This window comes from Neovison vison, chromosome 1 (genome assembly GCF_020171115.1).
Source record: "Neovison vison isolate M4711 chromosome 1, ASM_NN_V1, whole genome shotgun sequence".
NCBI classification, from domain to species: domain Eukaryota; kingdom Metazoa; phylum Chordata; class Mammalia; order Carnivora; family Mustelidae; genus Neogale; species Neogale vison.
Window position 1 is genome coordinate 60,250,896 of NC_058091.1, and position 144,179 is coordinate 60,395,074.

The 144,179-nt window shown below is 35.5% G+C and overlaps 3 protein-coding genes across 3 annotated transcripts; 1 reads left to right on the plus strand and 2 right to left on the minus strand.

Annotated features, from left to right (window-relative positions):
• Positions 1-384: 384 nt before the first annotated feature.
• Positions 385-66,062, minus strand: VTA1 (vesicle trafficking 1). Its single transcript, XM_044247706.1, has 8 exons — positions 65,914-66,062; positions 46,310-46,404; positions 43,475-43,602; positions 42,528-42,603; positions 24,745-24,853; positions 12,897-13,070; positions 7,736-7,816; positions 385-1,743 (listed from the first exon to the last, which is right to left on the minus strand). Exons 1-8 carry the CDS (start codon positions 66,023-66,025, stop codon positions 1,598-1,600), a joined length of 921 nt encoding a protein of 306 aa, XP_044103641.1. The 5' UTR covers positions 66,026-66,062; the 3' UTR covers positions 385-1,597.
• A 9,270-nt stretch (positions 66,063-75,332) lies between these two features.
• Positions 75,333-77,136, minus strand: GJE1 (gap junction protein epsilon 1). Its single transcript, XM_044236606.1, has 3 exons — positions 77,098-77,136; positions 76,229-76,411; positions 75,333-75,728 (listed from the first exon to the last, which is right to left on the minus strand). The coding sequence occupies exons 1-3, from the start codon at positions 77,134-77,136 to the stop codon at positions 75,333-75,335; spliced, it is 618 nt and encodes a 205-aa protein (XP_044092541.1).
• Positions 77,137-108,129: 30,993 nt separating this feature from the next.
• NMBR (neuromedin B receptor) lies at positions 108,130-126,354 on the plus strand. The gene is made up of 3 exons (XM_044236616.1): positions 108,130-108,565; positions 123,143-123,491; positions 125,944-126,354. Exons 1-3 carry the CDS (start codon positions 108,144-108,146, stop codon positions 126,343-126,345), a joined length of 1,173 nt encoding a protein of 390 aa, XP_044092551.1. The 5' UTR covers positions 108,130-108,143; the 3' UTR covers positions 126,346-126,354.
• Positions 126,355-144,179: the final 17,825 nt, after the last annotated feature.

The window sequence follows — 144,179 nt, forward strand, 5'->3', positions numbered from 1 at the left end:
AGCGTTCTAGATGCAAATGTTGAACTCTACAGATGTTACAGGAATTTAGTTGTGAAAGATATGGAAGACATTTTTCAGAAAGATATGAACACATTTTTCAGCCCCACATAGTTTGTGGGCCTTGAATTTGCACTATCTTAGAATAGTTTATTCTGTCTGAATGTTCATTCTATCAAACCCTACGCAGTGGCATTACATTTAGGCAAAGAAAATTGAAAGACAAATGCTTATGAGTTAATGATTCACTTTCTTTCAAAGAGACCGTTAGAACAGGGGTCAGCAAACATTTTCTTAAAAGGCCAGATACTAAATATTTTAGACTTGCAGTCCATCTAATTCTGCAGTTAGGGAAAGCAAACACAGATTAAACATAAATAATGGGTATGGTTTTGTTTCAGTAAAACTTTATTTACACAACAGGAGTCTGCCCACTGACTATACAGAGTTTGTGGACCCCTGTGTTAAATTACTCCATTTTTAATGGGATAAACAAAATGGATGAGATAAATTTCAGGTAAACTTGGCAAATTTACCTCTTTCCTTTTAAAAACTTTTTTTTACTATAGAAATATCCATATTCCTATACTAACATAATGACTTAAAAAAATGACAAACTCTAGCATGCAAATTAAAACACATTTGGCTCTGTAATAAGCTGAACAACTTAAAAGAATCCTCATATTTATTTTTTACACAGCACAAATGCAGGTGACACACAGTCCATATTTTCCCACAAAACTTATAAAATTAACAACTGAGAGTCTAAATTCTTATAATCTTCTGCATCGCTCTTAGCTATACACTGTATGGAATCCATTCCACAGCAGCAGAGGAGAACCTTAACTTTAAGCACCAAGCTTCCAGGCATTACTACAAATATCTTCTTTTCATTCCCTAGTACATGCAGTCAAACTGCCTATGAATAAATACCAATTCACTTTAGTTTCAATGGAGAAAGGAAAACAGCTGGGAAGCCAACATTATTCTTAAGTCTGAAAGTGATTCCACCTCTTTACCTTCTATTTTTTTCCATAAAAATTTTAACTTTTAATGTAGTTATATTAAAAATGAACATAAATTTAATTCTGAACATAATCCCTTTCAGATTCCTCTAACAGTTTAGGATGTTCATAAGTCCAGAGGAAAACAAAAACATGATCTCTAATCTAGTATAATCTGGTAATTTTTATTTAAACTTAAATTTAGAATTTTATAGCAAAGAAATATAGTCTGTGTGTTCAAATTATGATTTAAGAAATCCTTAATTTATGAATATTAAGATAAAATGTGAACCCCAATACATTTCATAGAAGTGTGTGTTTGTTTTCTGAAGCAGGATTCAATGGGCATTTTTAGATTTTGCTCACATCAGCCCTATATACCCGAAGATTACTGGATCCACTAAATGGACAATGAAAACTGGTTGAGGCTGCTGCTGAATGCTTCAACAGGAATCTGATACACAGACACAGATTTCATTGTTATAGTCAATGCAACTGAAGTCTTCCTTAAAACTGTGCTCCTGATGGGCTGAAGATAGAGTAATGGACTGTTAGTTCTTTAAGCCAAAAATGCATGGATCTACTGTACAAAGGCTTCATTCTCTGCCTGTAGTTAGCAACTTGAGAGCCTTCTGTAGATTCTGCACAGCAGTGCTGACATCTTCATATTGCAAAGCACTGCCAGCATATTTGCAGTATTTCTGGGCTCTAGCAAAGTCCTCTGGAGTTAGACGGATATCCCCTAGAAGAAACAGAGAGTGATTAAGATATTTGTAGGAATCTAAAAAGTATCCTGTTAGGTTAGCTAAATGCTTACCTTTAAAATTATAGAAAATATTTAGGGTTATATAAAAACATAGAAGATTTTTTTCAATCCTAGGTGTAAATATTTAACTAAGTACTTCCATGCTTTTCACTTTTTCCCTTATTAACATAAACCATATATATGCCAATACTAATAACTTTTTTGAAAAGATTATTAATCTGGAAGTCAAACTAGAAGCCTTTCTATTTTGATAAATTAATAGCAAAAAAATTATAATCTGTGTAAAAAAATGACAGTAGCTTTGGTGTTTATACTAGAATAGTTAAGCCTCTCTTTTCACACACAGACTAAACCATCTGACCCTCATCTGAGCTAGAATATAAATATAATTCTCCATGAAAAAAAAAGAAATAACATTTTTAAAAATTATGTAAGTCATTTAGCTTTTTCAGCATGGAAATATTTTTTGTGTCCCTATATAAAAATCTCTACAGTTTAATTATCATTAATATAAAATTAAACACATGAACAACCTTTATAAATTATGTCCAAAATCTATTCTCAGCAAGTTTTCCAGTTACACATATGATTAATATGGGTAGACCCTGACTAAATAATCTGGGTAAAACCAAAAAAAACAACTTCACTTAATCTAAAGTTTGAATATATATTTCTAAAGATGAAATTAAAAACTGACTTTGTGTCCTGGCTTTTGAAATACTATTTTCTTCAGAATTCTTTATAAGAATATTAAGAACTGATCAGAAGGCTGGGACACAGAATATAATAAACAAACAATATATTTCAAATTCTATTTATATACATATATACACATATGTATGTATGTATATTTTTAAAGACTTTATTTATTTGACAGATCACAAGTAGGCAGAGAGGCAGGCAGAGAGACAGGAGGAAGGAGGTTCCCCGCTGAGCAGAGCACCCGATGCGGGGCTGGATCTCACGACCCTGAGATCATGACCTGAGCCAAAGACAGAGGCTCAAATAATATATTTTATATATTATTTTATATTTATTTTTTAAATACTATTTTTTAGAAGATTACTTTAAAATATTTAAAAAATATATTTATAATATATTTTAATTCAGTTTATAAGCATGTACTTCTAAACAGACTATCTTTGTTTAGTTGCTTTTAATTTTGCTATTACCTAGGAAAGGATTTCAAAGTAGGTAGAGTCTCCAGGTATCTAGACTCTAAATTCTGATCCAAATCATTATTTTCTAAAATTTTCAAGAGTTCTGAAACAATGCATCCTAAAGTTTCTAGGCCAAGGCCAGGTACCTGTAAGTACTGAGTAACTTTAATGAATGAAAATAAAAATGCTGCCTGTACATTATTTCCTATATTTTATTTATTTATTTATTTCCTATATTTTACAACAGAGTTCATACAGAATTAAACATCAATGAAATTTCAGATTTTAAGATGATACACATAGATCTACATTACAGTAATTAGCCCAGTGTGTTACATAAAAAGTCTTCAAAAAGTTGTTGAGTATTATTAAAGATCATAATGGTTGTTTTTTACTGTTGTGAACTAAAAGATCATATATTCCAACTTTGACAGACCTTGTTTCAATTTTCCTGCATTTCAGTTTGCTTAAAAAACAAGAAATACAAATCAATAAACTAGTAAAATGCAATTATTGCAATCACCACATTGCATCACCACTGCAATGCAATCACCACAAACCTTTTAGTATTTTAGTGTCTTGGCATTTGTTCCCCATTAAACCTAAAAAACAATTATCCTGTTGTTGTTCTGTTGAAAATTTAGTCAGGACACTTTAGGTTTATTTATTTATTTTTTTATTGAAAATACCTACTAGATTCTTCAACGGTTTTTCCAAATACATTAAGCAAGGTTCTAGTCATGTAAAGCTATACATCCTATCTAGGTGAGGAAGACACCGTTGATAATTGAGTTTACCCCACTACTCATTTTGTGCTTTAACAGCCTGTCTTCTTATCTCAGGGCAATCTTTAAAGATATACATACAGAATTTATTGGACCTGCTAGAAGAAGGCCCCATGGTTAGAACTCTTATTTTTATAGCATTAGCCTTAGCAATGTTTTGCTGACATACCACTCATTTATTAATGAGATGTATGTAGTGGAAAGAACTCCATTACTATCTTAGTTTTTATAAACCAAACTTATCCACCAATGATAAAACTATTTTAAAACACAAATACTGCACTTTTCATGAAATAACAATTTCAATATTCAGAAAAAGTGAATGAAAATATTTTAACAGAAAAATATCATTACAGATATGTAATACATATAGCTTATAAACATGTATGAAATTACATAACTATCATATAAAATATAATTAGATAATAACCAACTTATAGACTCAGATATAAAATATAAGTTATAGATTTAAATAGAGATGCTAGACTTATTAATTAAAAATATAAAGAACTTAAAAAGCCATGTCAAATAGCGGTGTTTGCTATTCTGTAACACTTCAGGTTTCCCTTCATTTAACAAATATCATCTAATCGGGTGCCTGGGTGGCTCAGTTGGTTAAGTAACTGCTTTCCGCTCAGGTCATGATCCCAGAGTCCCGGGATCCAGTCCCACATTGGCCTTCCAGCTCTATGGGGAGTCTGCTTCTCCCTCTGACCTTCTCCCCTCTCATGCTCTCTCTTACTCTCTCTCAAATAAATAAATAAGATCTTAAAAAAAAAAACAAAACCCAAAACCAAATATCATCTAAGAGTCATTAATAATAAGACACGATTAAAATTTTAAATTAAATAAAAAGAAAATCTGCTTAATTATGATTCTTTTAACTTAGCATTTGAAAACTAGATAGGGGCGCCTGGGTGGCTCAGTGGGTTAAAGCCTCTGCCTTCGGCTCAGGTCATGATCCCAGGATCCTGGGATCGAGCCCCGTATTGGGCTCTCTGCTTGGGGGGGGAGCCTGCTTCCCTCTCTCTTGTCTGTCTCTCTGCCTACTTGTGATCTCTGTCTGTCAAATAAAATAAATAAAATCTTTGAAAACTAGATAAATGGAAAATACATAAAAGGAGAAGAGAACAACTGTTCAATTTCAGTATATACAAAATAGTAAATACTGCTTAGTGCACCCAAATAAAAGCTGTTTTTTTATATTATTAAAACTTACTAAAGGCCATATCAGACAGAGCAGAGAGCACACAGTGGACCTAACAGGTGTCTGAAGGTTTAAAGAGGTTGTCTAAAAGAATCTCTTTTCTGAACTCTAAGCTCAGTACAGTTGCTGACGGCTTCAGAGAAGACTCATCACAGGGCTGCTTTTCTCCTCCACAGGGCAGTACAAGAAGGCAGAAGACAGCTAGAGCTATTAGTCAAGTTCCCATTCACAGCAGAAAGAGCCTGGGTCAGCACTGGATCAAAGATAACCTTTTTGGTTTTAAGAGAAATCCCTGCACATTCAGTAGGCATAAGCATCCATTTCTAAGACTGATTTACCTAGTGTCATGATAGATCACAGAATACTTAATTTTAAAAATTCCAAATGGGTCTTTTGAGATTCCTACTTACCTAGGTAATTTTAAAAATTCATGTCAGGAACCTTGGATATCTGATCCTAGTGTACTCTACTGTCCTCTGACTTGAATGGAAAGCATGGGCAGAATCATTGGGGAATCACCTGATATGCAGTAAATCTTAGAGGTAAAGATAAAGCTCAGTACAGAACCCTTATATTCAGGCATTACCAAGATATGTTCCTTAGAAATGGCAACACTTAAAAAAAAAAAAAAAAAGGCAACACTAGAATGATTCGAGGTAGAATTTGATTAGGTCAGGCGCTGTGCTAAATACTTTTCAGATATTCCATTTAATTCTCAAAAAAATTCATGAGGTAAGTGGTTATTCATACTGTAATACTATATAGAGAGATGTAAGTTAAAAAAGGAAATGTTCTCCTTCAAGTAATTTCATTCTCCTTTCCACAATAAGCCACAAATTCACTCCAGAAATGTTTAACATATTAATACTAACACACATACACTATGGGTATTAATGGTGATAAGTACTAAGCACTAAAGAGAAAAATGTAACAGGAAAAGGATTCAGGGAGTATTTATTAGAGGTGGTGGTAAAGAGACAGTGATGGTTATAAAATTATTAGTTCTGATCTGAGTATTATTTAGAATTTTTCAATGTACTTAAACACATACATCCATGCAGGAAGATAATTTTAGTATTTTTTTCCGAAATAGGGTCATACTATATACATAATGCTCTGCAACCTGTTTTGTTTTTGTTTTTAACTTAATATGCTTAGGAGATCTTTTCATGTCAGGTACTATATTGTGTGTGTGTGTGTGTGTGTGTGTGTGTGTGTGTATTTTAATATCTACTCAGCATTCCATATGATGAATGAACCATAATATTCCAATAAGCACTTAAAAGATTATTTTCCACTATTACGATGATGTTGAAATAAAAGATCCTTGTAAATTTTGTGACCATGTCTGAGTATTTTCTTAAGATGGTGGAATATAACAGGTTCAAAAAAATTACATTTACAATTCTGACAGTGACATAATACTGCTGAAAAAAACTTTACTAATGTACATTTCCCACCAACAGCATGCGAGAGTCATTCCTTAGGTCTTCAATGACACTATTGATTACTGATCTTTTAAAATATTTTTTTATCTATTGACATAAACCCAAATCACTCTAATTCTCAACTTCCCTAATTAATAATATGGTTGGGAAAGCTTTCATGTGTTCACTGCATACCTGCATTACCGATCATATTCTCTGCCTATTTTTTCCTACCAAATTGAGTTTCAGTTATTCATTTGTAGGAGCTCTTTATATATGCTCTGGACATTACTTCTTTACTTTTAAATCTCAATTTCTCCTGGTCTATTAGTTGCATTCTAACAATGTAATGGGGAAGAAGGAGTATTCTGTGGTATGAATTTATCATTTTTCATTTGTCAAACCTGTTAAGATACAACTAAATCAGATACAAGTACTGAGAGATAGTATCTAATATATATTTTTTCTCATAACCAATTTTTCTTTATTTTTTTTAAAGATCCTATTTGAGAGAGAAAGAGAGAAAGAATGAATGGGGAGAGAGGCAGAGGGAGACGCAGACTCCACACTGAGCAGGGAGCCCAATGCAGGGCTTAATCCCAGAATCCTAAGATCATGACTCCAGCTGAGGTCAGATACTTACCTGACGGAGCCACCCAGGTGCACTCCGGATAACCAATTGTTCTAACATCACTTTTGAATATATCTTCTTGCCACACTGATCCAAACGCCACATTCATCATTAATTTAATTCCTATAACATGTGGTCTACTTTCCAGAGTCCCTGCTCTGTTTCACTGATCTATCTATTTCAGATATTTTCACATCAGATTTTAGGTGGATCTTTTAAAATTAGGTGGGACTCCAGAGGGGAGTCTGGAAACCAAGTTTAACAGAGGAACACAGTATCCACTGGGCAGGTTATTTGGCCTGTCTACTGATAAGATAAGTATCTTCCACTATGTTCTTGGGTAATTTGCCCGTTTATAACAGGTTTCTTTTTGTTTTTGTTTTCAACTATGGTCAGTTCCTCTTTCTGGATAATCTAATCATTTAGTATAGATAAGGAAGATCATAATCATAAGACATGGTAATTTTAGACTAAAGTAATATAGTATCAGCTTCCTGATAGCTTTAGCTATATGATTGTGCCACTATATCCAGCAGTATACCACAAAAAAGGAACTGTAAAAAAAAGAGGAAATGCTTTCAGATCTAGGTATTTTTGATAATATGAAACAATCTTGGTTCACTGGAGAATCTAGTGAAAACAGACATTTAGAGAAATGTGTAAACATTCCACTATACAATACTTTTAAGGCATAATTAGAAAAGAACACCCAAAACAAGAGATACAATATGTCTCAAAAAATCAGTCAGCTGACTTACCCTGGGAAACTGTACTGAACAGCGCAGGATCAATAGCTGGAACAGTCTGTGGAGTAGGCTGGATAGCATTACTTGCTACACCTGCATCAGAAAACCACAAATGAGCATAAAAATTATACCTCTTAATTATACACTAGGAAAATATTTAAAGAATCATGAAGGAATTTTCATTTCCTAATTACTTTTTTTAAATCTTAATGAATTTTAATCTGACATACTTATTTGATGTTGGAGCCTGGTAAAGAAAATATGCAGAAAAATATATTCTGAGTGTTTACATGCACACATGTCTAATGTAGACGGTGGCATGTCTGCATACTATACTATTTCATGCATTTTTCACTTACTAAGCTTTAGCAGTAATTCTCAATTAATGTTACATATACACAAATATATATATGTATGTATGTATGTATACACAAATCCATTTATAGAAAAAGTTAAAGAAGTATAACTCCAAAGTCAGGTGACACACAAGTTTTAAAATGACCAATTCAATGACTATCTTTTGCTTGATTTTGGTAAGTGCTAACCAAATATATTAAAGGATCACCATCCAACATTAAATGTCCCCTCAAAACTTACTTTTAAAAAGACATAATTACATTTAAAAAAAAGAATGGAATGCAAGATTTGAGAGGGATCCTCAGAGACTACCTAGTCAAGCCTAGTGCTTTGAAGGAGCTATGCCTAAACCATAAGTAGGTGATGATATATTTCTTGTATAATGTTAAAAAAAAAAAAAGGTAAGTCTACAACCTGCTCACAAATCATTCTAGATATCAAGCCATCCCTTGCTAAGTAATTTGGGTTTCCGGCTAAATTAAAATTTTCGAACAAATCTCTTTCTCTATAGAAAAGGAGTATTTTTATTGACCAGTGTACTGTATTAACTTTTAAATGCTTATTAGTACATCTTCATATAATTAATTAAGTAGGCACTATTAATTAACAAGAGCAAAACAGAATTTGCAGGGAGAAAATTCAGTTATGTAGTAAAATTTTATTTGAGCAATACTAAAAAAATAAGTGGTCCGTATTTTATCAAGAACTTCTCTGGTCACAGTCATTCAACTACGGCTTGAACTGACAGCACAGGCTGCTAAACACGCCTCAAGCAGCAGTAAGAAGATGCTGCTTCCATTTGTCTTGATGTACATGAGCCAAGGACTATCCCTTCGGCAGCCATCATGACATGTTTCCATGGGGGCCTAGTGTACAGGCCCAACATAAGCTCATAAATACTTGTTAAATTAGTAAAAGTGGCTCTTAGTTTATGTTATTCATTTATTTTTTTTAGATGTCCAAATCTGTGTTTCTTTCTTTCCGGATCTGGAAAGGTCTCATTTGTCAATTCAAAAGTGGATAGCAGCTCCGAAGACTGCAATATGTTGGGAGTGATGTGACCATAAAAACATTCATGTGGAAGAGTAGAACTGTGTTGGAAATTTCTTCCTTTCTATTATTTAACAAAAAAGAAGTGTCAACAAATAACTTCTGGTTAACTTTTAAGAAGATGGTTACATAGCCCATTAAATGGGATTAATACACATTCAAGAATTAAACATTCCAAGATTTCTAATTAAGTGTTGAATTTAAATTGTTCTATAGTCTACATAGTCTGGGAATTTTGAAAAGAAGAAATGGGTGTTGGTTAAAAAACTAGAGAAGATTATCCAGAATTACAATTAAAAAAAGAACCCTTAAGGGAGTAGCATTTGGAGAGGCAGAGACAAAGGGAGAAAGCCACACTATCTACAAGGAACACTATAAGCAAAGTCAAGAAAATAGGAGGATTGGGCTGAGTAAAACCTAAGTATAATCAATGGAAAAGAGCGCTGACAGAAATGGTCAGGACAAAATATTAACAACTTTGGAAACTGTATAGCAGGAAAACTCAAATGCAGTACTTCTCATATATGAAAGAACAATAGAAGAGCTAAGTTTTTAATCTACATATGATACGCTGTATTTATAATCAAAAGGCCAGCATTAATTATAACATAATTCTAATATTTAACCTATTTAGGTTTATTACCAAGATCTTCTTCCTCAATATTTATAGGCTGTAGAAAACATGTGTTTCAAGAGAAGGACAAACCGTCCATTCGATCGCCTCCATCCAATCGCCCACAGTGGTTAAAGCACAGAGGCCAACACTCTGCCTGCTTAAACAATCGCTCTCGCTGCCCTCCTTGCAGCCCGTGCTTTTTTGTGGAAGAACTAAAAACTGTATATTAGTACATACTATTCTTTTCAGCTATCTTGAGGATTTCCCTTTGATAAAAGTGCATCCTGGATCTTTATATGAGGGAAAGTAAATCAATCTTAAAGTGAGTAAGAGGGGAAACATCTGCTATATTTATAAACTAAAAATGTTATTTCATTTGCTATTAGCCAACTGAGAGCCTATTTTTTTGAACTGTTTTAAATATAACAGAAAAAAGTAGATGGTTACATAGCCCATGTTTTAAATGTAATAGAAATTTATCTGCCAGCTAAGAGGAGATTCCAGTATCTCAAACCAATTTTAAGGGGCAAAATATTGTGACAAAAGGAGATTCTGATTTAACAGAGATTTAGTTCCTTGGAAGAAGAGACACAGAAAGGAGGTGCCAAAAACACGAAATCAGAAAGATGTGGGTTCAAATTCTAGTTCTGTCACTATAAATATGTTTATGTGCTTATTTTCATGGGATAATTGCTTAATTTCTTTCCAGTGTGTAAATTAGGGATAGCAATATCTAATATAGGTAATACAGTTGCTTAAAATTAATTTATAAAATAGCTATGATAATTTTGTAAATGCTAAGCCTGTAAGAGTGTATATAAAGTAACAAGACAGGATCTCACCTTAAAGAAGTTCCAAGGTTTTTGGTTTTATGTGCTCACTCAGAGGAACAAAAGAGAAAAAAAAACAAACCCCACAACAAGGCTCAAGCCAGAGTTAGCTAGAGCAAGATGAACTGTTCATGCCAGAAAACTTTCTAATAGAAGACTACCTCCTCAATATCTAAGTCTTTGTATGTCAAGGATATTCTAAGCAGGACATACTGTCTGTTAGTGTGAACATATGAAACTACTAAGATGTTATCACTTATATAAGCAATTTCATATTTTTTCACCTGAATACAGCTCTCTCAGAAGTAAGCTTTCTCTCTTCTACATACACACTGTATAACTATATATAAAATATATGTACGTATGTGCTTGTACCAGAATTTTGCCCTACGATATGTTGTCTAACATGGTGGCGCTTTTAGGCAACTTTTTTTTAAGGTCAATATCCTATCCCCAAAGGTGACACTTCCCTTGATTCACAAAATGATTTTAAGTGTTCATTAGCTTGCTCTTAAATACCCTGTATTTGGCACAGAGATAGGAAGGAAGAGGAAAAAAAGGAAAAGGAAGCTAATTTGCTGAACACTGATTTTGTGATTAGGCACAGTTAGTAGTGAATTTTCAAACTTTTTCTCTAATAATTAAAATCACCATGAGATATGATTTAATTTCATTTTAGAAAGAGGCAAAACCTAGGTTGAGAAGCTGCATAACATCTGAGTTTGTGGTTTAGAAAGGAGCAGGAACTAATAACCAATACTGTTCACTTCAAAGTGCATTTTATTCTCACTTTGTCCTTCTATAAATATGGTGGGTCAGAGGCTCACCTCTGTTTAAATTCACTAGAAGAGAGTAGTATTTATCTAAGGCAAATGCATCTAAGTAGCTGGTATTGCTTATATTAATAAGTGATAAGTAAGTAATTGCTTATATTAATAAGTAAATTCACTAGAAGAGAGTAGTATTTATCTAAGGCAGATGCATCTAAGTAGCTGGTATTGCTTATATTAATCTACACTGGAAATACTGGAAATAAAATATAACAGTGTTCTGTGAGATTTTACTTACAAAAAAAACTCAAATTGGTTTGTCTAATAAACTCAGCATACAGACCATAAAGCAAAGCAAAGTCAGAGTAAAATATATAGAATGATGACACAAAAGGGATCAGTGTTAAAATAATCATATTCATCAATATTCTTCAAGACAAAAGTAATAGCCATATGTGCAGATAATACAAAGTTAAAGGTTTGAAAATAGGAGGAAAGAAACTAATAAAAACTGGTGCTATGGTAGTCAAGTAGAAAACTTAAATGCTATGCAACTCATGCAAAATGACCTAAACTGAGGCTGAAAATTTCAAAGTTAGTAATGGTGTGGTACTTAATAGAAACCTTAGGAATTAGGGCTCAAAGGATGATTTTCATCCTATGAATTAACTATTTTGAAATGTTTGTACAGTTTGCTACCACAGATTACATTTATGCTGAGATAAAAGAAATATTTTAAGAACAATTTTTGGAAAAACTTCAAGATGCACATTATGGCTTTAAATGCCCTTCTATTTGAAGGTAAGGGCAACACTTTGTCAATAATACAAGTAAATGGAACAGTATCTGCAGTTTTAAATATTATCTTTTACTTACTGACAGCGACTAGTTACTAGAGACTAGTGTGGTTAGATCTTTTCCATGAGAAACAGACATACAGTGCTGATTTATTCAAAGTAGCTATCACTTCCCTTTTTTCCTTCAGTCAAGTGTTTATAATATTAAAAGAATTAACCCACACCCCTTCTTTTCAATTGTCTGTGATTCCACTGCTACAGAGACTGTGTGCCTCAATGTCTGCTCCCTTCATTAATAGTATCTACATTGAGGGCAGAGATTGGGTCCTAAGGAAATAAGGCAAGAAAAATCAAACCTTGCTGACACAGCGGGACACTGATCAAAACATACTATAATAGAAGACCCGCATACCTCAGGGCTACTATTGAACAGTGAAGGGTGAAGGGCAAGGTAACAGATGGGAAGAAAGAGAAAATAGCACCACACACGAAAAGCACAGAAGCTATTCTTAGTAAAAAAATATAAAGTTTACAGTGATGTTTGTAAATGTTTGGTTATTTCTCAAAAAAACAAAAGGACAATTAACATTCAAACTTCAACAAAAAGGATGTAACATTGTTTTGTGGGCTCAAATAGAATTTAAAGATCTTATCATGCTTTATGACCATCATGCTTAGGCATAAACACACTATAAAGTGCAGTCCTCATTTATGAGAGGAGAGTTCAAAACTTGTTAAGCTTTCATTTTCTACCTGTGCTGTGAGGCACTTCTGCTGGCGTATTAGCAGGAGCGTGCGCGCCGGGAGGAATCTGTATCCCAGTGAAGCTGCTTGATGGCATGCTGCTTGGATCGTAAGCCGAAGAGGACGGCTGAGGTGGCTGAGTCGGCAGGGACGTTGCTCCAGCATCTTCGTTTTCTTCAACATCTATTGTATAACATAGATGTAAAGTTAAACTAGGTATTTTGAAAGAAAAACGCCAAACATTCTTATTTTGCTATACAGACAGGACAAACAGATGTTTGGATGCAATTCTATTTAATGCAATTGATAAGCAGGATCTAGCTCTTAAAATAATAGTTTTAATTGTTTTCTTTCCTTAAATCACTTAATTGTGCCTGACAATATGATTGTCACTTCAAGGTAACACTTTATAATTCTACAAAATCTTTTCTTTAAGCTTATGATAAATGATATTTTTGGCAAAACATGTCACATTTATACTATCCATAGCCTGTTTTTCAGCTGCCCTTTACTCTATTCATCATTCAACTAGCCATTAAATGATTACCTACGTGTTTGCTGTTCAAAGTATTAGGTTAATCAACAAAAACAAAGGAATGAGATTTCACAGAGCTACCTGCATAGAAAGGAATAATAAGAGAATTTGTGTAGAATCACTTCTCGGCCTTTTGGCTAAGATTAAGTGTAGAGACTTTGTGTTTTTAAGTCCTGAAATTCAGACTTAAAAAGCTACTCTGGGAAAATTAAATAGTGACAGTCTATTTAAAATGACAGTCATTTTTGGGAATCCTCATAATTTAAAATGTAAGTGAGAGCAAGAGATTTCCGAAATCAATTTATTTCCTATCAAATTTTTAAATAAGTTTTTTTGTTTGATAATATATTACATATGCAATGTAGATAATTTTAATCAATCAAAATAAACCTATCTATTCCAAGATACACATTTTACTAAGTAACCTTGTAGAGGTATTTATACTTTATATACACTAAAATAATTTTCTCCTATATTAGAGAACTCTAACATTTTTATGTCCTGGGAAGGAGCCCCTCCCTCTACTTTTTAAAGGCATTAGAAAGTGACTAAAAGCTGGTAGAAACTAGAGTAAAGATGGTCTTTTGGAGAGAAAATCTCACCAGGTAAGGTTTGCTTTCATGTGGGTTTTCACCTGCACGCACTCAACAATCTGTGCAAAAGAAAGAGGTGCAGAGAAGTGAGCCTTGAAGTGTGTGTATAAACCCCAACTAAATACTGTATGACCCTGAACTATGCATGCATCCTCCGGGAGGATTCTAGAGGCTCCTAGTGAGACCAATAGCCTTAAAGCTGAAAGAAAGACAGGCAGTGTTTGAGTCCAGGCATGTTAACTTCCTGCTAGAACAAGAACGAAAAACTTGGAAGAGGAAGATGAGAAAATGCAGGAGAGCTACAAGATGTTATCAACAATAAAAATAAATAGAAACATGGGGTGGGTGGGTGGGAAGATGATTCTCAAATGACCTAGATATCAAAATTAGCAAAAAAAAAAAAAATCACATTAAAGCGGGTACTATAAATATGTTCAAGGACATAGAGAAAGAAGTAGTCATAATGAATGAAAGAGGAAAAACTTGGGGGACCTGGGTGGCTCAGTTGGTTAAGCAACTGACTTTGGCTCAGGTCACGATCCTGGAGTCCCGGAATCAAGTCCCACACTGGACTCCCTGCTTGGTGGGGAGTCGTCTTCTCCCTCTGACCTCTCCCCCTCATGCTCTCTCTCTCTCTTCGCAAATAAATAAAATCTCAAAAAAAAAAAAAAAAAAAAAAAAAAAAAAGAAAGAAAGAAAGAAAGAGGAAAAACTCACCAGAGGCAGGGGAAGGGAAAAAAACTGTAAGAGGAGACAAAAACAGATGGAACTAACAGAAGACAAATGATAAAAAATGACAGAATTCAATCTAGGATTAGCAATAATTACATTAAATGGACCAAACACTATTTTGAAGGCTGATGTTGATAGACTAAACAAACATATGAACAAAACCCAAATCAAGAAACACCTATATGCTTTAAGACTCAGACATGCTTACAGTAAAAGGATAAACTATTAAATACCAAGCAGACAAAAGCTGAAGTAGCTAAATCTAGTAACAGACACGTAACTGTCTCTCTGCAGATAACATGGTTATCTACAAAGAAACTCCCAAGAAATCTAAAAAACCACCACCAGAATTGGTAAATTTAGCAAGGTTGTGCAATACAACATCATTATACAAAAATCAATTATATTTCATACACTAAAAGTAAACAGGGAATGAAAAAAAAACAAATACTTGGAAACAAATTTTAACCAAAGAGGCACAAAATCTCTACATTGAAAAATACAAAATACGAGGCGCCTGGGTGGCTCAGTGGGTTAAAGCCTCTGCCTTCAGCTCGGGTCATGATCCCAGGGTCCTGGGATCGAGCCCCACATCGGGCTCTCTGCTCCGTGGAGAGCCTGCTTCCTCCTCTCTCTCTGCCTGCCTCTCTGCCTACTTGTGATCTCTCTCTGTCAAATAAATAAATAAAATCTTTAAAAAAAAAAAAAAAGAAAGAAAAATACAAAATACTGTCGATACAAATTAATGGAGGCTTAATAAATGGAAAGATACACCATATTCATGTAATGAAAGACTCAATTTTGTTAAGGTATCCATTCTCCCTAAATTGATCTATAAATTCAGTGCAGTATCAAACCCAAGTTCAGCTGTTTTTTATTTTAATAGAAACTGAAAAACCTACTCCAAATTTATGTTGAAATCAAAGGACACAGAATAGCTAAGAACATCTTGAGAAAGAAGAGAAGAGTTGGAGAACTTATGCCACCTGACTCCAAGGTTTATTATAAAAAGGTGGAGGGCTGTGTGCCATTGGTACACCAGAAAAACATACCAAGTAATTGAATAGAATCCAGAAACAGAATCACATTTAAAAGGTTAATTGAATTTTTGACAGAGGAACCAAAGAAATTCAACAAGGAAAGGAAAATGCTTAACAAATGGTGCTGGAATAACAGGCTATCCTTATGAAGGAAAGAATCCTGAATCCAGCCTACCTCACACTGTATGCATGAAAAAATTTAAGGTCTTTCACAAACAAAAGTAACAGCTCCAATGGTAAGCCTTCAGGATTAAAAATATGAAAGAATTTTTAAGGTAGAGATAGATAAAGATCTCATAAGACATAAGAAGTAGCCATAAAAATTTTAAAATTATAAACCACATTTTTCCAGGATTAAAGATTTTTGGTAATTAAAAAAAGGTAAGAAAACAAGTAGGGAAGCAACAGACTGGTAGTAAATATTTGTAAAACATGCATCTAACAAAAAACTTATATGCATAATTTGTAAAGAATTCAATAATAAAATGACAGACAACCCATGAAAAACGGTCAAGTTTGTTAATCGTCACAGTAGTACTCACAACAACTGAAAGGTAGAAACAACCAAAATGTTCTTCAATGGATGAATAAATACAATGTGTATAGGCATACAATGGAATATTATTCAGCGTTTGAGAAGAAATTCTAAAACATCTTGTAACATGGATGAACCCTGAAGACATTACAATAAATGAAATAAGCCAGTCACAAAAGGACCGATACTGTCTGATTCCATGTACATGAGGTACCTAGAGACAAAGACAGAAAACAGAACAGTGGTGACCAGAGGCTAGGAATGGACAGGGTAAAGGGGACTTACAGTTTAATGGGTATAGAGTTTCAATTTGAGAAGATAAAAATATTCTGGAGTTAGATGGTGGTGACAGGCTGAATAATATGAATGTGCTTTCTATGCCACTGAGCTGTACATTTAAATGATTAAAATAGTAAACTTTGTTATGTATAATTTACCACAACAAAAAAGAACGGGCAAAAGATTTAAACAGACACTTCACAAATAAATATATATGAACATCCAGTAAACACATATAACAGAGTTCAGTATCATTTAGCCACTGGGGGAAAAATGCTAATTAAATCACAATGAAAAATCACTATATATGGATCAGAATGGCTAAATTTAAAAATACTGACAATATGAGGGGCTAGCAAGGATACAGAGTGACAGACTCTAATGCACAGCTGATGAAAGTATAAATGGTACACTGACTTTAGAAAATGGTTTGGGATATCTATCTATCTAGATACATGAGAAAATGTCTATCTATAAAATGTCTATCTATAAAAATCTATCTATATAGATAGACAGATAGATATCCCAACAATTTTACTCTAGTTATTGACCCAGCACGATGAAACACATGCCACCTCTTTACATATAATGTGAAGTATGCCTAAAAACCAAATGCATTTAAATGTCAAGCAGCCTAATTCATCATAACCTCAAACTAGAAACAGCCACAGTATTCATTGACAGATGAGCTGATAAACAAACTATGGCATCCATACTACAGAACACTACTCAGCAGTAAAAAAGAGTGGACTATTGTTACACAAGACACCAATGAATCTCACAGATACAGTGTTGAAAGAAGTTGGGTGCAAAACACCACCATGGGATTCCATTTACACAATGTTCTCAATCAGACAGAACTAATTTTTGATTAAACAAACAACTAAATCAGTTGTTTCTCAAGGTGGGAATGGACTGGGAAAGAATATGAGGTAATTTTGGGGGGTAATGGAAATGTTTTTTATTTAGAGAGTGTGAGTGTCAAAAGTCACTGAGTCACTGAATTATATACTAAGCAAACAGTAAACTTTAATTTGTATCAGTAGATGTTAAAGACAGTGGGGTAATTTTTTATTAAAAACAGGGTACTTACATGGTCTCAAAGGGACTTTTCCCCAGTAACTTATTAGTAACACAAACAGCTTATTGATAATGAAGGGAAAATCATTTTAAAGTGTAATAACCCAGAGAATACCACATTACTTGAGTGATCAGTAAATATCACCAATATTTCACCAATATTATACAACCTTCCAATGTTGACATAGGAAACATAATCTCATCCTGGTGTATTTCTGCTAAGCATGTAACTGTTCTCTAATTATGAGGCAATATCAGGCAAACCCAAATTGAGGGACAGTCTATAACTAACCTGTACTCTTCAAAAACAGTGGGCCAAGAAACATCTAGAAAGGCTGAAGGACCATTCCAGGTTAAAGATAATTAAGTAGACATGAAAGTCAGATGCAGTGGTTAATCCTGGACTAGAGCCACAAAGGAGATAATTAAATCAACTGAACAGATTTGAATGAAGTACTGAGAAGCAAAAGAGCATTCTTCCAACTCATTTTCAAATACTTCAGAAAGTATATATATATATAAAATTATATCCTTCTGTAGAGCCATAAACCATATCTGAGGAAGTACTGTAAAAAGCTATGACATTAACACTAGATTAGGGAACTTTAAGATTACATTTTAGATGACTAATATATTGGCTTGTTTTATATCTCCTATGTTCTACAATTACAGGTCTTAATTAGCAGCAAATATTTACTAAGACTAAAAAAATGTTGAAGTTAACTGTATCTTAGGGTTTCCCCAAAGAGGGATATTTTAAATTAGTAGAAATATGATAAAAAATATTACTTTTTTATTGAATATAGGTTAATAACAACCACTTAAAAATAGCATCATTTTGCAGATACTGAGTTGACAGACATGTAAACCTAGAGTTTGAAATGTTAACAGAATTCCCTTCAGTTGAGCCTTTTTTTCACTGTTTTTGTACTAATCAAATGGTTTCCTTATGTACTTTTTGATAATATGACTTAATTGCACACAGCAGTATTTTCAGAAGTATCTTTCCCTTTTTTCTTACTCTAAGGTGTAATATCCATTATTTTTATGGTTTTACTAGAAATTTAATTCCAGAATAACAGAGAATTAGACTTTTGTTAAACATAATACATTTTACCCCTAGAGTTAATTAAGAGAATATAACGGTATACTCGGAAAAGAAGAATCAAGGTTTTGAAGACTTTTCTCTTACACATTCAGATTTAAGGACATAAACCATTTAAGAGCCTTAAACCATTTCTGAGCAGACACTGTTAGATGTTATGACATTAACACTTGATTAAATTACCAGGTTACATTTTGCTCTTTTGAAAAAGCATACAATGAAAATATTCTCCTTTATATTTTAAAGGATTATTGGTATTCTGTAACTCCCAATTTTCTCCTTAGAGGCTCTATAAAAACTGATTAAAAATAATGAAAGAAATTATAAGCTCCATGTAAGCTTAATTTTTGGAAAACGTAACAAAAATTATATGTATCTAATTATCTAGTAAGTTAGTGTTATAAAAAGCCTAAAACAACCATATCACAACAGAAGAGTTCATGATAATTATTAAAATGTATATTTTCAAGGACATAAGTTAAAAATGTTAGTATTAGAAGTCACTGAAAGAAGATCTAGAAAAAATAACACTGATTATTAGGCATATTAATATATCTAAAATGACACATCTGAAATGCTACTAAAGCCAAATATGTTTAAAACAAAAAAAATTATGTGCATGGTGTATTTAAGAATATATGTATAACCACATACAAGAAAGATCTCCCAAATCAGATGTTAGAAGGTAATGATAAGTACAATATGATTTTATTTACTACAAATATGTGTGTGTAAATGTTACTTAAATATCATCAGGTAAGAGAAGTGGTTCAGCTTCAATTTCCAATTTAATGTAATTACTGAATGTGAAGAAATGTTTCATCTTTGGCCTTAGTTCTTAAACTATCCATCCTCCCTGGGTGAAGAAACATTTTACTTTGGCTTCATCTCTTGCTTTTAGGTTGACAACTCCAAAATTCTTTTAGCCCAGAATTTTCTCCTGCAATCTTTAGATGAGTATGTAATTGGCAGCTGGGAGTTCTGCATGTAGTAATCAAATGAGCATCTCAGTATCTTTTCTTGATTTTTCCCACCAAACCTGCTACCTTGTATTAGTCATTTCTTTGAAGGGCTGGAAACTCAGGGATCATCATCCATTTCCTCCCTCATTAAAGTGTTCTATGTTCTACTGATTACATTTCCTTCTTTTTATCCCCATGTCAATATCTCACCCAGGCTTTTGTTTTTTTTATAATTTAGATCACTAATAGCCCCTGAATTCTTCTCACAATCTGCAGAATTATCTTTCTCCAATTCACTCTCAAAAATCACCCCCCCACACACATATTTTACAGTCTTAGCCAGATCTCAATCTGCCTCCCTGCTGCTTTTGAAGTGTTTTGTTTTGCTTTGTTTTTAAAAATTTGTACCATCCTTCCTTTTCATTTACCCTACTTAATTCAACTTCTCTATTGAGACTCAACTCAGGCACAATCTCTTATTACCATGTACTATAACTGCTTATTAAAACTTTTGTACCCCGAGAAGATGTAGCCTTTTGTAAGGATCATGTATTTTATTCATTCCTGGTACCCAGGAAATGCTGACAAAATGACATTAAAAAAATGTTTCTTTTTAAAAATGAATGAAAAACAATTACATTTTAAAAATGCAAGAACAAGGATATGTCTTGGGAAGTGGGAGTTCATTCCAAATTTAGGTCTCTAAATCATAACTGAAGCACAGAAATGTACCCTGTAATGTTGGTACTATGGTCTCAAGAGAATGTGAAATTAATAGTTTTAATGACTGGCTGAGAAATTTTCTTGTAAAACTGGTTGAAGGGAAAAAATTCATCTGCTTAAATGCAGAACAAGAATTAGAAGGTCTGGGTTCAACTGCTGAGTTTCATTAACTAGTTATTAGAGCTTGATCAGGAATGCCCAGCCACCTTCAAAAGCTATGAGAACTAAATTAGCTAATATATGTAAAATATTTAGCACAATGCCCGGTAATACTGAGCGTTCCATAAATAACAAATATTAACATAAACTATGAAAGTACTTTATTATGTGCTATATATTTTATAAGACTTCATATACATACATAAAATAGTTCTGCAGAAATTCAGACAAAGGGGAAAACATCACAGATAGGCAGGATTCAGATAGGTAAAAAAAGATAAGCAATTTGTAGGGAGGAATGGTTTTATAGTTAAAGAAAGAGATGAAGGTCTCTTTTCATCCAGCTCTTAACATCTATAACTATATTAAAGAGAATATATAGGTCCTATGAAATGAACTGTGTCCCCACAAAACTCATATGATCAAGCCCTAATCACCAATTTGACTTTATTTGGAGATAAGCTCTTCAGAAGGTAACTAAGGTTAAATGAGTCATAAGAGTAGAGTCCTATTCTAATAGAATTGTGGCCTTATTAAAGGGAAAGATATGTTTCTCTCGGTCATATGAGAACAAAGAGAAGGCTGATGTCTGAAAGCCAGGAAGTGGGCACTCAAGAGCAAAAGAACCCTGCTCCACTTTGGTCGTGGACTTTCCAGCTTCTAGACCCCTGAGAAAATGAATGCCACCCCAGTCTATGGTGTTTTGTTATGGTAACCTGACCCACCCAAGACAATACAAGAGAAGAACAGAAAATAAAACTGGTAAAGTAGGCTGATGCCACATTGTGGTGACTCTTGCTTAAAGCCTGAAGATCTTGGGTATTTTCTTGTGGACACTTGTTAACAGTAGGACAGACATAAAACATTCCTGATTATGGTCAGTATTAAAGTAGGAAAGGAAGTATGTAAAAAACACAGGCACTGGGTATAAAAAATGAAGAAACAAAATACCAAAAAGACACAGGACTCAGAATAAGAGGGCCAGGATTCAAGTTCTAGTTCTGTTTCATGATTCTATGTCCTTAGGCAGGCTCTAACCCATGTGGAATCTCAACTTACTCCTGTGTACAACAGTAATAACATAAACTATTCCCAAGGGATTTCCGAGGGTATGAATAAGTGGAAATGACTTGTAAGCTTTAAGGCACCATATGAATGCAAGGTATTTATTACAGAAAATGACTGTAAGAAAAATTCTTTGTGAAAAAGACTGTTATAACATTAGTTAAGGACATATCATGAAGTGTTTTCACAAATAGATAACAAAAAGTTAACTTGAAATGCCGTATGAAAGCTTGCATCTCTAGAAGACAAAACTGCAAAATAGAGTATTCATATATAAAACTGTAGTGTACCTTTTTCACCAAATGGCATTGTAACATTTTAAATAGTCCTCTAAATAATATAGAGAACAAGAAGGTTTTCTTGTCTTCCTCACTTGTTCTCTCCTGCCATCTCCTTTGTCTTTTAAAGGCAGGTTTACTGAGGTATAGTTTACATACAGTAAAATTCACACATCTTGGGTATACCGTTTTGACATAAAACTTATACAATGTATAACCACCACTTCTGGTCATCCCCAAGTCTTTCCCATGTTCCTTTGTAGTAAACCCCTCCCTCACCCCAAGGACTCAACTTACCTGATTTATGGCCCTAGAACACTGCCTTCTCCAGAAAGTTGTATGAATACAATCATATAATACATATGTAGCCTTCTCTGTTTGGCTTCTTTCACTTAGCATAATGCTTCTGAAATCAGTCCATACCATATTGCTGCAAATATCAGTGGCTGATGGCATCTGAATTATTTCCACTTTTGGCAATTACAAATAAAGCTGCTGTTATGTATAAGGCTTTATATGGACATATGTCTGCATTTCTCTTGGGTAAAAAAATACCTTGAAGTGGGGCTGCCAGATATTGTGTCAACTGTATTTTTAATTTATAAAAACTGCCAAACTGTTTTCCTTTTCTTCTCCCATGAGTAATGTGTGAGAGTTCCAGCTACCTGGCATTCTCATTAGCACTTGGGACTATAAGTTTGTTCAATTTTAGCCCTAAATTCTAGTAGGTATGATATAGCTTGCTATAGTCTTAATTTGTTTTTCCTTAATGACTAAAGATTTCAGCATCATTTCATGTGCGTGCTTGCTACCCATTCATTCTTAACTGATATATGGATATACTCAACATAGCTGTTACATTTTGTTATGGATACTTAATATGTACAATATATTACTATGCAGAACTGCAATGTAACTATCATTTGAAAAACTGTGGTGAGGACAGCACATATATGTAGAAATCACTAAAATGGCCCATAAGAACTAAATTAGTAATTTCATCAGTGTACATTCACTTACTGGGCATTGAGAAAATTAAAAAAAAAAAAAAAAAATCCAAGAGGATTAATTCCCATGGAAGAGTAAGGCCAACAAGCCATCCCCAGAACCAGGAACAGCTGGTTTCACGAAAAAATTTCTAGAAAACATTTAAGGGAAAGGAGATTCTAAGGTAATTCAAAATGTTCCAAAGCATAAAAAAATACTAGAAATATTCAGATTATACTTATGGAGTAAGCAGAACATTGACACCCCAAAGGAAAACTAGACCAGTCTTACTCATGAATGTCAATTCAAAAATCCTAAATATATAGTAGTGAACTGAATCTATCAATATAATTAAAAAAAAAAAAAAAAACCCAAAACCAAAAAACAGAGCCACATGAGGTTTATTAGTCAATGTAAAGCTGGTAACAATAGAGTAGTAGTGAAATAAATCTATTAATATAAGCAGTAGTGAAATGAATCTATCAATATAGCAATTAAAAAAACCCAAAACAGAGCCAAGTGAAGTTTATTATTAACATATGATGTATTATTTGTTTCATCAGTGATTCATCAGTCTTACATGATACACAGCGCCTAAATGAGGTTTATTACAAAATGTAGAGCTGGTTCAATATTAGGAAATCTTTTAATAAATTCACTACAGAAACAGATCTAAGGATCTGGATTAGGCTGGTGTCAGCCAACTCTGGCCAACAGGTTGGCTGTCTGTTTTTGTTAAGTAAAGTTTTATTGGAACAGAGACATGCTCATTTGATTACATATTGTCTGTAGCTACCTCTGCACTGTAAGAGTAGCTGAGAAGTTGCCACAAGACCTCATGACCTAGAAACCTAAAATATTTATTATCTAACCCTTTAAGAAATGGTTTAGGAAACTCGTGCACTGAATGACGACCATTTTCACAGATGCTTAAAATTTATATAACAAAATACAAAGATCACCTAGAATTTTAATGCAGATTACAGTGATTATTCTCCTAATAGTCAATTTCCTGTATGTCTAATCAATAAAAACAAGTGAAAAAGGTCCTTCCTTTTCTTTTCAATTACACACTAACTGAAAGGTGAAGTGAAATTGTAAGACCCTTGTTTTTTCACAATTTAATTTTACAAAACTACTTATTATGTAATGGTGAATCTTTCATGCATTTATTAAGTCAAAACAAAACTCAGGTGCAGAAGTGTCTATATTACCAATAGTATTAAAAAAAGGAGGCTATGTATTCCTACTTATTTGTAAATTCATAAAAAATCATCTGTTAAGGGACACAAAAAAACTAAAATAATATAGTATTTATTTATCTAGGTTTGGTAGAATCTGGCCAAATGAGGGATATGATGGAAATGAGAAATTCATTTAATATATTTTTTTATATCCCCTATAAATTTTAAACCATGTAAATGTACTACCTACCCCTCGGACAAAAAAAAAACCTCACCTCAAATAGATACATAAAAATTAATAGTGTCCTTTGTGGTTTGGGAATATTTTATAAATTATAAATGGATTACCTGTTCTATGTAAGAATGAAATCTGATTACAGGCAGGAGATGGCCAGGCCATCTTGTTAATAAAGACAGATATTAAAGCAGTTTGGTCTTTTAATCTCTCACTGTCCCTAAATTTATTTTACGCCTAATTTTCATGGATTTTGGACCTGATGGAACAAAAGAAAATGTACTGTTTCTTCAAAAAATCATGGATAATATTCAGAACAATTATGATTCTACTAAGTCATTTTACTTAAATAAGTAAATACATACCATTATCTTCTTCAATTCCAACAGGCCCTGCTTGAGGAGTCTCTCCATTCTTTAAACAATTATGGATATATGTTGCCTTCCACCTTGCATATTTTCTGTGTTTCACATTCTAGAAGGAATATTTTTATATCAGTATTAAATTTTTATACCAATATTAAATTCTAGTAAGAAGTCAAATAAAAAATACAGTGATAACCTATGATATTTCTGAGATAAATCCCATTTTTGCAAGTTACATTTCTGAAATAATCTGGCAACCTCCCCATTCTACCACGGGATTCTACCAAATGTCTAGGGTTCAACAGACCATAAAAAGCTATCTTCCTCAAGCACATACCTAGTTCTCGCTTATGATTCTGTACTTCAGAAAAGGTCTGCAATGGAAATATGAGAATGTCCCTCAGCAAAACCTGTAAATCTTATGCACAGGGAAGAACTAGGCTAAATGAGGGAATTCCAAAATTAATATAAAGATATACAGTGGACTGAGACATTTCCACCAAAGAGAGAAAAAATGGATCTGTACAAATCTATAAAAACACATCTGTGAAAACAAAAGGAAAACAAAGATGATGCAGTGGCTAAAACAAACACTAGACAGATAGCTAAGCAAACTTGACCTTCTAACCCTATAGCATGCTACTTACCAGCTCTGAATCTCAGTTACCTCAATTCCAAAAAGGGGAAAATAATACCTCATGGGGTTGTTGTAAGAACTGAAAATATCAGTAAAGAACCTGCTAGTTGCCTTTTCTTCTTTTCTGCCTCGAAATTTATGCTACACACTATAAAATTAAGACAAAAATCCGCCTCAAAAATACAAAAAAGTAAAATCTGTAAGAGTTTTGGAGGGGTAATTTTTAGTTTTTATATATATATATATATATATTTTTTTTTTTAAAGATTTTATTTATTTATTTGACAGACAGAGATCACAAGTAGGCAGAGAAGCAGGCAGATTGAGAGGAAGGGAAGCAGACCCCCTGCTGAGCAGAGAGCCCGATGTGGGACTCGATCCCAGGACCCTGAGATCATGACCTGAGCCGAAGGCAGCGGCTTAATCCACTGAGCCACCCAGGCGCCCTAGTTTATATTTTTTAATTGACATTTATGATACTCAGGGAATGGTATGAACTGGCAACTTGTTAGAAATGCAGAATCTTTCAACACATCCCAGATCTCCTAAATCAGAATCTGGACTGCAACAAGATCCCCAGGTAATCTGTATGCACATTAGAGTTTTAGAAAAGACACTTTTCATTATGTTGAAAACAACAGCAACGTGCCTTTTGCAAAGACCCACTAAGTCACTGGTAAGTACTAAAACAACATACAGATACTTAGTTGAGTATCTTATGCAAAATTATCTAGATACTACTACACATTGGTATATAGAAATCTAAAAGAAGTAACTCCCAAATCCCAAATTACCGAATTTGTATCATATTTACCCCTTTTTTTAAATCAAACAATCCTCCTCTATGTTCTACTAAAAACAACTTTTCTACACTGATTACCATTTTCTTCCAGGTATGATTTTAATTTATTCTACTTTATTACTTTATAAAGAAACTTTTTAGAAGTATCCACATTTAACTTTTCACTTCTTCACCAGCTGACTCACTCTAGAGAGAAAAAAGTTTCTTTTGTTTGATTTTCAGCACATAAAAGGTCAGAGAATTTGAATGTGCCATGCCTTTTAATGGCAGTGAGCCCACATGTACCAGCCCCCACCTCACTTAAGCTGTTAGTTCACTTAAGGAATGTGCTCAATGTCACCAACAATCCTCTCCATGCTGGCAAATCCAACAGACACTTGTAGGTATTATCTTACCAAACCTCTCAGCAGCATACAAAACATTGAACCATTCTAAACTCTGTGAAACTCTGTCTATTACTTGTTTTTGTGACACTCTTGTTCTCCTGCTTTCCCTCCTGTCTTTGGCTACTAATCCTCTATCTCATCTCCAGATAAAATTACACACCCTGTACTAGCACATACTATAAATGGGTAGGTTCAATCAATGGATTCACATACAATTTTATTTTTATTTTATTTTTTAATTTAATTTTATTTTTTCAGTGTTCTAAGATTCACTGTTTATGTACTACACCCAGTACTCCATGCAATATAATTTTAAATATGAATTATATTTTTATATAATTAAGTACTAGGAAAGCCACTTAACTAGTGAAGGGAATTACTTCAAGTTTTCAGTGATTTATAGTTTCCCTATTTTTGGGAAAACCTAAGATACAGATAATCTCAACATTTTTTATGCTTCATAAATAATTGCTTTTAGTTAAGACCTAAGATAGGCAAAAGGGAGATATAAAACAAGTCAATATACTGACTTCTGCCCTTAGAGAGCTGATCATCTTGTTATGGATAGAAATTTAAAATACAAAATAATAGTACTATAAAAATATAGTAGGTAGAAAGTACTGAACTTGTTTCTTTGGTAAGTCCACAATAATGGACAGCTGATAAAGTAAAATGGTATGTTAGCTTGGTCTTGCGGGACAGGATGGAAAGTAGTAGTAAGACTATCGTGGAGAGAAGTAAAAGAACAAGCAGAGGAAGAAGGGCAGAAGTGAATGAAGTATTTAGAGAATGAAGGTGAAAAAGTAAATTTGCCACAGGTGGAATAGACATATCAGGGACCCGCTGAGTAAGATAAATCCAAGACAAGAGTAAAGTTGTGGACCAGCATGTTTATAGTACCTTACAGGCTCTGAAGCACTTACACATTTTTCTCTTAATTGGTCCTCATAATAACCTTGCTCTGAGATATTAAAATACTGGGTCAATGAAGTAAATACAGTTTAACCTAGAATTCAAGGCCTTCCACACTGTGGATACTCTCTACTTCCTACTATTTCCCCTCAATCCAGATGAGATTCTTTCTCACTTGCAGTCTTCTCTCCTGCTAGTCTTCCTATTAAACATGGTTTCCTCTTCCAACAAGAGTCTCCTTAGGCTCAGTTCAAATGTTTACTCTCTTATCAACTTCCCTACCAGCACATAAATTAATCATTTATTCAAGTCAGTTACGGATCCGAAGTGCTGGGGATAACACGATGAACAGGCAGGTCTGAACTTTGGGAGTCCAAAATGAAAGCTAAGCAATAATTTCCATCATTATACTATCTAAAGTCTATGATATTTTCTTCACCTTTTTCTCTTAGGATTCTGCAATCCAATCTTATAAATAGAAGCAAATGGCAGCACAAAAGTAAATGACTTACCCAAAGTTGCACTATTTTGCAGTGAAGCCATCCACTCATTCAGGGCTACCTTAATATGCTACAATTAGCACACTACAATTTGTAACTCAGATGGGAATATATGAAATAAGGTAAAACTGGCTTTAAAAGGTCAGCTACTTAATGCATATTAATAGAGGCTATAATTTGGTATATATAAAGAGGACCCTTTTGAAAGAAAATAAACTGCTTAGGAAAGTTTAATTTGCCTTCCTTTGGGACCTTTAAATATAGGACAGATTTTTCTTGGCTCAAAATAATTTAACACCATCTAAAGACTAAGCTGGGTTAAGTTGCATTATGATAACTTTAGGAGGTTCCTTCATTCCTAATTTCACAGTAAAAAACTGGGTAAAGATGTATAAACCACGCTGAGTTCCTTCCTTAGTATGTGAAGTTTAAAAACATTACTCTAACATGAGATGGCTTCATTTTAGTAAATACATTTTACAAAATTTCCCCAGACAGATAAATCAATACAACTGTTTATTTTTTATTCCGTACTATTTTCAAGACACCAATCACAAACTGGAACTTATAATACTTCACAGAAAATTTTGGCAGTTGTACTCAAAATTAATTTGCTTTTTAATTTTGTTTTCTTTAAAATAAAGGATGCTAGATATCAAAGAATATTTGAAGAGGAAAATTTCAAGATGTCAATATTTTTGAGATCTTTTAACTCCTTTTGGCTGATTAGACATCCTTTCTGGGAAACAGGAATTACAAAAAGAACTTTTACTTTTGTCCCTGGCCTCTAAGTTCCTGTTTTGTAACTAGATTGATGAGAATCACTGACATTTGCAAATTTTGGACACAAGAGTCAGTGGTGGTAAGAATTTTCATTTGATTTTTAAATCATGTGCATTTGATACACTGAAGAATGACTGGTTAGCAAATGCCAACCAAAGGCTACAGCAGGGGTTCCCAAACCCCGTACATATAAAAATCACACGAGGATATAATAAAAAAATAGATTCTTAGTCCAAACTATGGAAAATCTGATAAAAATCATATTCTATTATCATGCCAAAAAGCCACTTTGAAAGAGTATGCTCCCATTCTGTCTCTTGGATTTTTGTTTTGAACCCACCTGGTCAAGTGTTTATTCCACAACAATTGCTTTTGTCAAGGTTACAGATTACTTCTCTCTTACAAAATCCAAAGCTTAGATGTCATCCTACTTGACTCTATCAGCATGAAAAGTTGAGCACTTCCTCCTCCTTGTAATGTCCTTTCACTGGGTTTCCTGGTTATCAAGGTCTGCTGGGTGTTTTTATTTTTGTTTGGTTTGTTTGTTTTGTTTTTGCCTTGCTGGGTGCTCCGGATTCTTTTTATCTACAAAGTGGGAAACCCTCCACAGGCTTCAGTTCTTGGACTTCTCCTCTTCTCGTCTAACACTTTACCTGGGTGATCTTGTTCAGTGTAATGCTTTTAAGTATCACCCTATGCTCCAAATCCCAAATTCATATTTTCTGCTCAGTTTTCTCTTGTGAACTTTTGATTCATCTCAACAATTTACTGTACACCTGATAGTTCAAAGCATTCAGAGTTCAACAGCAACTTCTGATCTTTTCCCACTAAGTTTGTTCTTCCCCATGTCAGTACATGGCACTCTTGCAGTTGTTCAAGCCCAAATCACTGGAGTTATTTTTAGTCCTGTATTTTTCTTACAATCTACCAACAAATCTTTTAAAGTCTATCCACTCTCCATTCAAAATATATTCAGAGTCCAACTACTTCTCACCACCTTTCCTACTGCAAATTTTGATCTTAGCCAGTATTACCTTTCACTCTGATTATTTAAAAATGAACTAATGGGCCAACTTACTTCCATCCTCGACCACTAGAAATACTTTAATTTATGAAATGCTTTAAAAATAGCACTTAAATTCCATCAATTCTAGCTGAACTCATCCTCACCCTTACCTCCTATCAGTCTCCTCTCTCACTCCAGATTCAACTATACTATCTTCACTGATACTTCTTAAACTTGAATAGACCCTCTTTACTATCTCAAAGGGTTTGCACTTTGTCTTACGAAGACAAAGATGTTCTCTTCCTGAACATCTTTACATTTCATTCTCTTATCTTCTTCAAGGGCATTGCTAATGTGTTGCTTCTCAGTGAAGCCATTCCCAACCACCCTACTGAAATGAACTTTCCTAACCCTACCTTGAGTTTTGCTATGGCACTTATCATCTGACATACTAGACATTTTGATGTATTAATTTGCTCACTGTCTCCACCAGAAGACTGGGATTCCCATGAGGGCAGGGATTTTACTCATTGCTGCATTACTTGTGCCTAGAACCATGCTTGATGTATAGCAGAGCTTAATATTTGATGATAAAGGAAAGGACAGCAGATTCTGGAATCCATGTTTTCAAATAGCCAAATGATTCTGAAGGTAGTTGTCTTGGAACCACACTTTGAAAAACACTGAACTAGAGTAAAACATTTTTGCTAATGAATAAATGTGAGTATTATACTTGGGTACACAGTTTGACTTAGGCTTGCAAAGAAGGGTTAGTGTCCAGGGCTGAGGTTGTCAGTGAAACCCTCTGAATTATATGCAAAAATGCAATACATAAATGCATGGGAGAGAATCCATAGTTTTCATTAACATTTCAAAGCAGTTAATGATACAAAAGAAAGGAATCATCTCCAAGTGGGTGGTAACATCAAAGATAATACTTAGATATTCTTAGTTCCTCAATTCTCCCCAATATAGTATATAAACAACAAGGGCTCTAACTCCCAGAACAATAGACAAAATACAATAAGAAATGCTTGAAAAATACATATTCAACAAATTTATTACCACAATGACTCCAATACTGAATTATTTGTTGTCACAAATTACATATATTTCCTATGGAGATTTATTGAACATTTAAAAAATATATAAAATAATACATACAAACATATATATAGTTCTCTTCTCTCTATATCTAGTTCTGTGAAATAACTTTTTATGCAGTTTTATCAAGCTTAGGAAAGTTTTGCCATAAGTACAAGATACTCTCACATACCTTTCACTTAGATTCCCCAAGTGTTTGCATTTTTATCTATCCATTAATATATACACATTTATGCATATATTAATATGCAAATTGTATCACTTTTTTTTTTCTGTACCATTTAGGATTAAGTTGGAAGTCACTGTGCCTCTTATTCTTTCTTTACGCATTTTCTAAGATCGATGACAGTCTCATACACAATGGTTATTAAAATCAGGAAATTTAATACTTATATAAGAGTATTCTATGATCTGCAGTCCGAACAACTTCTGTCAATTGTTCCAATTATGTCCCCCGTAGTTACTACCTCCCTAGGTTTATATAATTTAAGAAGTTTGCATTATTTAGTTTTCATTTGAACAGCCTTTGTTAATGTTTCTTGACCTTCATGTTTAAAAAAAAAAAAATCAGCCTAATTGTAAAACGTCTATTTTTTAGGATTTGTCTGATATTTCCTGATTATGCATTTTTATCAGGATTAGCACTGAAGTGATATTTGTCTTTCTCAGTTCAACTTACTAGAAAGCACATGGTATTGGTTGGTCCCAATACTGTTTGTGTCATGTTTGATGACTTGGTTAAAAATGGTGTCAGATACCATGTTTCTCCGTCAGAGACTTATTACTTCCTCCTTTAAAATAAGCAATCTGAGGGAATAGAGACTAAAGTAAATATCCTGTTCTTCATCAAACTTCCCACCTATTAGTTTTAAACCTTATAAATTATTTCTACCTTTATCATTATTCTGTATTTATTAGAATTCTATTATAAAGGGCCTTCTGTTTTTCCATTATTCACTCATTCATTCACTCATCAATTCATTCATGTATTTTTCTGTTATGTTTCAGTACAGACCCATCCATTCTTATTTTACTCAACTAGTTTTCATCTATTAATATCATTCTATTTTGATGCTCAAATTGTCCCTGACATGGACAGTGGAAACCCTTTCCAGCTGGTTCTAGATCCTTTTGACATGTCCCCAAGATCATAGGAAGATTTAACTTTCTGGCACAAGACAAAGGTCCAATTCATCTAATACCTTTCCTGACCCAGTCCTAAATTCAGCCTATTCTGTAAGAGTCCTGGCTCTTTTCACAGATGAATGGTATTTGGAACCAAAATAAGACACTGGGTTGTGCTCTCACTGCTATTTGGTGCACCACTGCTTCCAGGTCCCTCTGCTACAGACATCTAAGAACTAAATTTTATGTGCATGTATACACCCATCTATGAATGTATGCTCTATGTATATACACAAATATACATACTGTACATATATACAGTTATAGTATACATATATACTACCTATACTATTACATAATCACTATACTACCACATGTATCTACTTTGCTCTATCAAATATATTTAAAAGCATGAATAATATGGACATCTCTAATTCCAATCCAAAGCCATTAACACAATCTAGTCTTCTCCCACGCTAGTCTAACCTTTTTCCCTAGAAGTGAGAAACCTAGCTCTCTCAATATATTTACTCATTTGCTCAATCACAAAATACAGAGTAAGCAGTTTTAGAACTGCCAGCCCAAAGCATTAAAAACAAATACCAACAACAATTCAATATTTAGCTTTTTGCAGTAATATTGACATACCTTGAGATACATAAATCTTGTATATAATTTAGGTAGTTCTAACAAATAGATATACCTGTATAAAATATACTCCTATCAAAACCTAACACTTTTGGTTTCCCAGAAGGTTCCTTTGTATCCTTTTTCAGATCAATTTGCCCCATCCCCCACCAGATACAAATCCTAACTTTTTCAATAGAATAGATTTGTATATTGGAATACTTTGTATGAAGGGATCAGTTTGTATTGAGTCTTCTTTTGCTCAGCATAATCCCTTTAAGAGTCACCCATGTTGTAGGGTGTATCAGTACTACCGTTTTAAATCTCAGTACAGAGCAGTTCATTTATCAAGTCCTTTGCTGGTAGACACCTGGGCTGTTTCCAGTCCCGGGCTATTAAGAATAAAGTTCCTATGAGCTCTCTTGAACAAGTCTTTTTCTGGACACAGGTTTCATTTCTCTTGGATAAACACCAAGGAGGAATTGCTGGGTAAAAGAATAGGTGCATATTTAACTTCAAATTAAAAAAAAAAAAAAAAAAAAAGAAAGAAAACATCTTCTCCCAAAGTGGTTATAACATTTATCATTTTCACCAAATGAAATAATATGTTTTTCTACTTTCTAGCCAGTATTTGGCCAGTCTTTATTAACTTTACTGTTTTTAAACTATTTATTCTAAGGATGACTGAGGGAGTGTTAATATCTCAAACTATGATTATCAATTTTTCTGTATTTTTATTTCTATCAATTTTTATTTTCTATAATTAAAACATTTTGTGTACATGTATAACTGTAATATCTTACTGATGAACTGAACCCTTTATTGCTATTCAAAGTCCCATTTTACTTCTACTAACACATCTTCCTAAAGTTTACTTTGTCTAATATTAATGTGTTCACTTGGAATTTTGTTTATTTAGTATTTGCATTAAGTATTTTCTATCCTTTCATTTTCAAAATATCTGTGTTTCTGTACTTAAAAGGTGTCTCTTGTAAATAGTATAAAGTTATAGCAGTATAAAGTTATAGCTTGTTTTTTAAATCTAGACTGAAAGCCTCTTTTATAGAGTGTTAGTCCATTTACATATATAGTATATACTGATATAACTATATTCAGGCCCCAAATTTGCTAATTGTTTTGTATTAGTCCCATCTGTTTTTGTTACCCTCTTTTCCCTTTTTCTGTCTTCTTTTGGGTTTACCAAATATGTACAGGTATAATAATTTTTACTTAATAGGCAGATATCTTTTTAAAGAAATGAAGGAAAAGAGAAAATATGTAGATTTTTTAAAAAAAAATCTACCTACATACTATGTTCAGTGTACTTCTCACCTTCCTTTAAGTCCAAGTTGCCACTGTTATCATTTCCTTCAGCCTAAAAAACTTTGTTTCTGTGGTTCTTTAGTTCTTTAGTTCTTTAGCTCCTTAGAGCAGATTTGCTAGCAATGAATTAATTTGCTGAAAAGGTCTTTTATTTTACTTTCGTATTTCGAAGGATAGCTTTGTTCGAAGTAGAATTCTGAATTCACAGGTTCTTTTTTTTTCTTTCTTTCAGTATTATACATGTCAATTTCATTATCTTTTTGCCACCACTTTTTTCAAAAAATGAGAAGTCAACCATCCTTCAAAACAGTGTTACCTTGTGTATAATGTATTGGTTGCCAAGACTGCTCTTTCAAGATTTTCTCTTCCACCACCCAACTTCACTGGTTTCCCTATATAATGTTCTCAGGTATGGTTTTTTATTTATCCTACTTAGGGTTCACTGAACTTGTTGGATCCAATTTAGAAAATTTACGTTATTTCCTCAAATATCTTTTCTTCTACATTTTCTTTCTACTCTCTTTCTTGGGACTCCCAAGTGCACATGTTGGACCTCCACATATAGTAGTATATAGTATATAACGCCCATCTATTTTTGAATAGATTCATGTTAAATAAATATATAAAACTGAGCAGTTTAGAATGCTTTCCATTAAATTTTTCATGTATTTGCTGATGCCCTTTGTAATATAGCACAGTAAAACATTAACCATCTAGTAGTAAAAGCAAGAACTTGTGTTTTTTAAGCATTTGCTATTTACTGAAGGCTTTACATACACTTCTCATTTGAAATCTAGGAGTACTTGACAAAACAGGTCATTACAATTTTCTTCACCTTATAGACAGGGGAACAGGCTTACATAATTCAAGTAATTGACCAAAGTCACACAGCTAATGAAGTCGCGTATGGACTTCGGAGGCCAATGCCTATAGTATTCTTAGTCACATTATCCTAACACTGCATGCAAACACGTACCATTCATTCACGATTAAGTCGTAATTATTACACAGAAATGAATTCAAAGTATATGGAATTCCTACTCTAGTACGTGAGATACTACCCTTATATTTTTCTGTTATTGTAAATGCTAAGAATGAGACCTTCAGTGTACATACAGTAAGAGCATGAAAACCCAAGGTATGGTGTATGTCCTGAACACATCCTTTCGTAAGCACATCATTTCTCCTGGTCTATCATGGTTTTCTAGGTTACCAGTAAGATGTGGCTTAATTCAGAATCTTTCAGTACAAATGGATATTTTAAACAGATTACCTCTTTCCCAGCCTGCGATTCATATATATAATCACTGCAGAGATGTTGCAAAGCTCTGTTTCTGAGCAGGGAGAGTCAGATTGGTATATAAACAGGATTCCCTGGGGGTTTCCAGAGAGGGCTTTAGATCAGTGCCAATGAAAATGTGGTCCCAGTTCCAGTGTCCAAACCATTTATGAGTTTGTGACAAGACCATACAGAAACTAAAAGCCTTGAGGAAACCTGTAACAAACAAATTGGCTTGGATTTTACAGGTCTCCTTTTAAGTTTCATTTTTCTAGTAATTCAATAATTACTTGTATTTTATAAAACTATTAGTTGCAACAGAATAGAAATTACAAAGGGAAAAAAAAGGCTGGATGTTCATCACACAGAGTGATGTTCTGGGCCATAACATGTGGGGACAAGTTACTTTTATTTTCCTGACTCTTGGTTTTCTTACTATAATTCAGAGTTGTAAAATATGAAGTAAGGTATATCTAAATTGTTTAGGCATAGTGCCAGGCAAATGGCAGGAGTGAAATATCTTCCCTGTACTCTGTCATTACTATACCACAGGTCCTCATAATTAGTTATTTTGCTTCTCTTCCCACATTAGAACACAAATTTTGTGAGGGCAGGAAAGCATACCATATTCATTTGATTCCCCTAAATTAGCAGAAACTCAGCAGATGAGAACAAGTATTATCTTTTACCTGCGATTTTTATGTTCTTCCTAAATTAGCAGTATTAAACCTAAACAAAAGACTTTGTTACAAAGGAAAAAAGCAAAATGTTCTCTGCTCCCAAACATGCTAAAAGTGAAACAAATCTAAAATACAATAAAAGTCTATCAACAGTATTGGCCATGAACAGACTGCACAAGATGCCATAGGAAGGAAACAAAATATTTATGTTTTGAACATCCCTTGTTTTAAAATACAAAATTATAAATTATACTATATATTCTGGTGATTCTATCCCTAAAACTGGGATACTGGTTTCCATATAGCTATAGGATTGCTAGAAGTTTATACAATAACATATTTAAATACTGAGATGGAAGTATAAAAGACACAGTTAAAAGAGTTAAATAGGTATAACTGAAACAGAGATAGGAGATGGCAGATAAAGTATCTTTAAAAAAGAGTTGTAGACTAAAGAAAATATAGATTTCATTTTTGTCCAACTATGAATAATGATGTGAAAAATATCAGGGAATAACCAAGAAAAATGCTGTGAGTAAAAGAGATCTATTAACATTTTAGAAGACTTAGGAAAAGAATTTCTGTGTAAACAAGTCTGAACATTATCTCCATCTACAGATAGAAAAATGAAAAGCTGAACTGTGGCAACATCTGAAATATCAACGATCAGCCATTGTTTTTTACCCTGAGATTTCACTCAGCAAAAATTTACATTTAATGCCAAAGAAGATGTAAGAGTAGAACGAGACAAAGTCCCCTCTTGAAGAGACTGCAGTATACTTTATTCCAAAAAATAATCCACAAAACTTAACGCAGTATGTTACACTGTAATATTCATAGAGCTAAGACTCTAACAGTTGAGAGAACAAGGGAATTCATGTAAAGGCAAGAATAATGTAGCTGACTCAATGAGAAGGTAAGGCTTACACATGCAGGCTAAACACAAGTTATCAATGGCAGAAACCGGGCAGGCAGTAAGGGAGACCAGGCTGAAGAACATAAAAGAGGACTGGGAAGAAGTACCATAGACAGGAGCCTGGACCTGCAATGCCAGGAAGTGAACAGTCCCTGTTAGGTACTTCAATAAAAGAGTTAACAGAGGAAAATATGTTGTAGAAAAAAAGAACCTGAAATAGGAAAATAAATTAGGTAAACTGTACTCATGTAGCTTGTGAACCAGTGGAATTTTTAAAAAAGACTGGAACATTAGCTAAAAAGAATTTAATTAGAAGACTCAAAATCTTCACATACACGTCCTACACATGGCCCCAGGTATTCAGCTTGCCCCGTCCCCATGTTGCAATGTTAGCTTTCTTCTTCCTTCCTCCTACTAGAAATTTGTTTTGTGCTATCATATTTTCAGTGGGTCTAACTTTTTCCTTTCATTTATATAACCTCCTAGAGTTTTCACCCCTCCTTTTGTAGATTCTAACCTGTTTTGTAGATTCTAAAACTGTTTTTGCATCTCTCCTTTTCTTTTTCATCTTTGCTTTTTGTTCCTTTTTTATCACCTCTCCCCACATGTGGAACATACACTCCTGGAGACTGGTGGAGCTGCAGAGGACCTCAGAGACCTGCTCATCCAGGCTTCCCATTTTACAGAAGAAAAAACAAGTCCAAAGAAGTAAAATGACTTCTTGGTTTAGAGTTCAGTGGGGCTTGCCTCTAATGACTACTATCTCTCTTACAATAAATTCTCAGAGCTGATCGCAAAAAAATGTAGTATTTTAAAAATTTTAGAAAACATTAATGTAAAAACCATTGGGGAGGGTATGTGCTATGGTGAGCACTGTGAAATGTACAAGCCTGATGATTCACAGACCTGCACTCCTGGGGCAAATAATACATTATAAGTTAATAAAAAAAAAAAAGTACAGTGTTATATTAAAAACCACTACTCCCTTGTTTATAAAGATGATAAAATTAAGAGAATTTTAAAATACACAAATAAAAATTATGAGACAGTTATTGCCTTTCCACTCTCCATTTTCTGTTGTTAGAGATTTTAGTGTTTCTCAAAAGAGCACTCTTTTAGAAGCAAGGAAAACAACTATTTTTGAGGAAAGTTTTAGCTTAGTTAAAAAAGCTCTGGCATATTATCTAGTTAAATGCAGCACTGTACTTACCTTATCAATGAACAAGTAAGTTAATGAGTCCTGAACTATACCTACAGGAAGATATATTAAAAAAAAAAAAATCTGCCTACCTGAAATCCTTAAACTCATTCTTTTCCCACCTTTCTGTTTCCTGTTTGTGTGTCTGCTAGTGTTTTCCAAGAACAAGATGTAACTACAGTGGAAATGGAAAGGAGGGAATGAGTTAAAACTGCTAAATGCTTTGAGTAGCCAGTTTATACCCATTGTTTTTAAAACAGCTCATCTTCTTAATAGTTATTTTGAAATAAATGTTATAAGAGTTTATGCCTTGTTTTGGGCACATCAGGCTTAAATCACAAGTAAATAAGTATAAGCCCCAGATTTTCTTAAGACAACAATGAGGACTCGGGCGCCTGGGTGGCTCAGTGGGTTGAAGCCTCTGACTTCAGCTCAGGTTGTGATCCCAGAGTCCTGGGATCCAGCCCCGCATCGGGCTCTCTGCTCGGCAGGGAGCCTGCTTCCCCCTCTCTTTGCCTGCCTCTCTGCCTACTTGTGATCTCTGTCAAATAAATACATAAAAACTTAAAAAAAAAAAAAAAAAAGACAACAATGAGGACTTAGGGGAAAGGCTTGATACCAGTCACCATACTGCTCATCTGTACTGATGACAAGCTGCTGAAGTCATAGCTAGAGTGGATTTCTCCCTATTTCACTAAACCAGTGGAGATTGGTTTACAATTATTTGACATTTCACACCACCATTCTGAAAAATCTAAATCTTAGTAATGACAATGAAGATGCCATTTCCAGACATGGAAAATGACGGAACAAAAAAACAACATTAGGGGTGCCTGGGTGGCTCAGTGGGTTAAGCCTCTGCCTTTGGCTCAGGTCATGATCCCAGAGTCCTGGGATCGAGCCCCACATCAAGCTCTCTGCTCTCCCCGCTGAGCAGACAGCCTGCTTCCCTCTCTCTCTCTGCCTGCCTCCTCTGCCTACTTGTGATCCCTGTCAAATAAATAAATAACATTCTTTAAAAACAAAACAAAAAAACCCCAACATTAAAAGTAAGAGAAAAGAATTTGTAACTATGCTGATAAACTGGTTGGCCTAGGGATTGTGTCTGGCAGATGAACAGTCTCACCCATATTCTACTTTCCTTGTTGGCTGACTTTATGTATTTAGTCAACCTCAGTTAATGGGCAAATATCAGTTCACAAGTCATATAAGGATAAGATCATTGCATGATATTGAATATGAGAAACATCAGCACTGTGTGTCAAGCAGTTTGTAAATTTTGATACGCACAACTTTCCCTGAATTTCCAAATTTTGCATGTTTTAACATGTATAAGTTAGTGAAAAGCACCTACATGTAATTATACACTAATCGTGCATGTACATATTTGTTGATTTAAATATGCATGACTGGGGCACCTGTGTGGCTCAGTGGGTTAAATCCTCTGCCTGAGGTCAGGATCCCAGGGTCCTGGGATTGAGCCCCACATCGGGCTCTCTGTTCAGCAGGGAGACTGCTTCCTCTTTTCTCTCTCTGCCTGCCTCTCTGCCCACCTGTGATCTCTATCTGTCAAATAAATAAATAAAATCTTTAAATAAATAAATAAATAAATATATGCATATATATATATATATATATATATATGCATGAATTACATGATGACTTACATAATGAAGGCCCAAGGAATAACCTCAGCCCAATAAAATAACAAGAACTTCCCTTTTAGGCTGGTCTTAGAATGCCTAACTTCTTTTCTCTGAGCCATTTCAGATCCTTCCAGCTAGCTGGGTCCTTTAACCACCAACACAGATGCCATTTCCTACTTTAGTCTAGTACCAGTGCAAGGCAGAAGAGCTCAGGTACCAGGTTGAGTGTAAGACAGGAAAAGAAAAGAGTGCCAACATTCTAGAAAATGGCCCTTTACTCTGTTGCTACATATATTCCTTAGCATGCTCAGTCTCTACAATCTCCCCCCACTCCTTTTGAAGCTCTCTTGTTTGCCCAATTCAGAGTCCCTGCCCTAGCTGCTATGTTCAAATAACTAAGGAAGTTGTTCTTTGTTAAGGACACCTAAATATAAACCTAGATTTTTTTCTGAAATGCAGATGGACCTCACGCTAATTATGTGTGCAGGTTATGTATGTATCTTTAATTTTTTTTTTTAAACAAAACCTGCATTACTCACTTAAGACTTCTAGATATTTTGTTTTTCCTGTATCTATTACTTCACCTATTATCCGGGGTCCTCATGGTTGGCACCTGTAAGTTCAAACAACTGTTGTCTTCCTTCTGAGATAGGGGAGCAGCTCCCCTAAGTAACAGCAGATGGGCGAGGCAGGGAAAGCCCTCTGGGAAGTACGGGGCAAATGGCCCTGCTAATCTGGCGCTCCCCCGTATCATGACCTTTGCTGATCTCCTGAGTGTCTCCACTTCCTTATCTCTGTATTTGTTGTCTCCCTCTTGCATTTTCAATGTTAAGTATTTACCAAAATGTTGACTTGGCCACCTTCTCTATCAAAACTATCCTCTTACGTGAGGGTGTGTCTAATCTAACTTCAACTGTCATCTCTGTTGTACAGATTCCTTGTCTTCTTATTTGCAGGAGTCTTATTTGCTGACTTATGTTTGTGCTGACAAAAATTTATAATAGGTCTGAACACATTATTTTTCCTCAAGTAAAGAATCTACCTTGTACAAAGTTCCACAATAATCATTAATTAGTTCTTTTGTCAAATGACTTGTAGTTCTTCCTCAGCCTAGTTCATTCCACAGGTTCCTACCATACAAAGCAAATCAGAGTCCAGTTCTTCATTCAAAAAATCCACTAACTGAAGATGCCAGGCCTTTTATTGTCTGATCTGTCTTATGACTTATTTTTTAATCTAAACCCATTATTCTCCTTCACCCTACCTGGTACTTTCTAAAACCATACTGAATTCTCTAAAACTTTGAAGAGGACTAGTCCATCACCATGTTTAAACCACTTCTGTACCCTCAAGTAGCTAGTACACAGAGGAAAAAGAGCTCCAGATCAGCCAGAACACAAGATGGGAGCAGAGAGGTTGCCAAACAGAGCGGATCCACAGAGCCTTCAGAATACAAAAAAAGGAATAACCACTGGGAAGCATTTTAGGTTTCACACTCCAGGTCTCATTTTTCTCTTGTATTACTCTGTCTCAAGGCAACCTGAAAACATGACTTTTCGATGGGCACTGCCCCATACCCTAGAGGGCATTTTGGAAATATCTGGGGGTGGTTTCTGGTTAGTGGAATAATTGGGAAATGCTGTGTGGGCAAGGCCAGGGATGCTTGATGTTTTGAAATAAAAGAGACAGTCCTACATAATAAAAAACTGCTATTCACTGGACATAACCTTGAAATGTTCTGCACATCTCCTTTGCAGTAATGCAAAAATCTAACCTATAATTATCAATCCCAAAGCTTAACTTTGTTTTAAATATAAAGAATTTTTTTTTTTTTAAGATTTTATTTATTTATTTGACAGAGAGATCACAAGTAGGCAAAGAGTCAGGCAGAAAGAGAGAGAAGCAGGCTCCCTGCTGAGCAAAGAGCCCGATGCAGGGCTCGATCCCAGGACTCTGAGATCATGACCTGAGCCGAAGGCAGCGGCTCAATCCACTGAGCCACCCAGGCGCCCCCAAGAATTTTTTGCAGTTTTGCTATATTATTTTATGAAAATGTAAACATCTTACAGATCATACTTTATTTTGTTTGCAATTTTACTATGAGCTGCTCATCATTTAGGAAAAAGTCATGTCACAGAAAGCAATACTTTTCATAAATTGCAAATCATTAATATAACATACCTTTATCAGTTTCATTTGTAGCTCTTTTTTTCCTTTTCTATTTCTAGATTCCTATCTCCTCTCTCAAAAAACACATCTTCCATGCCAATGGCAAAGCGTGCTACAGTGAAAACAACACTGAACTAACAGCAGTTAAGTTGTTGTCACTTAGCCTCAATTTGCTCATATATAAAATGAGTATATGCTCTACTTATCTTAGAGGTTAAGAAAAACAAAATGCTAAAATGGATATGAAACATCTCAGAAGATAACAAATCTGTGTGCTTTAAAATGAAACAAATCATAATATTCCTGAATAAAAATGAAACAGGAAAAAAAAACCAAACCCTAAAAGCCTGACTCCAGTGTATGTACCAAATAACAGTGTACAAATTTGACAGCAAGCAGGATTAGTAATATTTAAGCACTTAATAAAATCACATGCTAAACCCATGCTGCCCAACACAGCTGTGCATTTGCTCAACTGTCAAATTCACACTAGATTTAAGGATTTTACTACAAAAAGTAAATCATTAAGAATTATTTCATCTTCTTACTTTACAAATGTGGCCCGTAGAAAATTTAAAATTACATTGTTTTGCTTACACTACATTTCTGACAGGCCAAATGCAGTTACAGCACTCATCGAGAGCAAAAATACTGAGCTCAGGCTATTGAAGCAACAGAGTGTACACTCACTTCATCCGTGAGCTCGCCAAACACGGTTATGACATCTATTAAAAGGCTTGCAGTATAGAAGGACTTAATCATGTTCCTAAAAGAGAAGAAAAAGCTGACTTAGTTAAATGAAAAACATTAAGCTGCAGAATTAGCCATGTAACCATAAGAAAAAAAAAACTCCAGGGTTTACAACAGTACTCTGAAATAAATGTTTTAAATAAAATTAGATTTCAAGAACACAATGAAGCTCCTTTTGTAATCTGTTATTAGGAGGAAGTAATAACATTCATAATACAAATAAATATACTACGGCAAGATTTTATAGTATACTTTTTATTAAAAAATGCAACTATAGGGGCACCTGGGTGACTCAGTTGATGGTCTGACTCCTGATTTTGGCTCAGGTCATGATCTCAGGGTTGTGAGATTGGGCCCTGCTCTGGGCATGGAGTCTGCTTAAGATTATCTCTCCCTCTCCCTTTGCCTGCCCCCTCCAACCGCACCCCCCCAACACATTCACACGCTCTGGGGCGGGGAAGCGATTACAGTATTATCTGAATCTGTATCAAGCCATGTGTGTTTCTTTCCATTTAAGTATCATTACAATGTACTGACAAATCATTTGAATTAGCAGGTTTTGTGACAATTAAAAAAAATCAGTATCACTGCACCAGGCTCTTGCTGGCTAAAATCAAATCTTAGATTTTACCAAATGTTAAAGAATGGCTAATTGGGGTATAATTACTGAAAAAAATAAATCTACCCTGGCTATTTTTCAATCAGTCATTTTCTCTAAAAAGACAGGCTGGTTTTTGTAACGCCAATCATTCTGATATTCTATAAGTAATTAAAAAAAAATCTAAATCATTAATCAAGAAGTTTAAAAGTGTCCAATGAATAACTGGGTAATTCCTCATATAGTAACTAAACTTACAATTTTAATTTTTCTCTTTCGCTTTACTTACTTGTGAAATCGTCCAGCACGATCTTCATTATCCGCATACAAAAACATTTTCAAAGCATAATTCTCCAAATGAGCAGAACCAACTATTTCTTGAGTAATAGCTTCATTATCACCCAACTGTTTCTTAAGCTAAAATTAAATCAGATACAAAGCTTAAGATATTGGATTCACAGAAATGTATGCTTAAATACAAATAATCCTAAGTACCATTTTAGACTTTTAAAATTATTTTATATTCATTTCAGTAAAAGATGTATCAATGAAATCTTGCAAAAACTGCTCTGTCTCAGCCCAAGGTTTTTTAGAATAAAACTCAATGTTAACAAAATTTTGAAGACACACTCATGATAACCTGAAAGGATAATTTAGCTCTAAAAATCAAAGTAACTAAGAATAAAAAGATAACACACCAAACTATCTATGTAAAGCATCAGACAAGTATTTCAAAATAACAGCCAATAAACTATCAGGTGTCCTAAAAATGGAATTAGGAAATTCTCTAATCATGATTTAAAATTTTAATTTGTTGCCATTTCAATTTCTATCAAATATAAAAAAATATGATTACAGAAATCATTATATCCTGAAACAGTATCGCCTAGAGCGTACTGTGTAAAACAGATCTAATTGTATAATATGAGATCACAAACTCAGAAGGATTACAAAAGTTTTTAAAATTTAGACAAATATATACCTCGTTAACACAATTCACAACTGTAAATTCTCAGTCAGTACATCCTTTTCCTACACACATAATAATTTAAAATATTTTAAACACAACAAACTAAGTTCCTACTTATTCCGACTGCTGTACTAGAATGAAATGGCTTTTTGGAATATTAGATCTGAGTACCATACTAACTGCTTAAAAATGGCTTTTCTCAGAAACATTATATAAAGTAAAAAATTAAATTTAAAAAAGGCTTCAGGATTCTTTACAAAAATCAGCAAAATAAATATTCTCATTGTTACAACTGAATAACGTTAAGTTCTAGAAGAGATTTAATGTTGGAATTGAAGGATGTTTTAGCTACAGCAATACTTACCCTGAACAAAAATGGGAAAAAACCCCACATGTAACACTAGTTTATTATATCCATGTTATGAAATGTTTTAATTGTACACTTAATTCTAGAAAAAAACTGGGAATATGTCACTTTACCTCATCTTCAACATGAAATATCTGGCAAGAAAAACATACACTCAGTTTTCCAACTGTTTTCTAAACATTACAGCACAGGCAGATGGGACAAACTCACCACAGAATAGATTTATTCTACCTGTTATTTAATTTAGATAATAATAAACTCTTGCTGAGTCCCTTTACAAATGTGATTTTATATTTTGCTTATTATAAAGAACTATTCTGAGTTCTGTTTTATCCGTAAAATAGTTTAGTTATTACTGTTATATTGTGAAATTAATAAAGAGATATTCTATACAAAGTCTGTTAGCAATATGATTTTATAAATGTACTGCTATGCGTGAGACACATTCTTCCTCTCACTCCCTAACCTCATCTTCAAAAAAAGAATACTCAAATCTTTCCTGTATCTACAGAAACCACTTTAGAAGTAGAAGGACGGACAGGCTTCAAGGGCAGCTGGATTCCCATCAGTGGTGCCACTAGATCCAATGGGTGGTTAACAGTAGCAATGACAGGGACTCTGGGTCAGAAAGCCAGACACCCATACCTAACCAAGTTAGAACCCTACTGCCCAGGGCTTTTTAATGTAATTAGGTTTTGATCTGAGTAACCTTCAACATTTATAAAAGCTCTGGGATGACTATTATAAATGCTCTGATTTTTAAAATATCTAAAATTCTCTCTACAAAAAATAATGCAACTAGTCAAATATTTAGGTTTCTAATTCTCTTGAGCAGGTCATATAACTAAGTAAATAAAAGGCTGCAGGTATTAATATAACAGCCTCTGAAGAAATAAATTACCAGAAGTAGACCCTGACACTGTTAAAAGAAAAGCCAGGACAGCTGGGCAAGGGAGGCAGAGGGTGGAGTCCTGATTAAGTTGAATTAGTACAGCCACTCCTGTCTTCTTGCACTGATACCCAATTCAACTCATTCAATCTTCCCTGGATTGGCTTCTATAGGACCTGTGAAATTATATCATGGTTCAAGAAGATGACTCATCCATTAGTCACCTACCACATTTCTACTAGCAGGGAAAAATGCCTGGACCATAAAACTATCTTCTCCTGGTACCAAGAGTGAGACAAAGAGACTATAGGCAATTGATACTATTTCCTTCATTGTCCTTCACTAAATAAGTAGTCCATTTCATTACTGTAGGAGCAATTTAAGAATTCCCAAATCAATAATCCATGTAACTGTATGAAGTAGATTAGAAAGGGTTTGTCACTTATGAAAGAATGACTTGAAGGTCACCTACAATAACAAGATATAGAAATCTACTTTAATACAACTTACAAGTCCCTTAGCAGTAAGATATGAATGAAAAAAATTGAGTCAGGGCGCCTAGGTGGCTCAGCTGGTTGAGTGTCTGCCTTCGGCTCAGGTCATGATCCTGGGTCCTGGGCTCAAGCCCCATGTCAGGTTCCCTGCTTTGGTTGGGGTGAGTCTGCTTCTCCCTCTCCCTCTGCCTGCTGCTCCCCTGCTTGTGTTCTCTCTCTCTGTGTCAAATAAATGAATAAAATCTTTGGAAAAAAAAAAAAGTGTGTCTAGTTTTTCCTCAGCTGTAATGACATTACTTGATGGCTGCCAAGAGGAAGAACTAAAATGGCAAAATACACATAAACGAATGTAATAAAATGCCACTTAAAACAATCAGAAAATAACTGATCAGTGTTTAACTTACAGCTTCTAATTGATCCATCAGTTTTGATAAAAATTTACGACAGTCAGGAGTTTTACTATCAATCTTCATTCCAGTTTGCATTGCATATAAACGACCTACAAAGAAAAGAAAAATGAAATGACCTGAACAATTTCCATTAGTGAATGTTTAAAATATACATTCTTCATAATAAATAATTTAAAATCTAAGTGAATTTAGAAATAAAACTTTAAAAATAAACTTTGGAAAAATAAACTTTAGCAATAAAACTCTGATTTATTATGGATCTTATTTACAAAAGTAAAGAACACACAAATATTATCCAAAGAATGTAACAGATCCATGATAATAGCTATTTTTTTTAATCAAGTAAAGTCTTCTCTTTTGGCACTATGTTAGAAAGAAAGGACAAAAAGAAAGAAAGGAGGAAAGGAGGGAAGGAGAAGGAGAAGAGAAAAAAAGACTAGGTCCTAAGCTGTTAAAAAGACCTGTAATTTAATTGGGAAGTTAAGGCAACCAGAAAAATCACATGTACAAGAGTACTCACCAAGTGCCCAAAAGTGATACTAACAAAATATATAATATAAGCTAGAACACTGGGAAACATAACTTGAGCTGAGGCTAACAGGGAGAACTGTTTAAGTTACTTGTATATATACAAAAAAAAAAAATACACACCCTTTTTAAAAAGTTAGTAAAAACATTAGAGATAAGGCTAAACCTAAAAACAAAACAAAACAAAACAAAAAAACCAACTCTGTGACACCATGATCTTAATAGCTTTTCCTAAGTGACAGGAGCAGTGAAAGGTCTGGTGGTAATTGTTACCATTGGTGTGTACATACACCACCTGTAATTTACTCTTATATTCTCCAAATATGTCCTGGAAATCTGTGACAGCACTATGGATATATCATTCTAATGAAAGCACATTTAGGTGGTTCCCAGATGTTCATTACTACAAATCTTGTTACCATACCTTCTTGTGCTTGCATTCAAGAGTTCCCTGAGGCAAATAACCAAGAAATGGAATACCCAGGTCATATACGTGTTATCTTTTTCACCTTTGAGAGCTACTCTTAAACTGTCCTCCAAAACAGATTACCAAAATACAGTTATAGGGGCGCCTGGGTGGCTCAGTGGGTTAAGCGGCTGCCTTCGGCTCAGGTCATGATCTCAGGGTCCTGGGATCGAGTCCCGCATCGGGCTCTCTGCTCAGCAGGGAGCCTGCTTCCTGCTTCCTCCTTTCTCTCTCTGCCTGCCTCTCTGCCTACTTGTGATCTCTCTCTGTCAAATAAATAAAAAAATCTTTAAAAAAACAAACAAACAAACAAAAAAACAAAATACAGTTATAGTTCCAACATATGCAAGCACCATTTCCTCAAACCCACAAAAGAAACAAACAAAAAAGCCTGGTGTTATCAAACTTATCAATGTCAAGATTTTACGTGATATTTCATTTTCACTACTAAAAAAGTACTGCATATTTACTGGATAGCTCTATATCCACCTTCTTGAATTAGTGGCTATCAAAACAAAAGAAAAAAAAATGTGCCAAATTTCTATCTGGTTGTTTGCTTTTCAACAAACTGTCTTGTGGCAGTTCTTTACACAGTATAAAGGAGGGATATGTTTCTCCCCTCAGATGGCATCTTATGAACACCATCCCCCTTCCCTGCTTTATTTTTCTTTCAGCACGTAATCATCTTCTTCTTATTAATCAATCCACCGTCTCTACTTCAACTCGAATTTAAACTCTGTGATGATGGCAATTTCAGTCTATTTGGTTTGTTGATGTACCCTTGGCATGTAGGATAGTGCTTGGCCTTCGATAAACATTTTCTGCATAGATGAAGACATGGATGAAAGAATAGCTCATTCTGCCCCACTGATTTAAATGCCACTTTTATCATTCATTATCATATATTAAGCTTCCATGGGATAAAAAGGCCCAATTCTGTATATTGTCTATCCTGCTTCATTAGTCTACTGGCCTATCACTGCTTTATTTACTAGAGCTTTAAAACATAGCTTGGGTATCTGTTAGGTACTCTCAAGATTTCCAATTCAATTAAGGCTACTCAATGATATCTTCTTTAAGAATGTATTAAGATACACATGATATACAGTTATTTATTGTGTTTTTAATTTTAAAAGCTTTATCTGAAGAAACTACTTTTTAAATACTTAGTCTTACTTTTAGGACTATCCCCTATTACAGAGATTGGTGTTTAATTTGTTAATGCATTTATTTTCACATTATCAAATTTCAGGGTTTGATCCATCTAGTTATTAACAAGAGGAAAAAAAAGGAGTTCCAAAAGTACTGTACAGATTTACATTGCCACACAGTATAAAAAGCAAGGTGCTTTTGTTTTCTCTGCACAACAGCCAGCACTGGGCATCACTGTGACCCAAAACCAAATTCTAATCTAAAAAAACAAACCAAAAAAAAAAAAGCTCATTTTAAATGTCTCTTGCTTTGATACCAAATGTGACCATATTTTCTTTTTCTTTCTTCTACTTTTAACCAGTCATATATATATTTCTTTAAGCAACATGGCTGCGTCCTTTACCCATTTGTCTCTAAGGTTTTAATCATTGCCCCGCCCCCAACCCCACCCCATAGCTCCTAAAGCATGGCTGAACGCTCTCTCCTTTTAAACCAGTCACATCTCTTTTGAGCTGTTTAAGATCTGTGCCTGTCTTAGCTCCTTTTCTTCTTGTAACTGACTGAACTCCCTAACACTTCTTCTTTGTGAGCTGTTCAGGTTTCTTCTCCCAGTGTTTTTGTTGCATTTCTTCTTCAACAGTGAATCACATGAGCTCTTTCAAAAGCAAACATACTGGCTGCAAATATCATGCCATCTTTCAATTTCTGAATGCTGTTTTAAAACAGAGATGTGAAATATCTATGTTCTCAAAGCTATTATTCCCCCCCCCCCCCGTAAATTCCAAGCTTGGAAAAGTTCTTTTACCTTGAAGGGGCTAGATATTCAGTTACATGATTTTTCTAGTTTTTCCCATGGTTTTAATTTTTCAAATTTAACTCTAACTTGCATTTCCTCTCCTCCACAAGTTACTGGCACCTATCTCAAACACACAAAAAATGATGCAACCTTTCTCTAATGGTTTTGTGGTTCCCTCTTTAATATATTTTCACCTTTTAAAAAATCATTTTTAAAAAGACTATTTGAGAGAAAAGAGAAAAAGAGAGTGTGCACATGCAAGGTGGGGGGGGGAGTAGCAGAAACGGCGGGACAAGAAGACTATGCACTGAGCACGGAATCCAATGTCGGACTTGATCCCATGACCCTGAGATCATGACCTGTGATGAAATAAAGAGTCCGATACTTAACTATCTGAGCCACCCAGTGTATATTTTTCCTTTTTTATTTTTTTTTTATTTTTTTTTTTTAAATTTTATTTATTTATTTGAGAGAGACAGTGAGAGAGAGCATGAGCGAGGAGAAGGTCAGAGAGCGAAGCAGACTCCCCATGGAGCCGGGAGCCTGATGTGGGACTCGATCCCGGGACTCCAGGATCACGCCCTGAGCCGAAGGCAGTCGTCCAACCAACTGCGCCACCCAGGCATCCCTATATTTTTCCTTTTTATGTTTCCTGGTTATTTTGCTGAGATCACAGATCAAATGCCTCTAGCACATGACAGTATCTCTTAACTGGTAATTCACTTTTTCTTCCTCCAAATTTACTCTGCTATGTCTTGCTGTATTACCAAAATTTTATCAAGAATTTTATGTGGTCTTGCTCGTATTTTTAAGAGGAAAGCTTCTGCTTCAGAGTAGGGATCAATTCCATGCCAGGTTGCTCATATTTCCCCTAACAGAGTCCCTACCCTATGCTATATTGAAACTGCGGCCTTTGGGACCCAGGGATTGGCAAGATAACTCACTAGAGTGTAGGAAAGAAAATCAGCATTTCTACTGATAATTGTTAATTATTCTTTAAAAAATTTGTTTTTGCATCTTTAATAATACAGGTAGTACTTTTATAATAGAGTATTTGTACATTTACATAATTAGAGATTAATTTCTTTAACTCATATGGATAGGTGATCATAAGGTTAAAAATCACTACTCATTACATCCTTTCTCCTCTCATCTATAAACTCTATTTTCTTATCCCAACCTAGCCCATACCTCTTCTACAGGGCCCCATTCTTTTACCATAATCCCTGGAATTACTGCTTTATAATCAGCAAAATCCTGTGTATCTCCTCAGATTCCTTCTCCCTCTGTCTTAACTAAACCCTAGACACCACTGGAAGCAATCCTCTTATATTCTTTCTACATCAGGATTGACAAGCATGACTGTTTTTTTCTTTGCATCCCATTGCTACTTACTTTCTCTCAGTATCTTCTAAACACACTGGTCTAAACCTCAAGCCCCTCTCTTCTACCTGATCTTGTTAATGCTTGTAACTGACCGAGAACCTCAGGGTCCTTCCTTGTTTTTCCACCATCTTGAAAATTTGCTGTTCGCATGGATAACTGATACTTGTGGCAGAGACTACTAACTGCCCACATTCTTTCTTCCTACCTTCTTTGCTAATGAGACCCCTACGCTATTAAGGGGGCTGTAATGTACCTAGCCAAAATAGTACATTTCCCAATATTATTCAAAGCCAGATATGGCCATTCAACTAAGACTGGTACCATGTTAACAGAAGTTGTTGGGAGAGAATTCTGGAAGTAATCTTAAAGGGGAAATGACAGCAGGGGAAAGGTCTTACTGACCCTTTCCCTCTTCTTCCTGATGCCTAAAATAGACACGGTGTGACTGAAACACTAGTAGACATCTTAGACCACAAGGCAAACTTGGAAATGGTAATCATGTGTTTGCCTATAGATCTGAAATTGGAAAGTACTTGGGTCCCTGATGACTTCGTGGAATTGACACATTTTGGGTACTGCCAACATCAGACTTTGTTTTAAATGAGGGAGTTCTTATCTTACTTAGCTATTGTTATTTTGGATTTTCAGCAATAAGAAAGCAAATCTAATCCAAATTAATACACAAAACAATGTTCTCAATTCTTGCTGACCCTAAGAATTGTATGTACTCTCCCATACAAGCCACTCACTCCATGATTAAATCACAATCTCAAATTGCTCTACTTCCCAAATCAGTATATTAAGCACCAAATCTAAACACAATTTCCATTTTTTCCAACTTGAAACTATGCCTGTTACAACACGTGGCCAGTTCACTGGTGTCTGTTTCTTTATTGCGATCAGTCTTTTCTCCTTTAACTTACCTCTGCAACCAGCTCTGATTTTATATTTTTCTAGAACTTTACTGCCCTTACCCCTTAAGTTTTTCTTTAACTATGTTCCTCTGGCAAAAGGACACTCATTATTTAAACCCATCTATCCTCCTTCTCTATGCCTATATATAAGCAATAGAGACCACTGGCAGATGAGCACCATTATAAATATCATAATTATCAACCTCAAATGAGCTTAATGCTTGCCTTCCCAACCTCCCAAATGACTATTTCAAACATACATCAATCTCTTTAAACAACCAATTCACCCAAAAACAAGCACAGAAAATTTAATGGACGTTAATTAATTATTCACTACCTATATATTCTGTCAGCCAACAGGATGTCATAATAATGAGGAAACAGTACAGTTTCATGTTCCTAGGAGATCTTTTTCCTATCTTCCTAACAGAGTAGTGAACACTGTATGCATCCTACAGTCCATGGAGTGTAGGTTGTTGAGTGTAGTTGGTGAACCAACTTTGGAGATAAATGGCTATTCAGCACAGACAGGTTGAAAAAATGAGTCCAATTATTAGGATCACATTGGCTTTAGTGGAAGCCATCTAGGACTACAGAAATTAATCAGGCACTATTTCTTGTTACCATGAGAAAGTGATTTAAGTGACTTATTCACATGTAAAAAAAGTACAATTCTTGGTTTCTACAACTACTTCTATTGTTTACAATACAAATGGAGACTATCTATATCTACTTTGAAGCAAAAATCAAATTATTCCCAATTCATATCACCACAGCCATTATCATTCTCCCTCACAACACAAATAAAAACAAGGCTCAGCTCCCATCCTTTAAATGTTACCTTAACACAGATGGCGATTACCTGAAATACAATGTAATGATAATATAGTTAACTGGTTTCACCCACATACATTTTCTTTCTTGGTTTACATGCATATTTAGGTCTTTGCAATTACTAGGACATTATTACATAACACCTTTAATTGAAGAACTGGGAAGAAATCACCTCAGAATTGGAAATATTTAGGATGAAAATGGCCTGGCTGTAACAGTTTTTTAATATCTCATGTGGTTTAGTTGTTAAATACAGAAAATATCTTCTGATATATTTTTAATATTAATAAAAGCAAAAAGGCCTTAAATCTATTTGTAAAAATTAGTAAGTAAACCAGAAGATCTTTCTGCCATAAAGGATGGAAAAAAAGAATCACTTTCATACAGAGCTCAAGACACTGTGCTAATTCACTGTAGCAGCAGGAGGATGATGAAAAATTAATGTCTAACATGGAAAATTACCTACTAAAACAGAATAAATATGTAGCTAAAATATTCTATAAGACAATATACGTGATTTATTTCATCAAGGAAATGTGTTTATTTTTATGAATAAATGTTATTTGAAGATGAGTAATGAGGCACATTTGCAAAAGGATTAAATACTTTCCAACCTAACTTTAATTTAATGTGAGGCATTTAGGAGATAAATATTTTCTAATCCTGAAGGTATGTATAATTCGAAGTTCCATAAAATCTAAACATTAACATTCTAACACATCCTTGCTTATACGTAAGAAATATAAAACTATGAAATGCAAGCTATAAACATGCAAAAAAGATATATAGACGCAATTATGAAGAGAGATGCTTTGATAGGTTAAATAAACAAGGCACTTAAATAGGAATCATTATAATTTCAACTTATGTTTAAAAGACTTTACTCCAACAAATAGAACTGAAAATACTACTCTATTCATAAGCATACTGTAAATACTTACTCTATGGTTAGTATTAGCTTTTGTGAAGGGACTTCTGAATCAAAGATAAGTAAACTGTGAATGAGTATCTACTAATAAAAGATATTTACATTGCTCATTCCTTCATTAAACAACTATTTTTGGAGCTCCTGTCGTAATATAGTAGCTTTAAGAAAAAGTGAGCTATTCCTGAATTCTTACTAAAAGATTATGCCGGTAGAGAGCAAAAGCAAAGTGACTACTTGATTACTAAAATGAGACCAGATTCTAATTCTGGCCATGATGGAATAACTAGACTTGACATTCCACCATAAACAACAAAAAACTAGACAAAATGTATGAACCACTTTTTCACAAATAGAAATAGATGGGAAGACTATGACACCAGGAGAAAGAAAACAAATGAGATGACTACACCAATGATCAGTCCAGCATTCTTCCTGGAGGCACATTCTAAACTTAGGAGTGTGTATGTGTGTGGGGGGGTGCCTCAAAGAGAATACAGTTCAGTAGAGCTGAGAAAACAGACTAAAGCTTAGAATGACTAAAGGAGCTCTAAGTGGAGGGGCAGAGTTCTGAAAAAGAGAAGCCACGCAGAAGAGACATCCCAGTCAGGGATAAACTAGAGGTTAAACTGAATACTACAAGATGCACACGTAGATCAGAACTCCACGAAGTCAGACAGAGTGAGTGGAAGTTGTGAGCTGGACCGTCCCCAAAGCTGGGACGCATTCAAGTTGCAACCAGGGTGAAGAGTTCTAAATGCCTACCCAAGATATTCAGTAGAGACCCCAAATGGTAGGGTATGCTTTGGTAGTAGAAGATTATCCCATCCTTAAAGCTACTTTAGACTTGCCCCCAAACTAAAAACAAAGACACGAACATATCACACTTAACTGCAACTAACTTAATTGTTGGCCAGATCAAATCTGGTCAAAGGCCATAATATCCAGACATTCAAGAACTTAAACTTCACTATGTCCTGCAACCAATAAAAAATTACTATAGATGGCAAATAAGGAGGAGAATGTGAACAGCCCAATTAAGACTGAACACTGACAAAATGACAGAAACAGCAGTGACATTAAATCACTTGGAAATCACGAACAAGTATTTAATGGAAACCATGAATAAAATGAGGAGAGAAACAAAGCGTGCACAAAGGAACACAAATGGGGCGCCTAAGTGGCTCAGTGGTTTAAAGCCTCTGCCTTTGGCTCAGGTCATGATCCCAGAGTCCTGGGATCAGGCAGGCATTGGGCTCTCTGCTCAGCAGGGAGCCTGCTTCCCTTCCTCTCTCTGCCTGCCTCTCTTCCTACTTGTGATCTCCATCTGTCAAATAAATAAAATCTTAAAAAACAACAACAACAAAAAAACAAAAACAAAGGAACACAAATGGAATGTCTGGATATGAAAAATTTCTGAAATGAAAAACTGACTGGACAGGATACCACAAAAGACTGATTTCAGAATGTAGCAACAGAAACTACTCAAAGCAGGAAAAAAAAAAAAAGGATTGAAAAGAAATAGAAGATCAGAGTCTCAGTGAGTTAGGAAAAAATATCAAAAAACAGAAAGAAAAGAAAAAAATGCTGAAGAAAAATATAAAACAGAAAAATTAAAACTCCTTACCCAGCAAAACTACCTTTTGAAAATAAGTAAGAAATAAAGCTTGTTTCAAACAACAGAAATTGAAAGAATTCACTTGATTCGAGTGAATCAAGAATTCACTTGCAAAGCTCTTCAACAGGACATAAAAATGATAACCAGATTATGTGGGAAAATATTTCAAATTTTATTTCATTTTATAAATTTCTTTTAAAAAATGACAACTAAAGAAATTAAAATGTAGATTAGGGCTTATGACATAATGATAAGTAAAATGTGTGACAATGATAGCCAAAGGACAGGAGAGGAAAAAGAAAATAAAGTTTTTATGTTGAATGTGAGGTGTTATGTTATATGATGACAGGCTATGATAAGTTAACATGAATGTTAAAGAAATCACTAAAAAAATAAAACAAAGAGGACTATCTAATAAGCCCATAGTGGAGGCACAAGAGAATCTGAATTGCTTCCAAAGAGAAGCAGTAACTAAGGTTCAAAAACATCTAACAACCAAAAATCCTGGACAAGCCATAGAAAGATAAATGACAGACTGAATGAAAGCAGGAACTTAAGCAACAAAACCTCTTATATAGCAACATGCTGCAAGAGAGTCGGTTTTCACTTTAAACATCAAACATAATTGTCATAAAAAATGAACCTTACCAAAGATGCTTTAAATCTGCATGGATGCCAAAGAAAGATAATGACAGTGAAAGGCCGAATTACTTGACACCACTGATCCTGTCCCTTTAACCTTAGGGACAGGCTGAGAGTCTTAAAAACTCATTTACTTTACTCAAAAATAGGATTAACTATTAAAATGACCATTTTTTACAAAACAGAACTCATGATCCCAGCATGTCTGCAAAAACAAATATAAGGTAAATAAATGGATTGTTAACGGATAAATCAGGTATCTTAACCTTTTGTGTTTCCATTATTAACCTGTCACTGCTATAGTAAAGTATCCTGAGTCAGCCTATAATAAAAAATAATTACCGAGACAACAGAACTATGGACTTCAATTAATCACAGATTCAGAAAACAGTAAAAAAGTGGAAAATTGCTTATCTTTTATTGGTTTAGTTAAGTTTTTCTCCTTGGCTTTAAAAGATCCAATTTCTGTGTGATTAACTACAGAAAAAATAATAGGCAACTGATTATTAATCCTAAAATCTATCTAACTTAACACATCCATTAAAAAAATCCAGTATTATTTAGCCTTTAAACTAAATTAAAATTCTACACTGTAGGTCCTGTAATATCTCAGAATTGAAATGGCCATACCTATTTACAACTTCCTGAATGACTGTATTTAATTTTCCAGTGATTATATAAACAAATGACCCTCAAAGAGCACTTACACACCTTCATTCACAGTCTGTTAATTATACACTGTCACCCCCTAGAGGAAACTCTGAAAAATCACACTTGAAACTATGTTTAACTAAACATTTGGTTAAACCTAATCTCAATGGAAGGAATCTTTATGGGTTTAGCTTTATCTACACCAAACCTAACAGAATCAAAATATGTATCATACTGTGCCTATATTTAGTAGAGGCTCAAAAATATTCTGGCTTCATTAAAGGAAAAAAAAAAGAGAGAGAGAGACACACACACATGTTGCTCAGTTATGTTAGTAACTCAAGCCTATCCTCCTTTTCTACTCTTCACTTATTAGAAATCTCCCAGATTACTGCACTGCCTTTCTGCCCCCCTTTCATTGTCAGTTCGACTCGGTCCTTTACCCTCACTCACTCCATAATTGGTTTTCTAATTACTACTTACTGTCAACAATCTTCCATATAACTATTTCTCATCTAGGATTTGCCATTAGGTTCCTGGTTCCATTACTTACTAACAGAAGAGCCAGGGTGACAGTGGGATTCAAATCAGATATCCTGAAAGAAAGCACTGTTACAAATGTCGAGAGCTACATGAATGTTAGTTGTCTGGTTTCTTTATTCAGTGACAACTGTGTGGCTATAGTTCCCTCTAGGGACCACTGTTGCCTTAAAATTCAGGTAATTTAACAAACATTTTTTGGGCACCTTTTCTTTACTATGTATCTATCTCCAGTGGCCCAGCACTATAAGGCACAGTCAATAAATAAAAAGCCCCCAGAAGTGTGCAAGTCTTAAGTTTAAACTCCGGAAAAGATAGCAGATAAATGAAAAGCAATTAAGGTAGCCTTACAAGACACAATGAGGACACAAAAAGGAAGTGCTTTTCCAAGTTTAGGAGAAGGCCTCCCTGAAAAGGTAACATTCAAGCTGGTTCCTAAGGATAAAGTGGAGTGGGGGTGGTGGGGAAGGAAACAGTTGTCAAGGCACAGGGAATATAATGTTGGAAGGCTTAAAGACAAGAGAAAATGAGCAAGGTTCCAGAAACAGTAAAATTCAGTTTGATTAGAAGTGCTATAGATGATTCAGGGTTCAAATCACTAAGGGCACTTATATATGGAGCAACAATAGGTGGATTTAAAAATGAATCAGTCCTTAATAAAGCTTTTGTTTTTGCATTTTTTATGACATGGAACATGTTCACTTAGAGAACAGAAAATAAACAAAAAAGACAATCAGAAGAAAACACTATCCATGAACCCAAAAGCCACAATATTTTTCTCCAAGTATATACATATTAAAAAGTTCAATTCATATTATACATACAATTTTATATCCTGCATTTTCAAATAAACTTCTTCCCATGTTACAAAAGATGACTTGTAATTCTTAACTGATTACATTACTTTCCACCCAGTAGATCTGCCGTAACTTAATTAACCATTTCCACAATGACACATATTTTGGTTGTTTTGCATTTTTCACAAATGCATAAATAATCATCCAGAGGACTCCACATAAAACTCTCAGTATATTTGTGATTATTTCCTAAGCAAAAACTTTCCAAAACTATACTTACTGAATTATATAGATTTTTACAATTCCATTTTGCCAAAATACTTTCTAAAAGTTTGTACCAAGTCACACAGCCTTGTCAATGGAGATTTCAACGACATATTCATCTACACTGAGTTACAATTTTACAACCAAAAAAAGTAACCTATTTTAATTTACATGACTAATTAAGCTCAATGTTAATAATTAGCATTCCTTCCTTTAGTAGTTAAACATACATGCTCTTTGTCCCTTCATCTACAAGGATCTTTTTTCTTAAAAAACAGTTTTGTATGAGTGTTTTATATACCAGGGATTCCAGTCTCATCTACTGGAAATATTTTTCCTTGCAATGTTTTTTTAAATTAATACTGTTTGTGCCATACAGAATTTCTAAATGTTTCTAGACAACTCTATTATTCTTTTACTTTTTTTTTTTTTTAAACTAAGCACTTAAAGCAGATTTTCCTAGCAGCTAAAGGGATTATGTGTTTGAAGTAGAAACTAGGAAGCTCTGTCAGTAACTGGGGATAAAATGAGGCCGTGATATACCAAAGAAACTGAGTAGACAAGTAAAATTTTAAAAATTTAATGACTGAGACATATGAGGGAATTGAGAAAGGTTTAATTTGTAATCTGGGGCACTTGGGTGGCTCAGATGGTTAGGTAACCAACCTTGATTCTGGCTCAGGTCCTAATCTCAGGGTTGCGGGGAGTCTGCTGCTCTCTCTCTTTCTCCCCTGGCCCTCCCCCAGCTCATGCTCTCTTAAAAATTTGTAATTTCTAGCTAATAAATTTTCACATCTGACAGAAATGGGATATTCCAGAAAATGTTATTTAATATATCAATAGTAGGCCAAAAATATTTCAAATTGAAGAAACTGATCAATATAAAAAATAATTTCCCTCCAAAAGCAGAAAGTTCTGCTTCATCAATTACTTTTCTTTAATCTAAAAAAAGAGATAAAGCTGTGTTTTAATCCACATCAGATATGAGAACCTTCATAACAATATTAAGGAAGCTAGCATGATATGGTTATTGAAAATCTGACAATGGTAACACATAAAAAAAAAGGCTGAATCAGTATTACTTAGGAACTCTTCTTGCAGAGAAAAACAGGAAAAAATAGACTACGACATTAAGAAAAATACATGATATACAGAGTTTACACCAATAGCACGACATAAGAAAAGAAAAACTGATAAACAGGGTACTTCCAAAATTAAAACTGTGTCTGTGACACCCTGTTATGAATACAAAAGAGAAGCCACAGACTAGGAGAAAATATTTGCAAAACAAGGACTAGTAACTACAATATATTAAAACCAAGTAAAAACAAAAGTGGGGGAGGGACAAAACTCAGAAAATATGCTGAAGGTGATACACATATAGTAATAAACACAAGAAAAGATGTTAATTTCAGTAGCCATCAGGTAAATAAAATTAAAGACATGATATCAACGTAACTATCAGAAAGACTAAAATAAAAAATAGTGACAGACCCAATGCCAGGATGGGGTGGCATAGGGTTGAGGGATGGGTGTGGCTACAAGAAGATGGGTGTGGCTACAAAAAAGTAACAAGTGATTCTTGGGGAACTGTTCTTTATCTTGACTATGGTGATATAGGAACCTATACTTGATAAACCGTTTAGAACTAAGTAACACACACACAGGAACAAACATAAAACTGGGGAAGTATGAATAAGACTGGTGGATTTCATCAATGTCAATATTCTGGTCATAATATTTCAGTATAGTTTTGCAAGTTACTACTACTAGAAGACACAGGGTAAAGCACATGATCTTTCTCTTTTTCTGACAAATTCACGTGGCTTTACAATTACTTCAAATTAATAAGTTTAATTAAAAAAAAAAAAAAAACAAAAACTAACGGGATTCTTTCCAGGAATGGAGGGGTATTTCAAGGAGGAGGACATTTACTATTTTTTTATTACATACTACAACAATAAGTTCAAAGAAGTAAGCATAAGCACACTAGCACTTGCACAAATGGTGAAAAAAAGTACTTTGATACACATTTTAACATACATTCCTGATTTAAAAAGAAAACAAAAGACCAAACAAAGAAATATAGAAATATTAAGGTCACAGTTAAAAAATGATGAGGTAAGAGATAAATCATTTTTGGAAATCATATAATTGAAATGGAGGAGGCACAATGGGTACATCCTGAGAACACACCTATGACTTCATCTAAAACTCATTATAAACACAGTAGGGTAAGTTATAAAATACAGTGCACTGAGATTCTTTCCATTACATTTCCTCATTATAATTAGAACATTTTAAAAAGCCATAAATTACTATAGTTACTATATAGTTCATCTATTCAATCAACAGACAAAATTTACACACATCCACTGTGTCTTAGATATTAAGAGAAACTCCAAGATCATCAACATAAGACATACTTCTTACTCTCATAGAGCTTAAACTCTAGTGAAGTAATAGTAACATTTAGAGAGATGGCATGTATTAAGTATTTTTGAATGTCAGTTATGTGCCAGGTGGTGAGAGAAAAAAAGATATTAATCCCTCCCTGTCCTCCAGGAGAATCCAGAAGATGAAAAGGCAAATCAGTATTTATAACACAATTTAATTAAAATGAGAGGCACACTGGAACAACTTCCAACCATCCCTATGAGGTAATGAAAAGCAGCTTACAAAAAGTGTAATTTGTACTGAATCAGTAAAAGTAAGCTAACCAGGTTAAGAAGAAGTCAAGGGATTCTAGGCAAAGAGCAGCAACATACATAGAGCCTTAAAACTAAAAGACAGTATGGAGCTTTACCAGTCAGCAAGTACTTTAGCAAAATAATCTTGATTTTTTTTTCTCACCAAAAATTCTTTGCTGTAGGAATTTAGAATACTACACTAAGATTATAAAAATGTATCTCTTCACGCATTTTTAAGTTGCTATTTACCACTTTTCATCAGTTTAAGCAAGTATAAAAGATGTAATTTCTGTACATCAAATACATACATCTAAAATTTCTAACATTCTTTCAACTGTATAACAATTTGATATAATTCTAAAACACACAAAGCTCTTTAAGGATCAAAAATAATACATTTTGTCTTTAACCTGTACTACCATTTACATATCATAATGAATTTTGTTACAAAAGAATGTATTTGTATGCTCAAAATCCTAACTTGATTATACTTCTCTACAACAACAAAAAAAATGTACAAAAATTGAAGTTTAAATTTATTAAAATTTTCTGTGAGATAAGATACTAAGTGTTAAAATTTTTCCTCTGGATTTCCTCTAGGCATTAAAATTACGTAATTATTGTAATGCATAATTGATCAAAACATATCAATGTTACACATTTCAATAATCATTAAAAAGAAGGTAAATTTATTGGAAATGCATCTTACAATGAGCTAAACTGTGTATCCAGGAATCAATATGACTTACTATCATACAGAACAGGAGTAAAGCAAAGCTTCTGTTCCCACTTTCATATTTACAAATTGAAGATGAGAGAAAATTTATTCACATAAAACAGCAGATGAGAATGGAAGTTTTATCACATCAGAATCACTGAATTCTTTGAATTCCTTCTGGGTTATAGGCTAAAAAGCATATACTTATCTATCATCAAATATTATTTTTAATCATCTTACCTGATATTTCACATAGGTCAGCCTCAAAATTTGTTTTAAAATTAGAAAAGTACTTGTCACCCCTCATTAGAGTTATTCATTTTCTCAATTTTGTGAAGCAATAAAAAAAAAAAATCTTACAGATTCATCATTTTCTTTCATGACATTGAGACGGGATTATTCTAAGACACTGACAGGATTAGGAAAACTGAAATACTGTTCATTTCAACATCCTCTGGCAAAGAAAACAAAACAAAGCAAAACAAAACAAAAACACTTGAAACCAATTTAAATTTATTTCTCTTATCACTTGTTTTAAATGTATTTCTCAAAAAACAAAATACCTCAGAGCTGATGATTACACTCATTTAATTTGAGAATGTCTACCACAGAATATTGATGGCAAAACCTGCTGTTAATGGCAAACCAGCCAGCCAGTGGAGGCTTACTTTCTCAGAAAAATATCACATAATTTTCCAATTTGAATAAATATGCTAAGCCATGTCTGCTTTCACCTCATTTCATCTGAATTCTAATTCCAAAATTTCAGTAAGCCACAGATCCTTAAGTCAATTGGATGAAACAAGGCACTACCCACTTCAGCATTTCTCTTTGGTTTGGCTCTTAGATCAGGAATGATATTCTTTAAAATAATGAATACAAAATGTAAAGGTTAGGTCATTTCATGATAACTCTCCCATCCAAGTACTAACCAGGCCCAACCCTGCTTAGCTTCCGAGATCAGACGAGATTGGGCGTGTTCAGGGTGGTATGGCCGTAGACTTTTTTATGATAACTCTTACGTTTAGGGAATTCAGAACAATGCAACACAGCCTGGTTTTAACATGAGGCTCTACCCTCAACAGATACATTTGTAAGTGTAATTTGTAAGACTTTGGAAAAAGACTTTTCCAATGTGGTTCTTCCAAGTCCTCCTCCCCACAGTTAAACCTTCTCATACTCTCTTGTACATGACTCTGGTCCCAAACTGTTCCTCTCTACCCTTCTGGATAAAATCCCAAATGATCAAACAATGGCTACTAATATCTAAGGACAATTCCTTTTCTTCCCTTTTATAAAAATGTTCTGTCTCGTTCCCCAAATTAGAATGTTGCTTTGACATCCTTTCCCATGCCCTGTATTTTCAAATAAAGGTTTATTCTTGGCTCCAATTTTCTTCCATATAAAACAGGAAAGGAAAGGATGCTCTCCTTAATACCTTAATTAACAGAGACTTCACTACACCATTAATTTGAATTGTCCCTTTTTCCTGGACGCCCTGGAAGGTTTTCCACACTCCTTCCCAGGGCAATATGCCATAAAAAATACTCATGATACATGAGAGCATGCTTTTCTTCTTTAAAGCTGAAGAGCATTTGTGAACAGGATGTGGGAAAAGAGAAGTAGCATACTACTTTGCTATCCTGATCAAAGGAGCTTTGTCAGAGAAGAAACAGAAGTTGAGAATTGCGGAGGTGATTCCTGTAGAATTCCTTCATACTGAGGTTTGAAGAACACTGGTTGGTATGTGTAGAGCACAAATCACAACAAGTTACCATGAGCGGTCTTCTGTTATACAACAGAAATCAGACCCACATATATGGCAGTTACAGGAATTATGAGAGAGCAAAATTTAAACAAAATTTTTAAAGCATTTAAAGAAATAAGAGTGTTTAAGAAATATAGTAACAAAAGACTATCAGAAATGGCTACGCTGATTTAAAAACAACAAAAAAAGAGAACATCCAGAAATAAAAAATGGAAACAGAAACTCAATAAATGATTGATACAATAGGATATGTGGAGGTGAACACAGACCTAAAGAAATTATACAGAATGTAGCACAGAGAGACAAAGGGATGCAAACTATGAAAACACTGAGACAAATAAAGGAGAAAAGTCCAACACATCTAATCAAAATTTCAGTAGAGAATACTTAAACAGATAATAGTAGAGAATTCTCCAGAATTTATGAAAGACACCCATCTGTAAATCCAGGAAGCCAAAGTCAATCCTAAAGAAGGCAGATGAAAAGAAATCAAGTCCTAGAAAATCAGAACATAAATTACAAGAGTGATAAATTGGCTATACCTTAAAATTAAGAACTTTTGAATACCAAAGGACTTCATGAATAGAGTGAAAAATCAAACTATGAACTTGGAGAAGACATTTGCCATGCATGTAACAAAGGAGTATTATCTTTAAGAAAAGACAAGCACTGAAATAAAAAAATGGACAAAAGCATTAAATAGGTATTTCAAAGGGGAATCACAAATGGTAATTAACATATGAAAAGATGCTCAACCTCATTAAGACTCAGTGAATTGCAAATTTAGCTTCAATTTCATGCTCACCAGATTGGCGAAAATTAAAAAGTCTAATAACTTCAAATATGGTGGGTACCTTGGTGTTCATTTTATTATTCCTTAAGCTGTATAAACACATTGTATGTGTTCTTTAATATGCATATGTTTTATAACAAAAAATATTTTATAAGTACAACTGGATTTAGCAATGAACATGTCTGTCTATGGCCCTGCGCAGAGCAGTTTCAGGGGATGAAAAGCAGGCTGCAATGAGCTGAAAAGGCTCTATGTGATAGGAAGGTAAAGACAACACAAACAACTATTTCAAGTTTAAATTTGAGGTTAGGCAGACAGAACTTTAACTTTAGGACAATGTCACAGTGAGAGCTTTTTTAAAATTTAATTTTTTAAATAAAGGAAACTGGAGCAAATTTAAAAAGAAAGAGCAGAAGGAAGAGGACGATGACACAGAAAATAAAAGCCCCTGGCTATTCACAAAGGAACATAATACGGAGCTTATGAATAGCAGTTAGTTTTAGACAGGAATAAGGGTTCCAACTTCACTGTTATAAAAAAGTATCTTTTTGACCTTATCATATCACGTGTCTCATCCCTCTAACCATTCCAGTTACAATGGGCTCCTTGATCCTCCTTCAAGCAAGCCCCTGCCTCATGACTTCTGCATATGTTACTCCCTCTATTGAGAATACTCTTTTCCAATGACGCAAAGCCTGCCTTTAACTCCTTTCAAGTCTTTGCTCAGATATGAACTCAGTGAAGTATTCCATGAGTACCTTAAAAGCGAAATCCCCTCCTCATCCCCTTCTACTCTATTCCTAGTACTCCTTATTCTTTCTCCCTGCTTTATTTTTCTTCAAAACCTTCTAATATTCCATATAATATGCTCATTTTATTGTTTAATCCCCTCTTCCCCACTCGTCTACAAGCTCCATGAACTAGAGCCACAGCGCCTGGTAATGCTTGATACACAGGAAGAAACTCAATAAATACAAGGTGAATAAATGATTAATAGTCCCTACTCGAGGAACTGGAAGAACATATATAATGAAAACAATACTGTATGACTTGAACAAAATGAAGCAGAGCCTAGAGAGTAATCAATGTACTGCCTACAGAAGAGATTACATTGGAGTTAGATCTTGAATCATGAGTTTGCAAAGTGGAAAAAAAAAAAAAAAAGACAGACATTCCAAGGAACTAAAAACATGGAGGTTTAAAAGGGCCTTGTACACTTGAGAAATGAAAATGGGGTACTAGAGTATGACAGGGAAGACAGCAGACCAGATTTTAGCGAGCCTTACAATGTTCACAGCCTTAAAATGTTCACATTATACCTAGTTTTTCAACGCTAAAAACCCTTATAGAAGATTATAGTTGCTTGGTCCACTCTTTTTATTTGCAATCAAGTTTAAAGTTTACATAGAACTACTGCAAAGAAAAAAATTTGAACAACCTAATCTGTTCTCCAACTGCAGACTGTATGTCTCACAATCAACCACAGTATTCCTACGAATTGTCTCAAACCCAAGTATTATTCAAAGAAGTCAAGACAAAAATTCTCATTGGTGGGAAAATGGCCAAATTCAAGGGCTACTTGAATTCAAAGACTACTAGTCTCCATTTCACCATTTATGAGTTTTTTAATGGGCTTGCCTGTTGTCATACTTAACCTGCACTTATTACTATGTTTTCAATTAGTCTACCTTCCTTCTGTCCACATCCTTACTGTCCTTGGGACACAGCTTCGTTTTAGCTCCAACACACGTTACTTAACCATCCAGGTTATTTTCGATACAGGAGACACTCTTGAGTACACACACAAAACCTTAAGACAGTGTGTTAGCTCAAGTGCCCAGGTAGCCAGTTTAGGAATACTTATGCACAAGACTAAAAAGGTGGCAAACACCAACTTTTAAGTTTTGCCTCTCTGGGGCCTGCGGCAGGGGAGGAGGGGGGAGCACGTGAGACGGGGGAAACCGTGAAAAGGGCGGGGCTCCACTGTGTTCCCAGGGAAGGCCAGAAGTCAAAGCTCAGGTCTAAAGCTGAAGGGGCGGGGCCTGCCTTAAAAACCAAGGGGTGGTGTGTGGGTTCTGGAGGATAAAGAGGGACAGGGCGACTCGGAAAGACTCACAGTAATAAGCCACCACAGGGTCCCGCTTGTCATGTTCCTGAGCCGTCCTCAGATGATGCTGTATGCTCTTAAACTGGGGGGGGAGTGGGGGCAGCGGAGCAAGCGCGGCCATCTCTACTCCAGGAATCACCACTTCCTACTCGCGCGCCACCGACACTTCCGCTTCCGTCTGGCAGGTCGCGCGCACGAACGCGAAAGACAAGTCCCGCCCACTCTCCCGTTGCTCAGCGACAGCAAGTCAACTACGGACTCCCAACAGGGACAACCTCAGTGTACCTCGCTCTTGGTGGTTAGAACCCAGACAAGGCTAAGCCGCTTCGCGGTTGTGCGACTTGTGGCACCAGCGCTCTCTGCTGGCTGCGGGTGGGAGGGAAAAGAGTTTTCGTTTTGTTTTACCTTGTCGTGTCCCTCCTGCCTTTTTTCCTTTTCTCCCTCCCTCCTTCCGTCCGTCCTTCCCTCCTTCTTTTCTTCCTCCCTTCCTTCTTCTTTCCCAATACAGAACGTAGGAAGGGGAAAGCAAGAAGAGAATAATGTTTGTTGATTGGGAGAAAGGGTAAAGGCGTGAATTGCCTTTAATATCTTTCAGAAATTATCACTTCCAGTTTCTTAGATTATCTTAATAGTGTCCTTAGAAGCTTTTCTGATTTTAGAAACTTTAAATTTAATTACTGTGGAGCATGAGAGGTAATTGAGTTCTTCTCTATTGACACATTGGGTAAAATAGCCAGACTCTTTTCAACTTAAATACCAAGCACATTAAGCTTAAAAAAAATTGAATTTTTGTTGTGAACTGGTGAATGAATAATCTGAAGATCATTTATTTCTGGAGAATGATCAATAATTTGCCAAATATATATTTTTTTCCAATTTATTTATTTTCAGAAAAACAGTATTCATTATTTTTTCACCACACCTAGTGCTCCATGCAAGTCGTGCCCGCTATAATACCCACCACCTGGTACCCCAACCCTCCCCCCCCCCCCCCCCCCCGCCACTTCAAACCCCTCAGATTGTTTTTCAGAATCCATAGTCTCTCATGGTTCACCTCCCCTTCCAATTTACCCAAAAGCACATACCCTCCCCAATGTCCATAACCCTACCCCCCTTCTCCCAACCCAATAATTTGCCAAATATATTGACTCATACCACTGTCAGCATCAACTTTTCCTTCTACCATCAGTGACTTCCGTTCTTTTTCTCTCTTCTCCATCCCATTCTGTCGTTTTCCAGGACTTTACACTTCATTGGCCTTGTCCAATAACCTTCATCTTTATTGCTTTTTTTCCTCAGCTCCCAGTTTTGAGGGTTCATCTTAAAACTAGCTTTCATTGAAATCACACCATCTCCAAGGAAAAAGATCTGAACCTCTGAAATTTGTCATGCCTGCTATTTTCTCATCACCAAACCATCTTCCCCACTCCCCTACCCCTGCAGAAACTGCTCTGTGTCCTCATTATTACTCCCTACTCCACATCCTTTGTCCATTTCTGCTTGCAGAGTACATTACCTTACTGGGTCTGCCTTTTTTTTTTTCTTTTTTTTTTTTTTACCCGACAAGAAACTGAGTTCTGTATTCTCCCCAATCTCAGTAACATTCACTACCGCTTGACAATGTATGTGTTATAGACTGAATATTTGGGTCTCCTTAAAATTCGTATGTTGAAACTTAATGCCCAATGTGAGGGTACTAGGAGGTGGAGTTTCTGAGAGGTGATGAAGGCAGAGCCTTTATAAATGGGATTAATACCTTTATAAAAGAGACCCCAGAGAGCTAGCTGGGCCTTCTCCCACGTGAGGAGGATAAGATACAAAAGCAACATTCTGCAACCTACAAGATCGGTCCTCACTAGAACCTGACCATGCTGGACCCCAGATCTTCCAGTCAGAAGAGTAGGATTGGTAGAGGAACTAAAGCAGAGTGGGTTAACCATAAATGCCATCTGTTTGTCCTTATGACTTCTCATTTATTCTTTTCCTATTCTTGATTGTCAACTGTGGTTATTCTTGAAGTTCACCTAAGAAGTTGTTGTTGTTGTTGTTTCCAAAGACATATCTAGGTGTCACTCCCAGGCACCCCAATGTAAATTTCCTGGGTTAGAGCCTAAATAGCAATATTTTTAAAAGGGCTTCAGGAAGTTTTAATGGTTGAGGACCAGTGGCCCAATGAATCATTAATATGTGGATGATGTTACAAGCCTTGTCCTCTCTCTTTAAGCTAGACTCTCTGTGGTGATTTCCTTGATCAGAACCTGCAATTCCTGCTATTGAGATTAAAGTCATGAGATATGAATTGTTTTACCCCACCTCCGCTACAACAAAGTAATAATAACTAGCTGGCGTTTGCTGAGCTTTCTATTATGAATCATGTATGTTTCTAGGGACTTAGCACAAACTCATTTAATCTTTACCACACCCTATGAAGAACATATTATCACTTTCATTATTTTATAGAAAAGAAAAATGGAGCACTTAGGCATTATGTAACTTGCAGCAGATCACAGCCAGCAAATATGAGTGTTTGATATTAAAATCCATTTGCTTTGGTTTCAGAGCCTGTGGAATCTAACCACTAATGACTTTAATGTCCCTCTATGCCAATATATCCTTGTATTTTATGTTTTTCCTATTGAATGGTCCTATGTCTGAAAATTATGTGTTCTATTCCTAGTAAAGGCTCTACCTTCCTGTTATTCTCCAGATCTCTCCCTTTGGGACTGGAGATTTTTCAGGTCCCTTTCTCTTTTGCATGTGTTTTAGGAGGAAAGGGACAAAATAAGCAAGCAAGTGAAATAGATTTTACGCCATCTGCTAAGACATGCTCTCTTCTTTCCAAGTACTCTACTCCCATCGTGAAAGGACTATTGATATGGGGAAGAAAAGTAACAGGGACTGTTAGCATAACAGCAGATTAAAATTATGGTGTGAAAGAAAATAAATATTAATAACATGTGATTGTTTCTTCTTCTTGATGTTTTATAATGAAGAAGTTACTATGAAGGAAGACCTAAACTCTCCTCCATCCAGCTCCGAAGAGTTACTAAAGGATTTCACATCCCCCTCCAGGTTGGGGCTTAAATCTTGGCTAGTTAGGGGAGGGCATAGGTGGAATTAACCAGTCAAGCTCCCTGGGCCTGGCATTTTCTTTGTGGGAAGGCTTTTGGTTTTAAAGATTTTATTTATTTATTTATTTATTTGACAGAGATCACAAGTAGGCAGAGAGGCAGGCAGAGAGAGAAAGGGAAAGCAGACTTTGTGCTGAGCAGAGAGCCCGATGCGGGGCTTAATCCCAGGACCCTGAGATCATGACCTGAGCTGAAGGCAGAGTCTTAACACACTGAGCCACCCAGGCACCCCAGGCTTTTGTTTTTAAATGTTATTTTTTAAATAAATATAAAGATACTCTATTTCCTGTTTAATTGTTAAGTTTTTAGTAATATGTGCCTTTCTAGGAATGTGTTCATTTTATGTAAGTATCAAACTTATTGACATAAAATTGTTCATGATGTTTCTTTATGAACATTTAAATACTCTGTTGTGATGTCCGTCTTTTTCATTTATGATCTGGGTCATTTTCTTTTTCCCTTTTATTATCCCAACCTGTCTAGTGAGAAATGTATTGGTTTTACTAATCTTTGCAAATAAACACTTTTTGTTTTTTTGATTTTTTTTCTATTGTCTTTCAGTTTTCTACAGTTTTTTCACAGTTTTCAGGTTTTGTGTTTTTTATCTCTCTCTTCTTTAATTTGTATTTAAATTCTCTTTATAATTTCCTAAGTTGAGAGGTTTAAGTCATCTTATAACTTAATTTTTACTAATAGAATATTTATTTATTCATTTTAAAGATTTTATTTATTTATTTGACAGAGAGAGAGATCACACATAGGCAGAGAGGCAGGCAGAGAGAGAGGGAAGCAGGCTCCCTGCCAAGCAGAGAGCCCGATGCGGGGCTCGATCCCAGGACCCTGGGATCATGACCTGACCCAAAGACAGAGGCTTAACCCACTGAGCCACCCAGGTGCCCCTCTAATAGAATATTTACAACTTCTAATATTGTTCATTACTCTTCTAGCTGCTTTCCACAAATTTTGAGAAACTGTGTTTGCATTAGTATTTGTTTACTGTAGTTTTCAATTTTCCACATAATTTCTTCCTCGAACTATGGATTAATAGAATGATATTGCTAGTTTCTCAAATACTTGTGCATATTCCTGACCTGATATCTTATTTTTATTAACTTCTAGTTTAATTCCATTGTGACCAGCTCCCATACTCCATATGATTTCATTCCTTCAGACGTTCTTATGACCCAGCAAAGAGTCCCTCTTGGTGAATGTTCCACATGCACATGAATAAAAATGTGTAATCTGCTGGTAAGGTGAAATGTTCTCTAAATATCAATAAGGGCAAGTCAGTTATTAGTAACGTGTAAGTACTCCCTCTCCTTTCTGATGTTTGTCAATTGATTAGTGAGAGAGAGGTGTTGAAATCTCTAATTGTAACTGAATTTATTTCTCTTTTGAATTTTGTCAGGTTTTGCCCAATATATTTTGTTACTATTTAACTGGTGACATAACATTTAGAATGTTTCCTAATGAAATTATCCTTTAATCATTATTAAATGTTTCTTTTATCCCTGTCATTTTCCTTTGCCCTGAAATATACTTGGGTTTCCTCATATTGTGGCGACTTCAGCTCTCTTATGCTTTTGCATGATATATCCTTTTCCATTTTTTTTTCATTATCTATTTGTAAAATATTTGAATGGTCTAAATAATAAATATTTAAATATTCAAAAATATTTAAAGTGGTGTTCTTGTTAATTGGTCAGGCTTCTAAAAGATGCATCTGGACAATCTTTGCTTTTGTTTAGGTGTGCAAAGACCTTTTATATTTATTGTTACTATTGATATTTTTAGATTTAGATATTGCCTTGTTATTGCTTTCAATTTGCCCCATCATTTTTTGTTTCCTTTTTCTCTTTTTTGTCATCTTCTGGATTAATTTAATGTTAATTAACTAATTTTATGATTTTATTTAGCTTTTTTTGTTATCTTTTTAGCCCAAATATTGTTGTTTTGCTTTACCAGTTATCTTATAGATTAAAGTATGTATCTTTAAATTATTACAGTATACTTCAGATGATAACATACAGCTTTACATGCAAGAATGTTATAATATTATATTTCATACTTACTTTGATTCACCAAATTTGTCTATTTTATTATTATTTTCCTTTACTATTTTGTATTTATAGTTTATGTTTCTTTTTGAATTTATTAACTGTATTCTCTACCTTTATTCTTATTAGAGTATTTTTGTATTTTTTAGTTTTATTTTGAAGTTCTTTTCTTTTACTTTTTAAACTACATTTTCTATTTCTTTTTAATAATAAATGTATTTTCAACTGTCAATTTTCTGTGTATTACAGACTTGGTCCTATACCATGGGTTTTAATAGGTAGTATTCTGAACTGCTATTCATTTATAAATACAGAAAAACTACAGTTTAAATTACCTTGTTTGATCCATGAACTTTTTATGAAATATTGACAGTCTTACTAATTTTTACTATGTTTACATTTTGGTTGGAAAAGTCAATTTTTATAAATATTTCATATTTACATTGCATAAATGCCATATTTATATATATCATTTATTATTCATGAGTATCTAGCTGTGCTAACAATCCTGATATAGTTACCAACAAAATGAAATCATAAAATAGCAGATCAGTAAGGAATTAAAAAGATTATCCAAATCAGCTTTCTCACTGGATCTGTATCTTTAACCATAACAACATGTACTGTTTGCTGAAAAGAAGCAGAGGTAAGCAGGGTTTCTGTGGTGGCTTAGAAATGCCATCATTGCCTGTCCAGCAAGGAGACAGAGTCCAGGGGGCAAGGAGACTGTATCTTGCAGGACAGAGTATCTTGGGCAGGAGACCTGTAAAGCAAGAGAGCTCCAGAGATCTATAAAGGGTATCCAACTGAATCCTGCTAGGTGTAACAGCTTTAAATATCTTTTAAGGAAAAGAACTGCTGATAAGATTGAAAGAAACATTATCCAAGATGCACACATGATTGAGACTGGTTGCGTCACACAACAGCCAAGGTAAAAAATCTCTTTACAAAGAGTCATAATTTGGGGGCGCCTGGGTGGCTCAGTTGTTAAGCGTCTGCCTTTGGCTCAGGTCATGATCCCAGGGTCCTAGGACTGAGTCCCACATTGGGCTCCCTACTTGGTGGGAAGACTGCTTCTCCCTCTACCCCTCCTCCTGCTTGTGTTCCCTCCCACTCTCTCTCTCTCTCTCTGTCAAATAAATAATAAAATCTTTAAAAAACAACAACAGGGGGCGCCTGGGTGGCTCAGTGGGTTAGGCCGCTGCCTTCGGCTCAGGTCATGATCTCAGGGTCTTGGGATCGAGTCCCGCGTCGGGCTCTCTGCTCGGCAGGGAGCCTGCTTCCTCCTCTCTCTCTGCCTGCCTCTCTGCCTACTTGTGATCTCTCTCTGTCAAATAAATAAATAAAATCTTTAAAAAAAAAAAAAGAACAATTTAAAAAAAAAAAAAAAAAACAACAACAACAGGGATGCCTGGGTGACTCAGTGGGTTAAGCCCCAGCCTTCGGCTCAGGTCATGATCTCAGGTCCCACATCGAGCTCTCTGCTCAGCAGGGATCTTGCTCCCCCCTGCTTCTCTCTCTGCCTGCTTGTGATCTGTCAAATAAATAAATAAAATCTTTAAAAAAAAAAAAGAACAATTTAAAAAAAAAAACAACAACAACAGGGATGCCTGGGTGACTCAGTGGGTTAAGCCCCAGCCTTCGGCTCAGGTCATGATCTCAGGTCCCACATCGAGCTCTCTGCTCAGCAGGGATCTTGCTCCCCCCTGCTTCTCTCTCTGCCTGCTTGTGATCTGTCAAATAAATAAATAAAATCTTTAAAAAACAAAAATAAAAATAAACAACAACAACAAAAGAGTCATACTTTGACAAGGTACTGGAGGATGAATTAGAATAAGAATAAATTATTGTTTCTCTATGAGTGGGCAATGGTATTAAGAGGAAGCCTATTGGTTTTTGAGGGTCAGAGGAGAAAAAAAGATCTTCCTGGGAAAAATCCCAAGAGACAAACCAGGAGAATGTCTTGTATTACTTCTCCCTTCTTTCTCTGAGAAATACAGACCTATTTCTTGCAGCTACAGCAATTTATATAGCAACCATGAGTGCAATAAACTGAGTGTTTATGTCCCCCCTAAAATTCATATTTTAGAATCCTAATACCTAATGTGGTGGTATTAGAAGGTCAGCACTTTGGGAAGTGATTAGATCATGAGGGTAGGACCCCCTTGAATGGGATTAGTGCCCTGATAAAAGGAACTCCAGAGAGTTGCCTCACCTTCTTTCTACCATGTGAGGATCCAGGACAAGTCTATAACTCAGAAGAGGGATCTCACCCAAACTTTACTGTCCTGTGCTAAATAAATAAATAAAATCAACCAGCTTGAAGATAGAATTTTGAGAGTGGTGGAAAGGTAGCATTTCCAAAATATCAAAGGATCATCTGATAGAGTACTCAGAAAGGGTTTGCCTCAGTAAGAGCTACACTGGTTCCATTTAACAAAACTTAAAAGGAAGCTCAGAGGATCCACCATTTCCAAGAAAATAAACCATGCCCCAGAATAAAGTTTAAGAATATTTATGGGAAGACCAAAATATCCTGCATCCAACAAAGTAAAACACACCTTGTTTGGCACCAAATAAAAAAATTACTTTTAAAGGTGCAGGAAAATAGATCCAATATAAACATGTTTATGTTGATGGGAGGATTGGTGAAAGCAATACACAGGCAATAAAAGATGTGCTATCTACAGAGAATTTGACAATAATAATAAAGGGGACTAATCATTGTTGTTGTTTCTTAGCACATAGGGCCAGTGATTCTAAACAAAGACAGTGAATAAATACTCCTTCTTTTCAGGGTGGGCTCTTCCCACAGTATGCACTCTTTAAGATGCCACTGGACCACTCACTAAATATAAAGATATTAAATCTTGGTTATCTTTGTCTAGGAACTCTTAGTATAGTGCATGTTCAATAACAGATACTTAGCTCTTTGTTGAATGAAAATAAGTTGGCTCTTCTCCTGTGCTTTGTATGCAGAAAAAGCCTCAACGATTTAAAATCCTGAATCTAGAATTCATGACATTAAACATAGGCTGAACAATGCTTAAGAAAAATTTGAAAACCTCAGTATTTGACTGACTATACTCTCCTTGCTAATAAGGCGTCAGTATAAGGCAGTCATATATAAAGATTTTTTTCTAAGATTTTTATTTATTTATTTGACAGACAGAGATCACAAGTAGGTAGAGAGGTAGGTAGAGAGAGAGGAGGGGAAGCAGGCTCCCCGCCGAGGAGAGAGCCCAATGCGGGGCTCGATCCCAGCACCCTGGAACCATATCTGAGCTGAAGGCAGAGGCTTTAACCCACTGAGCCACACAGGCGCCCCCATATGTAAAGATTTTAAATGATGTCATATAAAGGTGATTATTGGTAAGACAGGCAGATTAAAAGAATACACTGAGCTGGTATAAATTTCTCTGAAATGATTTCATAGCACTTCAGGAAGTCTAACTTAATATAAATATAGTTTTCTAGTTCCATAATCTTGAACATAAAAGCTACAGTTATCAGGATATCTGTAAGAGGTGTTTTCTTTATTTTCTGACAAGAAACAAGGAAACCATTCACAATATTTGCCATAGCATTTTAAATTTATTTGTTGGCTATATTACCATATCATTTAATGTTAAAATGGTCAGGAAAACAATATAATATTAAAAATGTAATTACTCAATTTCTTTAAGTTAATGATCAAACTATAGAAAGACTTTTAATAATTAATTTACAACTTTTGTGCTTAAACAAGTTACATTTTATATGAATGCAAATATAATTATACCCTCAAAGTTTAGCCAAAAGTGTTCAGCCTTTAAATTTAGGAGATCTGAATTCTAATGTGGTTATATGACTTTGGGCATATACATTAACCTCTCTGAGACTCATTTCTCCACTTTGTGTAAAAGGGATAATAAAAGTTTCTCTGGCCACAAAATACTGTGATTATTTGAGATGTTTTGTGTGAGAGAACTCTGTAAAGATTTTATTTTAAATGTTAAAAGTTAACATTAGTTCTGCATATATTTTCTAGTAGGTGACAAAATTAAGATAGAATGAAATGTTTGTTCAGGAATACCTGCCTCAGAACTTAGTATAATGTTTTATATTAGACATGAAGTTCAGACACACTGAGGTAAGTTTAAAATTATGTTTGAAATTGAGACACCCACTGAATAAGATGAACTGACTAAAAATGATTGGTAAAGAATTGTGGCATGACAGTAAGTAATTACCCTTCTCGTCATTGCCTGATTAGAAAGCAAAATCTTCTAAATATGATCTCAAAAACTTCAGCAACACATAATACTACTGTAATCACAGTAAATGCATACATTGCAATGAGAAAAATGGTCTTCTCAAAGTGTTCTGGCACCATGCATTTTATAATAGTAAACTTTTTCCCAAGAGATCCAGCATCACACAAGTAAAGGGGTTTAACTTGGAAACCAAAGAGGTGAATCTGAAGCCAAAATGCTATCACCTCTAGACTGATTCTTAATAAAACAGAGAGGATATAAATCACAGTGTAGACAGGCTTTTGAAGAATGCATTCTTGATTGATGCTTTTACATGCAGCATAAAGATGGAAAATAGCTCCAGGAACCAGGACAATCACTAGTTGTAACGCCCAGAACACCTAAAGTATGTCAGAAATATCTTAGTCAAATCAATCGACCTATTACCAAAAACACATGAAAGAGACTGACTCTTAACAGAGGCAAACTTAATAATTCTAAGTTTCATAAGTCTTATGAGGAGTAAAAATAATATAAGGAAGATAGTGATGTTGACCATCTTTAATTACTAAGATGTAGTCCTATTTTGCTGTCATCACTACCAATTACAAATAATAATGAAGTATTTTATTTTAGTAGCTACCTAATTTCCATTTTCTGATTACAGGACTAGGGTATAATTATAACATCAATAGATAACAGAATTCTGGAGATGAAGGAAACTCTTGACCAACTCAAATTTACCTGAAACATAGAACAAGTTAGAGAACAAGTAATAATTCTAGAAATAATATCTGTCAGAATATTCTTCATCTTATTATGATTTTTTTTTTTACATTTAAAAGGGAAACAGTTTTTATCTGGTATAGAGGAAGATTTACATGCACACAGAAAAACTTACTTGTGGAGTGATTGGCCTAAACTGATTATAACAGAAGAGATTTATTTCTCTTTTGTCTGGATCACAACTGAAGTGCAAAGCCTCATTCCCATAGACCGCAAAGCCTAACACCCCAAGGAAGAACATTCTTACTGATCCAAAGAAAAGGGTGTGGAATTGACCGATCACAGTTGGAGGCTTCACCTGTTAACGGTTTTAGGAGAGAAAGATGGTTTGAAAACAAACATTAAAGAAGTACATCTTAAAGGATGTTTTCATTATCACATTTTAAAATATTTAAGATTCATGAATTTTTGAAGCAAGATAGAATTTCAGACCTCATTAAGCCCCATGCAAATTCTGTATCATGAGCTTGCTTACCCCTTCGCACTCCGAAAATATGAAATGCTAACAGTCAAATAAAGACATGTTGCTGATCAAATGTATGATCTTGGAAATATTTAAAAAGCTCTAAATTCAATGACTGTCCTTCCTATCCTTGTAATCCTTTTGCAATAAAACCAAGAGAACCTTAGAATATCTAATTTAGAAAATTAGACAATAAATTTAATATTAAACTCATTAGTATGCACACTATCTCAACAACCAAATGATGTTTATTTAATTGTCATTACAGCTTATTTTCTACTTCTTAATTATCAGATTGAGAAGAGAGTGGCTACTTTAAAACACTAACAGCTGAATGTTGTTCCTGAATTATTCTAGTTATAGTTTTAAATTCAGAATATTATGAAGCATACAGTTGATATTTATATTATTCTCCATATACGTAGAGATTCTTACTCATCAACACTTAATGCAAATCAGGTTAAAATACAGGACAAGACTCCAACAATTATTTTTCGTTTGTTTGTTTGTATAATACTTACACATCCTTCATAGAAGTTTTTGATGTAATTCAAAGACATGTCTCAGAAGTTGTTAGCCTGGCATCCCTGTGGGTTAATTCTTGACCCACATTGTCACTTCGTGTCTGCCAGAATCAAACTCATATTCTCTCATGACTCTTAACAGCAGAAAACACTTACCACTGCAAATTTCTCTCCCCTCCTTGTTCTCCCCCCCACCCTTTTTTTTTTTTTCAGATCTCTGGGGCCCCAGTCAACTTTCCTATCTCTGTCCCAAAACAAAGCAAAACAAAAACAAAGAAAAGCGGAGGGCATGTGGTCGATGTAATAATCCCTTGACTCACACTGTCAGCAGAGCCAGCCAGACAGACAGGAGTGCTAGCAAAGCAAGAGGCCAGTCCAACAGGAGCTCTGAACCCTCAATGCCTCTCAATTACCTGAGAATCGCCTATATGTTAATAGGTGGATTTTTTTTTTTTTTTAAAGATTTTATTTATCTATTTGACAGAGAGATCACAAGTAGGCAGGAAGGCAGGGCTCTCTGCTCAGGCTCCCCACTGAGCAGAGAGCCAGATGCGGGGCTTGATCCCCAGATTCTGAGATCATGACCTGAGCCAAAGGCAGAGGCTTTAACCCACTGAACTACCCAGGCGCCCCTAATCAGTGGATTTTTAAGCTTAGAGTTTTCTCCGAAATGTTTAGTGATCCTCCCCCCTGCCTCCATTTAGGTATGTCTGAAAAGAAAATTACATGGGAAATCTTCCTGATTCTTGTTTACTTTCATGGAATAGGATTAATTTCTGGGACATTTAAGAAACCATAACACAGGGGTGCCTGGGTGGCTCAGTGGGTTAAAGCCTCTGCCTTCGGCTCAGGTCATGATCTCAGGGTCCTGGGATCGAGCCCTGCATTGGGCTCTCTGCTCAGCAGGGAGCCTGCTTCCTCCTCTCTCTCTCTCTCTCTGCCTGCCTCTCTGCCTACTTGTGATCTCTCTCTCTCTCTGTGTGTCAAATAAATAAAAATCTAACAAACAAACAAAAAAACCATAGCACAGGTTATGATAGCTATTACAGCAGTGAATATTACTGATATATTGTAATATTTGTCTTTTTGCTGAATGCTTACCATGGACATGGAAAAACCTGCAGTTAGATCTCTTTTCTGAGTGAAAAGATAGAGTACTGCCAACCAGGATGAGACCAGGATCTGGCACAAATTATGTGAACAATCCTGCCTTCTCTTCTGTCCCTCAGTAAATATAACAAGTGCTAGATATTGTTATGGGTGCTGGGATGAGCAGGAGCCAAAACAGACAAGGAGCTGCCTTACAACTGATCCATCTGTATAATATCTTCTACCCACCTGTGCTTCCGTACAGACAATGGTGGGTGAAATCTGCTTATTCACCTGCCTTCCTCATCTTTGTTTTGTTTATGATCTGTGAAAGTCGTAACTCCAGACAACTTCACTGCTTTCCTTAGCAAATGGAGAAGTGACTGTATAACCCATGCAATTATAGCCAATGGGCAAGGGGCCATGGCCTTTTTGAATCAGGGTATTGCACTGGATAGGGGAAATATACATGGACAATGTAATGATCGCTCAGAGCCATTGGATGAGAGAAATTGCTGTATATTCTCATCTTCGCAGAAACAGAATTCCAGATTTGCTGTCTACTGATGCCTATGAAGCGGTATCCAAAAACCAAAACCATATTTTGCATGGGCGGAATTCTGCTTTGACTTCTACCATGTGCAATAATGGATGTGTTTGTTTAGACCATCAAACACTAGGGTCAAACATTTAAAATCATCAAAGTCTTCCTGTGTTTTTTCAGAGATGAACAAAATTAGCTTGAACCTTAATTGCATATGTAAATGGTAGAAACACAGTTTCATTTTCATTGTTGGGATCTATGGTGACCAAATAAATAATACTGCTCTTCCCCTTATAGCTTATGATCCAATCGAGCCATAAGACAAAAGTATAAAGTGCATAGAGGCCAAAATGTCACCCTTATTATACTCTCATTACCATAAAGATTGTGCTGGAAGAGGGACATGGTTTATTTCCTCAGGAAAGTGTGATTCTTAGCCAGACACAGGTGCAGGCCTCATCAGTGCTGTATCCTGGCTGCCTTTCCCACATGAAGTGCCTTCCTGCCTCTCTAAGATTTATGCATGAGAAGAGCAGAACAAAACTGCTGATTTCTGTGAACAACTGTCTTCCAAAGGGAAAATGTTAAGAAGTAAATGATGAATGCTCAGTTTTACCTTCCAAATGTGAGGTCAACTCACCAGCTAAGAGAGTGGCTGTAGTGACTCTGGTCTCACATTTGGCAATTGATAGAACTATTAATTAGGATGACAACCTGAACTTCTTTACATGCTAACAGCTGACAGTACTAGAAGCAGCAAAAGAGGGCAATCCCCAATGTGCAAGCATTATTTAGTCCTCGACTTGCTTCATGTTTACTAATGTTCCATTAGATATAGCAAGTTACACTGTCAGCCCAAATTCAAGAAATAGCTACTACCTGTCAATTGACCTGCAGCCAGATTGCAGAGGTATGGGTACAGAGATAGGAATAATTTGTGACTGATTTTATGTTCTACAACAATATGCCCTCTGATGACACATATTCATGTCTCTCCCACATATCTTTACCTCTTTTCAACGTTGTAAAAGTCTCATCCAATCATAACATTAAGGTTGAAGTCCAAGGTTTTGTGTGAAACTCTGGATGTGGCTGATATGTGGCTCCTTAGGAGCCAGAATCTAAAGAAAGAAAAGCAAAAGTTCTCTTCCACACAACGTTAATGCACAATAGTGATATAGGGATAGAAGAACTCTGGCACCTCCACTTGCAGTGTGGGAGAACAGGAGGCACACTGCTATTACTGGCCCATAGCAATTTTGAAATTTTGCATAGGACATAATGCCAGTTCTCCCTATTCTGAAGGCACTGAATATCCCTTGCTTAAGCCCTAGTACTACTTTTGAAAGATGATCCCCAGTCTATTGTACAGTACTTCTTGATCAAAGTGGTTTCCTGGTGCATTGTTGTCAAAGTCTGCAGGACCATCCTCTGTGTTCTTAGCTGAAAACATCTGACCTTTTTCATTAAAAAATGGTTGCCATTTGAAACTGAGTAACTTTCTTAGACTGCCTCCTGCTAGAAATGTGGAGGACCAGGAGGCTTTTTTACAGTTTGACTAATATTATCCATTTGATTGAAGCTAGTAGTTGTTTTGCTTTTGTTTGTTTTGTTTTGTTTGTTGGTACAACTCTCTTAATCACTTTTTTAGTTTCCAATGTATCAGTTTTAATGCACTTAGTTTGAAAAAGAATTATACCCTCAATTTTTTTAAAGAAAGGATAAAACGTCTCTGAGACCATGCTTCTAAAGATTTCTAGAAAACTTCTGTCTAATGAGATTTTAATTAGTCATGTCTTAAATATTTTGAGTTTTATCCAAGAATGTTATAGTCATACTACTGATTTGCTTTTTAGTCTTACATTAGGAATTTTTACTTGCCAGGGACACTAGAAATGAAAACAAAACAAAACCCATGTAGCAAGTCCTCTATATTTTCCCCAAATTTTGCCTGCAATTTGATCTCTAGGTCCCTTCACTAGGTCATCGTTCTCTTCTTATACCTTATTAAATGTGGCTAGGAAATAAACAAAACAAAACAAAACAAACAAACAAACAAAAATGTGGCTAGGAGTACCAACCTGTTACTTTTAAAGTTCTTTCTGGATTTCTTCCTAGCCAAATCCAGATTTTCATTAGTATGTTTTTTTTTTTATCTTTCATGTTATTTCAGGTGACTATTGTACTGATTATCTTCATATTATAAGAGTCACCATATTTCTGGCCTGCTACAGTTATTTTCTCAATGTTTTTCCAGCTTCCACTAAGAGTTTCACATTGCTTTTCTTGCCTTTGATAATAGTTTCTTTGTTACTTTTCCACTTTCTGCCTACTGAAGATGTTACTGCATTTTTAGGGTTTGTTCTTGTAGTGTCTGACCTTTTTTTTTTTTTTTTAAGATTTTATTTATTTATTTGACAGAGAGAGGAGACAGAGAGGTAGGCAGAGGGGGTGCGGGGAGTAGGTTCCCTGCTGAGCAGAGAGCCCCATGTGAGGCTCAATCCCAAAACCCTGAGATCATGACCTGAGCTGAAGGCAGAGGCTCAGTGGCACCCACTGAGCCACCCAGGTGCCCCCTGTGTGACTTTTTGTTTTTGTTTTTGTTTTTTTTTAAAGATTTTATTTATTTATTTGACAGAGAGAGATCATAAGTAGTCAGAGAGGCAGGCAGAGAGAGAGAGGAGGAAGCAGGCTCCCCGCTGAGCAGAGAGCCCGACGCGGGACTCGATTCCAGGACTCTGAGATCATGACCTGAGCCGAAGGCAGCGGCTTAACCCACTGAGCCACCCAGGCGCCCCTGTGTGACTTTTTGTACCAATATCTTCAATATCTGTATCAGTTGAGACTTTTTTCATAGCAAGTCACTCTAAAATTTAATAGCCAAAATAGAAAGTATTTATTTCACTTGTGGTTTAGGAGACTATTTCACCCAGCCTGGACTGGTTTAGTAATCTCTACTGAGTTTTTGCATGCATATATGGTTAGTCAACAGGTCAGCTGCCAGGTGGATTATCCAGGGTGACTTAACTCACATGTCTGGAGGTTGGCAGACTTGGGCCAGAGTGATTTGGGTGACTAAGGCACATGTCTCTTGTCTTTCTAAGATTGGCCCAGACTTCTACTTGTGGTGGGGATTATAGTTTCCAAAACAGAGAGTTGAAAAGGCCAAAAGTGCAAGAACTTGTCAAGCCTCTGCTTGCTTCAGAGTTGCTAATGTCCCACCAGCCAAAGCAAGGCTCATGGCGACTTTGGATAGATTCTAGCTTTTAGTAAGAAGATCTGAAGTTATATTCCAGTGGCAGGGATGCGGAGAGGTAAAGAATGTATAGTGATTTTACAATCAACCCCATGACTGGGGGCATTAAGTGAGAAAATATAATATTCAAGAATCTTGTTTGTTTCAAAATGCAATTTGGGAATCAAAGATATGTACATTCTTCCTAGAGAATCAATTATTGAAAACTAAAGTTTGAGGCCTTGCTTGTATGCTGTCCACTGAGCCTTTCTTTGCTGATGTGAAAAGCGTATGAGAAGAACTAGAGTAGAAAAAACTCTCTTATAATAATATATTAGCCTATGGGATGGTTTCTATCTGCTATTAAGTATTTTCAAAAAATTATCTCCCCAGAGTTCTTACAACTCTGTGAGATATGTTCTCTTATGCGTCTATTTTACAGGTGAAGCCCAGAGAGTGTAAGTAATCTACCCAAAGTTACAGTTAGTAGACGGCAAAACCAGAGGGTGAAAGATAGTGAATGAATTGCTTTTTGTTAACTGGTGAGCTGTAGGCACACGAGAATATTATTGAGGTGATTGTTAGGACCCTGAAACATAAGGAATTAAGTGAAAATAAGTCCGGATTTCTTATTTTCTCCTGCAAAAATCTCAGGGGTTATTAGTTCTGTGGAGGTTGGCCATTTTCCCATTCCCCTGGCCTGTTCTCAATGTGAAGAGGAAAAGCCAAGCAGAGAACTAACACAGTGTAATATGTGCCAAGGGAGTACTTGAGAAATGTGAATGACTCCCCAGAAATGATGTCAGCTAAATTTCTTTCTCATTTGGTATCCGTGTGAGGAGGAAGGACACATGGGCTCTGGAATCAGAAAAATTCTGATTCCAGAATTTTTGGAATCTATGTTTGGACCCTTGTTTCACCACTCGGTTAGATCTGAGATCTCGGGAAAAGTATTTACCATCTCTGAATGTCAGTTTCTCTAAGTGGGGTTGATGGTAGTAGTTACCTCACAGGGTTGTTGTATGAAGATTATTAAAAGTATTTCAGAAAACATTCCTCCTGTGTTTAATGAGACCCCGAATTATCTTTTTTTTCTATTAATATTTTTTAGTTATTCAGACTACAGAATGTTAAGTTAATTATCCTTTTTAAGAAAGGAAGAGTCACTGCTTTCTTCAACCTAAAGAATGTTTGTATTGGCCATGAAGAACATTTTTGGGAAGAATGGATAACATGCAAATCCCACTTTTTAAAAAAATTTTGTTGAGGTATAACTGACATATAACATTATGTTGGTTTCAGGTGTACAATGTAATGCTTTGATATTTGTATATATTTCAATATGATTACTACAATAAATCTACTTAACATTTGTTACCATACATAGTTACAAAATTTTTTTTCTTGTGATAAGAACTTTTAAGATTTATTCCTTCAGTAACTTTGAAATATGTATGTTTATTTTCAATGTCTTTCTTCTGTCTCTGTTTGATCTTTTTTGGGAGGGTGTGTCTCTTCCTTTAGAGTCTACTAAGATGCCAAGACAAGTGGGACTGAAGCCCAGAGAAGCTTTGAGTAAATTTATTACTAAAACATACCTCTGCTCTCCCAGCTCCAAAGATTTTAAAATGAACAGGTCACCTCCATCAATTTCCTGAGTAAATGGCCTCGAATTTGAAACTATAGCACCAGCTTGCTTGCTTAAACTTGCTTAAAGCTTTTCATTTTAGCAGAGGAGTGAAAACAGGGTCACATCTTTTTCTATTCTACTGTTAGTATTACTAGTGCTTTCACACACACATACACACCACACATACAGATGCATACACAAATTGCTGACATTTATTGATTACTGCTATTTTACGGCACTGCTCTAAACTATGGGAGTCATGTGTAATCTTTTGCCAGATATTCTTGGAGTCCTAAAATTTCTGAGATTAAAAACATTGAAGACCTGTGTGGTCTAGCCCAGAAAGGGGAAAAACCTCTAATTTTGTACACAACTCAAGATAGGACCAAATGAAATAACTTTAGAAAAGCACTGGTCAGGATGCCTAACACGTAACAGCCCATAAATATTTTTCATTATTACTACTTACAATCTGCTCTAAATTAATACTTTAAATCAAGTCACAGGTATTGCTTTAGAGCTATTCTTTTCTATGTATTTGTGCTTATTAATTTTCACTCAACCAGTAAATATTGAATACTTAGAATATCAGCTGCTATGTACATTGTTATGTGTTATGTGTGAAAATAATAGAGCCCCCGCCTTCATTGGGCTTATAGTATAGTAGAGCGTGTGTGCTTGTGCATATATATATGCGTGTGTGTGTATAAATGTATGTGATTGACATGTATAGTGCTCAGTATGCTCAAAATAAAACATGATTTATGTTTAATCCTTCAGAGTACGGTCACAAACTACCTCGGCTTATTTCACATCTGGCAAACAAGGAGAAATAATCTCTTCATAAGTTTCCTCTCTAACATCCTTTGAGTCTCAGAGTTTTGCATTGTGTTACAGTAATTTACTGTCCTCCTCATGAGATATCCAATGACTGTTGAATGGGATAAAATAGAGATCAATTTAGGTACTCCCGATAGTAGATTTCACAGAAGGACAGCTGAGATAAGGCAATCCGGACAGCTGCCTCAATTCATAAATCACAATCCTTAACCAATTCACATCTCACTGAAATCTCTAACCTGCCAAAATTGGGTTTGTCTTTCTGCATGAATAATTTATATTCTCTGGAATGGAACTGAGGATGCCTTAGTGGAAAGGGCCAATAACCAATCATGTTATTTTAGGCAAATGATTTAACTTGCTGGGTTGCATTTCTGTGTCTCTGAAAGGAATAGATTGGATTCCACAATCTGTAAATAATTTCACATATGGTTTTATGATTCTAAGTCTTATAACCATACTTGGAGCTATTGTACTTGCTGTGAGAACTGTTGTGAGTAATTTGTATGTTACCAGTAATTGCTTGACCTACTGGTTAAATTAAAAGCCTCATTTTTCTTCTTCATCAACAAGTTTATACATTTCATATTTCCAATATGCCTATATTGCACAGTTTCTAGGTATATAACACACATGCCTTATTTCTTTTTCAGATGCTCTAGCCATACAATCAAGCCCCTAGAAGAATACAGTCTATAAGTCCACAACACCTGAATTTGTGTCCTTTTCTACCATTATGGTTGTTGTTTACACATTTTGTGTTAACTGTACAAGTTTCGTTTTTCTAATTTTACGGTGCGGAAAATAACTTTTACCCCAAAGATGCTATAATTAATAAGAGAATATATGAAGTAATTTCTAGCACAATGTCTGACACATAGTTGATTTCTCAATAAATACCATTTTTGCTCTTGTGATGGAGACTAGACTCATTGTATCAAACTTGAGAGGAAGTATATCAAATAGGTAAAAATTTGGGTTCTTGAATCAGTGAACGTAGAATTTGAATCACAGCTTGTGATGAAAATGCCTCAGGAAAACTAGCTAATGACTCAAAACCTCATTCTCCTCAGCCACTGGGATTTGTAGAGCTCTCTGGATCATGGATTTGTTTTCAACAAATTTGGGGGGAAAAGTCAGCCATTATCTCTTCAAACATTTTTTTGTCCTTTTCTCCTCTTTTTCTGGGACTCCATTTACTTAGATGCTAGAGTGCTTAATATGGTAGCTGATCCTTTCTCTGAATGCTGCTTCTCATTGTGAATAGTTATTATGTTAATGTCACTGATATTTTCTTCTACAGAGTCTCAACTGAAGTTAATCCTGCCCAGGACATTTTTCATCTGGGATACTGTATATTTCTATCTAGGACAAGGGTCAATGAACTGTAGCACCTGGATCAGCCACCGTTTTTGTAAAATAAAGTTTTATTGCAACATAGCCATGCCAATTCATTTATGTATTGTCTGTGGTTGCTTTTGTGCTACAAGATCATAGTAGTTGCAACAGAAATCATATGGCCCATAAATCTAAAATATTTACCATCTGGCCTTGTAAGAAAAAAACATGCCAACCTTTCTAGGGTCAATCCTGCTCTAGAAGTTGAATGTGGGTCTTTTAAAATTTTTATTGATGAATGGATTGATTTTATTTATTTGAGAGAGAGAGAGAGAGCACAAACAGGGGGAGGGGAAGAGGGAAAAGCAGACCCCACTGAGCAGGAAGTCTGGCTTGGGGCTCCATCTCAGGACCCCAACTTCATGACCTGAGTAGAAAGCAGCTGCTTAACTGATTCAGCCACCCAGACACCCATTACCCCCACCCTTTTTAAGATTTGAGTCTTTTTTTTAATCTTCCATTTCTCAAATCATCATGTTAATATTTTTCTGTACCATTTTAAAGGTAGATGGGATATATATATATATATTTTTTTTTTTTTTTAAAAGATTTTATTTATTTATTTGACAGAGATCACAAGTAGGCAGAGAGGCAGGCAGAGAGAGAGAGGAGGAAGCAGGCTCCCTGCTGAGCAGAGAGCCCGACGCAGGACTTGATCCTAGGACCCTGAGATCATGACCTGAGCCGAAGGCAGCGGCTTAACCCACTGAGCCACCCAGGCGCCCAATGAGATATATTTTAATAGCTGTTTTGTGTCCTTATTTGTCTATTCTAATGATCAATTTTTTTCCTCATTATGGTTTATAAGTTCTTGTTTTTTGTATGCCTCTTAATTTTTAAATGAATTGCTGACATTTTGTTGGTTGCTGTATTTTGTTGATTTCCTTTCAATGGTGTTAGAATTTGTCCTGGCATGCAGGTAGGTTACTCAGATCAGCTGGATACCTTTCAGGCTTGATTTTAGCTTGTTAAGATGGGTTGGGGTTAGCTTGCAGTCGGGCATATCTAGACTCACAACTAAAGAAGTATGTATGTATCCTGTGCATTCTACAGGATACACATTGCATTAAAAGTCTTTCCATGCTGGGTGTGGAAACGCAAACTATTCTCAACTCAGTTTGCACTTCAACTGTTGATGGGTGGTTTTCTCTGACCTTGGGAAGTTTCATCTATGCATGAACAGATTTGTACTCAGTCAAAGCCTCAAATGGATCCCCCTCTAGAGTTCTCTGTTTAGCTCCTGGCTCTACAGTACTCTGCCCTCCAAATTCTAGCCATCTTTGTCTCTTCAAACACTGATTTTTTATTCCTCCATTCAGTGAGGCCACTGAACGATGTTAGGGTTTCCATTTTCTGAACTTGGGGGAGAGGGATCACTGAGTGACCTCTAGGGTATAAGCTGGACTTGCGTGTTTTATCTCTCTCTTCTCGGTGACTTCAATCTGTGCTGATTGTTTTCCAATTTTTCTGAATTTTGCAATGATTGGTACTTTTTTGGGGTCCAGTTTTCTTGTTGTTTAAAGCAGAAAACAGAAAAAAAAATCCAATTTGTATCACTTTATTTCTACCATAAAACAAAAGCCCTTAAACCTAGTTTCATCGTTCTCAATAATGTTTTAAAGAGTAAAGATCATGGGATCTCTGAGTAAATATAATTTCAATTTTGCAGTATTTGTAATATAGTAGATCTTATTTACACTTAAAATTAAGAAGTCAACAGAATTCTATCCAAGTGTCTAGTAGTATAGGGTCAGCAATAAGTCAGGCTGTGTTGATAGTTTAGTACAGTTGCTTAGAATGAGGGAGTCTGAAATGCTTCATTTCAAGTTCTGTGACTGACCAGTTCTGTCATATTAGATCCGTTTCTGTTTTTTATCCTGGGTTTCAAATTCCCATCTATAACAAAAAATAATAATACACACCACATAGCGTTGCTGTTAGGATTGAATGCCATAGATTATTTATTTAACATGATATCTAGCACTGTAAGTTCCAAATTAACATAAACATTATTGTGCCGTTTTTGAGAAGTTGTTCTTTTGTTGTACTGAAGATGAGTCTGCAAGACTTTAAGTGCCCTCCATGCTAGAATCCTTGGAAATTCTTGGCGCTTTACCATTTGGATGAAAGTAGACCAATGAATTCGGCAGCAACTGACTGCTCTTAGGACACCAGCCAAAGCCATCCATGAATTGGCTTGATTTAGAAGGCTAAGCCTGATAAGGTCTTCTTGTTTAGATGGGGTTAGCCTGATGGAGTCACATCTCCCTTTGTGGTGTGATAAAGGCTATGGTGCTTTTCCTACATACCAACCCCTGGCTGCTAGGAATTTTGGCTGCTGGCAATGCACAACCAACTATATTTTTCGCTGAGCATAGCCATCTGCTGCAGGAAAATGTCTCACCTGAGCCTGTGTTCCTTCCCAGAGGGTGACATGCAGCCCTAAACTGGCCAATGCAGAGCTAAATGGTCTGCTCCCATTCTGTTTCAGAACAACTCTGAAGGGCATCCAGCTTTGGGGATGATGGAAACTTCAGGCACAACTACTTTGCAGGAATTTCTTCATCTGCTCAGTCCTGCCTTCCTTGTTTCCTTCTGGGGTCAATTTCTAAAAGCATTCTTCAATAAAACTCCTGCATACACATTGTCATCTCAGAATTTCTTTCTTTCTTTCTTTCTTTCTTTCTTTCTTTCTTTCTTTCTTTCTTTTTTTTTAAATTTTATTTATTTATTTGATAGAAATCACAAGTAGGCAGAGAGGCAATGGGGGGTGGGGGGAAGCAGTCTCCCTGCTGAGCAAAGAGCCCCATGCGGGCCTCAATCCCAGGACCCTGAGTTCATGACCTGAGCCAAAGGCAGAGGCTTTAACCCACTAAGCCACCCAGGCGCCCTCAGAATTTATTTCTATGGAACCCAGCCCAAGACACTTGGGTAACATGAGTATGAAATACACACAAATGAGAAATGTTGTATTCTCAATGCAGAAAACCCCTTGCTCTGGCCCTTTCTGAGACCTGACATAGGCATCTGAATTGGGAGTATTGAGATCAAGGGTTATAGCTCAGATAGTTCCTACGCCTCCCTACCCTGTGATTCTTAACTACAATATTCTGCCTTTCAAATGAATGTGGAAATGTTTCACCTTTTAAAATTGAACATGTTTTCCTGAATACATCTTAAGCCTGATGTACCTGACCTTAAAGAGGAATAAAGTATATGGAGAAAATGTAGAAGGGGATGCAGTAGTTAGAACAACTCGTCCCCTGACATTAAAATAACAATAACAACAACAACAACAACAATAATAATAACAACGCTGTAGGCAGCCAATGTGTTTCTCCCTCAGCAGTGCCGAAAGATGGAATATTTCTTGGCCATCAGATTCACATTAACCTCCCAAAAGCTTCTAGTCCCCATGACACTTTTTAAATAGTAATTATATCTCAAAAGATCTTTAGTCATAGGCATTTCTCCTAAGAATGATTCCTAGATAAACCTGAAGGGATATTATGATAATTTGTCAATGAATAAATTCTTCATTATGAAATAACCTGCATCTTACAAACATGATTTTGGAGGGCTCTTATCTGAAGTTACCACAAATTGCCATCAGCAAATGAAAAACTTTAGCATCAGGTTTGGCTATGTACCCATGATTAATATTCTTGGTAGTAACTTAGTGATGACTACAAATATAGATATATTAGCATAACCTTTCAACATGTTCAGGTTTTCATGTGATTTCAAATTATGTCAATGCTAAAAGAGTTAGTGAACATTACGACATTATAACTTGATGCTTTAGATTTATTACTTGGAGGGTTATTTTCATCTTTCTGAAAAATACTGAATTATTAAATTTGTGCAAGCCAAGTTTTATTTTTTTTAATTTTTTGTGAACCAGGTATCTGTGGGGAGGTCCAAACCTGACAGCAAATGGTTTTTATCAAATTATTTGCTATGGAGTCAAACTCAGAAAGCTCATGCTTAGTACTACCCTTTGTTGGTGCTTATCCCTGATTTCACTCAATTTTCATCAACGTAAGTTCCATAAGTCATCAATTTGTTGTAACTTTTCAGGGTTGGACATACTGAGAAATTGTAAATACTTCTATCATAAGCTTCAAAGTGGGAAAAATTAATAACTGTATATTTGGCATGGTAGGGTACTCTAACTGCTGCTTAATTTTAGTTTATGTTGTATCATATTTTGTATTTTTGAAACACATTGCATTCCTTTAATTTATGAAATGCTTATAGAATCAAACTTCCATGCATATATTTAGTCTGATGTGCACAAACTCCAGATTACTGAATTAAAACCTTGTGCTAAATTGTTGGGCTATCATTAAAATTTCCATTCCTTATTCCCTTTGTGACATGTTACCAGGGAAAATTCATTGCTTTGAATAATAATGAGCTTGAGACAAATTTAGCTTTTGAAAGCTGATTAATGCCTTTTTCTGTTTTGAACACCTAATATATAAACCACCTTTGCTTCTTTTTATAAAGAAAATTTAATGGCCATTTTTCTATGAATTCCTACTTATTAAGCATTGGAATGTGCTAATTTATCTTTAAAATGTTAATATAGATGCTGGGATGGAAATGTACTGGAGCTAGTAAAATATGAAACCATATGTGAGATGACATTATTAATATGCTACTAACTATAATTATTTGAGTTTTATGAGTCATATGAACTAAAACCATCGCATATTCTCTGATAATTTCAGAAGGAGTGATTTTTCCAACTTTGTACTTTAAGGGTATAAACTTCTCAAGAAGTATTAAAAGATCCTAGGAATATCTAATGATCTTGTCATCACTAGCATTCTTGGACACTCCAGTGAATGGAAACCACTACCATCTTTTATTGTTACTGGGATACAAATAGTCTAAGATGACTTTGTGTGGCGGCAAGTTTCTAATAGCACTTTCTATCTGCAAAATTAAAAAGGGATTTCTTATTTTGGGTGAGGTAACAGGTTTTTAGTAATATTAATCATGATAATGTTAGAAGTTAATTTATTAAAAGCAATTATATTAAGGACAAGGATAATGATTATGGGGTTATTTGGCTAACAGAGATTAAAATTTACAGTAACAATAAGCTGAAAGATGATTTTGTGCCAACAGAGCTGTTAAAAATATGTAACACTGAATTATGAATAGAAACATAAATGGATAAGAAAATAAAAGAATAGCTCATAATACTGAGTGGAAAATTGCTCATCAGTTATCAAATGACACATAAAGGTCTGGTGAAAAAGCAAGACCTTGCTGGGGTAAATTCCCGGGAGTCAGTAGACAGAGCAATTTGCAATTGAATGGTATCACAGATACGCTATAGAGACCTTTCATGGATTGCTGATTTTTCGGAACTGAAAAGCATCAACAACCTATTAGGGTTTCAAGACTTTAAGTAGATGTATGGTTCCAGTAATTTATCCTTGAGTCCTTTATAAAAGGCTCTACGGATAGAAATCCTTGAAGTTCTCCGTTTTCAAACAAGATTTTTAATTAACTCTTCACACCCCTTTGGAGCCAAATATGCTATGTACAGCTTCTTATAATAATTGTAGGCTGAAGATGTATTTTTGTGTAGATGTGTATATGTGTTTGGGTAAGTGTAGTTTTTTTGTGAGATTAAGGAACTGCCGAGAGCAATGGGTATCAAAGTTCTTTCTTTGATTTAACATTTCTGTGAAAGTCCTATTCAAGATCTTTGGGTAATTTTTCACAACCATTGCCCCTACGTCAAATTCCAAAAGAGCTCAGAGTTTTAACTTGATGCCTACATGAAAAAATGCTAGAAGTAAGAAATTTTTAAAAAGAAGGTCATAGGAAGAAAGAACAAGAATGCTTTTCTAGTTATTGATTATCTCCCCACTCCTGTTCCTCTGCTTCTACTAGTGTAGTTCAGGTCTGGTATTCATAGTTTGATACTGTCTTCTTATTGTCATATTACCGGCTCAAGTGCTTCTACACCCAATGCTGGAGTAATTGTTCTATACATGGTTTTGTTGTTTTCCTCCAAAATCGTCTTTGCTTCCCAAGTTTTAATGACCATACTCTTCCCACCTTAATTTAGGGTTTTGAGTTCCACAATTCGGCCTTTTCAGTCTGTTCTATTCTTTTAGAAAAATCCATGCTTCAGCCACTTCAGACCATCTCCTATACCTCAGATGTGCCTTATTTCCTTTCCATATGTAGATCCTTTCCAAAAGTGCTCTGTTTTATCTTCCCACCATACTGTTTATTTTCCCCACTAAGGTCCTATCCATCTGGGGGGCTACATTTAAATTTCTTATGTCTATGATTCCATCCCTGACCAACCGAACCAACAGAGAAATTTCCCTCCGAACTTTCAAAATATTTCGCAATGCACAAGGCTAATACTAGGCCCCTTGACATCCTTGAACAAATTAGAAAAACCCATTCCCTTTGGAAAGACAGTCCCATAAACGCACAGCGTGTTGAGCAGACTATGACTCTAAGTGAAGCAGGAAAAAGCAGATGGAGCTCCTTCCCAGAATGTGGGGCTTAATGAAGAGATTCACCAGGCTTCAGCTCTCTTTTCTGTCACTGTGTAGCTGGCTGACCTTGGGTATATTATTTTACTTCTCTAGATTTTGTTTTCTTCCACGAAAAAGGGAAAATAGTATGAAATTCATACTATTGCTAAGAATAATAATAGAGATAATGAACATAGATTTTCTAGCTGGATATTTGGCATAGAAACCCCAACTGGTAAATTGTAATAACCCTTATAATTATTATGTTTTACACTACCATCCTTAATTTCAGGGCTAGTCTGTTTTTCTCCTTGAATTAAAGTTTCAGGTATGGAAATTAAATATCTTTGTAGACACAAATGCATTTTTAGTCTTTTGACTGAAATGTTTACTGATAATCATTATCAGATCAGTACCTCCTAAATAAATATTAACAACACTACATTTCTTGAACCAAGATGTTATTTTCTCTTGCTGTTGACATTACTCGATACGAATGGAAATATAAGAACAGAGACAGAAAATAAATATGAGGAAGTAACAGTCTTATTAATACACTGATCTTGATTTAAAGTTATGATACATTTTGAGAAAGACATTTGTTAGTTTGATCAAACATTCCCACTCAACTAATGAGAACACTTTCCATTTTCTGAAAGACAATTTGTGAAAAAATATCAGATTACTGACCACAAAAATGTCAAAACCACCTAGTTATCTGGAAAAAACGGTGATAGAGATGATTCTCCATATAACACCAAAGAGAAAGACCTTAGCCTTGACCCATGGAGATTGCCTTTAAGGCGACAAAGTAATTTATTTTTCCAACCTAGACTCATTCAAATTCTTGTCTTCTCTGGTAATATTGCTGCAGGTTATATGCAGTGGGCCAAATTCATATCAGTCTTTTAACCTCTCCAGAGCTCTTTGTAACTGCGTGGTGTATTGGTTTTGATGGAACTTTTCCTAATTCGTAATTGGGCTCTTCATGCTGAGAAACCTCTGGGGGATCTGGAGGGATAGCAGGGAAGATGTGCATGTAGGAGGGAATTGGGCCAAAGGAAGGTATCTGTTAAACATTCATATATTTCCATTTGGAGAGTGTATGTGGCTTTAATATTTGGGCTATGTTTATATATTTAAAATATGAAAACCTCCATGTGAAAGGTTAGCATTCAAATAAAAATGAACAATTCAGGCAAAAATGACAAACCTTTGAATGTTTAGAGATTTTTGGATGCTTCCAAATTCAGTTGGCTGCTTGTTATGTAATTGGAGGCTGTGGATAAGAAAATTAGCAACATTACCATTGTTTGATTCCTCAGTCCTGGGTTCTACCTGTACTATGTATATAGTTGAAAAAAAATGAATGTAATGAATTCATTTAGTTAGACATATGGAATTATTTCATTTTTATTTTGATAATTATGATTTTATATTGTTTTGGTTTTTATTATGTTTTTATTACTTCAGACATGATCCACAGGTAGATGGTAATAGATGGTAAAAGAACTAAAGTTTGTGAGAGGAACTTCTTTTGCAGGAAGTCATTCTATTTCATGAAACTCACCAACTGTCAAAAGTCAATGAACTTGATACATAAAGAACAGTAAGTCCTTCATGTGTTTCATGACTCAGCAGTTGTAGCAAAATCAGAAGTTTGAATCACCAACTCCATTTTCGATAATGAAGTCTTCTTATGCGTATTTAGTGTATGAGATTCAATGCATTTTCAGAACTGAAAATTAAATATGACTTTAGATTATAAGATTCACTCTTTTACTTTTGTTTTTTAAAAGTGACAAGATAGAAGAAAGGAATTCCAAACCATCAAATGTAGGAACTCTCTTTCCAGCAAAACAAAGTATTTCAGTTTTTCCAAATGCTTAAATCAAGTGAACCTAAAGTAGTAGTCTAGCTTGTATCATAAATTCAGCTATGGTATTTTTAAAATTTTGGAAAAAAATTAAAAATAAAACTGGAGGGGCACCTGGGTGGCTCAGTGGGTTAAGGCCTCTGCCTTCAGCTCAGGTCATGATCCCAGGGTCCTGGGATCAAGCCCTGCATCAGGCTTTCTGCTCAGCAGGTAGCCTGCTTCCTCCTCTCTCTCTGCCTGCCTCTCTGCCTACTTGTGATTTCTGTCTGTCAAATAAATGAATAAAATCTTAAAAAAAAAAAAACTGAAAATGCCATTCCATTATGAATGGCTCTATATGAGTTAAATGAGTTAAATTTAACTCTATATGAGTTAAATCATATAGAATGTTTTACATTGTTAATGTTTTGTGGTTTGCAAATATTTTTTGCATGCATTATTTTGATATAATTTACATTATAAATTCATGACATGGGTAAGGCAGCTTTGGCCAAGGTGAAGCCTCTATTAATCAAATTAAGTATTATACTCATATAAATAAAATTTAAAGCTGATTCTTTTTCTGATCTGACATTCACTGCTCTGGCTATTGAACCTACACTCAGGTAGCTCACATGAAAAGAAAATGCTGGAGATATAATAATTCTACTGTCATTCTTTTGTTATATCCATCTGAAGGGTCTTATGACTAAGGTTTTATTACATTACATTTATTATATTATAACAAAAATGTAACTGCGATTTACAAAATGTGAGCAGCACTCAGCAGGTGGCGCTAATGAGACACAAAATATTGAATCCTTGCCTTTTACAAACGGAGATTAAGTAGTTTAGTAATTAAGAATGTTGGGGTTTAAGAACAGCCTGGTGGCATTGCTTCTCATCTGAGCAGTGCTGATGCCACATCAAATCATTTTAGAGATTTATTCAATCCCTTCTTTATACTGAGTTTGAAGATAATATTTATTCTTTCTTCTACTTCATAATATTTAAAAAAAAAATAAAGAAACTTCTTTCACCTGAAAACTAAACCTAGTCATTTGCCCCTATGAACTTTCTTCCATTCATATGCTGGAGGAATGGGAAAAAAATGAATCTATTGTGGTTATTTTTTTAAGCACAGAATATGGACTTCAAAAAAGATTTTTAGGAGCTACTAACTCCCAAGAAATTATAATCCTATTTATCTTTGAGGGACACTTGGCAGATTATTTACCAGATCAACGTTTAGGCCCAGTGTTCCAAGGTGGAAAGTTCCTTTTGTTTTGTGGCTCTACTAAACATTCAGTATGAAAATTGGACATAATGTGGCATTAAATGAAAAATGAATTTTTCAGAATAAGGAAATTTAACTAGAGAGGATGAAATTATTTGCTTATTTTGTCAATTTAGCAATTAAGCTACACAAATAACTTCTGCTCATGTATTAGGAAGTGCCTTGCTGGCTTCTGACCAAGTTATTTGAGAGGTATCTCACCAGGAAAGACAGAGTTGAATTTTAAATGGAGAATTCAGCAGAGTTTACTAAGAACATACTAATGTGCTTTCTCTGAAGTCACATTTCTACACAGGTTATATGGTCATTGACATTTCCGGTATCTTAAGTTTTTCAAAGCTCAATTTTCTTCCAATAAAAATCAATCTCATCCCAAGTCTATGTTCTAATTTGAATAAGGTGATCAATTTCACATTTTTGTGAATCATATTTGAAACTAGCCACGCATAAAACTACTTCAAAAAACTTCTGTCTAAATGTCTAAGGTTTAAGAGACTTGTACGTAAAGGAAAATTGAGTTGTTCTTTTTTTTTTTTTTTTTAGATTTTATTTATTTATTTGACAGAGAGAGATCACAGTAGGCAGAGAGGCAGGCAGAGAGAGAGGAGGAAGCAGGCCCCCTGCTGAGCAGAGAGCCCTATGCGGGACTCGATCCGAGGACCCTGAGATCATGACCCGAGCCGAAGGCAGCGGCTTAACCCACTGAGCCACCCAGGTGCCCCGAGTTGTTCTTTTTGTAAGTAACATTAATGATTGGAAACTCATAGAAATAACATTATTATATACTGTGGTGATGGTTACGCAACTGTGAATATATTAATAATTTAATTGTACAATTAATTTAGGGGGTCCATAGATTTTCTATACCTGCTTAAACATTAAACGTGATAAGCTACTGAAAAACCTCCTCTACATTCTCCTCTTCTTTCTTCAAATCAGAGATTATGACTGTTGTATTCATTGCCCTTTCTCAACAAAGATGACCTCTTCCCAGGTACCAGATTTTGTTGCGCATAATGTTGCAAAGTAAAGGCCATGCAGCAGTGAATTCAAGTATTTTGTGGGCATAGCCAGGATCTTTGATCATGTTACAGGATCAGGTTTCCCAATGGGAGGAGTCTGCTAAGACAGCCAATTAACTTCTTAGTAGGATTATTTGAGAATAATTTAATATATTTCCTGCCTCCACAAGTTCCCTAACCGAGCATGATTTATTTTAATCTATCCATGGGAGCAAAGTCATTAAGAAGACAGATGTGAACTATGATGTGTGGAAAAAAGGCAGAAGAAAAATTTCCTTACTACCTGTAGCCCATTGACAAGTCCTTGAAACAGGCAGAGTGACATTCCTCTAGGGACTCAACTGCCTCAATGCTAATACTTAATACTTTGCTACGGGCAAAAGGCAATCCTAGCCTGACTCCTCACCCCCTCCCCAGCACCCCTTCTCCCCCCGCAGGATCCTGTAAGTCTCATTTAGTGTATAAAAATTCCTTTGGAAACTTTGTTTATCTCTAAATTCCCCAAGATATGTGTTGGCAATCATCCCCCAAGCATATGGCCGACTGATATCCATCTGAAGGGTCTCATGACTAAGGTTTTATTAGATGGTAATAAATGACCTTTTACCAATGGTAACTAGCCCCCTCAAGGTTCTGGAAACCTTGTTTCCAAAAAAAGAGACTTACACTATCCTTAACCCTCTCCCGACTTGAGAGTATATAATTGGTTACTCCTCATGACCCCAGTGCTGCTCTTTCTGCCCATGGGTCCTGTCCCGGTGCTTTAAGAAAACCACTTTTTTGCACCAAGGACATCTCCAAGAATTCTTTCTTGGCTGTCAGATTTGAACCCTAATGTCTTTCCTACATCAAATTACTTGCCCTATTTAGAAATGTTCATAACTTACGGGGTCCATAGATTTTTCTATACATGATTAAGCATTAAACGTGATAAGCTACTAAGGAAACTTCTCTACTTTTTCCTCTTCTTTCTTCATCTTCTTCTTAACACCTTTATTGGTATCTAATTCGCAGCATATCGTTCATCAGTGTACAATCAAGTTATTAATATATTCATAGTGTGTGACCATTGCCACAATCAATTTGAAAATATCTCGTCACCCTCAAAACAAACCCCATATCCATTAACCTTTTCCCATATCTTCTCCCAGCCCCTTCCCTCTAACTCCTGAGTCCTAGGTAACCACTACACTGTTTTCTATCCCTATAGATTTGCCCATTCTGGACACTGCATATAAATTTTATACATTTCATTTCATTTATAAATGCAATCATACAGTACGTGCTCTTCTGTGATTGGCTTTACTTAGCATAATATTTTCAAGGCTCATCCACACTGTGGCATGTATCAGTACTTGATTTCTTTTTAATGCCAAACAATATTCCATTGTATGGATATATTATATTGTATTTATCCATTTATCAGTTGAGGGACATGTAGGTTGTTTCCACATTTTGGCTGTTATGAATAATGCTGTGATCACAACACAAAGCGTTTGTGTAGTATATAATTTTTTGGGGTAAATACTTAGGAGTGGATTGCTTAGTAATATGGTACCTTTGGTACCCTTTTGAGGAACAGCCTGACTGTTTTCCACAGTGACTGTATCATTTTTCATTTCTACAAGCAATGTATAAGCATTTGAATTTCTCCACATTTTTGCCAAACTTGTTTTTGTTGTCTTTTTGATTATGGCTATTCCAGCAGGTACAAAGTGGTATCTCCTTGTGTTTTGATTTGCATTTCCCCACTGGCTGATAATATTGAGCTTCTCTTCGTGTGCTGATTGACCGTTTTTATATCTTCTTTGGAGAACTCTTTGAATTTATATATCTTCTTTGTGTTTATTTAGATCTTTTGTGCATTTCTATATATTGAGGTATCTTTAGTTGTAAGAGCTTTTTATACAGTCTAGATATATGATTTATAAATTCTATTCTGTGTATCATCTTTCCACCTTTTTGATGGTGTTCGGGAAAGCACAAAAATGAAGACCTTCTTTCATACTTGATTTTAGCAGTTTGAGTTTTCTCTTGTTCTTGGTCAGTCTAGCTAAAGTTTTATCAAGCTTTGATCTCGTCAAATAATGAAGTTTTAATGTTAGTGATTTTCGCTTTCATTTTTCTGTTCTCCATTTGATTAATGTCTGCTCTAATTTTTATGATTTCCTTCCATCGGCTTGATTATTTTAAGTTGTTCTTTTCATTGCTTTAAGATGAAAGATTAGGATATTAAATTGAGATTTTTCTTCTTTTTTGATATAGGTGTTTAGATCCATATATTTCTTTGTAAACACTGATTTGGTTGCATTTTGGTAATTTTGATTTGTTGTATCTTTGTTTTCATCTTAAAATATTTTCTAATTTCCATTGTGATTTCTTTTTTTTTTTTAAGATTTTATTTATTTATTTGACAGAGAGAGAGATCACAAGTAGGCAGAGAGGCAGGCAGAGGAGGAGGGGGAAGCAGGCTTCCCCCCCCCCAAGCAAAGAGCCCGATGTGGGACTCGATCCCAGGACCCTGAGATCATGACCTGAGGTGAAGGCAGAGGCATAACCCACTAAGCCAGCCAGGCACCCCTCCATTGTGATTTCTTATTTGACACATTGGATACTAAGGGATATGTTGTTTAATTTCCACGTATTTGTGAATTTCCTAAATTTTTTGTTATTGGTTTAGAATTTTATTCCATGGTGGTTGGAAAACATTTGTGTTTTTAATGATTTTAATAATCGTACATTCATTGATGATTATTTTATGGTTAACCTATGATCTATCCTGGAGAATGTTTCATAGGTATTTGAGAAGAATATGTATTTTCCACTTGCTGAGTAGATTGTTCTAATGATGTCTGTTAGGTCTGGTTGGTTTACAGTTCCTTGTTGCCACTCTGTCTAGTTGTTCTAGCCATTACTAAAAGTGAGATATTAATATCTCCAACTATTACTATTGAATCTTCAGTTTTTCCCTTAAGTGCTGTCAATATTTGCTTCACATATTTTGAGACTTCGTTGTTACATACAAATGTGTTTAGAATTCTTGATAAATTGACCCTTTTATTGTTACAAAATGTCCCTCTTTATTCCTAGTAACCCCTTTGGTTTAAAGGCTATATTGTCTGATACTAGTGTAGAACTCTAGCTCTCTCACGGCGGCTGCTTGCAAAGTTCTTTTTCCATTCTTTCCCTTTCAACCTATGTGTACCTTTGAATCTAAAGTGTGCCTGTCTTACGCAGAGTTAGATTTTTTAAAAAATTTTATTTATTTATTTGAGAGAGGGAGAGAGAGCACAAGCAGGGAGAGGGGCAGAGGAGAGGGAAAAGCAGACTCCTTGCTGTACAGGAAGCCTGATATGGGTGGGGCTCCCTCCCAGGACCCTGAGATCATGACCTGAGCCAAAGACAGAGGCTTAACAGCATGAGCCACCCAGATGCCCCGATCTTGTTTTTTAATACAGTCAGCCAATCTCTGCCTTTTATTTGGATTGTTTAAGCCACTTACTTTTTATGTTATTACTGATATAGTTGAATTTTGTGTGACAGTTTTCTTTTTGTTTTTTGCATCTCATACTTTTTTGTTCTTCTGTTCCTCTTTTATTGCTCTCTTTTGAATGAAGTAAAATTTTCTAGTTTAACATTTTAATTCTTTAAATAATGATGCAGGAGAGCTGGAAGAATGAATCTCAAGAACAAAGGAGAGTAAAGCGATAGAAGTTTATTAAGTGAAAACACAGGAAAAGCTTTCAGGAGTGAGAGGGGTTCCCACAGGGTTGACACTGAGGGCCTTCAGGGTTGGTCTTTTATAGAAAGCTGACCAGGGGACTTGAATCCTTTTAACATTGCTGTTGATATCCCCATTGAGCAAGGACTAGTGACAACACCTTCAATGGCTTTCTCACTTTTTAGGGTCTGGTTATTCTTTGCTGGTCTCAGGTGATTATCATAAAAAAGACACACACCCTTCATGCCTAGGGCAGGGTGGGCTGCTTTGTTCCCTCATCTCTGGTTTCCCCACACCTTCACATTTTGGGGATTTCTGTGAGCCTGATCACAGAGCCCCCTATCTGTCTTTATTGACCTAACCCAGTCTGTCCCTTACTCAGTATTTTTTACTACTGTTTTGTGTTTATTTTCTTAGTAGTTGGTCTAGGTCTTACTATATATATCTTATCAGAATCTACTTCACATTTATACTAAATTAATACCAGTTTATGTGTAGTAAAAGCCCAATAATACATTGTTCTAATTATTACTTTATATAATTATTCCTTTTAAAGATGCGGGGAGAAGAAAAAAGGGCAAATATGTATTTATTGTTTGTTAGAGTAACTTTCCTCTTTACCATTCCTGGTTCTTTTCATTTGTTCTTGTGGATTCTCTTTATTTGTTCTTATGGATTCCTCTAGTGTCTTTTTCTTACTCCTGTATGATTTTATTCTATTTATCTTTTTTTTTTTTTAATTTTATTATTTTTTTTTAATTTAAAGATTTTATTTATTTATTTGAGAGAGAGAGACAGTGAGAGAGAGCACGAGCGAGGAGAAGGTCAGAGAGCGAAGCAGACTCCCCATGGAGCTGGGAGCCTGATGTGGGACTCGATCCCGGGACTCCAGGATCACGCCCTGAGCCGAAGGCAGTCGTCCAACCAACTGCGCCACCCAGGCGTCCCTCTATTTATCTTTTTTATAACTATATTTAGAGTATTTTTTAAGTCTTATTTTATTTTAGAGAGAGAGAGAGGGAGGATGCGCAGAGGGAGAGAGAGAATCTCAAGAAGACTCCTGCTGAGCGTGGATCCCCCCCTCAGGGCTCTATTTCATGACCCTAAAGATCACAACCTTTGAGATCACAACCCATGAGATCACAACCTGAGTTGAAATCCACAGTGGGAAACTCAACCAAATGAGCCACCCAGGAGCCTTCTTTATAGAGATTTTTAAGTGGTTTTAGGTTCACACACAAAAAATGAAAGTTACAGAGATTGTCTCTATATCTCCTCCTCTCATCTGTGCACATCTCATTATCAACATCGTGCAAGGGTTGATGCATTTGTTGTAATTAATAAACACATGTTTACAGATTATTATCACCCAGAGTCCATAATTTACATTAGAGTTCACCCTTGGCGTTGCATTTTCTATGTCTTTAGACAACTGTATCGTGGCATGCATCTGCCATTTTGATACTATGCAAAGTAGTTTCACTGTCTTAAAAAGTCTCTGTGCAGCGCTTCTTTTCTTCTGCGTCCTCCCTAGTGTAACCTTTGGTGACCTCTGATCCTTCTACTGTCTCCATACTTTTGTGTTTCCCAGAATATCATATAGTTGGAATCAGGAAATGTGTAGCCTTTTCAGATTTGTTTCTTTCACTTGGTAACATCCATTTGCGTATCCTCCAGGTCTTTTCCTGGTTTAATAGCTACCTTTTTGGTGCTAAATAATATCACATTGTCTGCATATACCATAGTTTATATGTACACTTACTGAAGGACAACTGGGTTACTTCCAAGTTTTTGCAATTATGAGTTAAGTTGCTATAAACTTCCTACACAGGATTTTGTGTGGATGTTATGTTTTCAATTCATCTGAGTGACTACTAAGAAGCACAACTGATACATTTTATAAGAACATACTTAATTTTGTAAGAAAGTCCAAACTGTATTCCAAAGTAGCTTATCATTTTGCATTTCCAGAAGCAATAAGTGAGAATTCCTGTTGTTCTGTATCCTTGTTAATATTTGGCATTATCAGTATTTTGGATTTTGGCCATTCCCATAGGTGTGTGGTGGTATCTCATTGTTGCTGCTGTTTTGAATTTAAGTGTTTATTTTTTTGACCCCTACATGACATGTTTTTTTTGTTTTTGTTTTTGTTTTTGTTTTTCCTTAAAAACAATGCCCCCATACCAAAGAAATCTAGGTCAAAATAAATGAAGAGCTCAAGATGATTTTGTCTTAAGTCCTGACATTGCGTGGATGAAAAGCGGCAGGCAGTTATGACAACAGGCGATAACAACCAAAATCATAGTCACATATGTTAACATATTTTTACATTTAAACCGGCCTTAAAGTAAATCATATATGAGGTCACACCATCCTCACGGTAGTTCAGGATAACAACCATGTTATCTGGATACATGTATTCACCAATAAAGAACTGGAACTTGGGCACCTGGGTGGCTTAGTGGGTTAAGCTGCTGCCTTCAGCTCAGGTCATGATCTCAGGGTCCTGGGATGGAGTCCCACATCGGGCTCTCTGCTCCACAGGGAGCCTGCTTCCTCCTCTCTCTCTCTGCCTGCCTCTCTGTCTACTTGAATCTAGAAAAGTTCTCTGTTCAGATTTTTTTGCTTATTTTTTAGTAGGGTTTTTTGTTTTTTGTTTTTTGTTTTTGAGTATTGTGTTTGTATTTTTGGACAACAATCATTTACCAGCTATTGTCTTAGAAATATTTTTTCCTAGTTTGTGGCTTGTCTTCTCATTTTCTTCACTATATTTTTGCAGAGCAGAAGTATATGATTTTGACTCATTAATTTAGTCAAGCTTATCAATTATTTCTTTATACATTGAGCTTTCAATATTATATGTAAAAAAATATTGCCATCCAAGGTCATCTAGGTTTTCTCCTGTTATCTTCTAGGAGTTTTATTGTTTTATGTTCTACACTTAGGTTGATGGTTAATTGTGGGTAAGATATAAGGTCTGAGTCACAATTCTCTCTTTTTTTTTCTCTTTCTTTCTTTTTTTTTTTTTTGCATGTGAATTTTTTTTTCTAGCACAATTTGCTAAAAGACAATCTTTGCTCCATAATATTACCTTTGCTTCTTTGTCAGAAATTAGTTGACTATGTTTATGTGAATCTATTTCTGTACTCTTTATTCTGTCCCATTGATTTATTTGTTTATTCTTTTGCTAATACCATACTGTCTTGATTACTGTAGCTCTATAGTAAATCTTGAAGTCAGGTAGTGTAAGTTCTCTATGTTCTTTTTAATATTGTGTTGGATATTTGGGGTCTTTGGCTTTACCATATTAACTTTAGATTCACTTTGTCAATATCCACAAATTAACTTAAGATTTTAATTGATATATCATTATAGATCAAGTGGGGGAAAAAGTGATATCTTAAAAATATTGAGTCTTCCTATCCATGAGTATGGATTACCTCTCCATTTATTTCATTCCTTTATTTATGTGATTTCTTTTATCAGCGTTTTATAGCTTTCCTCATATAGCTCTTGTATATATTTTTCCAGATTTGTACAAGTATTTTATTTTGGGAGTGCTCATGTAAATGGTATCGTGTTTTTAATTTCAAATTCCACTTATTCATTGCTGCTATATAAAAAAGCAATTGGCTTTTATATATTAACCTCGTATGCTACAATCTTGCTATAATCACTTTTTTTTTTTTTTAATCACTTTTTAGTTGCAAGTTTTTTGTTGAATTTTTTGGATTGTCTCCATAATCATGCCACTTTTGAACAATGACGATTTTACTCCTCCTTCTTAATCAGTATGCCATTCATTTCCTTTTCTTGTCCTATTGCATTGCTAAGACTTCCAGTACAATGTGAAATAAAAGTGGTGAAAGAGAACATCCTTTCTTTGTTCCCAATCTTATAGGGAGTTTTCAGGTTTTTTTTTTGGTAGAATTTCCTTCATGTTTCTTCTGCTTGGGATTTACTTTCATCAAATTTGAAAAAATCTTGGACCACTATTTTAATTTTTCTTTTTCTCCTGTCCTTCAGGGACCTAATTACAGAAAGATTAGGCCACTGAATCCTTTCCAGTGTATTGATACACTGTTCTTTTTTTTTTTCTTTCAGTTTTTTTTCTCTCAGTATATTATTTTGGATAATTCCTGTTATTATATTTCAAGTTCACTGATCTCTTTTGCAGTGTTTGACCTACTCTTAATCTTATAAAATTTATTTCCCATCACATTGTTTTTTCCTCTGTAGAAACTGAATATGTCTTTTTATATTCACCATTTCTCTATGTTAATGCTAATGTTTTCTTCTTCCTTCTCAAACACAAGGTTTAAGGTTTTAGTACATTTTTGACATCTTTATCTATTTATTGTATCATCTGATACAATTGTTTGTATCATCTGACAAATTGTTTCTTTTCTTTTTCTTCTTCTGTTTTCTTATTTTGGTTGAGATTTCCAGCTTATTTGCATGAATTTTAAAAAAACAAAGAATGTTTACATATACTTCTGAATAGATTTTTTTCAGTTTAGGGCAATGAAGTATACATTTTATAAACATTGAAAATTTCAGTATTAAAAATGTGTGCTTCAATTACATAGAAATTACATTTTTTCATACAATTTTATTCTCTTAGAACAATGAGACAGTGGACTTTGAAGTCAAATATATTAGACTTCAAAATACAGTTTTACTAAAGTCTTTAGGAAATTAAGCAAGTCATCTTACCTCTATAAGTTTTGATCATCTCATATGTAAAATTAAGACTCACATATGTACCTCATAGAACACTAAAAACATTAAATTAGATGTTACTTTAAGGTACCTAATGTGATGTATAGAACATTGATGTATAGAACTTTTTTAATAAAAAAATTATTTTTTAATAAAAAAATTGTCCCTTTGGTAGATGTTTATTCTGATGTGTACTGATTCTATACAAATGAGATAATACCCATGCACCTATATGCAATTTGGTGATATATCTAAATACATACATAATTATAATAATTTTATAATACTTTAATAAAATATCAGTAAGGCTATTATTATTAAAGCATTCATTATCGCTCCAATCTCATGAACCTAAGACCTTGAGTAAATATATATGGATTCACTTAAAATGCAAAAATTCAATTCTAGACGCCTCATTTCTGTAATGTCAGGCAATTGGATATTTATCAATCCAGCTTTTAGACTAAACATTTTTCTCATCTAAATGCTTAACATCGGGGTGCCTGGGTGGCTCAGTGGGTTAAAGCCTCTGCTTTCGGCTCAGGTCATGATCCCAGGGTCCTGGGATCAAGCCCCGCATCGGGCGCTCTGTGCAGCAGAGAGACTGCTTTCCTTCCTCTCTCTCTGCCTGCCTCTCTGCCTACTTGTGGTCTCTGTCAGTCAAATAAATTAAATAAATAAATAAATAAAATAAATGCTTAACATCATCAGACACAGTCAGAAAAGAGTGCGTATATTCATACACCGATTTAGACTACAATTTGTTCTCACATATAAAAGGTTAGAATGGAATAGTTGCAGTTTAAAAGTGAGAGACTTCTTAATGTAGAAGCTTGCTTTGGTAGTTAATTTATTTTGCATAATAAGACTGGATGATAAAAGATAAAGTTTAAATAACTTTGAAGATAAAATTCCTAGAGACATTCTCAACTTATATGTAATATTAATTGCCTTGATATATATGACATATAAGTGATTTATATACATATACATTTATATACATTATATGCATTCAAACTGATTTTATTTAGTCAACGTTAACCTAATAACAAATTAAGTAATGAAATCCAAGAAGAATATGATAAGGACTTGTAATCAAGTTAGAAAACATGAAATTGACTACAGTGCAAATGTTTATCTTGGCTAATGAAACTATGATAATTAAATGCTGTTACTGATCAGAAATATTTGAACAATTGCTTACATTTTAGAAATGGGTTAGCATATTTCGTCAGCTTATGGCTAGATCATTGTACATAGTTCTTGACTAATTTTCTTTTTATCACACAATTTTATTCTTTAGTAACCAAGAACCAGCCTAATGTCATTTCTAACAAAGAGTGTTATTTAGCTAACTTCAGAACTGTGCCACTTCTGAGAAATTTACATTAAACTCAGATGGTGTTAATTTGGAAAGTCATTTTGGTTTTGGGAATACACTATTTGAAATAGTGTTATTGGGGGCCTGGGTGGCTCAGTAGGTTAAGCCTCTGCCTTTGGCTCAGGTCATGATCTCAGGGGTCCTGGCCCCCACATTTGGCTTTCTGCTCAGCAGGGAGCCTGCTTCCTTCTCTCTCTCTGCTTGCTGCTCTGCCTACTTGTGAGCTCTCTCTGTCAAATAAGTAAATAAAATCTTTAAAAAATAAAATAAAATATGATAGCATTATCAAGGTAAGGGGGATTAAAGAGTACACTTATCATCATGAGCACTGAGTTATGTATGGAATTGCTGAATCGCTCTCTTGTATAACTGAAACTGAAAAATAGTGCATTATATGTGTATTGAGTGTATATTTAGGGGTACCATTGCTTAGTCATAGGCATTCATATGTTCAACCTTAGTAGATATTGTCCAGCAAGTTTCCAAAAGAAAAAAAGTTTAGAATTCACTTTGGAAAATTGTTCATTTCAGCTAAAGTTGAACATATTCAATCATTGTGATTAAAAAAAAAAAGAAAAGAAAAGAAAATCTACACCTGACATTCAAATGTGCATCAGAAGACAGGCAAAGAATATTAATGGAAACATTGTCTAAATTAGCTAAAACCGTAAAGAATCTAAATGTCAGCATTAGAAGGGGTACATACAGTGGCATGTTTATATTGGAATACTCCATGGCAATGAAAAATGCTACACACAAAATCACGAAGGGGTCTCACTGATATAATGTTGAGAGAAAGAAACTGGACACAAGATTAAATACTTTATGGTTCCGTTTATAACATGCTCAGAAGCAGCAAACTAATCTTAGATGCTAAAAGTTAGAATAAATAGCAGTCACTGCGAGGGATAATGGTTAGATCGTGGGTTCTGAGCGGTGGTTAGATTAAGCTGTACATTTAGGAATGGCGTACTTATGCATACCAGATTTCAATAAAATATGTTGAAAAACTAATACGCCAGCTGTTGGAAAGAGTTTCCTTATTTGGGGTGAAAAAAATGGGTCAAGAAAGAAGAGTGGAGAAGGAATTCCATTCTTTGCTCCATCCTTTGTCACTCATTCTCTTTCCTAAATTGAGTGTTCCAATGCCAGGACCTTGCCAGCTCAGCTCCTGAATTCGCAGGTTGGCAGCCATCTGGGGCTCCTCCCGCTTGGAGGCGGGTAAGGATGGAACTAAGTAGGCGCGCGAGTGAAAGAGAGGACTCAAATCCCTTCCAATTCCACACATTTCAGTAGGAACTGCAGAAACAAGAGCAAAGCTGTGGAAAGAGCAAAGTGCCCGCCGCCCGTCTGCTATTCCCACGGTCTCAGCTGCGGTTCGCTGGGCAGCGGCAGGAGAACTTCCTCCCCTCCCCGCGAACTGTCGGGCAGGTACTTTTATTAATTCCGGAGGGAGAAATCTTTGTTCCCAGCAGGACTGTTCTCCGCTAGCTATAAAGGAAAATAAACCACTGAGGATTAGAACAAAGACGCAAATGCTTTGCCTTTTTCGGTTTTTAAATTTGGAGCCTGCACGCGCCCGTGTGCCCTTTCCAGAAGTGAAGCCCCTGAGCGTGGACAGACTTCTCACCAAGGCCCGGTCCTCTTTGGGACGTGGCAGTGTGACTCGCTCTCCCCAGGCAGTAAACTTGCCCCTGTGAGACGGAAATTGATTAAGCCCAAGTGTGTGGTGCACTTGTCAGGGCACCAGGGCACATGGAAACTCCAGTGGACTCTCCCGGAAAGGAGAACATGCCCCCTAAGTCTCTTTGCAACCTCTCCGAGACCGCAGAGGTGAATCCGGGCGACTTGGTCCCCGGAGTGTCGGAGAGAGACTTCCTGCCACCCTCCGACGGGACCAGCGCCAAGTTCGCGATCCGCTGCGTGATCCCGACCCTCTACCTGCTCATCATCACGGTGGGCTTGCTGGGCAACATCATGCTGGTGAAGATCTTTATCACCAACAGCGCCATGAGGAGCGTCCCCAACATCTTCATCTCTAACCTGGCCGCCGGGGACTTGCTGCTGCTGCTGACCTGCGTCCCAGTGGATGCCTCGCGTTACTTCTTTGACGAGTGGATGTTCGGGAAAGTGGGCTGCAAACTGATCCCGGTGATCCAGCTCACCTCCGTGGGGGTTTCCGTGTTCACTCTCACTGCCCTCAGCGCCGACAGGTGAGGCGCAGGTGGTGGTGGTGTGGCCTGGAAAAGAGAGGGAGAGGGGGAGGAGTGCCCCCCCTGCGGGGGGTGAGGGGGTGGGGGGGTTGGAATGGCTGGGGATGGGCAAAGAGAGAAGGAGAGTGTATCTGGGAATTAGAGTAGAAGGAGTTAAAACGGACTGAGCTGTGAAGCTTGAAAAATGTATATAACAAAATTATTACTTTTAAGATATTTAACATTGCATTAGTTTGAAAGTAGTTTTAAAAGTGCATATCCTGGTTTTCCTCCTCCCCTGCACACACTTTGGAAATCTTTATCATCTATTTTGTAGAAAAGTTTAGAATAATCGGGCAACAGTGAAACTACCATGTAGAAGCTTTTCTTGTGTGCCCAAATTAATAACCTGATAGGTAAGAATGTCTGACTTCATATTAGGGAAATGTTTGATTTTGAGGTTTTTCAAATATGGGGAAATATCGTTTACACTTATTAACTAAATTCTGTTATTTATTTGAAGTCAAACAACTACAATAGTAAGTGCTCTTTAGACCGATGACTACACATTTTTGTTTTAATACCTCAAGTCAACTGATTTCCCACCTCACTCTCAACAGGTAGGTACCAAATTTTAGTGTCTTAAAATGGTGCTGTAAAAATAGATTTTTGATATCAAATCTGCTTTTCACATATTTTAATTGTGGGGAAGTGACCATTATTCTACCTTGCAGATCAGCTAAATTCAACTGTGTCATTCTCTAGGTGAAGATACTGAGGCCCAGGGAATGTAAATTTCACTGGCAGAACAGAGAGAAGAATCCAGTTCAGCTGACTCCTGGTTCAGTGCCCCTACCTCAGTCTCTCTATGATCATGCTTTCAGGCATTTAAGCAGAAAGGATGTCTGGATGAGGATGGTGATGAAATGTCCAATTAGGCAACTGTACGTTGGTCTAATTCCCTTGTGGATAGGATATGGACTTATGCTATTTAGACAAACAATTGGATGGTTAAGTTGTTTACTCTCCTCTTCTTTAATTCACATCTTGTTATTAATGGAAAATGAGTCCATCTAAATTTCCTGGTTTTGCAATAATACCCCTCCATCACTCTGGCATTGAAGAGCTCTTCTTCACTGAGGGAAAGACAATGATCACTGGGGAGTTGAGAGCTCCTATCTTTTTAAACCAAATATTATTGACTTTTTGGGTTGTGTCATATTCTTTTTAAAATCACATTCCTATAAAAATAGGTGACTTTGGGTAAATTATGCACCTCATCTTGCTAATAGGACACCATTTCTATTACCTTTTATGAAGTTTTCTTTGACTCCTATAATTAAAATGTGACTTTTTCATTTAGCTGCCCTTCCTTATCGGATCTATTTTAATTAGAAAGTTAAAAAAGTTCTACTTAATGATTAGAATAAAAGTTAATGAATAGCTATCATTACAATAGTTAAAATTACTATCATTGTGCTTTTATTTCCATAAGTAGCAAGATCCAAGGCTTGAGTATATTTCATGCCATTTTTCTCAACCTATTATCATGGAGACCCACAGGTAAATTGGCTCTGACTGAGCTGAGAGAACACGCTATTCCTCACGTACTTACTGACTTTTTCAGTTTGTTATGTGTGGCAGGTACTCTGCAAATGAAGCACAACAACTTATACTAAAGAAAATAAAAAGTGGGTTACCTTTTCTACTTGGTCCAGGTTCTACTTTGCCTTTTAGTGCTTGTTTGGGAAATATAAACTAAGTAACTAAAATCACTAGTGATGAAATGACCCACACATTCCAATATTCAATTAAAGTGGTTTGGAAATGTTTTGCTAGATATTGTCTACATGTGTACTTTTCTTCCAGAACATAGTAATCACATGTTGATAAGTACTTCATCTCCTCATATTTTATTTAAACAAATGTTTTGATTTCCTGTACAATTTGATTATAAATAGAATACTAATCTCCCTTAGCACGTACTTTCTGTGTGTGAGTTTATTACCCTCACAACACTATGAAGTAGGTATTAATATTATTACCATTTTAAACTAAAGAAAACGAAGTCTTGAAATTAAGCAACACTTTCGTGATCTGGTAATAAGATGGATCTAGCATTTGAGCTCAGTTCAAAGCCCATACTCTTCACATTAAGCCATGTTACTGCTTTTCTTTTTTTTTTTTTTTAAGATTTTATTTACTTATTTGACAGAAATCACAAGTAGGCAGAGAAGCAGGCAGAGAGAGAGGAGGAAGCAGACTCCCTGCTTGAGCAGAGAACCCAATGCGGGGCTCGATCCCAGGACCCTGAGATCATGACCTGAGCTGAAAGGCAAAGGCTTTAACCCTCTCGGCCACCCAGGTGCCCCTGTTATTACTTTTCTAATCGTAAGAAATTTATTAATGATCTTTCCTACTAATAGTAGGAAAAATTCAGTTTGAAACAAAGCACCCAAGAGTAAAAAAGGAAAAATGATTGCAAAAGCTGATTCATTAGATTCAACAAAGGAAACAGAACATCATAAATGTGATTGTAAAACAAATGTCTCAAAGTCAAAATTAAAGAGTAGTTGTAGCAACAGGAACACTAAACAAAGAAAAAACAGAACATACACATACACACAAAACTCAAAACCCTGTTAGTAGGGTTTTTAAACAAGTTTTAAATTCAATTGTTTGTTAAACCAAATATCCTGTTTTCATGAGATGGCTTGAATGTCTTTGCTTAAGAAAAGAGAGAGTTTAGAAGTAGAGATCACAGTGATGTAGAAAAAGGAAGAGGAAGATAATTCTATTTCAGAAAGCATACTAGAATGTGATGTGGACTTCAGTGTTCTAGAGCAGAGACTGACATAAGAAATATAATTCTTATGAATCTACCTTGGGGCCTAAATCACCTTGATCACTAGGGCCAAAGGGTTGTGTGGGTGACACTTTTGGTACTCAAGATTATTATCCTTGGCTTTGCAAACTTTTATGAGAAGTTGCAACTGATTTATCCTTTAGAAAGTTCCTTTCTGTCCACTGTAGATATGCCTCAGAACCATATCCCAGCCAGAGTGTGTCAAGGAGAGAACAGTGTGATCCAGGAGGGTGAGCGTGCTGACTTTTGTTTGGTTTCTACTTTTATCTTGATGATTTTTTTTGTATTTTGGAATTGTACTTGTTTGCTTGCTCATATTAAATAGTTAATTACAGACACTTGCATAGACTCTCTGTGGTATTATATTTTTAACAGTTTTACACACACACACACTCTCACACACTTACATGTGTGCTGTGACACTGAGTAGTTTGAGTTCCATAAACGTACTTTGTTTATGGCTGACATTGTAGATCTCTCCTTCACTATCTAATACAGTAGCTTCATTTCCAAGCTTAGAATGTGATTTCTTTGATTCTTGAAGACCTTTCGGCCTCTAAAAGGCCCTAATTAAAATGCAAATAGCTTTTAAGAATGAGTTCTTTTTCTTTTACAGGAAAAATTTCTCAGATTCCTTGCAAACTTTATAATTTTACGTATTTACAAATGTAAAACTAGACAATTCTTATTCCTTTTTTACGTGTTAACTAAAATGCATTTATAAATTAAATATTAAAAATCTATAAAATAATAAAGGTGAGATTAATATTAATTTAATGTATTGGATTATGTTGTTTTTCTAATATTAAATAGCCAATATTGGATTGAAAGCAAAAGTAATTTTGCACCAAATCTGATTAAAGTGTTAAAATATTCATGATTTCAAACTTCTGTTTGCTTGTTGAAATAATCAGATTTAATTCCATAACTGAACTGGTTCTGTTAGGTATGAACCTTGAATCATTAACATTATTTGGATATTTTGCCAATGGAAACAGATATTCTCTTCAGTATAATTATTTTTTAAAACAGTGGAACAGATCAAATGTAGGCTCTGGATCTATACTCCCTAGGCTGTAAGAAAATTTTTAGTGGTCTCAATCTAGTGATGGGGCGGGGGAGGGGGTTGAGGGAGGGGGAGGAATGCCATAATCTGTTTGCTGGGACCAAAACTCAGATACTCATTAACCAGTTGGCCCGGCCTGCAGATGCTTTCTCCTTTGGTCTGGAGCCCTGGGTAGCATGTGATCCTTCAGTCTGGAGTCCTGGGTAGCATGTGAGAAGCCTTTTCTTCTCTGCACTGACATTATATATTTCTTAGTGTATTTCTAAACTCTTCTGGAGAGTTCCGATTCCCCACTTGCCCTGATAACCCATTTTATCAGAGTGAGGGCTTTCTTATTGTCAAGTTGTTCCAAAAGAATTTAAGGAAGCTTAAAAATAAAGATACAAACAACATACAACAGAAATAAAAATGGGAGGAAACCCAGGTAGAGGAAAAATAAAAAGTTGAAGACTATATGGTGACTTATACTACCACAAAATGTGAGTCACATGTTTTTCTGCAAGTTTTCGGGCTGCCAATGCAAAAAGGACATTTTTTTTTTTCCATTACAACTGCTCAATGTTATTTCTATGTAGTCATAAAACAGGATAAATTATAACCTACATTGAATTTATTGGTTTTTAATTTGAATATGTACTTTTTTGTTAAACAAAAGTTGCTATATTTTACTCCAGTAAGTCAAATACTTCTATTTTATATCCTTTTTCTCTTCTCTTTAGAAAGACTCTAAATACCACATTGGAGGTACTGGATAATTTTTATAATATTCACACTATTGCCATAATTTTTACATGACTTTATAGTTTTTGAAGATTATTTTGAAGCTATTCATCCACCTTGATCTGAAATGTTTGGGACACACTATAAATAAGAAGGAACACACCAGGCATGTGAGTGCTAGTCCTACATTTGTTAGGTTCAAATGTTCTAGTTGGAGAAGATGATAAAATAGTGCAAAACACATGCTCATAATGCAGTTATTTTCTTCATTTGCAAATTAAGAATAATGTCTTCAACTGTAAGACTGAGGGACTATAGCTAGGATCCTATTATTTCCCTACCTGCGTTTTGAGCAGAGAAAGACCAAAACAGGAAAAGGGACACTTGTATTGGTGAGGCAGCTGGGTGATGAGTTCTGTCTCTGGGGGTCTACTCATCCTGCTACTCCATGTTGCAACATCTCAGACAAGTCTTTCAGTTAATAATTTATACTGATTCTGTTTGGCCCACTTCTCAATGGAAATAAAGATGCTCTAAGATGTACCTGTCAGTCTTTTGCCTGTGATGTTAAGTTTAAATAGGGGCCCATCTGCTCTGGCTGAGCCAAGAGGTCAGACAATGAAGTTCAACAACATTTTCCTTATTATTATTTGTCCCTGCCTTACAGTTCCTGTTTATGTATTCCAGGAATGAAAATAACAATATACTTTGGTTTTTCCAGTTGCTGATTCCTCAGGAGGGTTGACCAGACTCCAAGGTCTTTAAAGATTTTAATTGCATTTTTATTTTATCATTTTCAAGTTCTTTTTTTTTTAAAAAAAATATTAAAATGAGTATAGTTGACATACAATGTTATACTAGTTTTAGGTGTATAACATAGTGAGTCAACTTCTCTATTATTCTATGCTCATCACAAGTGTAGCTACCATCAGTCACAATGTAACACTATTATGATAACATTGATTGTATTTCCTATGCCGTTCCTTTTATTCTTATGACATTCACCATATAATGGAAGCTTGTATCTGCCACCCTCCTTCACCCATTTTCTCATCCCCTCACTTCCCTTCCCTTTGGCAACCGTTAGCTCATTTTCTGTATTTGTAGATCTGCTTCTACTTTTTTATTGTTTTATTCATTTGTTTTGCTTTTCAGGATTCACACATGAAAGAAATAATATGGTTTTTATCTTTCTCAATCTGACTTATTTATCATAGCATAATACCTTCTATGTCCATCCATGTTGTCACAAATGGCATGATCTCATCTTTTATTGTGGTTGTATAATATTCCATTCAATAAGTTCTTACTTAAAGTTTTTTAGTTAATCCTGACTTGTTTATTTATTGCATTTCTAGAAAAGTTGATGTTGTTGTGAGGTGTAGACAGATGATTCTCTTCTGGAAAGAGTTGATTCAATATTCAGTACAAGATATATGCTATATTTGTGTATTTACTTTCCATTATTATGTTCACTTTTGAATCAATATATAGATTTTAGATAACATTTATGTAGCCAGTAGATTATTTTTAGCTCTATGGAGAACTCTACCCACATCCCAAATATACTGACAACTGGTATTTGGAAAGTTCATTTGTTTATTTTCTATACAAAATGATACATATCTTCATTACATTTCCTTTTTTTATTGTTGTTGTTTTTGTTCCTATAAATAAGAAGGAACATTATTATTTGTTTTTGTATGATCAATGTTATTTTCAGTTTTAATCCAGGCTCCAAAGTGATGAACCAGCTTAATATTGCTAGGTTCAAACTTAATGAGCTGTCTCTTAACTTATTGTTTTAATTACTGATACAGAATACTCATTGTTATTAGGTTCATGGTCTATCTCTGTGAATGCCACTATTTACTGAGGTTCTGGGCAGTATTTTCTATTTCCAGTTACTCATGGATCTTCAATGGGAACAAAAATAAATGCTAACCATTTATTTATCCCTAGCCTTTCCCTTGATTTATCTATTGCCATTAGGTTTTGATTTTTGTCTTCTGCAGATTTTCATTAAGAATATTTTTTCAGTCTACGGCCATACCACTCTGAACGTGCCCGATCTCGTCTGATCTCAGAAGCTAAGCAGGGTCGGGCCTGGTTAGTACTTGGATGGGAGAATATTTTTTCAACTTTCAGTGTAGACCTTCTTTACTTTTATTGTTTGTGGAAATTTGGGGGGAATATTTTGAAAATGAAAATTTTAATAATTGTGATTTACTTTAAATTAATTTTTGGAAGAGAATCACATTTTAAGGGACAACCAAGCATTAAACATCTCACGAGAAACCAGTTTTAGATTATTAGACCATGACCTAGAGATGACTGTAAGTATTTACATTGATTTGATGAAAATGCAGTTTTTAGAGATGACTCAAGAAATATGAAATGGGGGCACCTGTGTGGCTCGGATAATTAAGTGTCTGCCTTCAGCTCAGGTCATGATCCCAAGGTCCCGGGATCAAGCCCCATGTCATTTGTATCCCTACTCAGTAGAGAGCCTCCTTCTCCCTCTTCCTCTGCCAACTGCCCTGTCTGCTTGTGCTCTCTTTCTCTGTCAAATAAATAAATAAATAAATAAAATCTTTAAAAAGATATGAAATGTTACTTGCTAGTAATATTGAGGCTTAGTTTCGCCCATAAAAAATGATCATTAAATTGAGAAAATGTGATTACAGACATGTCATCTTTCCACTTAAAAATACCACTGACTTTCAAAGAACAAGGCAATCAAATGTCTAAAAATTAGTAGCATAAACAGAGCATTTAGTTTTTCAGTTGTATCTGCAATGTGCAATAAACTGAAAAAAAATATATAGACTCTGAAGTCACAAGATAGTCTTGTGTGAATCCTGAGTCATCTGTCTACTGGCTATCATTTCAATCCCTTAATCTCATTTGATCCCTTAATCTCAATGATCTTATCTGTTAAATGGGTACTTAAATTAATTTTATTGCACAGGATTATTTTGTGAAATGACATAATTAATATGAAAGCATTTTTAAATAGTATGTAGCTGTATAACTACTTATACTATGTCAACTATGTGTCAGGATGACAAATAACCCGTTCATTCAAATCAATATTTATTCACATATGCAGTTAATTATTAGATAATAGGCACTGAAGTGGAGAACAAAATGAGCCTATTGAAAAATTAATGGAAATGAGCTATCTACCTTTTTTTTTTTTTTTTAGATTTTATTTATTTAACAGACAGAGATCACAAGTAGGCGGAGAAGCAGAGAGAGAGAGAGGAGGAAGCTGGTTCCCCGCTGCGCAGAGAGCCCGACTCAGGGCTCAATCCCAGAACCCTGGGATCATGACCCAAGCCGAAGGCAGAAGCCTCAACCCACTGAGCCACCCAGGCGCCCCAGCTCTCTACCTTCTATAGGCTTTCTCCAATTCCTTTAATCATAGACTGGCTAGCTCCAACCTGTTGCCTTCACTAACATGGTTTGTCATTGTCATTCTTCTTGTGACACTTTCATATGTCATTTAAATTATACACTTAAAAAAAAAGATTTTATTTATTTATTTGAGCCATAGAAAGAGGTCACAAGTAGGCAGAGAGTCAGGCAGAGGGAGAGGGGGAAGCAGGCTCCCCGCTGAACAGAGAGCCCGATGTGGGGCTCGATCCCAGGGCTCTGAGATCATGACCTGAGCCAAAGGTGGAGGCTTAACCCACTGAGCCACCCAGGTGCCCCTTAAATCATGCACTTTAATGGGTTAAAAACAAAATAATTGATGGGGGGGAGCATAAAGAACAAATGGAATTGCTGAGCCTCTGTAATTGAATCTGGTATTTCTCATCCTTTCCAAAGTTACATCCCACTTCCATTACATTATTTTTAAAAAGATTATTGTTTTAGATATTCTGTTCTATGATCTTGAATTGATAATTTTAAACAATAAATTTATTAATTTTATTCACAATAAGCTTTACTGCTACAAGCTATAAATATGTTTAAAACGTGTGGACTGGGGGGGTGTCATATGCAACAAATGAATCACTGAACATTATATCAAAAACTAATGATATACTATATGTTGGCTTGTTGAATTTTTTTTTTTTTAAAGATTTTATTTATTTATCAGAGAGAGAGAGGGAGAGAGAGCAAGCACAGGCAGACAGAATGGCAGGCAGAGGCAGAGGGGGAAGCAGGCTCCCTGCTGAGCAAGGAGCCCGATGTGGGACTCGATCCCAGGACCCTGGGACCATGACCTGAGCCGAAGGCAGCTGCTTAACCAACTGAGCCACCCAGGCGTCCCTGGCTTGTTGAATTTAAATTAAAAAAATAATGAAACATGATGTGAGGCACTTGGATGGTTTGGTTGGGTAAGTGGCTGACTCTTGATTTTGGCTGAGGTCATGATCTCAGGGTCCTTGGGTGGAGCCCTGTGGTTAGGCTCCATGCTCAGCAGGGAGTTTGCCCTCTTCCTCTCCCTCTGCCCTTCCCCTGCTTACATGTGCATGCTCTCTCTCTCTCAAACAAACAAATAGATCTTTTAAAAAAAAGAAAAGAATGAAAGAAGGCCAGCATGATGTGACATATTGTAAAGGGCATGCCTCTAATTCTCAACACTGAACTTTCACTGGATTCTCGATACTCTCCACTGATGAATGCATGTCCTTTGCATCAGGCAAGTTCATGGGGATCATGTGGAAAGATGCTCATGGCCACAGTCAATCTTCTTCTTTTTTTTTAAATTAAAGGTTTTATTTATTTATTTGACAGAGAGAGATCACAAGTAGGCAGAGAGGCAGGCAGAGAGAGTGAGAGGGAAGCAGGCTCCCTGCTGAGCAGAGAGCCCGATGCGGGACTCGCTCCCAGGACCCTGAGATCATGACCTGAGCGGAAGGCAGCCGCTTAACCCACTGAGCCACCCAGGTGCCCTCACAGTCAATCTTCTTAAAAGGTGGTTTCTTAAAACTGATTTATATTTAGAATCATTTGAAAATCTTAGTAAAATGCAGAAATTCACATTTTTACATCCTAGAGACTCTGTGCCAGTAAGTCTGGGGAGAAACCCAATACTGTTTTCAGCTCTAGGTGATTCTGAATAAATTGATCTAGCTTGGGCATCACTGGACTAGACTGCATATCCATCTCTAACATCTATTCTCCCCTTAATGTGATAACCAAAGACCACCCCACTCTACCAAAACTACTTTAAAAAAGTGATCTCCTTGCTGCTCAGACCACATTTCCTTATTATTTCAACAAATGTTCACTGAGAAATTACTATGGGTCAGGAGGTTTCTGTTTTTATTTTTAGAGGTATTTGACACAGAGGGTCTATATTTTTTGAAATTTTTTTTCTCTTGCTTCCACAGTATCTTTCTCTCCATTGTCAGATTGTTCACATTTAAACTCTTTGTTGGCCTCTAATGAAAGAAGGATAAGAAACTATGGATAATTCAACTAGTAGGTTTACAGAAATGTATAGATGGAGACATTGAGATATTGAGATGACTATTTTTTGTTACATATGTTGTAATATGACTATATTCCATTACCCTTTACATTAAATTTAGACTATACACAGATATGATAAGTGTAAGATTCAAAACAAAAATTAATGAGGAAACCTATCTGTTTATTAATATTTAATACATGAGGGGCACCTGGGTAGCTCAGATGGTTAAACATCTGTCTTTGGCTCAGGTCATGGGATAGAGCTCCACATCGGGCGCCCAGCTCAGCGCAGAGTCTGCTTCTTCTTCTCCCTCTGCCTCTTCTTCTTTGCTCTCTGTCTCTCTCTCTCAAATGAATAAATAAAATGTTAAAATAAAATTTAATACATGAATGGTAATTATGTTTTCTTTAATACCTTTTTTTCTCTTTAATCCCTTTTGATTGATATTTTCTAGTTTTCCATTAAAGATACCTTTCTGAGACTATCTGAAAGAAAAAAAAATATTGCTTTTCACACATGTGTTATGCTACTAAATTTAATGAGATAGTTTGCATACTGAGAGACTGTTTCATTCCTACATTTTTATAAATATTTAAAGGAAGGATGATTAAACATGTCCTTACTAATTTGTGCTGTATTGCTTGACTTTTTATCCTTTCAAAGATGTATATACATAAAACATTAATGTAAAACTTAGTCTCTGACAATTATGTGATATTTAAATACTAATAATAACACTTCAGTAATCTGTTGTAAACTGTGATTTCTGGCTTTATAGAACTGACAGTACTCCCCCTTTCCATTGTACATATGTCATTTAGGGAAAGATCCAAAGTCTATTTCCCTTCCTTGCAGAACATGACCAGTAATCGACCCTGTTGGAAAGGCCCTCTCTACCCATGTCTTATATTCCCACAAGGTTTCTTACTTCTAAACCAAGAATTCTAGATCTGTTGCTGGTTCTACTATGGCAATCTTGTCAGAATGAAAGAATTACAACTTTCATTCCTCTTCACAGTTTCCCTAACATGCTTTATGTTTATGTGGTTAGATGTGCGGTGTGAATAAAGGTAGGGGAGTGATGTTTGTTTTCCTCCCACTCCTCATTTTTTTTTTTTAAATTTTACTTATTTATTTGAGATAGAGAGAGAGAGGCAGAGGCAGAGGGAAAGGGAGAAGCAGACTCCCTGCTGAGCAGGGAGCCTGATGCTGGGCTCTATCGCAGGACCCTGACATCATGACCTGAGTCAAAGGCAGATGCTTAACCGACTGAGCCACCCAAGCACTCCTGACTTTCCTCTTTTTTAAATCCACAAAGGAAAGTTCGGGATATTCTTTGAGTTTTCTGATAATCTAACAAGGAAAGCTAGTTAATTGATCAATTTTTAGTAATCATCACCACTCCCCAAAACTTCTCTGGTCTTTTCTCATCTCCTCCATGTATAAAAGAATTTACCATCAGCTTTTTGTACTTTGATCTTAAATATTAATTGGAAGGTAGTAGATATCTAACTTTTTAGGAGAAATTCTAGCATAAAGAAACCAAACAAATAAAAGTCTTTGAATGCATTAGTTTGTTTGTTTGTTTTGGTTTACTATCTATTTTAATTATATTTCCATGAATTTCAAGAACAGCTTGCAATTAATATAAAAAAAGCAGTGCCTGGGTGGCTCAGTGGTTTGGGCCTCTGCCTTTGGCTCAGGATCCTGGGATGGATCCCCGGGTAGGGCTCTCTGCTCAGCAGGGAGTGAGCCTGCTCCTCCCCACCCCCGCCTGCCTCTCTGCCTGCTTGTGATCTCTGCCTGTCAATAATAATAAATAAATAAAATCTTAAATAAAAATTTAAAAAAAAAGCAAAGAGGAACAACTGAACATACAAAAAGAAAAAAATGGATTCACAGTGAAAATACAGTTACTGGACTCTGTGAAGGGAACAGTACTCCCCTTTCCATTATATGTATATCATTTAGGGAAAGATCCAGAGTGTATTTCCCTTCCTTGCACGATACATGACCAGTAATTGACCCTGTGGAAAGGCCTTCTGTACCCAGGTCTTATACTCCCACTAGGTTTCTTACTTCTAAATAGTTTTGGATTTTATTATGACAAAAAAATTTTTTTTTGCTTGAAACTTTGGAGAAGTGGTGCTGTTATTATTAGCTATTATTGAAATTATATGAGAAAGAGACATGAAAAAAATTTTTTTCTGAATTAGTTCCATAGACATATAATAAGAACTTATATTCATAAGAATAGTATACTGTGCAAAAGAGTGATTTGAAAACTAGGAAGAACTTCTAGAAATTAAAAATATGATAGCAGAAATTTAAGAAGTCAGAAGAAAGAATGAAAGCTAAAGCTAAGTATCTTAGAAAGTTGAAAGAATGAAAGCTAAAGCTAAGTATCTTAGAAAGTAAAACCAAAAAGAAGGTGGAGCTGAGCTGATTAAAATAAAAGACTAAGAGAGAGTAATTGAGATTCAAGCACTGGGACTCCAATTATCCAATAAGGTAGTGGAAGAACTTTTTTTTAAAAAAGTAAATTCAGGAACATGGAAAATTGTACAAATAGAACTGATCAAGTAGCAACTATAGGTAAGTCAGAGACATGTTTAAGAAAGAAAACATAATATATTACTTAATCTTGCAGTGTGAGATACTTGTTTAGTCATAATAAGAGTATAGTGACTACTTTATAAACATTTAATATAGCATACTAAATCAGGAAGTTGACAATGTGAGGAATAAAGGTGAAATAAGAGAGAAAAATCTTCAAATTCCATAATAGTATGTTGAAAGCAAATGTCTATAATATTTATTTCAAGAAACAGTGGCAGAAGGACATTTCTTAGACATATGGAGGTAATGATGTGAAATTGGTTCAACCCAGGAGCAGGACCTGAAATGAAATCAGGAGCTACTATTTTTCTTTATAGACTTATAGTGCTTTCTGATTAAAAACAAAAACAAAAACAAAACAAAACAAAAACATCTTTGAATATATTAATCTAATAAAAAAAAAAAAACAGAAAAAAACCCCCAGCTCATTCTAGTTACTGATTGTAATTCTTCTTTTAGTTGCTTAAGAACATCCAGTTAAGCCAAATGGGGAGGGAACACATGCCTACTGTCTTCTGCCATGTGCAAAGTCTGGGTAAAATAAATGCATTACGTATGCTACTTTATTTAATTTGCTGTCAAGGCCCTTTGCTGTTGTTCTACTTTAAAATTTATATGTTTCTTGTCATACATGGGAAGACTCTAGATAAAAATATGAATCTTCTCAAATTGAGGGCCTGGGAATGACATTTGATACAAATTAGGAAGGAGAAAGAGAGGCTCCCTTCAGGCTGGGAGCTGTTCCTCTTCTGCAGGCAATGGGAAACAGCTTCAGAGGACCTCAGAAGATCTCACCTGCTTATTATGGTTCTTGAAATATTCTGAATTTTTTAGAACACCAGACTAAATCAAATATAAATAAGGAGAATGTACAGAGTCATGGAATGGTTAATATCTGCTAATCGGCAGTCACAGTAATAGACGCTCTCTCCTTTTTTTATAATCAAAAAAAAAACATGGAGAGAAATGTTTTTATCTCCACCTTACAGATAAAGAAGATCTTAAGTGATTTTCCAAAGGATATCAGAGATAAGACAATGGCTCAGATTTGTTGGACTAAAATCACTTTTTACCGTATCATGTTACCTTCTAGGTTTACTGGAACTGAAATATTTTCAGAAAAAAATATAATTTGATGTTCACACATAATTTTGGTTTGTTTGCATTATTATTACCCTAAAGTGTGTGACTGAGTTAGCCATTTGGATTGTTTAAGCCCTGTGTCCTGGAGTGTGGTTCCTTTTACCATTATGATGCTTTTAAATAGAAAGAGAGGATTTCATGAGGTCTCCACATAAAATAAATTTGAGCTGCAAAGAGACAGACTGTTATTTCATCTTCAGTTCTTACAGTTCTTATGATTGAATTATGGCAGAAATCCCTGTTTAGATTAGTCTGTAAGATTTACTGATGTCCTCAGGAAAAATTGGGAGACTCAGGCTCAAAAGCTGAAGAAGAGTATGGAGATAGAACTTAGTAACATTATTTTGTAGTCATTTTGTATTTTAGGTTTGTTGTATATTATAGCCATTTTGGTAATGATAACTTTTTTTAATGTAATAATTTAAATACAAATATTCAATAAATTATTGATTTAGAATAAGACTTGTGAAAGAGGTAAGCAAATTAATACAATCTGGGGAATGACTGTTTAAAATCTTTCCCTTTCTCTTTTTTGTCTTCTGTGCTAATAAGCAGTGGAATGATTTGCAGACAGACAGACAGCGGAGATACGAAGTCTTCCATATACTACAAAACAGCTAGCGAGTAATGGAATATTAGCAAGTAACATCTCCTTCCTCCTCTCCCCACCTACCTCCTTTCCTTCCTCTCTCTTTCTCCTTCCCTTTACATTTTTCTTCTAAGAGAGTGATGTGAGGCGTGTTGTCTTTCCAGGTACAGAGCCATTGTCAACCCCATGGACATCCAGACATCCGGGGCGGTGCTGTGGACCTGCGTGAAGGCGGTGGGGATCTGGGTGATCTCCCTGCTGCTGGCGGTTCCAGAAGCCGTGTTTTCAGAAGTGACGCGCATTGATAGCTTGGAAAATGGCAACTTCACCGCGTGTATACCTTACCCTCAGACGGATGAATTACACCCAAAGATTCATTCAGTGCTCATCTTCTTGGTCTATTTTCTCATTCCACTGGCTATTATTAGCGTTTATTATTATCATATTGCAAAGACCTTAATTAAAAGTGCACATAATCTTCCTGGAGAATACAATGAACATACTAAAAAACAGGTAAGCTTGGTAGGGGTGTGTGTGTGTGTTCCGGGTGTGTGGGTCAGATGCCTTAGCTGCTATTTTCTGTTCTGTTTCATGGGTTCTCAGTACTGTGAAAGATTAGAACAGGATCACAGTGCACTGGATTTGCATTAGCCTGGACTAGAAGGGATGGTGTGCCCAGAGGAGGAGGGGAGGCACCTCAGATATGTGGCCATGTTACAGCTCTGTAGAGGTCCAGTGAAGTCCAGCTTATCTGCCATCTGCCATCTGGGTCTGGAGTTGTTAAAACAAAATGTCTTTGAAGGCTTTTCCTTACCTGTAAATGTTAATGCAAAAAACAAATCAAAACAAAACAAAAAAACAAAAAACAACATAAACCAGAAAATTAAAATTTCAAGTATAAATTTATTTAATTATTATCTCTCCTCCCATTAGCCCATTAAGGATGACAGAAAATCTGGGAGAGGGATTCATCAGGAAAGGACTATAGGACACGGTCTGGGAACTGGGGTTGCTGTTTGGGTAGGATGCCAGAATGGGGCTGTGGGAACAGAAGGCAGAGAACAAGGGTGAGAGTGATCCAGAGGTGGCTGGCGCTGAAGTCATAGTTTCTTTAACTCAAATTTATAGCTTGTCCTATAAAAATCATATGCTAATTTAAAAATTACAGATGTACCTTTCGCAGTCTTTCTTCCTTAAGGAATATACAGAGATGCTAACTTAAGGTAAAACAAATTGTGTTAATCCACAAATAGCTGGAAATACTGTCTAGTGGGACAGAGTTTCAAATTATGCTTTTATGGACTCTCAGAGAGGAAATTCTTCCAAAGGATTTTGTAGGTACAGGGAGGTTTAGTTAGGTCTTCACCAATTTAAAGGCATGTTGAATGGCAGATTATTAAAATTTGCTAGGTTGTAAATGGAGCCACGGACTGGGGCGTTGCACACTTCAACAACAGCAGAATCTCGAGAGAGTTCTTGTATGGAAGGTGACCTCTATTTATTGATGACCATCAACATCAGAGATCCAACTTCTTTAAAAGCCAAAAAATCAACCATCACTAAAGTAATTATAGATAAGTTAATAGGTTTATTATCTAAATATCTAGCATCATTGAAACAAAAAAAATTTCAGGTCATGGGCTCAATGCACTTTTTCCTTTGCCCTCTGATCCAATTTGTTTATCAATTGGAGTATTTGAGTTTTTGCTTTGGTTTCTAAAATTGAGTTCCTCTTACCCTCCCACCTCCACTTTTGTTTTTTAAAATGGCCTTAGTCCTCCTTGTTTTTGTGAATATCTCTATTGGGACTTCTAAACTCTGGCTGGGTAGCTAGGCTTGTTATTAGCTATGAAGTAATCTCAATGCCAATAGCCTACCTGTGCATTTGAGTCTCTAAGTACATGCTGCCCTAAGATTGTTCCACCCATATTCCACCTGCTAGGGTGGACACTGCTTCATAACCTAAATTTCACAGTTGAGTTTCTTAATATTCCCAGGTTGCTTAACTCATACCACCAGGATACATCTGGGGTACCACATTTCTTTCCTCCTCTTTACTGCATCTTTATTTGCTTCCCCGGTTCACCACTCACTATGGTTTTCTTTGGCATATTCTAATTCACTATCAATAGTTTTAGCTCAGGAAATATCATTTTGCCTACTCTCAATACCCTTTGATAAATTAAGTTTTCACATTCATGTTGCCTCATTTAAATATTTAAGGAAGCAAGACAAATATGAGCTAAACCTTGAACGCTAGATGTTAGAAAATGATTTTTAGATTAAAAAGATTTATTTCCAATACTTGAATTTTGTCTGTCACATTCCTGAAGGCTTTCTTATAAAACAGTAAATGCAGTATCTGAAGTTTAAGAAAAGAAAGAAAATATCTTTTTATTTTTAAAGGTAATCTAACGTAGTAATACTTATAGGATTGATCGTTATGTCAGAAGGTTTTGATTTATGTAAGTGAGAAGTCTAAATCTCAAAGTTAGATTTTGTTTTTTTTTTTTGTGGAATAGGGATTTAAAAAGTCATGCTGTATTTCAATTACCCTGATTAAAACAAATCTAATCTTAAGTATATTGTGTGGTTCATTAATTTAATGGATTTAACACAAACTCATGAGTTATATTAAAGTGAACACAGAAGACTAAGCAACAGGAAAGTAGTTAAGAATTAGAATTTTTATGCATCACATTTTAACATGAGGACATAGCTATTTATTAATAGTTTATCATCTAGTCTTGTAGAGGCTGTCAAATATTTTTAGATGAAAGGGTATAGTGACCAAAATAGGCTTTGTCAAACTGTTGAAATCATCACTTTATTGAGGAAAATAATTTTTGTGTTTTTAGATGCATTTGCATGCCATGGTAAATTTTACTTTTTGCACCATGATATTTTGTGTGTGGGTGGTTCCATTTTCATTTTAACCAGTGGAACTGTTTCCTTGTATTTGCAGATGGAGACACGGAAGCGCCTGGCTAAAATTGTGCTAGTGTTCGTGGGCTGCTTTGTCTTCTGTTGGTTTCCAAATCACATTCTCTACATGTATAGGTCTTTCAATTATAATGAGATTGACCCATCTCTAGGCCACATGATTGTCACCTTAGTTGCCCGTGTTCTGAGCTTTTGCAATTCTTGTGTCAATCCATTTGCTCTTTATCTACTCAGTGAAAGCTTCAGGAGGCATTTCAACAGCCAGCTCTGCTGTGGGAGGAAGTCCTATCAAGAGGGATCAACCAGCTACCTTCCCAGCTCTTCTGCAGTGCGTATGACATCTCTGAAAAGCAATGCTAAAAACATGATGACCAATTCAGTTTTACTAAATGGACACAGCTTGAAGCAGGAAATGGCATTGTGATTTGAGCTATTCAACTCACTATGTGAACTGAACTTACTCACCTTTCTATCTCCACTGAGCAGAGCAGAAAGAAACAACTTCCTCATTCTTACTATTGCTCAGCTAATTCATGAGGTGATTTCATGATTGACTCAGAAAAGGCAAGACAAACACAGCTAGCATTCTTTTCTGAACAGGACTTTAAATTATATTGAAAAATATATACATCTCACATTAAAAGTCATCAAGATGCAGTTCTACATGTTTATAAATTAGTATTGCTTCAAAATTTAAGCTGTTGTTAGAGCCAACTCTAATGTATTTATCTTTTTTTTTTGTTTTTAAAGATTTTATTTATTTATTTGACAGAGAGAGATCACAGGTAGGCAGAGAGGCAGGCAGAGAGAGAGAGAGGAGGAAGCAGGCTCCCTGCTGAGCAGAGAGCTTGATGTGGGACTCGATCCCAGGACCCTGAGATCATGACCTGAGCCGAAGGCAGCGGCTTAACCCACTGAGCCACCCAGGCGCCCCTCTAATGTATTTATCTTAAATTTGTTTTATCTTGAAGCATGAAATGAATTCCTATATTAACTTGATGATTCAGTGAGGGTAATAGTCAAACTCCTATTATTTGATATACAATATTATAATATAAACAAATTTCCTGGTGAATTTTATTCATAAGCAGTGCATGTATTTATCTCCTTTGTTTAAATAAAATAGAAAATTCAAAAGGTAGAGCTTAATTACAAGTCCATTATACTTATTTATTATGATTCTTTGTGTGATTAATCATAATTTATAGAGATAGCTTATGTCTGTAACTTTTAGGTGCGTGATTAAAGATATGAGGACAATTGATTATGAATAGTAAAATAGATATCTTATGAATATGGTTGATTTTACATTATGAGTGTGAAATAGTTATCATATGTTCCAAAACTGTGTCTTAGAAAATGGCATGGTCATTTTTGTATACATTGCTAAGTCCCTGAATATGTAGAAGTTTCTGTATGAATACAATAAGATTAGTGTAATTCTGGGGAGTTCAATTTGACAAGTGTATGAAATCTCATTTAAGCACATTTACTCTACATAGTACCAGTTTTTTCTGAATAAATATTTTAGATATTTCACCAAAATGCAAACATGGCCTTGATTAAATTCTAAAAGCTACCCCTTCTTAGATTTGTATCTGTAAGTCTAACATTTGAATTAATGTATTTCGTACCATTTCTCTTTCCAAATTTGGTAAATAGAAAACTCTGTTAATATATTAAGCTCTTTCCTAAACACCCCTAAGCCATACTATTTAAGATATGAAATATTCAATCGTATGCAGCAATGGGAAAAATAAACACAAGCAAATTGTCTATGGTGGTCGATAATAATAATGGTAATGAACATTAATCAAGGGTTTTCCTGTTCTAGGCATAATCCTAAAGCTTTATCATTTTTATTTATCTAATTTAATATTCAGTATAAACCCGAACATACAAAACAGAAAGATCGAATTTTTGCAAATTTGGAACAATTATATCCAATCACATATTGTCAGGGCACTAAACTTAGACTTTATTCACTTCATGATAAATTCATCACTGAAATATGTCCTCTCATTATCCTTATTTTATAGATTAGAAAATTGAGATCAGAACTATTAAGGAAGTTATTAAAGAGGACTTTCACAGCCTTGTGGGCAAGGTGAGATCTAAATCCAGATGCTTCACAACAGTGCATGCACCATTATCCCAACACAATTCACAGAGTTGTAATTCTCTTCTATCTCGATTAGTTGTCTTTAACCTTTGCAAAACTTGTTGCTCTACTCACCACAAAGGTGCAGAATATTACACACAAATTATTCATGGACTCTGAGTGTCTTTAAATGTTTTAAGCCTCAACCATTAAAATCTAAAGAACCAAGGGTAATCTTTGGTCCATGTACAATCTTTCTCTTTTCTAGCATTAAGATGATGGTAGAAGTATGTATTAGAAGTATATGTAAGAATATTACAAGGTATACACAAATATATATATATATGTATACACACATATATGTTTCTCATATATGTACACAAATACATGAAATATATGCTATATATGTATGAAACTGTATGTATATGTATATATGAAGCTAAAGGAATATACATAACATCTTTATAAAGTCCCAAGAATGTAAAGTTTACAAAAATAACATTTTTTATATAATCTGTTATCTGATTTGTTTTTCGGGAATGGAAAACAATTTTTTAGGAGATGTTTTAGAAAAATTTTTAAATTTATACTTTTTCATTAAAAATGTTTTTTTCTAATGACACTAATGGAATAATGATAGCACCAGACTTCAGTTTTCCTCCTTTAAACAAAGAATTTTAACAGCCACATGTCTGATCATACAATATTATCAATATTATCAAACTTTTGTTTGCCTTTTATTTTATTTATTAAGTTTTTATTTATTGGCTACATTTAAAAAATTTCCTTTCGGGTTGCTGTTAATACTGAGAGTCAGAATTTCTTTTCTTTTTTTTTTAAAGGTTTTATTTATTTATTTGACAGATCGAGATCACAAGTAGGCAGAGAGGCAGACAGAGAGAGAGAGAGAGAGAGGAGGAAGCAGGTTCCCTGCTGAGCAGAGAGCTGGATGTGGGGCTCGTAGATCCCAGGACCCTGGGATCATGACCTGAGTGTAAGGCAGAGGCTTTAACTCACTGAGCCACCCAGCGCCCCGAGAGTTAGAATTTCTTAATATTGAGCCCTGAAGTTTGGAGACTCTGTCAATACTTAGAACTCTGTTCATAAATTAAGCAGGTTGAAGATTATCTGTGCAAGCTTTGTTTTGAATCTGGCTATTGCGCTCCATTGCTGGGTTATAATCCTAATTATAATAATAATGATTCTCATTTTCAAGAAGTCCTGTGAACTGCACCATTTTCTCAAACATTTTCTTTGGAATAGATACCTGAGAATTGGTATTAGCATGTGTTCTATATACACCATGATGAGGGCAAATGTTTAATATTTACTTTTATCATATACTTGCAAGTCAAACAAAACTTCGTGCCTAATACAGACAAACATACTCTCACACACATATGAGATTGAATTTGTATTAAAATAGAGCTCAAGCTTTGGTCTTGGTTGGATTTTATATGTTTAGTTTGTACATGCTTTACATATTTATTTTTGAACTATTTGTATGTAGTGCTGGACATTTGAAGACTGTTTTTATTACCAGAGAGTGAAAATAAAAGAAGTAAACCCTAAATTTATCTATGAAATCAAACTACAGAAAGAAATCAAACTAATTACGCATATTAGTCAGAGGTAGAACAAAATGAGAAAACAAATTTGTTAAAATAAACAGAGTGAAACAGACCTTTGAAGAAGTAATAAGATTCTTGATTTGTATAATTCCATTTGGTAGTATCTTATCTCAAGGTACTATTAGGAAAAATTTATGTCTAGTGTGGTAATATCTGCGATAATGGAGGCAAATTTCACCCAATTATGATTTTTCATGTAGATAAATGTCCTTTTATGTTAATCTCTTCTTTAAACAGGTGTATTTCAGAAGAGCTATAGCATGATAGGATCTTTGCAATGCTTGGGACCAGAGAACGCTCTCTTTTGTCTTCTCTGTAAAATGGGTTCACAGTATTGTAGGGGTTAAATTGGGTAACACATGTACTCAAACGCTTCCTGGCATAATAATAAGCATTCAATAAGAGTAGCTTCTTTTATTGTATTTAAAAGTTATCTTTCTTTGTGTAGTAAAGTAACAAAATTTACTAAAAATTTTCAATGTGCTAGATCCCATATTTTATAAGAATGCCTCAAAAGGCAGGCATTATGCTGGTTCCCATCCTATAGATGAAGAAACCGGGGGTAAATAAGCAGGTAGGCAAAATAGAAGAGCTTGTAGAGCTCTTATCTATCTGACTTTAAATTCATACATTCTATCTCTGGTCAATACTGCCAAGAATCTGGAATTCAGTTAATTTATTGGAAGACAGAATGGAAGTTAGAAATAAGCATGAGAATGTTTTCTTCCCTGGAATGTGGAAGTTACCTGAAGATGGTGTACAAAAACAAATGGGTCTTTGAGTTTATGTTTATCATTTTCATTCTAGAATAAGAGTAATAGCTTACTGTGTCATCCATATGTTTTTTTTTTTTTTTTTAAAGAGAGAGAGAGCGCTTGGGGAGGAGGCTGGACAGAGGGAGAGAGAGAAAATCTTAAGCAGGTTCCACACCTAGCACACCTAGCTCTGAGCCTGATTCACAGCCCAGAGGTCATTACCTGAGCCAAAATCTGGAGTCAGGTGCTTAATTGATTGAGACACCCAGGCATCTCCATATAAATATTTTTATAAAAATAATCTCATATATAAAAATATAGGTCCATAATTTCTGCTCCCAATTTCTTTCTCTTTTGGTTTGAAGAATGCAGCAAAATTCTATACAAAGTGAATAGATACATTTCTATGTAAAAAAGAAGAAAAATAACAAAAATTAATGGAACTTTTTTAGATACCAAAACACATTTTATTTGACTATTTGCTTGTTAGAACATGTCTTAAATGTTTATGTGACTGTATACAGCTGCAAAACAGTTAATAGATTTTGAACAAATATAATTTTTCCATTTATTAATATTTTATTACTGGCTTCATTGCACACACAGGAAATATTTCCACTAAATTTCTGAGAAATGAAATGTTTCAACCATTAAGCTTCTCTTAAAATAGAATAAACATAGGTATTTCAACTTTAAATAAATTAATATTTTAACATGTTTTTCCTAGACTTTTTCTCAAAGCAAGGGGCAAGGTGTAAGTAAGTAAATGTGGTCAGCTTTAGTGCAGAAAACTATTTTTTTTTGTAAAGTTATAAAAGAATAACAAGAGTGCTAAAGAAAGTCTGGTTATAAGTGGATCTTTAATGGTTATTGAAAGAAACATTACTTACATGCTGTGGTTACAGCATTTTACAACATTTTGTTTTCTAAATTATTTTACCAAGCTATTCCAAGAGTTCTATTTTTTCCATACCTTGTGTCTTACTAAAATTTCAAATAGGAAATTTTCTTATATACAGAGCCAAGTCTTAATCTGTGATGGGTAATTTGTATTTGAAGTAGTGTACAGCAAAATTTAACCAAGATTTTATTTCTAGGAACTAATTCTCCTCTTGGGCAACAAACAGATAAGAGTTATACTTTATTTCTCAGAGTAGAATAATAATATAAATTGAACCCAATTAGGGACCTAAAAAGTATTTTACAAAATATTTAATGGTACTTAAAACTTTTTGAAATGAGAAACCTGTAATCATTTGAGGTATTTTGGCAATCATACATAATCAAAAATGAAAATCAAGTACTAGAATGTTCCAATTGTTGTTTTCATATGCTGCAAAAATTTAATTGGGATCATGAGGATGCTTACAGCTTTTAATTTTCTGCTGAATATTAGAAATGTATCCATTCACTTTGTATAGAATTTTGCTGCATTCTTCAAACCAAAAAGTGTAAACCCTCACCAATATGACCCATCTTTCATCATTTTGCACATTTATGTATGTGCCTGTATAAAAGAGCATATGTCAACATGGTCTTATGAGAATACAGAAGTAAGAAGAAGAAACTCCACAAATCATTTTAAGATAATCCTGTTGTCTCCATTAGACTTATTCATTCACCTAAGTTTGTGGTTTTCAGTGGGTAGAGTTAAACTGTGTGTTTACGCAGTTAAACAACTGTGTAGTATGTTGCAGATATCTAATAAAGTTCAATAGGAAATTAAATTTAGTGTACACTTCTAACGTTAAAAACATAAATTTATTCAAATAGCAAATTACCAAGAGCCATGTTATTTCTCCTTAAGTGTTTAATCAAATAAATCTCTTGGACTCCACAAGGCCATGTAACAGTGCATGCTGGATTTCAGGTGTGCTTGATCTGCATTAGTTTTGTATTTCAGCCTAAGCTATAATAAGCTGTCTAGAGTATTTATATATTAGAACCTATTTCCCTGCCCCAGGTAGTTCAAGAAGCATATTAATGAAAGCTATCACTGTTTAAATAAAATGATTTGGCATATCTCACCACAGGGCAGGAGGATACATTTTCTTTAGGAGAATTTGTTAGTAAATAAAATCAAGAACTAGGAAATAAAGATAAATGTTTGAACACTGTTAATGCTTTTTAGTTCTTCATTTTATATTGAGCTCATACCATATTGGCTTCTTTTTAGTTAATAAAATAGTACTTAATAAAGTTAGGTTGGAATATACAAAGAGGACAAAAAAAATCGCAAAGTTCTAGGGTAAAGTTCTATAGTTTTCAAAGAACACTATTTTGGTGTTAAGCCTGACATGAAGCTTGATTCCGGTGACTTTGAGATCACGATCTGAGCTAAAACCAAGTCAGAAGCTTAATAGACTGACACCCCATAAACTGCCTTCTTATATATAACTTCTTGTGAAAAGGCAGAAACTAGCCTTTTCTGTTTATATTCATTTTTGTTTTAGCTAAAAATATTCATAGTGTAAGACAAAAATCAGAAATGTAATTAATAGTGCTTACTCTACTGGGTATTTTTCTTTATCAGAGAAACATAGAATGTTTTACATGATAGCTTTCATGCATTTCAAAGAGCATTCTTTCATATTAATGTGGATTATAAGCTATCTTTAATGCATTCTTCATGAACATTCCAGAAAATTTTAAAAACTGTCCTTTAGAGTTGTGGTCAATCAATATTTCTTAAAGTGTCCACACTTGTGAAACAAATCAAGAGGGCATTGTTTATTGTTTTAACTTACAGTAAAGACTTTGAAGAGGATCCCAAGACTTAAGTAGAATCAGCCAATTAAATCAGAGACAGGGTGGGGACATGTTTGATTTGGAAGCAGCTGTCTGAAGTTGGTGTATTAACCAACTGATGGAAGGGGACTCATCATCAGTCATTACTAAAACAGAAGTAAGAATAAACTTTTTTTTTGATAAAGTGGGTATATTTAAGATCAAATGTGGAGTCATTAAAAATCACAAAGCTATGCTCAGTTATGTTATAGTATCCTAGGATGAACAGTTTTAACTTTGGAGTAAGGAAAGGAAGATTTCCACTAAGGGTGAGAAATAAATGAGAAGAAAAGGGGAGGGATTATTGAGTCACTGTGAGGCTGATTTTCCCAAGAGCAAGGGACATGGGGGCTAGACAAGCCTTGAAGAGGGCAGCGGCTATGGGCCATATCTGCAGATTTCACTATTTGGTGGACATCTTGTCTGGACATTTCAAAGTCACCCCAAAGTTGCTATGTCTGAAGCTACTTCAGTACTCCTAAACTTCATTCTTCCATTTCAAACTTGATCCTTCTTTCTTCCATATTTTGGTAAGTGCCATGCCTTCCACCCTTCACAGAATGAAGATAAACCCAGGACTGTCACTCGTAATTCTTCTTTCCCCACCTCTCCACGTCCAATCCATCAGCAACTCCTGCGGATTCTACTTCCAAAGTGTATCTGGAGTCTTTCACTTTCTCTCCTCTTCAACTGTTAGCACATATTCTGAACAATCATTCTTTATTTGCCTGGTTAGTTCAGTAAGTTCTTAACCAACCTCCCTATTTACCCTCATCCCCAATTAAATCTGTTCTCCACATTGCAAATAAAAATCACGATACACTTAGGTCATGTCACACTTGGCTTTCTAATACATTTGGAATAAGATCAAAATTACTTGCTTGGGCTACATAATCTGGCTCCTAACTACCTTTTTAAATTCATTTCCTACTTAGCTTAGTGAACTATAGGCTCACTGGCCCTCATTTGTGTTCCTGAAGTACACAGACATCTTCCCACTTCAATGCCTTTGCACTTGTCCCTAATGTCTAGAACTCTCTTTTCTGAGATATTCACATGGCTGACTCTTGTCAGAGAGGCTATCTGTGGCCAAAAGTTATAGTAGCCACTCTCAAATAATTCTATTACATTTTCTTGTCCTTATTTATTTTCCTACAACACTTACCTTCTTTTCTTTACTCACTTGTATGGTCTTTCTTCTTCATCTCTAATACAAGTCCTGTAAAAGCAGCCACTTATCTGTGTTCATGTATACTATATCCCCAAGGCTTAAAACAGCTCTTGGACTGTAGTTTAAAATGTAGTTGATGCTCATCAACTAACTACAGACTGAATAAATGAAGGGTTGAATGGTGCTGGGTTATAAGATAAAGAAGGTACTTGGAAATAAATAATGGAAGCATTTTGTTCAATGTCTCAAGGAATCATTCTGCACCACTTCTTCTTATGGAACAAAATGGAAACGCTTCCTTTGAACAAGATTTAGAAGATAATTGATCCAACTCTATGAAGTATTAAATTCATCATTATCTTTTACTCTGCCTATATCCTCTTTGCTATTCTACAGTAAACATGGATTTCCCCATGTCAGATACTGAGAACTTTATAGCTTTGTATATCTGGTGTCACAGTGCTTGGAATTTCTTACAAAGTATCATTTGGATTATATTTTTCAGGGAAAATGCCAAGGGGATAAAGTAAAACTGGAATATTTCTCTTGAAAGTAACATGGGATGCTCATGCTTTAGAATTTGCCTTAATCTTAAATGCTCTGTGGTTTGCGGTGAGAAGCAAGCTCATGGTTGGTCATCAGTAAACACCTTTTTGTGTACCACAAGAGTCCTTCTTGCAGGTAAAAGCAGCCACTTTGTGATGTGGGACCATAACTCTACTATAGATGGATAGTAATAAACTGACTCCCATTATGTCTTCATGAAAATTTCTTCCCTTTTTAGGAACTTACAGCTAAAAATTGGCTGCATTCTATTTTGCTTGATTGTTTCACTAATTGAGAAATATTTTGAAAAGAGTCACTGTGTAATATAATCTCAGATTGTATTCTTAATGCTATCCATAGTACGGATAAATTAGTTTTTGAAGATAATTTATAAAAGTTATGAATGCCTGTCAAATACTTTCTGATTTAAATGCTTATGGTTGGTTATATTCAACTGATTAGAACGCAGAGGCCAGAGACTTTGGGCCAGGTGTGGACATTTGCTATTTTTAGTATCTGATTTTCTGATATAGTTCTTGAATTGAAAATTCTGAACTTCTGAATGCTGTAAATTCCATAGTTCGTATTATTTAAGTATTACATAGTTTGTATTATTACAAACAATCTCCCACCTTTCCACATTCACTTCTTTCATTCATTGGGATGCATGCTGCTTAAAAATGCAGTGTATAACTAAGTAATAGCACTGAGAAAGGCTAGAAATGTAATTCTTTTTTTTTTCCTCCATCTGGGTGCCAGATGTTTTGTTGATCGAGAGAGACTATTTCATTGACTTAGAGAAAATATAGGTGACGATGAACATGGTCGGTCTTTTTCCTTTTTTGTCATCTTGTTATGCTTAGTAACAAAAACAAAAATAAAGTTGCCCAGAATCAGACTTTGGTAAAACACTACTGAGGGGGGAAAAAATTAACCATGGGATAAATGTGAAGTCTAACACCTCAGAATAACTCAGGACTGTCCTTTGCTGGTTTAATGTAGATTCTAATACTATTCCTATCTCTAATTTTTTTAAATTCTCTAAATTTTGTGTGGTAAAATGGCATTTAAACTGTAGCATTGATGAGCAAGTTTGCATATGGTGGTTTCTTATAGATTCATTGTATTAGCTTCATAAACAACCACAGATCACTACAATCATAATCTGCGTCAGAGCTCTATCTGGGTGTAAGATGACATCTAAACTACTGGGAAGATAATTGTGATATCTTATCTTTAACATCTTCATAAGAAACAACTGTATAGCTTTCTTGGTAATGCATGGCAGTGTATAGCTTCAACATCAGAATATTTTTCTCGATAGTTTTTCCTTTTTTGTTGTTGTTGTTATTATTTAACTTACAGATGAAAATCTTTTTTTGGTAACCTCAAGTTTAAGCTTCCCAAGATGTTTTTGCACTTTATTGTGACAACTGCTTAACAGACCCAAATAGTAAGAAAGACATGTACAAACAATACGTTTTAAGTCTATGAAACTCCTGTAAACCAATCGTTACTCTGCACAGTGGTCTATTATGACTACTTATGTTTGAGGATGTTGATTTTAATCTCACAGTCCCCAAATGATTGGACCCCCGGCCAGATAGAAAATCATTGGTTTCCTGGATTTTGAAATCTCTCTGTGACTGAGATCAAGGTCTTATAGTAAGCCTCTTTGCCTTAACTTGTCCAGAGAAAGCCTTCAACCTATATTGATTTGATTACTTTTCTTTTTTCTTTTTTTGGTGGGGGATTATAGCAACAGTCCTTAGATTTGTGTTTTCTACATGAAATAGCATAAAATTTGATTTCGATCAGTATTTATGTAGCAACAAGTATGTACTCTCTGCTCTATTAGGTCCTGGGTATACAGTGTAAATAAGACAGACATGAACAGAGACATCTTAATTGTCAGCAACAGATAGTGATTAACTCCAGTGGAAGGGAAATCTTGGAGAGGAATATTAATTCCCCCAAATTAATGGAAAGTGGAAAACTAGGCAAGAACAAATAATTTATACTGACTAGTATAAATTATAAAATATACAGTAAAATATACTTTTACTGACAAGTAAAATATACTGACTAGTCAGTGTCAGTCCTCATGGGCCTTATAGAGAAGTATGGGAGAACTACAATAACCAAGAAAACAAAAAATATCAATATGTTTAAAGGAGCTAACAGTATTCCTTTTTTTTTTTTTTAGGATTTTATTTATTTATTTGACACAGAGAGATCACAAGTAGGCAGAGAGGCAGGCAGAGAGAGAGAGAGAGAGGAGGAAGCAGGCTCCATGCTGAGCAGAGAGCCTGATGCGGGGCTGGATCCCTGGACTATGAGATTGTGACCTGAGCCAAAGGCAGAGGCTTAACCTGCTGAGCCACCCAGGCACCCAAGCCAGCAATATTCCTGATATAAAGTGGGTACTTAATAAATGTTGAATTAATGAAAGGATTCCATTATGAATAAACGTCACTATTTTTCCATTGCTCCTAAAACAAAACCCAAACTCTATCCATGAACTGCACAGCCTGATAGAACAAAATCTCTAAGTTAACCTAGGGGAAGTGTACCAAACCATTAATATCCAGGACTTTGCTCTTGTAGTTTCTTCAGCTGAAATGATCATCTTGAGCACTTCATAAGCCAGTTTTTGCTTACTCTGGAAGTGTCAGCTTAATTGTCATTCTTTCAGGGCAGTCTTTTCTGTTACCCTAGATAAAATTACCTCTCACACTTGTACTATCATATTTATTTCCTTTATAGAATTTGTACCAATTTATAGGCTTCTTATTTATTTATTACCTTGTGTACAGTCTGTTTGCTTACCCAACTGTGAGTTTCATGAAGGCAGGTATCTTGTTGGCATAACTCCTTCCCTAAGGCCTGTCATGAGGCTTGGAGTTTAGTATGTCCTTCACAAGTGTTTATTGACTTTATGAATAAAAGAGTGAATGAGGGACGCCTGGGTGACTCAGTTGGTTAAGCAGCTGCCTTCGGCTCAGGTCATGATCCCAGCGTCCTGGGATCGAGTCCCACATTGGGCTCCTTGCTTGGCAGGGAGCCTGCTTCTCCCTCTGCCGCCCTTGACCCGCAAGGATGACAAGAAGCCCTGGTTCAGATGTATCAGCTCTCTCTTTATTTCTGCCAGTCTACACACTTATATACGTTTACATGACCAATCAGTGAGCAGGGTGACCAATAAGGGGCCAAGCAATGGGGAGAGCCAATGAGAGTCCTGTTACTATGCTGATTAAATCTGAAACAGCCAATGACTATGTCCTCCTTTAGGCGGGCTTCACCAGAACGTTCCTTGTTTACTTGCAGTGTATTTTGCTGGCAGTGAGCCAAGTGCCATCTTGTAATGGTGGGGATTTTCCCGGCCGGAGGCGGTCCCTGACATCTCCCCATTTTTTGTTTTATGGCAGAGATCGTGCCTGTCTTAGGTCGTCAGTAGCAGAAAACATCCTTACCCGTCATCAGACACAAGATATCGATGATCTCTGTCCTGTCTTAGGTTGGTATGTTTCTCTACTGATCTTACCCGTCTTTGACTACCGATCTAGCATGCTTAGCCATATCTGGGGAGATGTCCCAGCCTCTATTGACATAAGGGCTTGTACTATAGCTCGGCTCTGCTCTCGCTGCTATGTTCTCCATTGGCAAACTTTTCTGAATAGAAGCAGAATGCCAATAAGGAGGAGGACAAGAAGACCAATTGTGCCAGCCCATTGTTTGGTATTGCTGAATGTTTGAAATAGCTCTGGGAGGGAAGCTGGTTGCACACGCATACTATTTACTCGAGTTATCTCAGCCAGAAGGATTCGTGTGAAATTTTGAAAATCGTCAGACCAAGCACCCTGCAAATACTGGGAGAGCTGTTGGGAGACATTCTGTAAGTTATTCATATTAGCATAGGCTATGGGAGTTAAAGCTATGCATTTAAACTGAGCGCAAGGTACTCTAACACATTGACTTGACATCCAGACCACTCTGGTGGCCATACCCTCTTATTGGTGCACCTGGGCAACTTAAAATGTTGATATGGCCCCGAGGCATTAATAGGTTTCACATGGGCCAAACCCTGGATCACAGGTGGTCCCACTGAGGTATGTTTAGCAAGCCTTCATCTAGGAACCATGGAGCCACCTTTTCCACTGTATTCAAAAAGGCCCGAGCAGTTTTTGCTTTTAGTGGAGTTCCATGGCTTTCAGCAGGTCTTTTAAAGGCCCTTCCAACCGCTCTTTAGATACTTCAGATCCCATTATGAACACACAGACAACAGACGTGGACGTTAAAGACACTAACTAACACATTAACTTTTTGCGCGCATATACTTCAGTCGACCTTTACTCCCCGCTTTACCGCGGAATTCCCACTTTTGAACGTGGCCTTTACTCCCGGCTTTACCGCGGAAGAAAATCCCGGCTCTATGGCCGCCCCGCTTCTTATTGCGGTCTTGTACAAGATTCCCACCACTTTAATCATGGTCCCTTAAGAAAATCCCGGCTCTATGGCCGCCCGCTTCTTATTGCGGTCTTGTACAAGATTGCCACCACTTTAATCGTGGTCCCTTAAGAAATCCCGGCTCTATGGCTGCCCGCTTCTTATTGCGGTCTTGTACAAGATTGCCACCACTTTAATCGTAGTCCCTTCCCCGCTTACCTGCGGTTTTTCTCCTTGCAAGGTTTACTTACTCGTTAACTATTCCCGGGTTTCGGCACCATTTGTCGCCCTCGACCCGCAAGGACGACAAGAAGCCCCGGTTCAGATGTATCAGCTCTCTCTTTATTTCCGCCAGTCTACACACTTATATACGTTTACATGACCAATCAGTGAGCAGGGTGACCAATAAGGGGCCAAGCAATGGGGAGAGCCAATGAGAGTCCTGTTACTATGCTGATTAAATCTGAAACAGCCAATGACTATGTCCTCCTTTAGGCAGGCTTCACCAGAACGTTCCTTGTTTACTTGCAGCGTATTTTGCTGGCAGTGAGCCAAGTGCCATCTTGTAATGGCGGGGATTTTCCCGGCCCGAGGCGGTCCCCGACATGCCTCTGCCTGCCATTCTGTCTGCCTGTGCTTGCTCACTCTCCCTCTCTCTCTCTGATAAATAAATAAAATCTTAAAAAAAAAAAAAGAGTGAATGAGAGTTGATTTTGTAGCCGACTGAAGGGACTCATCTTCTTCCAGGTGGAGCTAACAAGAAGCTCTAATAATTATACTGTTTTGAATGCATCCAAGCAAGGTCTTGAAGATAGTTACAAGATAATAAGTAAGACCTGAGATGAAGTAATGTCAGGTGGAAGAAATAACATACAGTAGGCAAGTTTTGGAAATGGTAAGCAGTCTATTTTGGCTACAACATAACTCTCCAGATGGAACTGTAGAGAGGAGAGTTAGGAAGGTAAGCTGCTGTCAGACTGGGAACATTTGTAAAACATGCCAGGACTGGATTCCGTGTTACAAGTTAAAGGCAATTGTTAACTTAGAGCAAAGGGATGACTTAATCAGAGTTGTTATTTCAGGTGACTAATACGTAAGTAGCATGGAGGACCGTTTGTAGAGGGGAGAAGTCATTAGGGAAAGGTGAAGATTATTGCCTGGCACAGTGTAGAAAAACAACTGTGAAGACCTGAATTTAGGGTACTAGAAGTGGAAATACAAAGAAGATGGTGAGTGTGAAAGGTAACTTCAAGATAAATAGAGGACACAGAATATTCAATAGGATAAATAGAGTTGTACTAGGCACTTACTCTTTCCTTTTAAATTGCCTGTATATGTGACTTCTGACTAGTATAGTTAGTTCTTTTATTGAAGCCAACTGTGAAATGGAAAATAACTTGATCTGGAAAGAGTGCAAGGGCACTCTGAAAGTGAAATTTCAGAGAAAGAAAGTCATTGTTTATACAGTGCAGAGAAATTCAGTAGCATTAACAATTACAGGGAAATGTCCATAGTCACACAAGGTAAACTGACCAGATGCAATTAACCATGGTTCAGAGGTGGGGATTCATCCTGGGACAGAATGTCACATTGATCGTGGAGCCAAAACTAGTGGCTAATTATAGTGCTTTGACTCTTCTCATGGAGGCGTGATCTGGGGAGAATGCTTTAAAGTCTCATTTTGGTCTTTTAGAGCCAGTTTTGCTTGAGGCAAATGGTAGTAATATTGTTCAAATGGAATCAATAATATTTTACTACTACTACTGCATATTATAATGTTCCATAGTTATCTCAATTAATCTATTATTGATGAGCAGCTTCTAACTCCTATCTGGGACAGACTACATAGAGTCTTTAATTCATAAATTAAAGGTTTCATGTAATCATTTTTACTTTGTGAGTCTGAAACTCCCAACTGCATTAGACTTAATCTGGAAGGATATTCTCTTTTAAGAATGTTAATATCTTATCAATATTAGAGTAAGAGAATCATTTATTCAAGTAATTATTTATTGTGCCTAATACTGTAAAGAACAGATATTGCAACCATAAACTATTCTGATAGAATAATATCTGCCGTATTCATTTAAAGTTTAATTTACTATTAAGTCTATAATAATAAAAAGACAGTATTGAAATATAGGCACGTTCTAATTAGATTATTCTTTACCCTCTTTAATCTTTGATTTGGCTGGCATCTTTTAACATTTTGGACCTATTATTATTTGCTACCCACAACCAGTATTTAGTTTAAATGGTTTTATCAACTATGCATACATTTTAATCAGCTCTTGTTCCATGTTAGAGTATAGTTCAATTCTATTAAATAATTCACTCTGCCATTAATGGTGCTGCCTGTTAAATATGGTGTTTTGGAGAAAATCCATATTACTGAACATTCACTGGTGACATGAATTATCTCCCGAAGATGGTGTTGTGATTCAGTGCCATAAGTTATTTGGACAGCTCTTACGGTAACTCTGTTTCACTCAGTAACACCTCATAACTCACTGCTGTCAGCTGAAGAGGGAGGGAGGAAGTCCCCTGGTCCTATATGCCCTCTTCCATTAGTCCTCCTTCCATTCCTTCCTGGAGAGAAAAGCTCTGCCAGAGTAATCACTGGTAGAATTTCCTTCTGAACCTCGTGGCTTGTGCTGTGAATTGTTTTAAATCTACAACAATTAAATAACCTCTTGAAAGAAATGGAAGGATTTTGATTCTTTCAGTTCCCAGTGTATTTATCTTCCAACTTTCTTGGACAAATATTTGCATTAAGATATCCTCACTTCTTCATGTTCCCTTTGGGACAAAAAAGCTTATTTGCAACTTAATGAGGTCACCCAAGAACTATCTGAACTGTGCCACATCATTATGCTGTGTTAAAAATAACAGAAGGAAATATGAGGGGGGAAATCTTAAGGTTAGGAGGCAGAATTGATACAATTATATGTCATTTCAGATGAATGCCAGAAGATGGCAGTCCTATTTGTTCAGAACTTTATGAATTTTGCAAGACCCATGGGTCCTCTTTGGTTTCAGCATGATCATAGCTCATGAAGAAAGCCAGAAATTAGTTTTTGTTACTATAGAAACCAAATGGAATGACTTAACTTTTTTTCTTTTTTAAAGAAACAGTCTAAAAGTCAGGTAAAAACGAGTACTATGGAAATATATCTAGGGAAAACAAAACACTTACTTTTTTCCCTTTACAGTGGCATTGTGAAAATTCTGGACCCTTAAAAGTTCTTTTGGATAATTTCTTTTCTTTCTTTCTCTTTCTTTCTTTCTCTTGCTTTCTTTCTTTTTTTCTTCTTTCTTCTCTCTCTCTCTTTCTTTCTTCTTTCCTCTTTCTTCCTTCTTTTTTTAACAGAAATATATCAAAGTTGACTTTGAAATTGTGTATTGCTTTAAAATAAAGTAACTTATATTGTTGTAAGTGCAATAAATACACAAGTAGAAACCTGAAATTATTTGTTTCAGTACAAGAAATAGAGCAGACTTTTCATGCTTTTTAATTGAATATAAGGGAATTCAATACAGAAATAGTCCAAAACAGTGCTAGACTATGAAAACAAAATTCTTTTGTTCCCGTCTCCTCCTCAAGATATTATTAATTCAGATACTTTGAAATTGCTTTTGTCATATTTATTTGTTATAAGATCTACAAGGTACAATGATTAGTTTTGACTACTCCAATGGCATATTTAACATTAGGACACTCAATATCTCTCCTTGTATTTAGGACTTGATGAAACATATGTTTTATTACATTTTATTTTTTTAAAAGATTTTATTTATTTATTTGACAGAGAGAGAGATCACAAGTAGGCAGAGAGGCAGGCAGAAAGAGAGGGGGAAACAGGCTCCCTGCTGAGTAGAGAATGCAATGTGGGGCTGGATCTCAGGACCCTGAGATCATGACCTGAGCCAAAGGCAGAGACTTAACCCACTGAGCCACCCGGCACCCCTACATTTTAGTTTTACATGGAATCTGCTAACTAGTGAGAATAAGCAATACATATAAAAACTGCATTTTAGAAATGAAACAAGATGGGATCTGGAAGGAGACAAAGTGTAAGACTCTTAATCTCACAAAACAAACTGAGGGTTGCTGGGGGGGGTGGGGGGTAGGGATAGGGTGGTTGGATTATGGACATTGGGGAGAGTATGTACTATGGTAAGTGCTGTGAGATGTGTAAGCCTGATAATTCACAGACCTGTACCCTTGGGGCAATAATACATTATATGTTAATAAAAACAATTAAAAATACTTTAGGGATGTTTATACTTAAATGGGGACATTATATAGTTCAGAAAAAGGAAACCTTACAATTTGTGAGTCTAAGAATATGCAGATACCAGCTATGTAAAAAAAATAAAATAAAATCATCTACTTTGAGTCTATGGAATGCTGGACTTGACTATTATGACTCTCAAGAACTAATTTTTTAATTTTCAGAAATTCTGTGAGCCAGGTGTTAAACATCAATTATTAAGTCATGTAAACTTTCAATTAGATAAATTATTTTTTTAAAAAGCCTGCATCTTAAGCACTTTCTTCTCTATGCTGGGAGTAAACAATCACATGTCCATGGACAGGGATAATTCACAGGGAAGGGGTACTCTGTAGGATAATTAAAAGGGGCTAGTACAAACAAATTGAATAACTATTACTCCCTCCTTGATTCTCAGCCTCTAAAACCCTTCTCTAGCCTCTCCTGGGATGTCTAACTCTCTTCAGAATCTCTTCGACTCTACAGTCTATCAGGATCCAAGGCCAATTTAGTTCAGCTTTGTATGGTCCAGCATTTTCACACTATA

Bases quoted from the DNA above. Each gene is read 5' to 3' on its own strand.
- VTA1 (XM_044247706.1), bottom strand. From the start codon at position 66,025: ATGGCCGCGCTTGCTCCGCTGCCCCCACTCCCCCCCCAGTTTAAGAGC. The intron at 43,603-46,309 runs GTAAGTTAAACA...ATTTAATTTTAG, and splicing joins TGATGGATCAATTAGAAGCT to CTTAAGAAACAGTTGGGTGA. The intron at 24,854-42,527 runs GTGAGTGTACAC...TATTCCTTCTAG, and splicing joins TTGGCGAGCTCACGGATGAA to AATGTGAAACACAGAAAATA.
- GJE1 (XM_044236606.1), bottom strand. From the start codon at position 77,136: ATGTCTTTGAATTACATCAAAAACTTCTATGAAGGATGT. The intron at 76,412-77,097 runs GTAAGTATTATA...AACCGTTAACAG, and splicing joins AAAACTTCTATGAAGGATGT to GTGAAGCCTCCAACTGTGAT. The intron at 75,729-76,228 runs GTAAGTTTTTCT...GACATACTTTAG, and splicing joins TTAGGCCAATCACTCCACAA to GTGTTCTGGGCGTTACAACT.
- NMBR (XM_044236616.1), top strand. From the start codon at position 108,144: ATGCCCCCTAAGTCTCTTTGCAACCTCTCCGAGACCGCAGAGGTGAAT. The intron at 108,566-123,142 runs GTGAGGCGCAGG...TTGTCTTTCCAG, and splicing joins ACTGCCCTCAGCGCCGACAG to GTACAGAGCCATTGTCAACC. The intron at 123,492-125,943 runs GTAAGCTTGGTA...TTGTATTTGCAG, and splicing joins ATGAACATACTAAAAAACAG to ATGGAGACACGGAAGCGCCT.